The following is a 144,179-nucleotide window of genomic DNA, read 5'->3' as shown; positions in this document are numbered from 1 at the left end:
CCACGATGATGACTATAATCCTGACCACCTGTTGTTTACAATTACAATGTGGTATTTTTTTTAAAACATTGGTTGTCTCATACTCCCCACAAATGTGGAATAATTTTTGAGTCTCCAGCGCCCATGAATATCATCTCTGGCAATGTGTATTATACTGGTGGTCTCCTCTTGCTATTCCCGATGGCACTTGTAAAATGATCTCCAGCATTTGACTATATTATCTGGTGAGGTTCCAAGTGTCTACTAGTAGGAACATCACAGACACATTGATTTCATTTCCTCCACCATGTAGCTTTAACTACCATGCGAACACCTACTAACTTTGCACGTCCAGTAAACAAATCCACATTAGCCAGCCATACATGTCAATAGCCCCATCACCATTCGTGCGCTGACTAAGAAAGATATGTTTTTTTCCATACTTGTCAATATAGTACTAACATCATGTTGATGTCATCATAGGGCTTGGATTTGTTGACATCATCAATCTACTATCCTAAATTTGACAACCATCTAACATTCATCGAGGGGAAAAATAGAACTATTACAATGGTCATATGACCATCAAATTCAACTCCATCTTTTGCTAATGCAACCCCTCTTGAGATTGATTTTTGATTTTGCAGCTCAACTTTGGGAGGGCATCTCAGCCATCCAAAATCCAAATTAGGTGTGATTTTTTAAAAATTGGGTAGAATATCCTAAAAATTTTAGACGTGTGGTTCTATTCTAGTTTAGGTACATGAATTTGTCAGGCATTGCATCTTTTGGCCACTATACCTATCTAATCTTGCATTTTACAACTTCAAATGCTCTATACAGGCTCATGTGGACACGAAAATAGGTTTTGATTATTTTGAAAGTGCTTTATTTTTTTGTCTATTTCCATATCTGCAATTAGATTATAGGGTTGTGTAGACAAATCTATCACTTTTAAAATTAGGTCATTTTGTACATTGTAATACTTTGATATACCTTCGAAATTGTTGTATATCTAAGATACATTGTAATGTTCCAATTTTGAACTCCATAAGGAGATTGTAAAAAGAAAAATCAAAAGTGTAATAAGGCCAAAATTGGCAAGTAGCCATTGTAATCACACTACATATAAAGTGCCCAAAGCAACTTTTTTGTATAGTTTCTTGATTTAGTGAAAAGGGGGGGTGTTCTTGGTGTTATGTTCTCTTTTTTTGTAGTTTTCTTTCATGTTCTACATTATGGGACATGTGAAGTTTTCAAAATTAAGTCCACATAAGTAGGCTACATGGTCCATTAAAATGTGGTGTCACTTAATGCATAATGGGGTTTCTCAATATATAGATGGTACCCTTCCTAAACCAATAGGTGATCAAGTATCTACCAATGAAATCACTGATTAGCAAAAAATGGATAGGAAAGCCCTAGGTGATATTTTTTTGGTGGTTGATGACAAGATTGTATATCAAATTTAGAAGTCCTGTACATCCAAGGAAGCTTGGGATACCCTCCAATATCTATATGGGAAAGTATCTGAAGAGGATGTTTTCAAAATTGAAGAATAGTGTGTCTCCTTAGATCCAAATTTATTTGATTCTATACAAGATTTCATCATTAAGGTGAATGAACTAAGGACAAAGCTTAATGATTGTGTGAGTCCTATTAAAGATTATAGATTGATCTATCTCATTGATAACAAGCTGCGACATTAGTACTCCACATTTGTTTCTACTTATAACACCTCAAAAGCTACATTAGGGTCTACCTATCAAAAAGTCTCTTTTGATGATTATGTTGATATGTTGGATAAAGAAGAAAAGAAGTTGAAATCAATGGAGATTCTCAATTTGCCAAAGTCTAAGGCATTGGTGGCAAATAATGAGGGTTCTCAAAATTTAGCTGGCCAATCTTCAAATAAAGGAAAGGGCAAGAATAAGAAGTGGAAGAAGAAATTAAAGGATGCAGAAGAGGCAACCACTAGTACAAAAACAACAATATATTACTAAATAAACTACTAAAAATTTTAAATATGTGACTAATTTTGATTACATGACCAATGGTAGTTTATTTCCAGACATTTATCTCCCAACCATATTTATGACTAAATTATTTTAATCATTGATTACATCATTGATTAAGTCATTTATTGTTGTTACTTGGTAGTTTATATGGTAGTTTATTTGGTAATTTTGGCTATTTATTTGGTGGTATATTTGGTAGTATATATGGTAGTATATTTGGTAGTTGATTTGGTAGTTTTTTGGTAGTATATATGGTAGTTTATTTAGTAATATATTTGGTCATATATTTGGTAGTTTATTTGGTATTTTTTTAATCATATTAGGGCACGATGGAATTGAACCACCATCCTCCTACTTATAAAGTAGGTGTTCTTCCATTGAGCTAGTACCCTTTAAAGAATAATGAAAAAAATTGACAATTTTGTCTTCCCAACATTAGATATACCATGATCATGGTCAGTCTAACATGATATACTCTTCTCAAAGAACACAAATTTTAGTTATTATGAAAAACAATAATCTAAATCTTTATCAATAACAATAAAACAATTTTAAATTCTTTTATTAAAGCATTTTAAAATTATATTTCATGTCAATTATGCTTCTCAAAATTATTGTAGTGATTGACTCTTATATAATATAATTTGGAGCACTTTGGCCACACACAAGTATTGTTTCTTGTGCCAAATAATATGTTTATGATAAATTTCTTAAAAAAACCTATAACAAAAGGAAATAATGGACTAGTAAAATTTGATAGACAATGACTATGCTTCCCCTATTGATAACCCCAATTATAGATAAGCCATAGAACCATACATTTATGGGTCCTAAGATGGTTGATCATAAACATAAATTTCATATCCTTGACCATAATGTAATGTCCCCTTTTCAGAGCTAGATTTGAATGATAATAGAGCCTAATATAAAGCTAAACAATTTTTTTTTACATATAATCATAATCATAATAATAATCATGTTAATCAAATAATTAATAATACACTATGAAACATTATTATTCAAATTATTGTAATAAAGAAAGAAAATATGGTTAATAATATTACATAATATAAATTATTATTACAAATATGATTGGGAAGTAACATATAACATAATATTATGAATCATCTATTTTAAGATGATGAATATAATTACAATAAAATATTAAATTGTGATTATAATCTTATCCCAAATCAATATTTTAATATTACAGATATAATAAAAAATATAATTAATATAAAAAATATAACATATCATTATGACTAAAATAATAACAAATATCAAATATGATAAATCTACATGTACTTAGTCACAATGCTTTAGAGGGATATATATATAGAAATGTGATCACAAATTTATTCAAGTTGTAAGTGATACATCTAACAAATGGTGCACAAATATCTTTATGAATTTAAAGTGTTATTTGTAAGGATAGAATAGTAAATATGATCTTTTCTATGAGAAATTAGGAATTATTTGTATTCACATATTCTCTAGTGTGGCACAATTGGTTACATGCAATAAATCACTATCAAATATTATCTAGAAAAGTGTGTCAATGCATGAAATAATAGTAAATAAAACAAATCAACCTTTAAAATAGGCATTAAAAGTATTTCATGAAAGGAAATTTTTAGATGCCTTTGATGTCTTCAAATCTATGAAAAGAAATTATGTAGATCTGAGCAATAGTATCACCACTTAAGCCCCTAAATAGCTAATCTTTACCCATTCTTTCTTTCTTCTTTGTAGACAAGATGACATGAAGAGACACTCACAAACATATCTCCCAATATGAGGGTTTCTCCACCAACAATCTTTTATTGGCATCACTTTTCCTTCCTCCCAGGGTGAGGAATTAAATACTATTAGGAGATTTCTCCAATGTAATAGCCTATAACCTAAACATAGTCAGTTGACATCACTATTGCATTAAGTTGCCCCAAACTTTCTTTTTCTCTATATTTCAATATTTTGTTCAATTTGTATTTCAATACCTAAAAAAACCAAAACTAGAAATAGCATTGTATTGGTCTAGTATTTTTGTTCTATATAGACTACTAAAATAACAAAGATTTTCAATTTGGGAAGTTTATTTTAAAGTTTTGGATATCCTTAAACTAGACCTATGCCCATATAAGAAGAACTCAGTGACATGGTAGAAAAATATAGAGTAGGTTGACACTAAATGCCCTTCTGTATTTTAGATTATAGATGTTTGGTCATGTGGAGTTACTCTTTATGTTATGCTACTAGGAGCATATCCATTTGAGGATCCAAAGGAATTGAGGAATTTCAAAAAGACTACCCAAGCAAGATATGTTTTGCATTCATATATGTTTTTCTTTTTAACTTCATACAACATGTTTTTTTTAAAATATGAGATGTTACTGCATGGTTAAGGCTGTTGAATACTAATCATATTTTTAAATCTTGGCTGTAGTGTATTTTGAACGTGCAGTATTCTATTCCAGACTATATTCATGTTTCTCCAGAATGTGAACACCTTTTCTCTATGACTTTTATTGCAAATCCTGCAAGATTAAATGTTTTCTATTCTTTATTAAATACAAGCTTAATATTTTAGTATCCTACCTTTTTAGAATTGTTATATCTTGATTTTGATTACTAATGCTTCAACTTTTGGTTGATTGAAATAGAGAATATCAATTCTTGATATACAAAACCAAGAATGGTTTTTGAAGAATTTACCTGAAGATTTGGGAGATGCAGCTAAAACAAGTGACAATCAGTTTGATGAGCTCGATTAGCAACAACAAAGTGTTGATGAGACTATGCAAATAATTGTTGAAGCTAGGATAACAGAACCAAGGGTTAGTGGGACTAGTCATTAATTTTGAGGAAGACTAGACTTTGATGAGATGGATTTGGAGAATGATGATGTAGACTTGGATGTTGAAAGCAATAGGGAGTTTGTTTGTGCCATGTAGCTCATTAGCAATGGATTTTTTTGTGGTGTTGCAACTACACTAGTGATTGCATCACTCAATTTATATCATACTAGTCAGGTGCAAGCTTTCTTTTTGTTATGATAAATATCTCGAAGCTTTGGAGGTGTGAACCATTCTCTAGTAGCACAATTATTTTCTACAATAGCTTTAGAATTTCTATTTATTCATATATGTGAAAGTTTTTTATTGTTCATCTATAAGTGAAATGCTAGATGGCCTGTAAAAATAGAACCAAGGGTTATATTTTTGAAAATAAATTCCTGATCTGTTGTATGACATCATATTTTTCAAATATATTTTATGCATATACTATTTAATCATTGTATGTTATGAGACCATATTTATTTAATGCATCAAAAAAACTTAAAGTATGTATTCCTTGTGTTGACGTACGTAGAGTATTTGATAGGATACCTAAAAGAGATGTCATATTGTGGAATGCATTGATTACTTAATATTGCCAAAGTGGGTTTGTCACTTAGGCCTTAGAAATCCTTTTGCAAGTGCCTCAAAATGTTATGAAATCTTACCTAGTTTTAATTTTTGGCATCTCTTATTGTATGTAGTGATTTAGTGTCTATGAGAGAGGGTAAGAAGATCCCTCATTTTCTAAATTGAAATAGAATTGAGTCTAGCAAAATTGATAGGAAGTGACATTTCATCAATGGATATGGAATACAAGTGGCTCAAGGTTGTACCTTAGGCATTCGTTAAAATCATTGAAAGATTTGTATCTTTGTCGCCTGAATATCCTACATTTTCCTTGATCAATTGTGGAAATAAGGCTCTAAAATACATTTTCCAATTGCACAAGATTGTTGTGATGGCTTGAATGACCATTTCTTATGCTATTGTTTAATATTTTTTTTATGTAATCTTGTAAAAAACCAAGGAAATCCATGACAACCATACAAAATATGAAAATGAGAGAAAGTATTATGTATGTTCAATGCAATAGGTTGGATGAGTTGTAGTTATGCATGTACTGTGCAAGACAACATCTTTCTCATTGTGTATTTCATACATTCAGATGCAGTTGCTATAGTAACGAAGTTAATGGGTTTGAAGTCCTTGCAACATTCTTTAACTTTGGAAAAGCCAACAGGTTGTGGGCAAAATTGTCTGAAAGATTGGTATACCAAGAGGAGGAGGGATTGTTCAGACTCTTGGCCACATTATGGTATATTCTTTAGCTTTGATTAATTGGGGCCTATTGTTCATGACTGTATTTTTTAAAACAAATTGCATCCTAAATAGAATAATATTGAAATTCACAAGATTCTAAAAAAGTTTAGTCTAATTTTTTTTCATGTCAATGAAAATTGATAGATAGGTTTGTGTGTAAAACATATTGAAGGGTTGATTAATTTTCAGATTGAGTTTTAAAAGTAATAAAAAATTTCTTCCTTTTGTCCATGGTTAAATGACATATCTATTGTATTGCAACAATGCTTATCTACTTCCTATTGTGTTATGTCAATGTATACATGTACCTGGATTAAGTGTAGCTCACAAAAAAACTAATTTCATACTAAATGGTTCAGTTAATAATAGATATTGTTGAGTTATTTTATTTAAATTAAATTAAAAAAGGTTTACATTGTAAATAAGAGTTGTGAGAGCTAGAGGGATGTTTTTGGGAAATACTAGAAGATGGAGGGGAATTTAGAAAAGGTTATGCAGAGAAGTGCCAATGTAGATAGAGATTTTGTGAAGGGGTTTATTAAAGCTGATTGTACAGAACAATCTTGAGATATTTAGAACTAAAATAGAATGAACTCATATATCAGTTAAAGAAAATTAAACTCCATTCCTTAGAAAATTACCATATAGCTTGCAAATGGACTACTAGGTAGATACATCTAGGGAGAATAGTACGATAATATTGGCTTCCATTAATCTTTTAGTCCCTATTCTATTGTATTTAGTGATGGACCACAAGAATTGTCAATATGGTGAAGAGGCAGAGAGACCAAGGTGGGGCAAACTAGAAAATAAATAAGGTTTCTATTGGAGTCCAAACTCAAAGACAAAGGAATCAAGTCTTGCCTATTGGAAGACCAAAAAGTCATTAAGCTGGGATGATGAGTTTAAGAAATGGCTATTTTGTTTTGAAGATTTTTCATATGTTTTTAGTTTTTGCTATGGAGTTTAGCACTTGATTACTAATATTTTATATGATATTTTCCTAAACTTGTACACTATGGGCATGCACTTATCCTTGTACATTTTTGTTAAATTGTTATATGATCTATCTATATTAATTTTACATGTGATTAAATGAATGTTATTCTATAGTGATTGGATATATAATTATTTTGTGCACACTAGTATCATAATGCAAGTTCAAATTATGATGCAGATATAAATAAAGCTTCCAAAGTGGAAGAAGTTCATGCTAGCCACCAGTATAGACACCTAAAATTGGCTCGTTCTTGCAAGTTTGCACTATTTAGTAATTGTATTTACTACCTGTGCTGGCATGTCTACTCTGGAGGTGAGGATGAGTATACATACCCACATTATTGAACATGAGTTCTTTTTAAACATCATTTTAGGCACCACCCTTTTGCGTATTTATGTGAACTATAGGAGGATAGAGGATATATGCCAAGTGTTTGATTCAATGTTAGCAAACAATGTGCTATATTTAATGCAAAGGATGAAAGGTTGCCCATCAATTACTTAATATAATTTTTGAAAGAGATGTCTCTATATGGACTAAAATAATTGCTTTATTTCTTCAAAATGGTTGTGCCAGTGAGGCTCTCAATCTCTTCTGTCAAATATATAAAATTGATGTGAAACCCAATCCATTTATCATTTCTAGCATTCTTCCTACAATTAGTGATATGAAATCCTTAGAGAAAGGTAAGGAATCTATTGTTATGTTATTAAGGCCAATACTAACTCAAATGTGTTTGTACACACATGTATGATGTATACCTGATGCAAGAATTTCAAGTTTGCATGTCGAGTATTTGAGAGAATTTATGGAAGGGAATTGTCTATATGAAATACAATGACTACTTCTTATTGCAAAAAGAGGTTTACAAATGAGGTATTTGAACTCTCATCAAATGAATCAAAATTTTGTTAAACATTTTCCACAAACTATTTGTCCCCTTCTTAGCACATGTAGTGATTTAGCATCTTTAAAACATGGCAAAGAGATCCATTCTTATGTGATTTAGAACCATGTTGAATCTAACGAATTTTTGGGAAGTACACTTGTAGCTATGTATGGTCGCTACAAGATATTATGAATAGCAAACAAAGGATTTGATAGAGTCCTAGAAAGAGATGCAGTTTTGTGGAATGCAATGATTGCTCCACATTTCCAAAATGGGTTTCCAAATGAGGCCTTGGAACTCTTTCATCGAATGTATTAGAGCACTATGAAACCTTATCCATACAAAATTTCCTCACTCCTTCCTAGATATACTGATTTATAATCTTTGAAATAGGGCAAGGAGGTATATTGTTATGTAATCAGAAATAATTCTTGAGACCAACTTGTTTGTAGGGTGTAGTGTAGGTATGTACAACCATTTCAAGAGATTAGAGGACACGTGTAGAGTATTTGATAGGATTTCTAAAAGAAATGTGATATAGTCAAATGCAATGATTACTGCATATTCCCAGAGTGGGTGTGACATTGAGTCCTTAAAACTCCTTTTGCAAGTGCCTCAAAATGCTAGGATATCTTACCAGGCTTTCATTTATGGGATTCCCAGTTGCACATAGTGATTTAATATCTATGAAAGAGGATAAGAAGATCCATTATTTTCTATATTTTGGGTTAATCCACTATTTCTATATTTAATGCTATATTTACTAGAACTTGCACTAGATAAGGTGCAATAGTATAGTTGATAGTGACATAGACTTGTTCATGTTAGTGATGAAAAAAGGCATTGAACTTAACTTGAATGTAAAAAATCCAATATTTTTAAGAAAGATAGGTTAAAAGTTTGAATCTGAGAATTTGTATTTGCTGCTAGGATGTTTTGCTAAACTATCAGCCCCTATTATGACTGGCAAATCTTTAATTAATAGAGTTGTACTTCTAATGATCACATCTCTTACCCTACATTCATTAGTATGTCCTATAACTATATTTTAGTAAAAGTGATAGATATAATTGTCAACTCAATTATAACATGTGTCTTTGTTGAGTTATTTATGAAATGCTACAATAGGAAGAACAACATATAATCCCTTCAACTAGTGTTGCCCATAGAATTGTAGGGGTTGCTTGTGCCTACTGATCTATCAGTGATTGGATCTACTACTCGAGCCCCACTTCTCCCACAACTAAAGTGAGGAGAGTTTGGGTTTCAATCTAGAACAATTGCCCAGGGATTGGGTTGCCCTGAGAATAGTAGGGGGTGAGGTTACAGGTACTAGTAATGTAGAAACAAAACCTTTGAAGACATAAAGAAAGAATTAATGTGGTGCCCATAGAATTGTAGAGGGCTTGTAGTGCCAGTAGGTTTATCCTCGTAAATTCCTATGTTCAAAAGTTGAGGATCTAAGAGAATGTACTAATGAGTAGGAAGAGTTTAAATAGGCTCTTTGCCTAAATGGGGTTTGTGCATCTTCAACCTTTCAAACCTTAGCAAGTTGTCCAACTATAAGCAGTTTGGTGAATCAAAAATGACTATTTAGCAACTAAACGGATAGCCTGCAATAACTCCTACTACACTTTAAAACAACAGACCAATCAATGGTTACATCTGCCATTCAATTTGTCTCCTGCAACTTCCTTAGCCTACATCAACACCAATATATATGTGGTTACCTCCCAAATTTATATGATCTGGCTTCAGCATAGAAGCTTCCTACTACTTCAGCTTCAATACAGTCCAATGCTCCCATTGTTCCAGAGGTTGGCCTATAAGCTTAGATGGCTTGGGGTTGAATATTGCAATTACTCTAGTTGCATATCTAGCTGCATATCCAAAGAACTAGTAGTTTCCTTAGAATAGTGGGGTTGAAACTTTAAGCAAAGCTTAAAGTAGCTAGGGCACCTTTGAATTTATAGACAGACATCAAAAATAGGAACATAGCTAGTAGCTTCGGTAGAAAGGATAGATAAAACTATAGAAGCATCAATCAAGGCATAGACTGTAGGAGGAAGGGTAATAGGAGTTGATGTTTGTTCCTATAGGAATAACCTCTAGTTGCAAAACCAATAGCCTTAGCATCATATAAGGATGGACATAAAATTGATAGGTGGTGAATATGTTGGTACTTATATTCTCTACATAATATGGATGAGAGGCTATAGATTGGGGCAACATGGCATTGGGTTCATAACTTGCCATAACGGCACAAAAATTTGTCTCACCCTACCTAGAATATATATATATATATATATATATATATATATATATAATTCCAAAGCATCAGAGGAAATTTGAGCAAATGGATAAGGCCGGTCCATAATTGTATCATCCTCTTGTATGTAGAGTGGTAAGGATGGTTGTTTTATATCATAAAGGATCCCTAGACCCTACTAACTAAAGGTGAGGGGGCATGTTGTAAAGGATCGTCTGCATTAAGATTCTTTGAACATCTATTTGAATGTAGATGCATGCTCCCATTATATATGTTGGCTCATGTAGAGGGCTTATACAATATTTCTTATGAATGGATAGGGAGGGCTTCTACATATGGCCCCTACCCCTACCCCCTATATTGAAAGGGTCTGAGCTACTATTAGGCTATGTTTTGCTTTAGTTTGGATAGGCATGTTAGTGTTGGGTGGTTGTTGTTGCCTTTGCTGTTGTATTTGGTGCTTCTTGCAAAAGGTGGTCAATTTCTTATTAGACCAGCAACACTCCATAGCATTTCATTTCCACCAATCTCTTCCCTTCCCTTTCAATAGTAGGGGGTAGGGGTAGGGCATTTTTGCGATCATTTCCTTTCTATTCCTAAGCCACACTTTAAGCCATCATGTACATCCTCAGATCAAACCTTGAGCAAGCCTTTTCATGCACCTTCTTTATCATATCATACTGGGTCAACACCCGTAGATAGAGTAGCATAAATTTGATAATGACTATTGTGGAAGAAGGCTTTTGTCAAAATGGAATAGTACAAGAATGGAGCAGAGCCTAGAGAGGGAGTGGTGGGTTATTCTTTAGTAGCCTCTACTATTCTAAGACAGTAATGGTGGTTTTCTTTTCAAATATAGGAGAAGGGCTAGCTACTTAGTGTAAGGTCCTGCCAATCCTTAGAATAGTAGGGTATTTCTTGAATGGCTAACTATAATGGCGGGCTTCAACATGGCAAGGTGGAAATTTGAGTTAACTTCCAATCCCAAGGAAAATAGAAGTCCAAGATCCACTAGCCCACTATCTCTATATGCATTTGTAAGGTAAATAGAACAATCAAATTGAAATGAATAGCTATTGAAAAAAATCAATTCAATAGTGCCTTGCATGTTTATATGTGTACAATGTGTCTCTTTGCATATATGGAGTGAAAGCTCTATAAAAGGAATCACTTCTTTGATTTAAAAAGCATGGGCTGGATATTATAGGTCAAATGCTAGTCGTATGTTGCTTTCATGAAAAGACAAGTAGATGTAACCATAAAAATGAATGTTTTTGCACAAAAGAAACATGTTGAAGAACATGTCTTTCTATTTAGAGATAAAGCAATGCATTAAACATGCACACAAGATGGAGTTATTATATTTAGAAACCTTATCCAAAAGAAATGATGAATGCAAAATTATGCCATGAAGACAAGGAAACCACAGTTCTAAATAAATGTACATGTCAAATGCTACTGATATGTTTCTAGCATTATTTCCCAAGTAGAATAGCCATAGAATGAAATGTTTTTCCATAAGTAAGTTTCTAAGAGTAACACATACAGTAATTTTTGATGAACAAAACCACCATGGTATGGATAAATGATAAGAAAAAATGTAAAATCAAACCTTTTTATTTAGAAAGAAAGCCATGCCAAAAAGGATTTTGATGAAGATCTGCCTTCCACCATGCTTTGATAGATGACAATACCCTCTTTCAAAGCTTCTATTTTGGCACAAGTAGGCATGATGTTGCAAAGGTTGTCAAAATTGACTTCAAAACTACCAATTAACTCTACTAAAAAGTTTCTAATTATTATTCGATAGACCCATTTTTTGTATACACTGGATTCATCATTCTAAAAGATGATATATATATTCAATACATTTTGTCAAACAGATGGCATGCCTTGTCCTTGCATCATCATTTTACACATGCATCTGCAAAATCCTTTCCAACTACAATAAACCCCTTGTTTCATGCTTTGATTGATGTCCATACCCTTTCCAAAGCTCCCATTTAGTATGGGCGGGAAGAATATTGGCAAATATTTTCAAATTCAGTTTTGCAGATTTTAAACCTTAATTTTGCATACTCGTTGTGGCTGCATTTCAGCAAGTGGATCTAGATTCCTTGAATTCCTATGATCTCCGATCATAGGGTAATTCATTATGATTGATCATATTTTGAAGGTGCAGATTGCTATAGAACATGAAATATTCAGAGAAATTTAGGGTTTTCAAAATACCCCAATTCATAATAAGCCTTTAGACCCCTAAAGTTAGATTCCTGGAGCAAAGTGGGTAACTGTAAAAAAGAGTCATTTGTTTCATTGCAGACTATATTATAATACTTGAGTCTTTATTTTTTCAAAATTTCTCAAATCATTGATTAAGATTGCCACTAATATTAGTTTATAAATTTTTAATAATCTTAAAATGATTGATCATGCTTTGCTACATATTTGGATTAAAGTAAGTGAACGCCAAAATATTCTATTATCTTTCATTCAATTAATTTTTTAAAATTAAAATATGATATAATCGTATATGTTTATATATATTTACTTAAAAAAAGTGTAATATAATTAAACTTTTTTCTATATAACAAAATTTGTGATTTTAGGTCATAATTTTTTTTTAAATTCTAATATATATATATATATATATATATATATATATATATATATATATATATATATATATATATATATATATATAATTTTATAAAATTCATTAAAAGTTTTTAAATTTTATTTTATATGTTTTAAATTAAGATATTAGAATACAAGAGAGTAGGAATATTGAAAATATATATTTCTATTAGAAATCTATATTTTCAATTCCTTTCTCTCATGCATCCTTCTGATGTATCATTTTTTTAAAGGAAAAAATATTTGAACATTGTTAGAATTCATGCTCCATTAACAATATTGTAAATCTTTTCATCTTTATTGTTATAATATTGATAGCAACTAAGTATCTACTACATATTACCCTTAGATTAAAGGTCCTTTTGCAAGACAAATGAAGATTGAATTTATTTACATTATTAAGTTCAATCTAGATTTGACATTGTGAGGTATTAAGTGTTCTAGAACAATTCAAGTTCAATATCATTTTGTTATTTTCTTAGGTCTTGAAAGAAAACAACAAACAAATGTATTATATGTGATTAGTGTAGTGAACCAATGATTAATGGGTCTATTAAAATTTAAGTTAATTATATTCTTGTGTTGGACTAAGATTAAAATAATATTTCTGGTGATTATATTAGATCAATCATTTTATTTCTAATTAGGTTATCTCATTGATATATTTAATATTTATTAAATAATATTTTTAATAGTTGTTAATTAAATAATATTTTAATATTTAATAATTAGATACTATTATTATTACATAGTAACTATATGAAATTAAATAATAATAATATAAAGTTTTTTTTTATCATAAACTTTTAGATATTATTTTATTTATTAATTTTTTTTCTCAAAAATATTAGAAGAAACAAAGAAATCTTTAATTAAAAATAAAAAATTCAATTATATTGATTTCAAGAAAATAAAAAAGTTTTATTGGATATGATTTTACAATATGACAAGTTTAAAATGCAATTTGAATATTGAATTATTGTTGAGAATTCAAAGGGCTTTCATTAACTCTTATTAGCATCTAATGGCTAAAACATAGTAGTGTTCTATCTACTAAAACTCCATATCAAAAATATGTAATACCTTATCAATAAATAGATTGATGAAGAATAACTTGAGCACCCCAATTTTAATGCCCAACTCCTAAATAATAAATTAAAATAATGTCTCCATAACTTCCCTCAAATGATTGTCACATTTCATTGCCATCACAAAATTTTTAACTAAAAATTGATCAACAACTTCCCACATGTAAGATCTCATAAAATTATCAAATATATCTTATAAAAAAAGGTTACCACATGATCTTGGAGGTTTAAAATTACCTCATACAAAACTATCATACCTTTTTTTAGATGCCAATATAGAATAAATGTTTTAATATGTAATTCACATTAGTTAATCAAATTTGAATTCCAAATCATGTAATGGAGAAAAGTTATATGATACAAAAATAAAAATCTAACTAATCAAAATTCAATGCATGATCAACATGGAAATATGTGCCTAAAAATAGTAGTGAAATATCATTTTAATAAGCACCTTCAATTATTTCATTTTCCTAAAGATAACATTAAAAAAGAGGGTAGGAGAGATTTGATTGTGTAGCAACATATACATTATTTATCCTAAAAATTAACAATCATTTATTTATTCATCTTTGTCTTGGTGACTAGCTATTTAGTCATTTATTTGCTCATTTATTTAGTAATTTTAATTTATCTAACATTGTAATTTTATGCCATGATCAAATTAATCATTTATTTAGTCATTTATACTTATGATTGACAAAATAATAGCAAAATTTGATCACTTTCAGTCATGTGACTAAAATTTCTAGTCATGTGATCATTTATTTGGCCAATTCTACTAGTGAACACCACAATCAAATTAACAAGGCAAGTCTTCAAATTCAAACAAGAAGGGAGACAATAATAAGGTCAAGAAAAAGTGTGCTTATTGCAAGAAATTGGGTCATGAAGAACATTAGTGTTATCATAAAAAGATTGATGAGTTGACCTCTATCATGAAGAAACATATTTTCCCACTACCTAATGCTTATAAGGAGAAAGGGTCTTCTTCAAATTCAAAGGGCAAAGGGAAAGCACTCATGGAAAATTCAAGTTCTTCAAAGGAATGGATTCTTGACTTAGGTGCCTCATATCATCTGGGTTCTTCAAAGGAGGTTTTCTCTTCAATGAAGCAATCAAAGATACCACACATCTTGGTGGAAGATGATACAAAAATGGAAGTTGAAGGGAAAGGAAACATGGAGATGGAAAATGCATAGTTCAAAGATATTCTCTATGTTGCAAACCTATGTTCTAATCTCCTTTCAATTTACCAAATCACTCACCTTCGAGATGGTCATAAAGTTGAGTTCCTTCCTAACTTAGTAAAGGTGCATAGCCTAAAAGATGATTTACTGGTTGCAGTGGGGAAAGTTAATCATGACAAAAGATTGTATTCTTTCTCCCACTTTGTACCCAAGTCTCCTTCACAAGCTTTGTTGACTCAATCTAGTTCAAACATGCAATTATGGCATGAGCGGTCTAGTCATCTTGCCTTCCACTATCTTTAGTAACTTTGCACAAACAAAATGGTAAAAGGTCCACCTTCAATCAACTTCTCCCAAGGTGACTATTCAACAGGTTTAGTGGATATGCATCCAGAGGAGAAGGTATATAAAGGGAATTCTTCAAGAGCACTAGTTATTCTTTAGTTGGTTCACATGGTTTTCATAGGTCCTTTTGTAGTGACATCAGTTAGCTAGGGTCATTACATACTTACTTTCATTAATGAATTTTCAAGGTATACTTGGGTGTACTTTCTTCATTACAAGAATGAAGTGTTGGACAAGTTCCTAGCCTTCAAGACTCATATTGAACAAAAATCAAGGAAAGCCATCAAGGTAGGATGGACAATGAAAGTAGTTATGTGAACAAAAGAATTAAAGACTTTTGCAAACTGGAGGGAATTGATCTTCAAAATCCACTAGCATTCAGTCCACACAAGATAGATGTTGCAGCATTAAGGATCCAAACTCTTAAGTCCATTGAAAGTTGTATGATACAATCCAAGTCTCTTGATCAATCACTTGAAGTCAAAGCAATTAGCCGTGCCAATCACCTACTTAATAGGTCTCCTCATCATGCCTTAGATGGCAAGCCTCCTTTTGAGGCATGGTGTGGTACAAAACCAATTGTGACACACTTTAGAGTCTTTGGTTGTCCTACAAGGGAAAACATATCTTCTAGGGGATGTAAGGCACCACCACCTAGGCCTTGTACTTTCATTGGATATGAATATAATGTGAAAGCATATAGAATTATGGATCCTAACACACATGATATGTTTGTACAAAAGGATGTACACTTTGAGGAAAGTTCACCCAACTTATCCTCTAATCTTCTCCACACATCATACGTTGTGGAAACTGATAGTGACACCAGCAATAGTACTTCAGCAAATTTAGATATGTGGGGCTCTATAAATAGTTGTAGTGAGAGGTCACATCATTAGAATCTTCCACATGCCTATATTGCCATAGCAATAGGTCCAGTAAAGTAGGGTACACCTAGTCTTCTAGCTCCAGCAACAAGGGATGACTTCTTCATAGACATTTTACGTTTATTCATGGAGTCATACATTGCAAATATGGGGGAAATCATTGATGATATACATCTTCTCTTTGATGGAGAAGATCCTTCTATAGTTGTTGTGAGGGCTCACTCTAACCCTCATGTCCATTCTCTACATGATCAATATGCATAAGTTGATGTGATTATGGATGCTTGTGTATAGTAATTACAGGAGGTCTCTTTATTAGTTGAGGAGAAAGTACATTCTTTGTGACATGTTTTACATTCTTCCTTCATATGGATAGTTGAACAAGTTTTAGAGGCATCAGTGATCATTGGGATTCTTTCCACATATAGTGGAAGCATCTCATTGGTACCTAGGGTATTATTTCTTTCAAAGGGGAGGAACACTATTCAACATTCATGGATCAAATTCTACATCAAAGTGTCTATCACTACTCAACACTCTTCATTTTGGGGGGGATACTACCTTATCTCTCATCTTCTTCTCTCTTGTGCTAGGGACCTTTTCCTCTTTTGGGATACTGTTCTTCTCACATTTCTCTATTATATATACTTGATGTATGTCATAATGCAGGGGGGAGGGGGGGTGGGGCCTTGATTACTCCATCCACCCATCCATGCATCTAGTTTTTACATCTCTCCTTTTGGGGGATGGTTTTTCCCATGAGGTTTTCCCTCTTTCTCCACTTTATGAGAGATTGCATTCCATTATGTACATGGGTGCCTAACATGGCCTTGTAGCTAGAACCAATCATGCATTGCATCCTAGATTTTGTGAACTTATATGCAATTCCCTAAGTTACACTTAAGGGGGGTTAATGCAGGAGCATTTAGAGGTATAAGGGCAATCTTGGGTCACCCAAAAAAATGTACTTAGACTTAGTTTCTGTTTCATGTCTTTACATTTTTGGATACCCATTTGGCTCAAATAAAGGTTCCAGCTCTCATAGTTCAACTATTAGTGCATTTGAAAATCCTGAAAAAAATAGGAGCATGTATTTGGGCCATCATTTTGGTAAACTAGAAGGTGTGAATTGGTCAGATCAATGTAATCATGATTTAAAGCATTCCAAAAAAAGAATCAGGTCAATAGGCCCCACGGTTTGAAAGTTATTGCAGTTTTTCGGATTTTGGAGACCTCCTAAGAATGCTTCAAAGTCAGGTTTGGGGCATTAAATGACCTCTAAAAGGGTCAAAAAATGGGGGAAAAGTGAAGCTCGTCCATAGGGCTATAGAGCGCTTTGAGAGCTTTCCAAAAATATAAATGGTTCATCAATCGGAGCTACAGTTCAAAAGTTATGCCTCCCGGAAGTTCGATTACCATTTCTGGATTCTTCTAGATTTGCACCGATTTCTGACACAGCTTAGGGAACCTTCTATTTCGTCGGTGGATGCCTACTAGCACTTTCTAGAATTTAATCCTAGTCCTTAACTCTCCGGGGTCTATTTAAGGAGATTTTTGGCATTGTAAAAGGCAGTTCGGAGTGGAGTTTGAGAGGAAGTGCTAAAAGGAGAAATATTCTCCAGATTTATGCTATTGTAAGCCCTTAGGGCATGTTCTAAAGTTTATTTTCTTTGTACTATTTGTACTAGCTTATTTTCTTAGTTAATCTAATTTCCCTTTTTTGTTGTGTCCATTCTATTCTTGGGTTGTGTCCCCATCAAGTGGTATCAGAGCTGGTTTTCTTGAGTGTGTAGACAGAGTGCCGACTGTGAGGCAGTTTGCACCAGGACTGTGTGGTTGTGGGTTGGAGTTAGAAGATGCCTCCACGAAGAGAGCATGGCGGAAGGGCCAGAGCTATTAATCCTGAGGAGGTTAGAGCCCTCCAAAGGCAGGTACAAGCATTGCAAGAGGAGCTTCGTAGAGGAGCAAATGTTGCCGCAGGTGACAACAGTGAGGATGACAATGAAGAGGAAGTAATGGGACCAGAAGAGGAAGTTGACAAAGAAGTTCTGAATCCTGTAGAGGAAAGGCTTTTTAGGGCCATTACTAAGTTTGGGAAAAGACGTACAATTGAAGTGGGTATATTTTCAGGAAATCTAAAACCAGATGAGTTGATCGATTGGATCAATGAACTGGAAGAATACTTTGAGTATGAGGATATATGGGACCCAGATAGGGTTAAGTTTGCAAAGGCCAAACTGAAAGGCCATGCAAAAATCTGGTGGCAAGAGGTTCAACTAGAAAGACTTAGAAGAAGAAAGGAGAAGATCACAAGATGGGATCACATGGTGGACAAATTGAAGAAGCAGTTCATTCCTGTGGACTACGAGCTTGATCTATTTAAGAAGATGCATGGGTTAAAGAAAACAAGAAGATCAGTCCAAGAATATACAGAGGAGTTTTACCAACTCTTGATTAGAGCAGGGCATGCAGAAGCAAATAAGGAGAAGGTTGCTCGTTATATCAGTGGGTTGCGACCTAGCATCCAGGAGGAATTAAGTCTGGTAAGAATGACCAGCGTTGAAGAAGCATACCAGTTTGCCCTACGAGTTGAAGAGAAGCTGAGTAAAAGGTTTGAAGGAAAACAAAGAGGGCACAGTCAAGGAGGAAGGGGAAGCAGTAGATCATCTAGAAGTTGCAATGAAACCCTAAAGAAAAATGAAGATGTGGGTACTAGCAGAAACCAAAGGAATGAGGGTTTCAACTGCTCCCATGATCAAGACTTTGGAAATCAAAGAGGAAGAGGTAGAGGATGTGGACAAGGAAGAGGAGGCTTTCATGGTACCTGTTTCCATTGCAATGAAGAAGGTCATCATGCCTTTGAATGCCCTCAACGACAAGGAAGGACATATAGGAGAACTGAGGGCCAAGCTAGGGTTGCTCATGTGGATGAGGATGCAAAATCATCACATTCAGAGGATGCAGAAAGAGGAGAGACCTTGGTAAATGAAAGAGTCCTACTAAGCGGTGAAAATGAACCAGGATAGCGGAGGAGTTTGTTCCGTACCAGATGCAAGTGTGAGGATAAATGTTGTGATGTGATCATTGATGGTGGTAGAAATGATAACTTGGTATTAGAAGAGATGGTCTTTAAGCTGAAGCTCAAGAGGGAGAAACATCCCCAACCCTATCAGATTTTTTGGGTAAAAGATGATCATAAGGTCTTGGTAAGTGAACAATGTTTAGTAAAATTCAAAATTGGGAGTTACCATGATGAAGTTCTCTGTGATGTTATTTCGATGGATGTTTGTCATCTATTGTTGGGTAGACCATGGTAGTTTGATAGACATGCAAACACATACTCTTTGACAAAGGATGAAATTTGCCACAAATTGAAGCCCATGAAAAAGGAAGGTGAAAAGGTATGTAGCAGTGCTAGGATTTGTCTTGTTGATGGAAGGAAGTTTTTAGATGGCATGAAATAGCAGCATATGTGCTATGCTTTGATTCCTAGGAAAGATAAAGAAGGTAGTAGTGAAATACCACTTGAAGTTTCAGATTTACTAGGGGAGTTTGGAGATATTATCTCTGATAATGTTCCAGATGGATTGTCACCAGTAAGGCAAACCAGTCATCAGATAGATCTGATTCTAGGAGCTAGTTTTCCTAACAAGGCTACTCACAGGATGACTCCTACTGAAACAGAGGAGCTAAATAGACAGGTTTGGGAGCTATTGAGGAAGGGCTTGATTCGAGAGAGCCTGATTCCATGTGCAGTACCTGCAGTACTTGCACCAAAGAAGGATGGAGAGTGGAGGATGTGTACAAATTCCTGAGCTATAAATAGGATAACCATCAAGTACCGATTTCCTTTGCCAAGGATGGATGATCTTATGGACTGCTTGAGTGGAGCTCAGTACTTCACAAAGATAGATTTGAAGAGTGGCTATCATCAGATATGGATTCAAGAATGAGATGAGTGGAAAACAGCCTTCAAGACCAAGAAGGGTCTTTATGAGTGGTTAGTCATGCCCTTTGGATTGACAAATGCCCCAAGCACCTTCATGCGGCTCATGAATGAGGTACTTAAGAAGTTCTTGGGAAAATTTGTTATTGTCTATTTGGATGATATTTTAATTTTTAGCAAGACTTTGGAAGAACATTTACTGCATATTCGTAGTGTCCTTGAAAGGCTAAGGGAAGAGAAACTATTAATTAATCTAAACAAGTATGTCTTTGCAAAAAGGGAATTAGTCTATTTGGGGTTTGTTATATCACCTGAAGGTCTCAAAATGGATCCAAAGAAGGTAAAAGCCATCTTGGAATGGCCTACTCCAAGGTCTGCTACTGAGGTAAGATCATTTCATGGTCTGGTTAGTTTTTATAGGAAGTTTATTAAGAATTTCAGTGGCATATGTGCACCCCTAACTGATACAATAAGAGGGGATAGAAAAGAGTTCAAATGGACTGCAGCAGCTACGAGAAGTTTTGAATTGCTGAAGAAGAAGGTGACAGAACAGCCTGTGTTGGCACTTCCAGATTTTAGAAAAGTGTTCCAAGTGGATTGTGATGCTAGTGGCAGCGCTATTGGGGCTCTATTAAGCCAAGAAGGTAAGCCTATTGCATATTTTAGTGAAAAATTAAATGATGCAAAGAAGAAGTATTCTGTTTATGATCAAGAATTCTATGCAATAGTTCAGGCCTTAAAGAAATGGAGGCATTATTTATTGCCAAAGGAATTTTTTTTGTATACTGATCATCAGGCATTATAGTACCTAAATAGCCAAGGTAAATTGAATCAGAGGCATATGAAGTGGGTAGAATTCTTGCAGAGTTATACATTTGTGTTGAAGCATAGAAGTGGAAAATCTAACAGGGTTGCAGATGCACTAAGTAGGAGACAGTCACTACTTACAGTAATGCAGGTTGAAGTAGTTGGGTTTGATGAACTCAAGAATTTGTACCCCGAGGATCCTGATTTTGCTAAAGCATGAAAAGCTTGTAAAGAACCTGTTGCTGTAGATAGAACCAAGTGGTTAGACTATTTGATTCAGGATGGCATGTTGTTCAAAGGTAGTCAATTGTGCATTCTAAGGAGTTCCATGAGGGAAAATTTGATTAAGGAGAAACACAGTGGAGGGATGGAAGGACATTTTGGTTGAGATAAGACCATTTCCATTCTTAGAGAACATTATTTTTGGCCTCAAATTTCAGAAGATGTGAAGAAGTTCATACAAAGTTGCCAGGTTTGTCAAGTTGCCAAGGGGTTTAGTCACAATACGGGTCTTTATCAGCCATTGCTTATTCCATCAAGGCCATGGGAGGACATAAGTATGGATTTTGTTCTTGGATTTCCAAGGACACAAAGGGGTAATGACTCAGTATTCGTGGTGGTTGATAGGTTCTCCAAAATGGCACATTTTATTCCATGCCACAAAACTCATGATGTTGTCCATATTGTAGACTTGTTTTTCAAAGAGGTGGTAAGACTACATGGTCTTCCAAGGAGTATAGTTTCTGACAGAGATACTAAATTTGTGGGGTATTTCTGAAGGAAATTGTGGAAGAAGTTGAGAACAGACCTAAAATTCAGTTACATGCATCACCCACAAACTGATGGTCAAACAGAAGTGGTAATTAGAAGTTTGGACAATTTGTTGAGATGTTTAGTTGGGGATAAGCCCAAGGGATGGGATTTGATTCTACCACAGGCAGAGTTTGCTTATAATAACTCTGTAAATAGGAGTACTAGAAAATCACCATTCCAAATTGTATATGGGAATAGCCCAAGGACTGCACCAGAGCTGAGGAAGATAGAACAAGGGGAGAGGACAAGTGTTGAAGCTGAGGAATTTGCTGAACATATCAAGCATCTACATGAGGAGGTTCAGGCACACATAACCAAGATGAATCAAGAGTATAAAGCTAGGGTTGATCAAAGGAGAAGACATAAGGAATTCCAAGTAGGAGATTTAGTCATGGTACACTTACGAAAAGAAATATTTCCAACCGGTACTTACAACAAGCTGAAAATGAAGAAATTTGGCCCCTCCAAAATTTTGAAGAAACATGACTCAGGAAATGCATATGAAGTGGAGCTGCCATATGGTATTCAGATTTCTCCCATTTTCAACATTGCAGATTTAATAGAGTATCATGATGAGGAGCTCGTGTTAGAGCCATGTCCAATTCCTGCTTCTAAGAAGGAGGAGATAGAAGACATTCTAGATCATCGTGTGGGTAAGAGTACCAGAAACAGGCAGTATGAAGAGTATTTGGTCAAATGGAAAGGATGACCGATCAAGGACTCAACTTGGATTTTAGCAGCTGAAGTTTCCCATTTGAGATTTCCTCTACCATCCATAAAGTGATAGGGTCACTTTTCAATCTACCCTAGGTGTCTGATGTAGGAGCATCTAGAGGTATAAGGGCAATCCTGTGTCACCCAAAAAAATGTACCTAGACTTAGTTTCTGTTTCATTTCTTTACATTTTTGGATACCCATTTGGCTCAAATAAAGGTTCCAACTCTCATAGTTCAACTATCAGTGCGTTTGAAAATCTCGAAAAAATAGGAGCATGTATTTGGGCCACCATTTCGATAAACTAGAAGGTGTGAATTGGCCAGATGAATGTAATCATGATTTAGAGCATTCCAAAAAAAGAATCAGGTCAATAGGCCCCACAGTTTGAAAGTTATTGCAGTTTTTCGAGTTTTGGAGACCTCCTAAGAATGCTTCAAAGTCAGGTTTGAGGCATTAAATGACCTCAAAAAGGGTCAAAAAATGGGGGATGAGCAAAGCTCATCCATAGGCCTATAGAGCACTTCGAGAGTTTTCCAAAAATATAAACGGTTCGTCAATCGGAGCTAGGGTTCAAAAGTTATGCCTCCCGAAAGTTCGGTTACCATTTTTGGATTCTTCTAGATTTGCACCGACTTCTAATTTAGCTTCTGGAACCTTCTATTTCGTCGGTGGATGTCTACTAGCACTTTCTAGAATGTACTCCTAGTCCTTAACCCTTCGAGGTCTATTTAAGGAGATTTCTGGCATTGTAAAAGGCAGTTCGGAGTGGAGTTTGAGAGGAGGTGCTAAAAGGAGAAATATTCTCCAGATTTGTGCTATTGTAAGCCCTTAGGGCATGTTCTGAAGTTTAATTTGTATGTACTATTTGTACTAGCTTATTTTCTCAGTTAATATAATTTCCCTTTTCTGTTGTGTCCATTCTATTCTTGGGTTGTGTCCCCATCAGGGGTATTGGTGTAAATACATATTTACTATTTACACTTTACTTAAGTTTACTTAGGTTATTGCATTATTTTATTATTTATTTAGGTGAGACACTTAGGAGTTTGTGCACTCTTATGAGTTGTCATGTTGACAACATAGAAGTACACAATCTAATTCAGCACATGGTATCTACAACATTGGTGTTTGCATCATTCACTGAGTTGTCACATAGACAAAACAATTATTTGCACTCCCATTTTAGCACATGTTGTCTACAACATTTGCATGCTACAACATTGTTGGCTCATCCTCACATGATCACACTTACTCCTGTGCTTAATTGAGGATAACCCATTTCTAGTGGACATGTTCTTGGTTGTATGACTTATCATGATGCTAACTTCTATGGATTCTAGAATCTCTCTAGAGGCCTTTGTATACAGGCAGTCCTATTGTACTTTTAGATGGAATATTGAATGCATATATCATTATTCTGATCATACTCTCTCTAGTCTACTATTGTGCTTGTGTTTGAGTTCCTTGGTCTTAGGTGAATTCTTCCCTAAGGAAAATTCTTACACATCTCCATGGAGGTTTTGAGAATTAGAAAGTGTATTCTTGATAACCATATTGAGTGAGGGGTTAGGCAAGAGGGTGAAAGATTCATCCCCAGAAGAAGAAGCCATGTGATAAGCAAAATTCAAATGAAGAAAGAGCATGAAAGTTTGCAGTGTGACCATATTATACATGTTATGATGACAAATGTTGGATTAAGTATTTTTGTAATTAATACTTACTTTGTAAAATGAAGTATGGTACATCTATTAGATAGACTTTAACTTTTAATTAAATAAATTTTAATAATCTAATACTCCTACTTTTTACTATATAATTTAATAATGATCTTAAAAGTTAAGTTTATAAATCGATAGTAAAAGAAAAACAAAATTAATAAAAAAATAAAATAATGACAATGGGTATGTGTAGGATCATGGTGTGCCAAAAAGTGGCAATCTAAAAAATATGTAGTTCTGAAATATCTCAAACCATTTCAAAATCTATTCCAACTTTTTTCCCACCCACCCTGATACTAAATGAAAACAATCAATATATTTATAAGGTCTACTATATCTTTTGATACCAAACCTATATGGTCAACTTTAAAAACATCCTAAAAATGTGCTTTTCGCCTATTTTTATGTGATTTTTACTTCAAACATATAGCTAACAACTTTTTTTTCACCAAAATTTGATGAAATCAAAAGGGTTTCTTAAGATTTTTCTTATCTTTTCATAAATGTAAGGTTTGTCAAATTATGAATTTAGTAATTAATTCTTACTTATTTTCTAATAAAGTTACATATAAAGTGCTAATAGACACACTACTTGAAAAACAACTATAACTTTCAAATGGTACAACATTTTTTAAATTGAAAAGATGCATCACATTCTATGTTTCTTCTACTATAAGGAAAAAAATGAAAAAATAAATTTTGTAGAGTTTTGAATTAGTTAAGGTGGTCAGAAATGAGAGTTTTTTAATTTCAAAAATACTAAAGTCAAAAATTTATTAATTATTATTTATTTAGAATAAAAAAACCCAAAAATATGTCTCATATATAGGCATGAGTCTACTAGTTATATCTAGAATATTATTTAAAAATATTATCATTTTATTTTGATTAAGGTGGTCAGACATACATCTAATTCTTATTTTTGTTATTACATTTTTGTAATATTGCATTAAAATTCAAAATTTTGACCAATCAATTTTTATTTTTTTGAGATAAGTCCTAGTAATTTAGAAACTAGATTCAATATTTCACTAGAGATTCTTTTCTCTCAACTTTTTTGATATAAGGTTAATAACAAGTAGAAATTGCACATCAAGTTTGCATAACCCTAATTTTTTGATTTTTTATTGCCATTTAAGAGCGTAGTTTGGTTGACCATGATCCTACACATACCCCAATAACATATTAAAAATTATTTAATTCCAAAAATATCTTAAAATAATATATTACACAAATTTCATCAAAAGTATATATATATTGCAAGTATATATCTGTATATATTCTTATTTAATATGCAAATTTTATTTTTAATTTTCCTATCCCAATCAAATTATATATGAAATGTGTTATTTTCTATTTATTAGATTCAAATTATTTATTCAATAATAATTGTCTTATAAATTGACATAATAAGAATTCCACATTATTATTAAAAATCTAAAATAATTCTCCAAATTAGAACTTAAAAAAAATACAATAGATTTAATTTATTTAAATTAAAAATTATATGAGTTACTTAGGTTTATTTTTTAAATTTGTAATAATATAGAAAAACATTTATTTAGATGAAGATTACAAAGCCATTATGTTGGCTCATTTCTAATCATCTTATTAACTTCCATACTTTAACCTAATCTTTCTAATCAGCATATTAATCTCCATGCCTTTCACTGTAACAAGCACCAAGGAAACATAGCAAAATAGACCCAAATTATCCATGAGATTACATGATCATTAACAAACACCATAATAGCCTATATTACAAAATTGGACAATCCCACTAGATGAAATATCACCAATCCCCACCCACAACAACATGTAGATTTTATTTGAACCACCCCTAAATTTCCCCCTCTGACAGATTAGGGATGAATATCCCATCTTGTGTAATTATTTTTTTATTCCTCATTCCTAACATTTTCTCATGAGAAGAAGATCTTGTAGTCACCAAAGAAGATGTTCCTTTGACCAAAATAAACTTCATCCTGCAATAATTCATTCTCATTTATTCTTTCTTCTCACGATGGCTACAAATTCCACCCTTCTTTTTTCCCCTAAAGGGATTTCCTTCCTTTAGGTTTTTCTAGCTATTTTGTTCCACCTATGATGATTTACAAATTTCTACCTTCATATCCTCCTAGTTGAGAAACTATTTGTGTATATGAGCAATGTTAGTATGCTAATAGAAACCAAATTTAAATAAAGCTTCTAAAAACTAAACAAAATTCATAAACTTCAAGATAGACTAAGATGAACTCTCAATTGAGAATATGAGCCATTAATGGACTCTCTCAATAAGAAGCTCTCTTGTTAAGCAGCTTTATCTAAATGGATAGGATGTATGCTGAATATGCTTCCAAAGGCTTCAATGGATGATTGTGGATTTTTAGCGTGGATAGATGGCTTTAGTATGGATTTGGCTCTCAAAATAGCATTATAACTTTACTTCATGGATTGTGTTATTTTGCAAAGGGGAAGGATCCAATTTATAGGCAAGAGGCTTGAGCGATTGAGGGCTAAGATGCAAGGATGGGAAAAAGCTCATGGAGGGCTTAGATTGCATGAGAGGAGAGCACATGGATTGTGCTTCCTTACAACCAATCAAGGAGTGACACATGTCACATGGTGAGAGGATGGAGGAAAGGGGAAGGATGAGTCAACAAAGGAGGCTCAAGGGATAAAATCTTCATAAAGACCCTCATAATGACTTGTAAGAGCAATAAAAGGGCTTGGAAGAGTCATTTATGGCCTAGTGGGCTTCATAAAGTTTTATGGTTGAGATATTTTGAGGGTGATTGGAGCAATTTCGACTTGGACTTGATTAGGAGGGTGTTAAGCTTGCTTAGGCTTGTGCAAATGATTAGAGGATGGATTAGAGATGGCTTAGGACTAGGTAAGTGGATTGCAATTAATGAGGGTGGGTGAAGGAGGAAATATTTGTTAACTTTTCCTTGAGTTAGCAATTCTTAACCCATGTTTAGGGAATGTGACAAGGTTAGGAGGGGATTAGGATTAGGGTTAAAGACATCTTCTAGAAGAGTCTAGGCTTTGGATAAGGATGAAGACTTTCTAGAAGAGTCTAGAACTTCCTAGGATAAGATTTTATGAAATAAATAAAGTTTTATTTATTTCAAGGGTTTGGGTTGAGGAGATATTTATTAAAATATTTTTAATAAACATGAGGATTAATATTTAATCTTGATTAAATATTTTGAGTTGGGATTAGGGGTAGGAAACGATGAGATTAGCCTTTAATCGAAATTAAAGAAGGATTAGAAGATTTTGGAAGAGGTTATTGGTCTTAAGGAAATTGGCCAACTTTTGGAAAAAAAATAAATTATTTATTTATTTTGGGATTTTTGGTCAATTTATTAATTAAATAATTAATAAATAAGGAAATAATGTTTAAATAAGATTTAAACATTTTTGGGAGGGATTCCTTAATTAAATATTTTTAATTAAGATAAAGGGATTTAATGGCATAAAAATAAATAAATTAATTAAATAATTAATGATGATGTCATCAGGACTTTTTTCAAAAAATAAAAATACTTTATTTTCTAAAGGATTTTTGGTCAATTTATTAATTAAATAATTAATAAATAAGGAAATAATGTTTAAATAAGATTTAAACATTTTTTGGGAGGGATTCCTTAATTAAATATTTTTAATTAAGCTAAAGGGATTTAATGGCATAAAAATCAATTAATTAATTAATTAATAATTAATTAATAAATGATGATGTCATCAGGACTTTTTTAGAAAATAAAAATACTTTATTTTCTAAAGGATTTTTAGGTGTCTACAATGTGAACTTGAAATCACATTTGTCTACTTTCCTAGTCCATGATATAAATGGATTGAGTCCATATGCAATAGCCTCCACTTCATTTTTAAAGTTCTCTGAAGTGTTTATTCCATAGCCCAAAATAGCTCCTTCCATGATAGAATCAAGTCTAGCTAACAACTCCTCATAAAAGAGGGATTTCAAAACCATTTCCCTATTACGAAGAAGGTCTCTCAACCTTGTATAATTCCTATTCTTACTATTTGTTTTGTAAAATATATTTCTTGCAAATAATGTTGATGTGTCGACATGTTGAATTGTGTGTAAGGAGATCATGACTAAAATGATTATGATAGATTCCTATGACACGTAAGAGCTATGTTAGGAAGATTCAATGACAGGTGAAGACATGTGGCAACTAAGATATTTGAGTATTGTACACTCTACCCCAATAGTGGGGTTCGGGGTATTGCCCCAAAAAAATTTTTGGGGTTCCTATTTTCTCAAAGAATGGTAAAACCCTAATACAGTTTACCTTTGGGAGTAGCCCTAAAGTGAAGCGCATGTTATAAGCATTTTTAGGGTTGCAAAGAGATGCAATGCGAAAAGGTGTATTGTTGGTACTGCGAGTAGCTACTGGAGTCTTATATTGTTGATGTTGAACTTGCATTGCAAGTGTATTGTAACCTTGTGTTGAAGATAATACATTGTGCAGGTTCTAAACGGGTGGGGTTGTCTTATCAAAAGGTTTTTCCCCACTGGCAAATCCTTGTGTTATGTGTTCCTTTCTCTGTCTAATTTTTTGTATGCATGGTTGGCTGCAATATTGTTGTTTACATGATATTGAATCTGTAAGTGTAGAAGATTTTAATAGGATTTGCATCATACTTTCCTTATGAGATTAGTGTAGGAAGCTGTTTCCACACCTAAGTTTCCTTACATTCCCCATTTTATTTCTTCTCCCAATTCTAGTCCCCATGTTATCAGCATTGAGATAATATTCAAATTAACCCTCTAACATTTAGTTCTAACTTATAATATCAACCCCAAAATCCCACTAACTAGCTCCACTTTCCTATCACACTCAATCTTCAACAAGCCCCAAATCTCTTTCACACTTGTTGGTCCTTTGAAACCATATCACTATCTAGTATTTCTTATTATTGTGAAGTTACCCTCCATTGATTTCTCTTGATTCATCTCCCTCTCTAGAGACACTTCTCATAGTTTTTCCTCTCTTGCTCAAAATTTACCCACTTTAGGTTGCCTTTAAGCCATCTATAAATCATAAATATAATGTAACCCTCTACAATGCCTACTAGCTAAAAATTGAGTCATCACTTTCATCTTGCTTCACCCTATCTCACTATTCATTCTACCAAATCATAATAAAGATTTAGACATATACTTAATTGTCACACTTATGAAGCCTCTAAAAAGCTCTATTATGCACCCAATAAATCAAGTTCATTAACGCCCAACATTTATCAGAAGATTCACTCGTGCCACCCTACTTTTTAGATAATAAGGAAGTCCCAATTATATTTTCTACAATATAGGATATTAATGTCATCATTATTTATTTTAATTGCCATAAACTATCAAATCTAATCATTCAAGTTTAAAAGCACCCTAATAAATCACACCTTTATTTGATTGTTGTATAAAAATTGTAGAAGAATATAAAGGATAAAGATCAATTTGCATCAAGTCTAACCCCCTTTGGTCTCCCATGGAACTTTATTAATTCTTTAAAACCTATTTTAGATAACATGTCTACCTTTGTATTCCTTCCTCTCATTATATAAATTACATTGAAGTCTTGGAACTTCTCTAAAAGAGTTCTTAATTCTTGAATAATATTCTACAAATGTAATGCCTGATAATCCTCATTCCCAATTGAAATCACAATCACTTTTAAATCCTTTTCTAAGTGCACCAAATTTTATTTCAAAAAAGAAAAAATCTAAATAGAAAGGAGAGAAGCCTAGGCTTTGGCCTCACTATTCCTTTTTTATCTTTTTTTCTACAAAAGCCAAAAAAATTCCATCTTAATGCATAGTAATAGCACCAATTCTAGATGGTCGTAGCTTTCCTTTAGAGGAACTCTCAAATCCATATCTTTACCCATCCCTTGATTGGGAAATTCTATTTGATAAATTTTTTGGACCTTCCCCACACCTTATCATGAGTTCCATCCATCACCTTTTTTATCATTACACTAGGCCATTCATTTTGGATATTGAAACCCCTTTGGTATATATTCTCCTTTAATTTTTGGTTAAAGAAAATTTTCAAAACCTCCATAATTTCTCTATTTACCATCCATTTAATTTTTTCAATAGACTCCATTTTCCCTTGAAATGTCCTTCTATTCCTTTCTTTCCACATTTCCTAAACCACTAATCGTTGACTTATTTTTGATATTTTTGATAAAGCCAATTTCTCTATCTTTCATGGTAGGATAAAGAAATTTTTTTTTGAAGGTGATGAGAAAAGAGGTCATACAAGTTAAGTTTGACTCTAACCGTGTCTCAACATTCTTGAACAAATGAACATTATAAAATTAATTGATCAACATCCTTAAAGGCTTGCTCACACATAACACATCTTGTAAGGCCAATAAAGATAAATTTATTGGTTCTCTCCTCTCTTGGTATTCCTCCTCTTGCAACTAACCATGCAAATGATACTTCCTCTAGAAGATAACCCTAACTCCAACATAGCTTTAGTGATCTTTCATCTATTTCATTCCCACCATCCAAAAGATTATATTGTAGCCAAACTGAATAGTTTCCATTCTTCACTATACACCACATTATCTTATCTTACCATTGTAGTTGGTTCTCCCAAACTCATTTTCTTTTAACAATGAATTCAATTTCTTGAAATGCTTAGTACCTAATCTGAAAGGAAGTATCTTTCCATTTCCATATGAGGCCTAACACAATCTTTAACAAAATAAAATAAAATTTTGTGATGTCCCCATATTAGTATATAATTTAAATAATAAATAAATTTTTTTTATAAATTAATATTAATAATGATATTAAAATAATAATTATAAGGTAATATTACATTCTATTATATAACAATATCATATCATGTTATAATAATAATCTAATATAATATAGCAACATACTATAATAATAAAGTATTATAATCTAATAAAGTCGATATATTATTAAATTAATAAATATTATATGTCATGCCTGACCACTACTTCAGATTTTTCTACAAATTAGGACATTGTGCTATAAGTTCCTTTCAGTTGTTATGTTTGTATTTCTGAAGAATTTGGTTATATTACTGTGTTTGAATCACGAGACTTATGTTGAACGTATTTTCTGTTTTGAACCATGTTATTAGTAGTGAAGGTGATTTAGGATTTTGTGATTTGAAGCTGGCATATAAATAATTGCATGTTGATTGGGTATCGATTATGTTTATTATGTTTCTAACTCATTGTAAACTGCATTCTGTGTTTGTATGCTTTGGAAAGAAAGTAAATATATTGTATGTTTAACTTGAGATTTCAAATGCTTTTGAATGTTAATATGTTGTATATATTTAGAATTTGTCCTTGCATTTATGAATGTGTGACTGAGAAGGGATTGAATTATTTCATTGGATTTGTTTTCAGTATAACATATAGGCATATGCTGTAAAGGGATTAGATTTTACTAAATACTTATAACCTTAAGATGGTTTTTTTTACATGAATTATATTAACTTGTTATTAAAAGAACCGCAGTTTTCATTGTATATATATACACACTTCTTATTAAAGGGGATAAATACCCTAAGTTGAGAATGGCATAAACATTTTCTATTTTAAAAGGGGTTTAGTATTTCTTAAATTGCAACCCTAAAAGGGTTTTGATTGCCATGTAACGGAATGTCAACATTGTTCATAGCCAAATTCAGGGCAGTGGTTTTGGTACTATCGAATACATGGCTCTATGATTCATGTTGTGTATTGAATGCTTGTTTATGAGGATTTATGGCATCAAAGGTTTAGTCAGCCATTTCGTGTTGTGAGTTGGGTTTTTTGCAAAATTTGGGCAAGAATCTTGGCCACATTTCTCTATTTGGCTTAACATCTGTGATCTTGTTACTGAGGTATTGACATAATGAAGGGTTTTGTTGGAAAGGGAAACTTGCATATGTGGTTAAGCACAATGGAGTTACTCATCAGAAGTTGTTTGTTGTTATTGTTGGGTTCTTCTACTTCACTCCATTGTGAAGTCATTTGTGAGTTATATGTGTAAGCTGTGTGGAGATTGTCACCAATTTTGACTCCGATTTTGGGGCTTTGGCATCGAGTTAAATTGTAGAGCATTTTCTATCTTCAGTATTTATGTAGGGGCAATTTCTTACCCTACTCTCTCTCTCTCTCTATTTACAATTTCATTGTGATATCGATTAGCATGTTGCAAATGGTTATCAATTTTTTTTCATGATGTGAATTTTACACTCAAGCATGGGTATATGCAGAGCATGGCACTATGTGCAATGCTTATCCCTATATATATCCACCTTTGAATGTGGAGTTATGGAGATATTAATTTGGGTGTTACTATATGTATATTTATTTGGGCTTGCCTTAAACATACATTTTTTTCATCGAGTTGAACCCAATCAAAGACTCATGCTTGAGGAAGTGAGTATGCATGTGATTGTGTTATACTTGGGTATTCGGCTTTGACAGGGCCGAGCTCTAAGAGAACCAGTATCTTGAGTTCATTGATATGTGTGGTTCGGCCATAGTCACAAGCTCACATTAGGTTATAAACTCATGACTGATTAAGGGCACAGTCACTCTGTTTTTAAGAATTAGTTAACTTGAACTGAGGATTAAGTCATCATAATAACAGTGTGCTCGAATTCTAAAGCTTGGTCTTTATGTATTAAAATCAGAAAGATAGTGAACAGTATGGGATAACTGAAGGTAATGAAATTGTGTCAAATAGTTAATAGGAAGCTCGAACTAAGTAGAAAATTCTCTGCGACAGCATAATTTACCCATTAATTTATAATGGAAATTGAGTCTTAATTAACTATTGTTTTGTGGTTTTGTTCGCAGCTGAATAAGACATTATTTTATAAACAAAGACATAGATTGATGTTGTTATATCAATAAGGTCATTATGTGAATAGCTAGTGTACATCTTATAATTTAGGGATTTTACATCTTAATCACTTTTGGTCATTGGCATGATGTAAGTTACATTGCATAATTGTGAATTGCATTTTAAATTGATTTTAGATATTGTATTTTTATATGCTATTGTAGTTATAACTAGGTGGTGGCTTATTGTCAAATAGTTGTAAAACTTCAATAGACACTTGAACATTCAATGACATTGTAAAGGATCATTTGTTAAAGCGTTGGCTGCACTTGGATTCAACTATGTTTAATTTTTCTATGAAGTATCTTAATAGCATTTAAGGATTGTTTTGAGATAATATGTTTGAAATAGAATCCTTTTTATTTATACAGATGTATTTCAGTTCATAATTGAAATGGAAAATTGTTTCGTGTATGAGGCAGATTTATGATATTTGTTTGATGATATGTCATTTAAAACAAGAATATCATATGTGCATTGTTTTGGTATCTTAGGCCATTTCGAAGGATAAGTTTAGTTATTATAACAGTAGGAATAAGTCATATAGTACTACAACTGGTAAATATCATTAAACTGATGTAACAGTTTAGTTATATTTATGAGATCGTAATATTGTAGTATTTATTTTTGTTGTTAAAATAACCTAAGTTTACTTTCAAATTTGGCAGTAGAAGATGAGATTTTCAAAAGATGGAGAATGTAAGATCATGTAAAAATTGACAGTATTTCATTACATGTGCATTCTTAGAATATCTGTTTGATGTGTATTTTGAGGATAGCTATAATGAACGTATATCGAGGTGGCTAAATATTGAATTATCCTATTCAATTAATTAATTCAGTGATAATTTTAAGATGAATTGGGTGGGTTAATTACATACAAAAGATAATTAGCCTTACCTATGTCTTAAACTAGTAAGGTTTAGCACAGAGAACAAGGCAAGTCTCTATTACATCATTTCATGAGTACCATAGAGAATTCCACTATGTGTTGTCTATGAGCTTACCATATACGGATGCAGTATCTTAGCACCATAGTGATGACACCTCAGTATATATATGATTCATTTATTGGTTATTTTTAGTGTGAGTTTAATTTTGGCATTCTTAAGAAGATGGTTACTTCTTGCATATTAATTTTAGAATTGCACTATGTTATGTGGTTTAGATATATGCATTAGTTTTGTATATGTTTATTCTAACATGTATGCAGGTGGACTACGCTTTTTAACTCAGTATGTAATGATCCCTCTTTGTGTTGTGTTGCATTTTGTGTGTATTTTAGGTATTTCAAGTTGATTAACTGGTAACTAAGGATGATTTTTGAAGTTACTTCTTGAAACAGAATTTGATACTTGTAGAGTCCATATGTTGGACATAGGCGTCTAAGAATGATATTGTACTTCATTATTGTACTGAACTCTTTATGTGTTAACATCATTATGGAAATTTATTTGGATGATATCTTCTTCTATTTTTAGGTTTACGAATTGAGAGTGACTCAATCATTGTTCTTATTCTTTTAAAAGATGAGTAAATTAAAAAAAAATATCTTTTTTTCATTATGCTTGTTCTTGGTTTCCTGTTTATTATTTTTGTTTTAGTATAGCATTACATTATAATATAAATATTTTGTGATATTATTATAAATAAATAAATTAGTTTTTTTTGATATTAATATAAAGTTAATATAAATAAATAATTATATAATATTATAAATATTAATATTAATATTAATAATAAATAAATATTAACAAGTAATATTAAATAATAAATAAATATTATATATATTTATATTATCAACAAGATATCAAATTGATATAATATTATATCAATTAACATAGTAGCAAAGTGTGAATTATATAAATAACGAATATATTATTAATGTGATATATTATATTATTATAATAATATAATACAATTATTAAATTATAAGAATATATATAGTTCTATTATATTATATTTGGCTCAATAAAACATAATAATAATATACATTGTAAGTGTATTACTCAAATTATTATTATATCATAAACATATATTATCAATAATTTTCCATATAATATTATAAACGGGTTACATGAATTGGTTTGTGAAGGAATGTGTCCCTTTAGTTTTAGAGATATTATAATAAGGTCACACCCACTTGATTGAAAATGGAAGAAAATCATCGAATGTGATTCATCTCTGATGAGAAGAATAATTAATCTCTAACTCCAAGAAGAAACAATAGACTCCAGTGAACATGCAGGAGTTGATAGATAGGAAAATACTATCATAAATGATATAGATAGATGTCTCCTTGCAAAATGACCAAACTGAAGTCCAACGTGGATTATAAAATGAGCTACTCACATTTAAACAAGGATTCTAGACAAAAGGGGAGATAGAAGATTTGGCAGATTGTCAAGGCAATCAACGGTGCAAGTATTTATTTGCATGAATAGGAAAATTACATATAGCAAAACGGATACAATAAAAGAAAATAAAAATGAATGACCTAAAAAGGGTCATTACAAATTCTCATCTATAATATATGTCCCATTCTTCAAAATCCACTCTCTATCTTCCTTGGTATCTATTACCACTCAAAGCAACCCATCCATTAGAATTCTAACAAAGTTAAAATCACTCCACTTATCCTTAAACTATTTATTATTTTAGTTAGAGAGGGCCAAGGGAAAAGCCATTTAACCACTAAGGATTTATCATTTATGAAGGCCAAATATTCTATCCATTATTGATTTATTACTTGCATTGATGCTACCTCTCTATGAGTCACACCCTAATCGATATCTCTTCTGCTAGTGGCTTCTACTCACAAACTGGTGATTGTGTAGGTTTCAGCCTCCAAAATTTGTGCTATGTTTTTTTGAAACTGTTGTTCTAATTTTTCACTATGAAGAGATTAAGGAAATTTTTTTGAAAAATCATTTAAGTCTTTAAAATGTTGTAGATTTGGGTTTTGTTCCTTGTATTTTCAAATCCTTAGATTTTCCCTAGTTTTGGAAAAACCCTTAAAGTATTTTTAGGGAAATGTTTTAATGATATATTTTTCCACCTAAAGAAGGGCTTGCGCAAGCATGGGTTCATATTTTAAACCTTACGTGGCCATGCTTGGTTTGAAAATTGCTTAATCATTTTATTTGAAAATGCCTCTGATAGTGCAAAGTTGTTACAATCGTTGATCTTGTTCAGATCAATGGGTATCACATAACTGCAATTCTAAGGAGAAAGGTTTTTAAATAATGCGGACATGCAACTTGGTGACACGTAGCCTTTACATTCCTAATTTCAGTGAATCATAAATTATCAAGAACTTTTACAGGTTTGTTAGTACTTTTGTGCACATTCTGATTTTCCTGTGATATCATTGATGGATTCACTGGAAGAGATATGCAATTTATCACCAAGAACCATTAGCCATTGATTTCATTTGAATCAAGGGCTAGCACTTTCCCACAAGAAGGAGATGCTCATCCGATAAATAAAGTGGGGAAGCAAATTTTTGATGTGTGGCAAGGACTGACAAGATAAGCCCAGTGTTCTCAAGGATTGATGTCTTTCATGGCAAGTGTCAGACAAGTTGGATGATTAGAGTTTTTTTTTTTTGATTCGTCACTTTGATCAATGTCGTGATAAGGATGCTTGATGTTATAACCATTGATTTGTCAAAGATTAACGGCCAGTGCATGCCCACATTTTGAAGTTGCATGAAAGATAAATAATGCGGGCAAGTGAAAATTGGACAAGTTGCAAGTTGAGGTCAGATAAGTTTTAAATTATATGCTACAATGTGCCACACTGAAAAAATGATTGCTAATGTGTAATTTCAAATGCACCACTAAAGAGGTTTCACTACCAAATGGAAGTAAAGTTTTATCAATCGTAGATCTTTCAAAGATCTATAGTTAGTGCAATCCCGCATTATGAAGCTGCAAGTCAGATAAGAAAAGCAGGAATGCACCTTTGCGACACGTGTCACAGTGGGGCCAAATTATGGAAAAATGCAGAAGTCATGCCATATGATCTGCCATTTGTGCTTGGCTAGAGCTGCTTATGATGTGGGCTTGAAAGGTGTCAAAAATAAATACAATAATCAGAACATGCGGGTTAAAAGCAGTCATGTCATTGGCCCAAGTGGATGATGCAAGCGAAGAATGAAGAGTTGTTTATGATCATTGATCTTATCTAGATCAATGAAAGGCACTAGCCCGCAATTTGAATTTGAGCGAAGTTTAAGAAAAGTGGGAATGCATCATGAAGACACGTGTCCAAGGTGACATCTAAAGTTTTAACTTAGAAGCTCTACAGTGCATAGTCAGTGTCGCCGTAGATCTTTTGAAGATCGACAACTGGCGCAAATTCACAACTTTAAAATGCTCGTTAGATAAGAAAAGTAGGAATGTGTAAACATGACATGTGGACTAAATGATATCAAGTACTTTCTCACTAAGAAGAAGATATTGGATCTATTGGCATGGAATGTTTTCAGACGGCATGAACTCATATGGCAATTTCTTATTGGTCAGTATAGTTGACTAGTTTTTATTGGAAAGTGCATTAGTTTGATCGTCGATCTTGTCTTGATCAATGAACGAAGCTTCCCTGTAATCCTAAGATGCAAGGAATTTAAATAATGCGAGGAAGTGGAATTGTGACATGTAGCATTGTTTTAAAAAGTTGTAAAGCTTGTTGTTTTTTAAATTAGAACCGTCTGATCAGGTAAAAATCTATGGATGGGATTCAAACTTGGGTGCAAATTGGAGGTAATGGTTACTAAGAGTAAATATGATTCAGACCTTATGTGTGTGATTTTAATGTATGAAAAGAGCCCATGATTTCACCATTAATGAACTACCAAAGCACAGAGAGAACATCAGGGCATACAAAAATTTTAGAGCCAGGGCACAAAAATCCTTAGTTAACACTCTAGTAAAATTGTAGAAGATATCACATAGTGTCGAAGTGCGAATTCTAGTGGGTAAGTACTCTATGACATTCTAAGAAAATTTAAAGTATCTCCTATTGTGAAATTCCTAAGGTTTATTCAAAATGCCTCCCCGAAAAGAGTTTATTGGGCAAACAAATTATTTGAAACGTTCTATGCACGATGACTTTACTGAACAATTCCCCTTATCAATGCATGAAATAACTAAAGGGAGGGAACTCATTTTGAAACATCCCAGAGTAGTTGTAGCAGAAGGTTTTCGTGATAAAGCTAATTGGGTAAGAGATGCGTAGGTTTCCATGGGGGGTCTAGAGTTGTTTAAGAAATGGTTTTCAGAGAAAAAACTGGACACTCCTATGAGCAATGTTTGGGAGTTTGCTATTGGTAAATTAACAATCCCCACAGTCTTCTTTGATAGTGATTTATTGATGGATCTACCAAAGAAATATGATCCAATTACTGGGTGGGTAAAAAACCATGCTGGAGTAAATCTATTTAGGGTTTCTCCTAAATTATTTAGTGAGGTCTTTAACCTAAATCCCAACCATGCTATGCATGAAAATATTGACATAGATGACCTTCACTGGACAAGGTATGATGCAAAACGAATTTACCTAAGAATAGGGCCACTGCAAGAGCATGCTGCTAAAATTGGCACTTTGCCTGTGATTACAGCCAGTACCCCATAGCCATTGTTGAGAAGACATTTCAACTTGAGAGCTCAAGCATTGTATTTTTTTCTTTGCAAGATTTTTGGGATAGATGAAGGTGATCAAATTCTAGATTCTATTGTCCTTATAATGGCTCAAACCCTTCAATTTGGAATGAGTACTATTATGGATTTTGCTACTTTTCTTGCAAAAGAAATTCACAATGGCCTGGTGGGGATAGCAAGGGGAAAAGTAGACAAACCATTCTGTTGGTATTCATTGCTTATGCATGTATACTTATACAAGGGATTCACCTTTTTCTCCAAGGGTATGGAGCTAGAAACAACCAAAAATGGGAAGAGGAATCTAGTGTAGCTGTGGAGTGTAGATATGACTTCAGAAGCTACAAATGCCAGCTATGTGAGATTTGATAGATGCTTTGCTTCGAAGCTTAGGTTGCTTTCAAAAGGTGACAGCCCCAGAATTCCTAAAGCTTTGTTGGAATTGATTAGACCCAGAGACCATGCACAAGGATTATTGGTTAGTCATAATTGAGGGGATATAATCCCTTGTAATGTTTCAATTGTGATAAGAGTATATGGTTTTTTTAGAAAACCATGTGTTGCACTTTCATGTGCCCTTGAACATAGGGATTGTTGAGCTCTTATGGAAAATAGGCACTATAGATGAGAGGGAATTGTCTAAGAAAGGCACCTTCTTTCCAATTGTTACTATAGTGCATGATTTTTTTTTGTCACAAAAGGTTGGAAGCACCTTAATTTATTTTTGGACAAATATAACATGGCAAAGTCTCATGCTAGATTCATTGATCTTGAAGGGTTATATGACCTCTTAAAGGAGAGGGTGAAATCTTCTCGTATGGTACATCAAGTATACTATTTAGAAGACATAATAAGAAATGTTTTCACATTGTAGGAAAAAGAAGTGAGGAAATATAAATGGATAGTTTTTAGTAAGACCTTAGAATTCATTAATGATTTTGACCCCCAGTATGACCCATTGAAAGATAAGAAATACTACGAGGCTAAAATGCAAGCATTAACGAATAATTTTTCTGTAATGATTCAAACCATAAGTGAAAAGAAAGCTATGTATGTTGAGACACATCTAGACAAGGCTGTAGAAATACAAAGGAGAAGCGATAGAAATGTGGTGGCTCTTGGCCAATATACATTGCAGAGAAGGGTAGGTCATCTAATGATTTACAATGTGCAATAGGCATCCCCCCATTAGAAGCCAACGTCAAGTAGTCCATCTACAACTAGCTCTCCAAAAAGGCAAAAATTAGAGCAGGGGTCTTCTTCTACCCAAAAGGAACAATACTCCCCAAGTCAGTCCCCAATCTAGACAAATGATGACGCATCTCTAAGGGAACATCTTAGACAAATGGGTGGAGAAGGGGATGTGATTGTTACTTCTATAGATCTGGATGTTGGAGAGCCATAAGAACCTCCTACACCTTCCTTAATAATTACATGGGAAATTTTGAGAAAGCCTGTGAGAAAATGAAGGCTGAGCAACTAGATAAACCTGATCCAATTATTAAGGAATAGGTGAAATCAAAAATTTTGAGTGATTTTGCCCAATTTACTCCTAAAGCTAGGACGAAAATACTTAAATAGTCAGGAGTCCTCCTTCTGCCAGAATGGGATATAACAAATGCTATTTATTTTGATTCAATAAGAAAGTAGAAGGATGTTCAACTAAGGACTGCTGAAGAAATATTATAGGCTCATATAGAAGTCAAATTTAGTCATGACCACCAAGCCCTTGTATTATGGTTCATGGAAAAGAGGGAAAACACTAGGATGCATGAGATCCCCACTGTAGAGCATACGGGTATACTGACAATATTCAAGGCTGGTGAGGTAAGTAGTAAGCAAGTAATTGGGATGGCATTAGAAATGCTAAAATTTGGTGGCATGGTGTCTAGCCAAGAAGAAGAAATATTTTCCCAACTCAGTGCTAGATTTGAGGAGGTATTGAAAGCATATGAGGAGAGTGGTATGCAAAGATAGTCATTGGAAAATAAAGTAGTCCAAATGGAGAAGATTCTTGGGAAAAGAAAATTAGGAGAGACTAGTAAACCCAGAATTGCATACCCCCCAAGGCCACCTATTGAACCTTTAAAGTCCACTCCTATCGTTGAGATACTTGATACTCTAGAGAGGCCTCAATTTTATACTGCAGATGATTTTGAAGAGGAGAGGAATAAGTTGTATGCAATGCATGTAGAGCTTAACAATCAGCATGAAGAAAAATTGAGGCATGGTATTATGTATTTAATAGACAGGATAGAGTGGCCCACATTCTTTGATCAATTATCAAGGATTTCATCAATCAAGGATGAATTAAAGCAAAAGGAAGCTATATTCAAACCCATTCAACAAAAGTTGACAGAGAGAAGTTCAGATATCACTGCTATGTGTATATCTATTATTCATCTAACATATCATCAGATAAAAGAAATTTTTGACTTACTAAATAAGTTGCAAGATTTTGATGATAAACAAGATTCTTTTTGGAGAAGATTAATTAATTGTCTTTCGAAGTATTTTGTTGAAAATTTTCATTTATTCCATTGTGACCTAAAGGAAGTTGATAAAATAAAGGAAAATAAGGAATGGAAGAGGGAGCTAGATGAAGCCTTTTTGTGAGAGAATAAATAAGGTTATACATGAAGCGGGCCATCTATTGTGGGCAGTAACAAATGAGGAGTTAGCTAAAGTGCAGATATTTTATAACTCCATCCCAACAGAATTGGTTAATCCGGAGGCAATTGCAAATTCCTTGATAAATGTACAAAGAGAAACTCTAAGTTTTGATTGGCCAGATGATATTGTTTATAATAAGTGGAAGGACAAATTCATGTCTACAGAGTAGATGTCAGAAGATGACGAGGCAAAAGATCATGCAAATGTAACTGTTACTTTAATAGTCAATGATAAAGACGGAGAAAATCCCTAAGTTAAAGTAAACTTGCAAATAACTAAAGGAGACACGTCACTTTCAAGCCTCATGGTCACTTATTCTAAGGAATCAGATGTATAAACGAATCAAATTATTGTGTTATACCAATTCCAAAGGATGTAACAGAAAGGGCCCACAAAAGGAATGTTTGATGTAAAACTTTTTCTGTTACTCACATTGTTGTCATCTTGTGATAAGTGTACGTAAATGTTTCTTAGACCTATCACTTTCTCTTAGCCTGAAGCTTGTTGCATCTCACACTATTTAAGTGAGATTTCAGGGCTAGAGAAGGGTCCAATTTTTTTTTTAAGTGATATACTTAGTCTGTTTTTGGTCCATTGTTTTGAACAAATTGGTGGTGTATTTTCTCTATCAGATCTTGACAATATGTGAATATAGAATGAGTTATGTTTCTTCTAAAGGTCATTCTGAGTATATTGTAAATTGTATGCAATTTTCAAGGAAAATGAATACAAATTTTGAACTATCCCCATATCAATTCTTTCTGAACTTTGTCTCCTTTTGATTACTTGGTTATCTTGATGTTGTATAAGTAAAGGCCTGTGCAATTGAATGCAATCCAGTTAGGTTGTATATCTTTTTATCACTACTGTTAATTCAATGGATTAAGTAAAAGCTTTGGTGAATGTGAAAAGGTTTTTGTAGTAGTAGAAAGGGTTTTGAATGATAAATTCTAATTAGAATTGGTAATAAAAATTTTTAACCAACAAATTAGATCTAAGAATTTACTATAGACTCTGATCCCCAATGGATTAGGCACTAATAAATTTTGATCCAGCTGAAAGAGAAAAGTATCACAAATGGTTGTCAAAATGCAACATCAAATCAATTTTTACTTTTATTTCTTGTAGATCTTAAAAGTTGGCCTATACTTGTCTTCATGGAATGTTTTAGCTTCAGTTAGCCACTATTGTTGAGAACATCTATAGATCTATAGAAGAAATTTTGGCCATATTTGTTGTATGGTATGTGTTAATCAAGTTATCAAGACTTTTGTATAGATTTGAGGATTTGAGATGAGAATCAGAATGAAACTAAAAATAATCCTCATACAGTTTATTTACTATAGACTCTGAACCCCAATGGATTAGGCACTAATCAATTTTGATCCAGCTGAAAGAGAAAAGTATCACAAATGGTTGTCAAAATGCAACATCAAATCAATTTTTACTTTTATTTCTTGTAGATCTTAAAAGTTGGCCTATACTTGTCTTCATGGAATGTTTTAGCTTCAGTTAGCCACTATTGTTGAGAACATCTATAGATCTATAGAAGAAATTTTGGCCATATCTGTTGTATGGTATGTGTTAATCAAGTTATCAAGACTTTTGTATAGATTTGAGGATTTGAGATGAGAATCAGAATGAAACTAAAAATAATCCTCATACAGTTTTCCCAGTTTTGAATCATCCCTAAGTGTACCCACCCTAGTTTTGCAAAGCCAGAAGAGTAGAAAACCACCCTTGGTTTTGTTGAAGTTGGGCCCAAATGCTTTGCACATGCAATTGTTAATAAGAATTGGCTATTCTTTAGATTGTGTGAGCAATATCATCTTGGTATTAAGCATTTTGTTGCTTAATAGTTTTTGTTCATTTTAAAACTCCAACAAAATGGCAACTCTACTGAGGAGTTGTCCAACACATCTGTGAAAAGTACTGCAATTTCTTTGGTCCTACTGTGTACATGTGTGTCAGGTTATCTAAGTGTTGCCCATGGGTATAAGGGAATATTTTAATGAAAAACCTTGAGAACTTAAAGAGGGTATAGCCCAAGTAACATAGCTACACACTGACGTATCCAACCTATCCAAGTGTCTTATCTAACAAGCAAGAGTTGTAGTCTTATGACATTAGTGATTGGTTTGACTGTGTCAAATATTTCTATTTATACTTGTGTGTTATTTTCTTTGAGTCAGAAATAAGTTTCGTTGTATATTTTCTCGAGAATAGGGTACCAATGTATATTGATTTACCCCAAGATGGTAGGAAGAACCAAAATAAGAAAAGGACAGATCCAAATCCCACCTGGAAACCTGGAGGCAATGCATCCGTCAATTCCTAGTATCAACCAGTATTAGGAAGAGAGTCTTCTTCACTTAGTTCTGAATCTAAAACTACAAGACTCTTAGGAGGCATTTTCAGCACCCCATTACCAGATGAGAGAGTCTTTTAGGACAAAGATGTGTCCACAGTAGGAATTGCTTCATCAAGGCCAGATCTTGTAGCAAATATGAACAATAGGCTAGGATTTAGGAGTTCATTTGATAATCCTTTTAATCCCAGATCAGCCCCATACGTGGAGCCAAATCTTATAGATCCAGATGATCCTGCTGATTCAGAAGCTACTTTTACAGATCCTAAAGAAGTGCATTGTAAGATAGGAGTTTTGAAGAAATGGATTGCTAAGGAAGAAGCTAAATGTGTTCATTTTGAAAAAGAAAAGGACCAAGCCACCTTGGATGCCATAATAGAAAGGGATTCTCTACTAAGAAGGATGGCTTCCTTGAAGGAGCAGAATAAAAAGTTAGAAGAAAATACCACAACTCTCCATACTGATGTATTTGGAGATGTAGACAATCTAAGAGCTAAAGTTTAGGAACAAGAAAAATGCCTAAATCAAAGGCAAGAGCCAGTTATTGCCCAAGTCCAAGCCTATAAACATGTTCAAGTGGACCCTGTAGAGCCCACTACAAAAGCTCCAGATAAAGGGAAAGGCAAAGCTATAGGAATCCAAATAAATAAGCCTCAAGCTATACCAAGAAAACCCATACAACCCTCCATGTCAAAACTAGATCTAGATCTAGAGAAGGCTAGAAAACAGAGGGAAGATCTTGCAAAAGAACTTGAGAAGGTTGAGAATGAAGGTCAAGCTGCAGAAACTAGGAGAAAAATCCAATTCATAAAATCTAATTCTGCATTGGCTTCATGGCCCAATTTTTCTATCCCACTTGCAACTCCTGCACCAGCTAGTGGTCCAATAATCTCAACTCAGGGAATATCCCAATCTTCTCCTGCCTCGTCATCCACTATTAGCACCCAAATCACATTTGTCCCACCTCAACACTCCCAAGCTGCTCCTCTGAGTCAAGCTAATATAGCTAGTACCTCAAATGATCCTGGTTTCTAGAAGAAACATGTATACCTAGAAAAGTATAGACAAATATCATTTGATGATATTCTTCGTGGCCCACATCCCATATCGTTTGATTTAACAGACAAAGTGGTTAAGTTATCTGGGAATAATGTTGTTACTGGTGAAGAACATTTGAGAATTTTCATTGATATGTTGAATGATTATGAAGTTGAACATGAAGATATGGTAATGAAATTGTTTGTGCATTCACCAACTGAGGATGCAAGGGATTAGTTTAGTAGGTTGCTTGATGATAGTATCACCTTGTGGAGTGACTTGGAGAAATTATTCAAGGAGTAATATGGAGACAACACTAATGCAAGATTCATGTTAAATGAATTCAACAACATCAAGAAGAATCTAAATGAGTTCATACTTGATTCCAATGTAAGATTGCAGAAAGGTATGTACAAACTATTTTAAGTTATGAGGTTGAATGAAGATGTTTGTCTCACAACATATTTCAATGCTTTTGATAGCTAAATGGCTTATCAATTAAGGGATAAGGATCCTAGAACTTTAAGGGATGCCTATAAAATTGCAGTAAATATAGAGAATAATAGGAAGGCATCTTGTAAACTGGGTAGGAGGGATGATCTAAAGCTTTTTAATCCTAAGAACAATAATAAAAGGGAGGGTGAAAAAACTCCTATAGGAAAGAAGCCAGAAGGACCTACTATAGGCCAAGTTTTGGAATTGGTCAAGAAGATGAATCCCACTAATTTCAACAAGCCAAATGTTGCTGAGAGAACCCTTTTGAATAACAACAGTTTCAATAAAAAACCTAGAATGAAAAATTACCCTTACACCACCCAGTGGAAGGATGGTAAGCCAATCCCCAACTAGACACAAAATGTGAAAGACAAGGGTACCTCGGACCCTCTGCAAAGGAACATTGTGAATATGAATGATGATGTACCATGGTGCATTGTATGTCAATCAACTCATTTTTCTTATTATTGTGTTGTTGCTCAGTCATTTGCCCAAGATCAAGGTGTGCAGCTTGAAGAAGGAAGTGAGGGAAAAAGCCATGATGATATAAGTTGCAATATGGTGAGCATGTGTGATGACCTTGTAGATTTTGATTTTGAGGAACTTGAAAATGATATTGTCAGCCAAAGAATTTCTTATCATCTACATCATCAACAAGTGCTTTTAGATATTGAAGTTTATGATATAAATAAGGTATGTGTTACATCCTCTGATGTAGGTCGCACAAGCTTAAGAATGCACTCCAAAGAAGAGATCAACAAAAATCACAACTAAAATGATTTCTTAGGTTCATAGTAATTACAATTTGAGAAGTAGAATAGTAAATAATGATGTAGGAAAGCCATCTAGTGTATTCATCAAAGATATCACCCATAAGATGAATGATCAAAATAAGAGAGTCAATGTAGATATGCCTAAGATCAAAGACAATAAGGGTAAGAAGTGGGAACCAAAAAAGAGAGTTCAATTTTAGATAAATGAAACAACAAAAATAGTTGTGCACCCAAAGAGAATGGAATTTGGTACTATTAAGAAAATAATGGTGCCTTCTTTCCAAAAGACTTCAACTCCAAGTACTCTTGTAAAACCCACTATTGTTGAACTTGTTGATATGATATCTATGTTGTCCCAAATTAGTGTAAAAGTTTCCTTGTCTAAACTTCTTAGAATTGAAGAGCATAAGAGCAAGGCTTTATCATGGTTGGGTGGGATAGGAAACAATAATACTATTTTAGATCAAACTATTGCCCAAAAAACCCCATTAGTAGTAGAGGATAATGGTATCATATCCCAGATTCCCCAAATGTTTTTAGATGATTCCTCAGTGGCATTTATAGAAGATATTGACACTTTTTTCCTTAGTCTAATCAGAAAAGGGAAGACCCTAAAAAGCTATATGATAGACTCAAGAGCTTCCAACACCATAATGTCTTTCAAAGTAATGGAAGCCTTAGGATTTAAAGTTGATACAAAGCAGGACAGATGCAGAGGAAGGGATGCTAGGGAAGTCCCAGTCATAGGTACCATAAATGCTTTACCATTCAAATTAGTTGCATATCCTGAAGTAGAGTTAACCATGTCTGTCCTTGTAGTGGATATACCTCCACACTATGGAATATTGCTCTCTTGCAAATGGAGTGCTGCCATGGGGGGAAGCTTGCAGTGTGCCTTAACCTATACTACTTTCCACATTAGGGAGAAGGCTATCAGGGTAAATAGAGAACCAAGGGTTAATTACATTTTAGGGGAAGAAATTGACAAAGATGCCACTTGTTTCTTAGATACTGGGGTCAATGCTTTCAAAGCTGAATTGATTATTCAAGAAGTTGAAAATTTACTTCCTATCATTGAACATGAAGTCGAGTGTTGCACTAACTCACCAATGTTATGGACAATGTCTTTTGATGGGGCAAGTTCAAAAGAGGGTGCAGGGGCAGGTGTAGTTTTTGTTTCCCCTGAGAAAAATACTTTTAGATATTCTTTCACTTTGAACTTTTCTTTCACAAGTAATATTGCATAATATGAGGCATTGTTGCTAGGATTGAAAATTGCCACACATCATGGGATTAAGAAGTTACATGTCATAAGGGATTCTAAGTTAGTTATCTCCCAGATAAAAGAAACTTATGCATCCAAAAATAGGAGATTAAAATAGTATAGAAATGCAATTTGCAATCAGATAGAATCTTTTGATGCATTTGGTATCTCATGGAGAGATAGGACTCAAAATAAGATGGCTGATTTGTTAGCAAATGTAGCAATCAAGCCTAAAGAGATATCATTTGTAGGAATATCTCAAATTGAGGTTTCAAAATAGGCCTTCCATACCTAATAACATTGAAAATTGGCAAGTCTTTGAAGATGACAAAGACATTAAATTTTTTTTGTTAAATGAAGATAAGTACCATGGTTAGGAAATGGATTGCAGTGAACTGATTGAAACCATAGATGGTAAGAAACCTTTTTTGGCTAGGAGATTATGCAATTGAAAACTGATAAGGTGCCTAAGTGGTTAGTGGTCTTGGAAAATATTTTTGATAACTAGGATAGAGTAAAACTAGGAGTCAAGGACCCTAAGCCTTAGGAATTAGAAGAGATAAGCCTAGGTGCTGATGAAGCTCCCAAAAAGGTTTATATTGGCCAAAATCTGCATGCCAAAATCAAAAAAACATTGATTGACTTGCTTAGAAAGTATAGAAATGTTTTTGCATGGTCATATGATTACCTTAAGGCTTATGGGGAAGATTTGTTCCAGCATGTCATACCCTTAAAAGATAATGTAAAACCTTTTAGATAGAAACAAAGACCAGTAAACCCTACCCTAGCTCCCAAAATGCAAGAAGAGTTGATGAAACTAAGGGATGGGGGGATAATCAAACCAATTAGGCATTCCACTTGGGTTTCAAATTTGGTACCTATCAGAAAGAAGAATGGAGATATAAGATTATGCATAGATTTCAGGAATCTGAACATTGCATCTTTGAAGGACAATTATGGATTACCCAATATGGAAGCCATGTTGTAGCAAGTGACTAGTTCTGAGCTAATGTCACTGATGGATGGTTTCTCTGGATATAATCAAGTTTTGGTAAAGGAAAGTGAACAATTCAAGACAACCTTCACAACCCCATGGGGAACATATGTATATGTAAGGATGCCATTTGGCCTGATTAATGCAGGAGCTACTTTCCAAAGAGCCTTGGATGTGGCATTTCATGATTATATTGACAAATTTATGGTTGTATACGAGGATGATCTTACAACATATTCCAAGAAGGCTAAGGATCACTGCAGACATTTGGAAAAAATCTTTATCAAAGCTCTGGAATATGGAGTATCCTTGAACCCAAAAAAATGCACATTTGGGGTCACAGAAGGAAAATTACTAGGACATATAGTGTCTAAGGATGGGGTGAAAATAGACCCTAAAAGAGTAGCAGCTATTGATAAAGTCCCCAAGCCAAAAAATGTAAAAGGAATTCAATCATTCTTTGGCCAAGTCAATTTTCTTAGAAGGTTTGTTACCAATTTTGTTGAAATTAGTAGACCTATCTCAAAGATGCTCAAGAAGGGAGCCACTATAGATTGGAATGGTGAGCCTTCAGAAGCATTCAAAGATATTAAAATTGCAATACAAAATGCTCCAGTACTTAAAACTCCAAATTATTCAAAACCCATGCATATTTTTTCTTTTGCATCCTTCCACACTATAGCTGTAGTCTTGTTGCAGAAAAATGGAGAAGGATATGAATAGCCCATTGCCTTTTTCAGTAAGTCATTATAGCTTGCTAAATTGAAATATGAGATAAATGAAAAATAGGCATATGCTTTAGTAAAGGCTGTAAAGGCTTTTAGATGCTATCTAGTAGGTGCTACTATCATTTCCTTTGTACCTAGTGTTGCAGTGAAAGATATATTTTCTCAACAAGAAGTATTAGGTAGAAGGTGTAGATGGATCAAAAAGATCCAAGAGTTTAATAAAGAAATGTAGATAACTAAGTTGGTAAGAGATCAAGGTTTGGCTAAACTCATGGCTGAATCTGATTTAGATGCAAATCAGATAAATGTGCTAGTTGATGACTTCAGACCTAGCTTATGTGACATGGATCATTGTAATTGGTACACCAATGTTATATATTACCTGCAACACATGGAAGCTCCTCCCCATTTTCTTGAAAATGAAAGGATGAGTATCAAATTACAAGCCATCAGATACATAATTGTCCAAGACAATTTATGGTGGAGAAACATTGAAGGGGTATTGTTGAAGTGTGTTGATCAAGAAAAAGCAAAAGAAGCCTTGGAGGAAATGCACATTGGAGTGTGTGGAGGGCACTATATGGCCAAGACCACTGCACATAAAGTGATGAGGGCTAGATTTTGGTGGCCCTCTCTTTTCAAGCATGCCCAAATTATGATTAGGAAATGTGACCCTTATCAGAGGTTTTCTAGAAAACTAAAGTTCTCAGGCAATAATCCATTAAAGCTAGTGGAGGTTCAAGCACCCTTTCAACAATGGGGTATGGATTTCATAGGAGAGATTTCCCCCAAGTCTAGCACTGGCTATTCTTGGATCCTAGTGGTTACTAACTACTTCACAAAGTGGATAGAGGCTATTCCCATAAGAAATGCAACAAGTAAAGTTGTCAATAATTTTCTACTGAATAATATTATTTCCAAATTTGGTTGTCCTTAGAAAATTGTAACAGACAATGCAATGTGCTTCAGGTTTGAGGAATTCATTAAATTTTGTGATAAATATGGAATAACAAGGTCATCATCTTCTCCTTATCATCCATAAGGGAATGGACAAGTTGAATCCACAAATAAGAGCCTGTTGAAGGTTATTAAGAGAACCTTGGATGATAACAAAAAGGCATGAGATTCCAAGTTACAATTAACAGTACGGGCTGAAAGGGTAACTTTGAACAAAGCCATTGGTGTAGCTCCATTTGATATGGTGTATGGAATTCAAGCACGAATGCCTCAAAACAACTTGATGAGACTCTACAATTACATTTAGTTGTATGATGAAGATACTACAGATGAAATGCAAGAAAGGATGGATAAATTTGTAGGACTGATACAAACTAGAAGAGAAGCATCTCTTAAGAACCAAAAGTTGCAACTGCAAGTTAAGACATTCTATGATAGAAGAACGGTAAGCAGAAAGTTTGAAGATGGAGATCTAGTCTTAATGTGGAATGCTAGAATTGAGGATAAAGGAAAACATGGCAAATTTGATCCTATCTGGTTAGGCCCATATCTAATTGAAAATACTTGGGGTGAGGATTCTTATATACTCAAAGATTTATTAGACAATATTCTTGAACTGCCAGTTCATTGACAGTTCTTGAAGAGGTTTTTTTCTTCAAAGATACTTATTTTCTTCATGAATAGTAGTTTTAGGGTTTCCTAGTGTTTTGTACATTCTGTATATTCTATAAATCTTTGTAAATATCCTTGTGCAATCTAGTTTCTTGTTAATGTGTGTTGCTCAGTGTTCTCTGAATAAGTTGTCATTCTTTACCAAATATGTGGTATGCTCTCCTGGAGATTCTGAATTCTTGCATAGACTCAGGTAGTCTATCAACCCTAGACAAAGCCACTATTGGTCTAATTTTTCACTATGTATAGATTAAGGGAAAATTTTGTGAAAAGTCATTTAAATCTTTAAAATGTTGTAGATTTGGGTTTTGTTCCTTGTATTTTCAATACTTAGGATTTGTTCTAGTTTTGGAAAAACCCTTAAAGTATTTTCAGGGAAATATTTTAATGATATATTTTTCCACCTAAACAAGGGCTTGCGCAAGCATGGGTTCATATTTTAAACCCTACGTGGCCGTGTTTGGTTTGAAAATTACTTAATCATTTTATTTGAAAATGCCTCTGATACTGCAATTTTTTTACAATCGTTGATCTTGTTTAGATCAATGAGTATCACATGCCCACAATTCTAAGGTGCAAGGTTTTTAAATAATGCGGGCATGCGACTTGGTGACACATAGCCTTTACATTCCTAAATTATAGTGAATCATAAATTTTCAAGAACTTTTGCAGGTTTGTTAGTACTTTTATGCACATTCTAATTTTCCCATGATATCATTGATGGATTCATCGACAAAGATATGCAGTTTATCACCAAGAAGCGTTAGCCATTGATTTCATTTGAATCAAGGGCTAGCGCTTTCCCGCAAGAAGGATTTTTCTCGTTAGATAAATAAAGTAGGGAAGAAGATTTTTGACATGTGGAAAGGTCTTAGAATATGGGCCCACCATTCTCAAGGATGGATGTCTTCCATGGTAAGTGTTAGACAAGTTGGATGATTAGAGTTTTTTTTTTATTCGTCACTTTAATCAACATGGTGATAAGGATGCTTGATGTTATAACCATTGATCTGTCAGAGATTAATGGCTAGCACATGCTTGCATTTTGAAGTTGCATGAAAGATAAATAATGTGGGCAAGCAAAAATTAGATAAGTGGCAAGGTGGGGTAAGATAAGTTTTAAATTATATGCTGTAATGTGCCACATAGAAAAAATGATTGCTGATGTGTACTATCAAATGTGCCATTGAAGAGGTTTGACTGCCAAATGGAAGTAAAGTTTTATCAATCATGGATCTTTCAAAGATCTACGGTTAGTGCAATCCCACATTATGAAGCTGTAAGTCAGATAAGAAAAGTGGGAATGCGCCTTTGCGACACGTGTCATAGTGGGGCCAAATTATGGAAAAATGCAAAAGTCACACCATATGATCTACCATTTGTGCTTAGCTAGAGCTACTTATGATGTGGGCTCAAAAGGTGTTAGAAATAAATATAATTTCCAGAACACACGAGTTAAAATAATTCATGTCATTGGGCCAAGTGAATGATGCGAGCAAAAAATATAGAGTTGTTTCTAATCATTGATCTTATCCTGATCAATGAAAGGTGCTTGCCCACAATTTGAATTTGAGTAAAGTTTAAGAAAATCAAGAATGCATCATGAAGACATGTGTCCATGGTGACATCTAAAGTTTTAGCTTAGAAGTTCTACAGGGCATAGTCAGTGTCATCGTAGATCTTTTGAAGATCGACGACTAGTGCAAACCCGCAATTTTAAAATGCTCATCAGATAACAAAAGTGGGAATGCACAAACATGACACATGGATTGAATGATATAAAGTACTTTCTCACTAAGAAGAAGACATGGGATCTACTGGCATGTAATGTTGTCAAATGGCATGAACTCATATGGCAATTTCTTATTGGTTAGTATAGCTGACTAGTTTTTATTAGAAAGTAGATTAGTCTGATCGTCAATCTTGTTTTGATCAACGAATGACACTTCCCCACAATCCTAAGATGCAAGGAATTTAAATAATGTGAGGAAGTAGAATTGTGACATGTAGCATTGTTTTAAAAGCTATAAAGCTTGTTTTTTTTTAAATCAGAACCATCCGATCTAGTAAAAATCAATGGATGGGATTCAAACTTGGGTGCAAATTGGAGGTAATGGTTAGTGAGAGTAAATATGATTTAGACCTTATGCATGCGATTTTAATGTATGAAAAGAGCCCATGAGTTCACCATTAATGAACCACCAAAGTGCAGAGAGAACATCAGGGCATACAAAATTTTCAAACCTAGGACACGAAAATCCTTAGTTAACACTCCAGTAAAATTGCAGAAGATATGACATAGTGCAGAAGTGTGAATTCTGGCAAGCAAGTAATCTGTGACTTTCTAAGAAAATTTAAAGTATCTGTTGTTTGAAATTCCTAGGGTTTATTCAAAATGCCTCCCCGAAAAGAGTTTACTGTGCAAACAGATTATTTGAAACGTTTCGTGCATGATGACTTTCTTGAACAATTCCCCTTATCAATGCATGAAATAACTAAGGGGAGGGAACTCATTCCGAAACATCCCAGAGTAGTTGTAGTAGAAGGTTTTTATGACAAAGCTAATTGGGTAAGAGATGCCCAAGTTTCCATGGGGGTCTAGAGTTGTTTAATAAATGGTTTTTAGAGCAAAAACTGGACACTCCTATGAGCAATGTTTGGGAGTTTGATATTGGTAAATTAAGAGTCCCCATAGTTTTCTTTGATAGTGATTTATGGATAGATCTAGCAGAGGAATATGATCCAATTACTAGGTGGGTAAGAAACCATGTCGGAGTAAATCTATTTAGGGTTTCTCATGAATTATTTCTTGAGGTTTTTAACCTAAATCCCAACCATGTTGTGCATGAGAATATTGACATAGATGACCTTCAGGCAAGATATGATGCACAACAAATTTACCTAAGAACAGGGCCACTACAAGAGCATGCTACTAAAATTGGCACTTTACCTATGATTACAGCTAGTACCCCAGAGCCATTGTTGAGAAGACATTTCAACTTGAGAGCTCAAGTACTATAATTTTCTCTTTGCAAGATTTTTGGGATAGATGAAGGTGATCAAATTCCAAGTTCTATTGTCTTTATAATGGCTCAAACCCTTCAATTTGGAATGAGTACTATTATAGATTCCACTACTTTTCTTGCAAAATAAATTTACAATGGCCTAGTGGGGATAGCAAGGGGAAAAGTAGACAAACCATTCTGTTGGTATTCATTGCTTATGCATGTATACTTATACAAGGGATTCACCTTTTTATCCAAGGGCATTTAGCTAGAAACAACCAAAAATGGGGAGAGGAATCCAGTGCAGCTGTGGAGTGTAGATATGACTTTAGAAGCTACAAATGCCAACAATGTGAGATTTGATAGATGCTTTGCTTCGAAGCTTAGGTCTCTATTGAAAAGTGATAGCCCCAGAATTCCACAAGCATTTTTGGAATTGATTAGGCCTAAAGACCATGCACAAGGATTATTTATTAGTCATAATTGGGGGGATATAATCCTTTATAATGGTTCAACTTTGATAAGAGTATATGGTTTTGTGGGAAAACCCCATGTGTTTCCCTTTCATGTGCCCTTGGAGATAGGGATTTCTAAGCTCTTATGGCAACTAGGCACTATAGATGTGAGAGAATTGTCTAAGAAAGGCACCTTCTTTCCAATTATTAATGTAGTGCATGATTTTGTTTTTGTCAAAAAAGGGTGGAAGCACCTTAATTTATTTTTGGACAAATATAACATGGCAGAGTCTCATGCTAGATTCATTGATCCTGAAGGGTTCTATGACCTCTTAAAGGAGAGGGTGAAAGCTTCTCATATGGTACATCAAGTATACTATCCAGAAGACATAATAAGAAATGTTTTCACGTTGCAGAAATAAGAAGTGAGGAAAGAGAAATGGATAGTTTTCAGTATGACCTTAGAATTCATTAATACTTTTGACCCCCAGTATGACCCTTTGAAAGATAAGAAATACTGGTGGGCTAAAATGTAAGCATTAATGAATAATTTTTCTTTAATAATTCAAACCATGAATGAAAAGAAAGTTATGTATGTTGAGACACATCCAGACAAGGCTACAGAAATACAAAGAAGGATAAGCAGTAGAAATGTGATGGCTCCTAGCCAATATACATTGCATAGAAGGGAAGGTTATGTCATGATTCAAAATGTGCAATAGGCATCCCCTCATCAGAAGCCAGGGTCAAGAAGTCCATATACAACTAGCTCTCCAAAAAGGAAAAAATTAGAGCAGGGGTCTTCTTCTACCCAAAAGGAAAAATACTCCCCAAGCTAGTCCCCAATCCAGATAGATGATGAAGCATCTCTAAGGGAACAACTTAGAAAAATGGGTAGAGAAGGGGATTTGATTGTTACTTCTATAGATCTGGATGTTGGAGAGCCACAAGAACCTCCTACACCTTTCTTGGACCTAACCATTGCTGATTACCAAGGTAAGGAAATTGATCCAATAGTTGCCCAAGCTTTTGAAAGATTTATTAATGATGAATTTTTTTTAAGATCTAGGGTTTTTTCTCAATTTTTGTGGAGATTAAATATGTGAAATTTTGAGAAAGCCTATGAGATAATGAAGGCTAAGTAACCAGATAAACCGGATCTAGTTATTAAGGAAGAGGTGAAATCAAAAATTTTGAGTGATTTTTGCCCAGTTTAATCCTGAAGCTAGGAGGCACATACTTAAACAGTTAGGAGTCCTCCTTCTGCCAAAATGGGATATAGAAAATGCTATTATTTTTTATTCAGTAAGAAAGAAGAAGGATGTTCAACTAAGGACTACTGAAGAAATATTACAGGCTCATAGAGGAGTCAAATTTAGTGATGACCACCAAGCCCTTGTTATATGGTCCATGGAAAAGAGGGAAAACACAACGATGCATGAGATCCCCACTACAGAGCATACTAGTACACTAACAGTATTGAGGGCTGGTGAGGTAAGTAGTAAGCAAGTGATTGGGATGGCATCAGAGGTGCTAAAATTTGGTGGCATGGTGTCTGGCCAAGAAGAAGAAAAATTTTTGCAACTCAATGCTAGATTTGAGGAGGCATTGAAAGCACATGAGGAGAGGGGTATGCAAATACAATCATTGGAAAATAAAGTAGCCCAAATGGAGAAGAATCTTGGGAAAAGAAAATTAGGAGAGGCTAGTAAACCCAAAATTGCATACCCCCCAAGGCCACCTATTGAACCTTTCAAGTCCACTCCAATCATTGAGATACCTAATACTCCAAAGAGGCCTCAATTTTATATTGCAAATGATTTTTAAGAGGAGAGGAATAAGTTGTATGCAGTGCATGTAGAGCTTAACAATCGGCATGAAGAAAACCTTACTTATGGTATTATGTATTTAATAGATAGGATGGAGTGGCCCACATTCTTTGATCAATTATCAAGGATTTCATCAATCAAGGATGAATTAAAGCAAAAGGAAGCTATATTCAGACCCATTGTACAGAAGTGGACAGAGAGAAGTTCATATATTACTGCTATGTGTATATCTATTATTCATCATATCATCAGATAGAAGGAATTTTTGACTTACTAAATAAGTTGCAAGATTTTGATGATAAAGAAGATTCTTTCTGTAGAAGATTAACTAATTGTATTTCCAAGTATTTTGTTGAAAATTTTGATTTATTCCCTTGTGCCCTAAAGGCAATTGATAAAATAAAGGAAAAGGAGGAATGCAAGAGGGAGCTAGATGAAACCTTCTGTGAGAGAATAAATAAGGTTATAAATGAAGTGGGCCATTTATTGTGGGTAGTAACAAATGAGGAGTTAGTTAAAGTGCAGATATTTTATAACTCCATCCGAAAAGAATTGGTTAATATGGAGGCAATTGCAAATTCCCTGATAACTGTACAAAGAAAAGTTTTGAGTTTTGATTGGCCAAATGATATTGTTTATAATAAGTGGAAGGAAAAATTCATGTCTACAGAGAAAATGTCAGAAAATGACAAGGTAGAAGATCATGCAAATGTAACTATTACTTTAATACTCGATGATAAAGACAGAGAAAATCCCCAAGTTAAAGTAAACTTGCAGATAACTAAAGGAGACACGTCACTTTCAAGCCTCATGGTCACTTATTTTGAGGAATCAGATGGATAAAAGAATCAAATTATTACATTATGCCAATTCTAGAGGATGTAACAGAAAGGGCCCACAAAAGGAATGTTTCATGTAAAACATTTTCTTTTACTCACATTCTTGTCATCTTGTGATAAGTGTATGTAAATGTTTCTTACACCTTTCACTTTCTCTTAGCCTAAAGCTTGTTGCATCTTACATTATTTAAATGAGATTCCAGGGCTAGAGAAGGGTCCAAATTTTTTTTTTATACTTAGTCTGTTTTTGGTCCATTGTTTTAAATGAATTGGTGGTGTATTTTCTTTGTCAGATCTTGAGAATACATGAATATAGAATGAGATGTGTTTCTTCTAAAAGTCATTCTGAGTATATTGTAAATTGTATACAATTTTCAAGGAAAATGAATACAAATTTTGAACTATCCCCATATCAGTTATTTCTAAACTTTGTCTCCTTTTGATTACTTGGTTATCTTGATGTTGTATAGGTAAAGGCCTGTGCAATTGAATGCAATCTAGTTAGGTTGTATATCTTTTTATGACTATTGTTAATTCAATAGATTAAATAAAAGCTTTGGTGAATGTGATAAGGTTTCTATAGTAGTGGAAAGGGTTTTAAATGATAAATTCTGATAAGAATTGTTGATAAAATTTGTTGTAAGGCAACAAATTAGATCTAAGAATTTACTATAGACTCTGAACCCCAATGGATTAGGCATTGATCAATTTTGATCTAGCTGAAAGAGAAACGTATCACAAATGGTTGTCAAAATACAACATCAAATCAATTTTTACTTTTATTTCCTATAGATCTTAAAAGTTGGCCTATACTTGTCTGCATCGAATGTTTTAGCTTCAGTTAGCCACTATTGTTGAGAACATCTACAGTTCTATAGAAGAAATTTTGGCCATATATGTTGTATGGGATGTGTTTATCAAGTTATCAAGAATTGTGTATACATTTGAGGATTTCAGATGAGAATCAGAATGAAACTAAAAATAATCCTCATACGGTTTTCCCAATTTTGAATCATCCCTGGGTATACCCACCCTGGTTTTGCAGAGCCAGAAGAGTAGAAAACCACCCTTGGTTTTGTTGAATTTGGGCCAAAATTCTTTGCACATGTAATTGTTAGTAAGAATTAGCTAGTCTTTAGATTGTGTGAGCACTGTCATCTTGGTATTAAGCATTTTGTTGCTTAATAGTTTTAGTTCGTTTTAAAACTCCAATAGAAACAAAAGAATGTTGTTTTCCTAAAGAAATATTTTTTTTCCATTGCATAGTGTCCTTTGAATTCCTCCCATCCCTATTAAATTAATTTGTCCAAACCCTATTCTTTGAATAGTTTGAAACCATCTATTTTTTTCTACAATGGGAGTTTGGTTAGAGATTGCCATCTCTTATCATCCCTTTGCCATGTAAGAGGTCAAGCTTTGTATGCCCGGCCTACATTTTTTTTGAAATTGACTTCTTACTCACTAGCATCACTTGACTATTTTACCATTGTTCCAATGAAGTCACTTAGAAATATTGATTAGTTGAAAACATACTTCATTAATGTTCTTTGATATATATTGATATTCTATCATGGGTTACCTTAACAAAGGTAACAAGAGATATAAGTTTTATATATATAATGCTAAATAAATAAATTTTATTTATAAACAAGTTATAAAGGAAATTTTATCATCTGTTAATTCATAACTCATAAAAAATATTTAGCCTTTTCTTTTATAAATATTATTTAAAAGATATAATTTATTTTGTATTTGAACTATAACAATATTAAATAAAATGAGGAGTATTTTAATTCATTACGTGTTTTTTTATTAATGGAAAAATGGGTTTTTAAATGGCCCTAAATTATATTCCTTGAATTGAAACCTGACCATAGAGTGTTATTATAAAATAAAATAGAGATGTCAAACAACAATCACACAATAATAATTGAAAACTAATGTGGAATATTTTTTTACTAGAAATCTTTTACAAAATAATTGAAGGACAAAGCAAAGAGATGGAAATTCGACAAATCTTGGAGCCAGATGACTAATACGAGCTTTATTCATAACATGTTGTAGTACAATATTAATTTTAATTCATACCATAATGAGATGAAAATTTACAACATATACAATTTTATATCATATTTAGGAAAAGATGCTTCTACTTTTTTTACAATAATTATATTTTTGGAGAAGATGATGCATTCAAGCTTAACCTCCAAGTTGGAATACCAAGTAGAGGCTCTTTTCTAAGAATGATGGTTCCAAAAGATTCATTCATATCTATAGCACCATCACTTCTCTAATCAATGTAGTAAAAGAGATGTCCTAATGCAACCTCAATAGTGGTAATGCCCATAGAAGAACCTAGACAATGTCTCCTTCCAACACCAAAAGGGATCACATTTTACTCTAGATCTTGGATTATATCCAATTTTTTGCCCATGAACCTCTCAGGCCTAAATTCCAAATGATCTTTCTATACTTGTAGATTGCTTCCTATAGCCCAAGCATTAACTATATGCCTTGTTTTTGTAGGTATAAAGTATTCATGATCATGATCTTTCACAATACAAGCTCCTATAGATTCATGTGGTATGAGCAAGGGAATAGGGGGATAGAATCTCAATGTCTCTTGTAGAACAAAATGTAAGTATTACATTCTAAAAATATCAGAATATGTTATTTTCTCATCTTTTTTTATTATAGAATCAATTTCAACTTGTAATTTCTTCCCCACTCTTGGACATCTCAATAATTCACTCATAGCCCATTGCAATGTAGTTGTTGATGTATCTATTGCATCAACAAACATTACTTGTACAAAATTATGTGATATCTTATATAAAATAATGATAATCAAAAGTACCTTGTGCATGGTAAGAATGTATAATCATTTTTTCAAATGAATCAATTTTGATCCTGTTAACCTATTTACCAACCATCCGTAAACATCACATACTACAAACAAAATTAAGTTTGAAAAACTAAATCAACTTTGACCATTTAACACTTTTAACTAAGAATTAAACCTTAATGTGTGATGTTTAAGCGGTCCACTTGAACAAGATTAAAGATAACTTACAAAAATGATTGCTTTCTCGTCTTCTGCTGTGATTTCCATGTCCACCAACACATCAACCAAGTCTCTATGTACTTCATTCTCCTCTGCGCTGCTCCTCCTCTTACGCTCCACATGTTCATTCATTATTTTGTCAAAAACTGCATCCAACCACTAGTGAACATTCTTCATACGTCGCCTCAGCCCCTGCAAGTCCAGCCATTCCATTATCAATAATGACGGCTCCCATCATATAAGCAAACTCCATTATGAGTTCCTCAAACGCTCTGCCGCCGGATTGGAGATTGCCACCGCTTCTTCCTCCATCACCTTCCTGAATGACTCGATTCTCTTCCCACATAGTTTCCTCATGTCTCGCCAGTATTCTCCGTACGGAGCAACCGCCAATAAACGGCCTGTTGGCAAAATTCAAGTCGTGGGTTTTCAGAAATTGCTTCGCCGCCTCAGAAGAAGAACTTCACATAGTCATGTTTCTCAGCCAGCCGCTGCAGCGGTACAGATTGGTGTAGACAGCAGCAATGATACCCTGCCGTTGTTCTTTCTCACCCTTATCAGTACAAGGAAGAGCAACGCAGCAAATAATAAGATCCCAGTGGCTATTGCAAAAACACTCGTATTGAAATCCATTATGAAGGAAACCCGGAGAGGCATAGAATACTACTTTAATATGGTGGGGAGAGAAGTGATTGTAAATATAGAACAACTGCTGCCTGCTTCTTCCGCCCTTCAATTATTAGAGAGTGCATATTTGCCCTCCAATTATTGAAGCACGGCCTAGAGTCCTCTTTTACAGGCAGCGTAGAGTGATTGATGTAAAACTACACGCGCTGTCACTTTTCTGGGCAATGATTTGAAAATGACGACTTTGTTTTGAAGCTTTCAATAGAAAAGATGCATTTCGATGATAGGGAGCAGTTGCTGCTTCTATATTTCACTATGTGGACAACTGTACTTGATTGTGTGAGATTTTTTTTACCACATCAACATCTCAGATCACATTATGTTTACTTCCATGCTAAAATATTCATGCCAAAAATTCCTAGTTTTCATTTCTTATATTAAGAACAAAACAAAAACATGGTTTTCCCATAAACATGGACGAATGAAGACATAAGATAAAGATCAGTTTTCCTGATTCATTTTAATCTTATTGTATCTCATTTTTCAAGCCGTCTTTTAAATACCTTTTATTGTTCTCGCTTTATGATATTTTAGACATTTTGATCTCTTAAAAATTTTATTTAAGAAAAAGGTCATTTCTTTTGTTTTTGTTATTGCAGTTCAGAATATGTTTTAAAGACAAAACTGAAACTATTTATTTTTTGACTAGTTTAAAGATTCAACAAGGTATATAATTATGTAGAATGGTGCATAGTTGTGATAGAGATGTTTAGATGGTATTTCCATCAAATTTTTAATAATTAGAAAATGAAAAATAAAATATCATGCTAAGTTCAATTCTTGAACATAAAAAAGAAAAGAACACAAGTTATAGGATTGCATTCATATGATTAGCTTTTTTAAATTTAATTCGGAAGAAGTTTTAGAGAACTTCTAAAATATCACCTACATAAAATAAGCTTGAAGCTTAAAGTAAATTTAAAACTTCACGTTAGAAGATGACATTTGTATAGCTAGTTAGAAAATGAAGAACAAGATAAATTTGAATTCAACAAATACATATGATTTGGAATTTTTTGGTGAGATGAAGAAAAATTATACTTACACATATAATTCAGAGTTTGGTGATCAAAGAAGAAAAACTTCTTTTACAGAGAAAAAAATGGTTTAACAAGCTAAATCTCATGTTAATGGACAAGAAGGTAAAGGTAAACCAAAAAGTCTCATATACATGCATTTTAGAATTTGGTAGATATTAGAAATTATGTTGAAGGGTGCATAGTGTAAAGATAGCCCAGTGTCGTACAAGCTTCTAGATGGCATCTTCATCAAATTTTTTACAATAATTTACAAAGGAAAAAATAATATTAATCTTTCAAATTATCAACATAAAAGACAAATTTGTTATTTGTGTGCCCCCTAGAGTCATGTTTGCCCTTCCTCATCTTCTACTCCTAATGTACTGTAATGTGTTCTAATCTTCAGTTGAAGATGTGTAGAATTCTTAACACTCTACCCCTTGTGCTGAGAATCTTTCAATTAGAGTTTCACCACTAATGCCTTATTGTAGAGATCCTAGTGATATTATTACTTTAACAATTTTCCAATCACATAGGAAAAATTGTTCTTTAGCCTCTCACTCTCCTTCCCATATTGTGGATGAAATGTCTACCCATTCTTGAGGTGGGCTACTAGCTTTTCAGTAGTGGGTTGTTTATAATATTTCCCTATATTATCTAATACCTTTACTATTAGTTTACTATTGATCTATATTAATGCCTATGAAATAATATTTTGTAAGCTTCAACAAGCATTTTTTGCTATCAATTTTATTTAGAAACATAAAATAAAATCTAAAAATTTATATTATAAGATTCATTTTGATTATTCTTTCAAAAAAAAAAAATTATACTTAAATTTTAGACAACACTTATTTCAATCTCATAAAGATTATTAGAGTGTTAAGTAGCCTCTAATAATTCTTTAGATGAAATATGACCTATAAAAAATTAGCTAAACATAAATAAAAGAAATATGAAAAGACATCTTAGAATACAAATAAATAAAATCATTTTTTGGAAACTCTTTAAACACTCTAGTCAAACCTTAGCTAACACTATGTAGTTTATCCCATTATTTTCTGGTAACTTATTATTATTATATATATATATATATATATATATATATATATATATATCCCAAAAATGTGAAACATCTATGTGCTCCACCAAAAAATCATTTCTCGAACTAATAAAATATAAAAACCTTTTTTTTGAGTTTTTTGAATTGTCTCTAGATTCTAAAAAGCTAACTTGTTGCAAAATCTAATGAACGAGGCAAAATCTAACCCCCAAATACTACACGTTGGTTTTTTAGAAAAAAAATGGAGTTGAAAGGCTTACAATATTCAAAATTAAAATTAAATTGTATGATTATATAGCTAACATAATGATCTATACATCATGTCACCAGATTTTATTGATATTTAATTGCAAATAAACCTGATAGAGAGCACACAATAAAAGTTATCCTTTTTTCGATATGCTTATTGGAAAACACATCTCAAACCTATTTGAAGCCACCAAACCTTTGGGTTGGATCTCCAAGGAAAATACAAGCCTTGGGCTTGGTGAGTCATTAGTGTGCTCATGCAATAGCACTAGCATGAGTGTGCTATGAAAATATAGTGGTTTTTCAATAGTTTGAGAAAGCTTTTAAATATATAGTAGTTTAAATATCACAACACACTATAGTGGGCACACACTATAGTGTGTTCTCCCACATCAACAAATAAAGACCAAAAAACACTTCCAAATAGGGTGCACTCATGTCAATTTTAATACCAGGATCAGTACATAAAATATATTCTAAAATTTAAAATTTAGGGCACATTCATGCTAATTTGAGCTCTCTCTCCCTCTCTGGCCCCCCATGTCCTTAGATATATTATATAATAAAATGAGTCAAAAAAGATCATAAGATATCTTGTGATCCATTTTGACCCATTCACAACCTTATATATGTTCTAAAGGGGCCCTTGGACTCCTTAAAATAAACATTATTCAATCGAATGGGTTAAAAGGGGTCATAGAGTAACCTATTACAACTTTTGATCGATTAGACACTTTGTATGTTTCTTAAGGGGTCCCTCAGCCCCTCAAGACACACATTATCTATTAGAATTTGATAAGATTAATAACCCAGAAAACTAGTACAAAGAGTAAATATCTAAACTATGAATGAAAATGATACAAAATCAAAATAGCATCCTAGAGTTAGTCTCCAAGAGAGTAATGCAAATGCTAGAAGAAAAATAGCATTAAGAGGATGCAAAAACAAGAGATAAAAATACAAGCCAGGTAGCATGCCTATATAGGCTAGGAAGAGGGAGGAGGTGACAACACCAACCAATGAGGAGCAACCATCTATCAGACTAAAGATAGCAAAGTATCTTCCCAAGATAGCTAATGGATGCTCACATGTAGGAAGGTGACACCTCACAACCATTCACCTAATAAGACATGCTTTATTAACCTAAGCAAGATTATTAAAAGTGTAGGAAAAACCTAGCAAAATAGGAAAAATAAAAAACTACACTAACACCCCCCATAAGCAAAGCTTAGGTGGATGTAGAAATGGGTCCCAGCAAGTCAAGCTTGATGAGGTACCCATGTACATAAAATTCCCCCAAAAGAGAGAGAAAAGAGACTCCCAAATGAAAATTAGGACTTCAAGTGAGAGGAAGAGGCCCCCCCAAAAGATGAAGCATCCTGCACCTCCAACAAAGCTTGCAAATTTTGTCCGGTAGATCCACTTACGTCGAACAAGTTTTCTTCCCTTAGGAAAAGGGACAAGATCCCAAGTGTGGTTCCTCATCAAGGAACTATACTCTTCCTGCATAGTTGTATCCCACTTAGAAATACTAGAAGCCTCATGAAAGGACTGTGGATTTGAGGCAGTAGCAATGAAGATATGTAGAGCATCCTTGAATTGTGAGTGAGTCTGCTTGGTGTTTGATGGATCTCCAACCCAATCACCTGCAAACTGCAAGGTCTGTCTAACCCAAAGTGGACCAGAAGATGGAGAATCTAGAGGAGAATCATCAACCTATGAATGATGACTAGGAGAGGAAGGAGGTGAGTCCTCTGAATCACTCTCTGCATCAGAAGTGGAGGTAGAAGACTGCTCAAGTGAATCTGACCCATTAGAAGATCTATCATGTATTGCAAGTGACTCCAATGTCAAGGTAGAAGGCAACCCTATGACCATGCTCTACTGGTTAAGCTGATGCAAGTAGTGGAAGTTAAGATGGCCAAACCGCTCATGCCATAATCTACTCACATCATTAAAGTGAGTGAGAAAAATAGTCAAAGGAGGATCAGGAACAAAGTGAGAAAACATATAGAGTCGTGACTGATGATCTACTCTCCCAACTGCAACTGTAGAATCATTGTGCAACTCATGTATCTCCACTAAATTAGGAGTGAACTCAATCCGCTTGCCTAAACCTATGTGAGTGATCTGGTGTACCAATAGGAGATTAGTTGATAGTGAGGGTACATAAGGAATATCATGAAATGTGTCATCCCCCACATCAACAGACCCTCTCCCACACACCTCAACAAGAGTTTTATCACCCATCAAAATAGAAGCCATAGTACATGGCTCCAAGGATGTAATTTCTTCCTTAGATGAAGCCATGTGGTGTGAAGCACCCGAATCAAGAACCCAAGTGGATGGTGAGGAAGCAACTGCAAAAAGGGCCTTGCCCTTTCCTTTCCCCTTGCTATTTTCTTTTTCTTTGTTAGACCCTTCATTAGAACTTTGTTTGATAGACTCAGGAACACTAATATTATTCTTCTCAAGAATGTATGTTAAGTGATCAAGTTGTTTCTGCAAACATTTATGTTCATCATGATCAGGTCTTTTACAATAGGCACATCTGACCTTTTCTTTCTTATGCTTATCACCCTTGGAAGATGGTGTATCAATAGTTGCTTTTGAAGAAACCAGCATCTGATCCTTCTTCTCCTCGCTATTCTTTTGTTTCTTGTCCTTACTATTGTTGTTACTACTTTGTCCTTGTTGTTCTTTTGTGCCTTGATTGGCATCCAAGGCATGTGACTTAGAGGACTTAAGAATGCCCATCTGGATTAGCTTGTCCTATTCTTGAGTGAGATTGACAGCAAAATCATCTAAAGATGGCATGGTGAATTGAGTACCAAGTGCACCCTTAGTAGCATAGAAGGTAGAGACAAACACAGAATATTCTGAACTTAGCTTAAAGAGAATACTAAGAATCAGTTGTTCATCTTTCTTTTCAATTCCACATTGTTTTAATTGCAGCCTTACTGATTTCAATTTGGTGAAGAAATCTTGGATTGTGTTGAAATTGCCTGGACTCAAACTAATTAATTCATTTTCCAACATATGACCCCTCATTGAATCTTGTGTGCCAAATAGTATTTCTAGCTTTGTCCATACTTCATTTGGTGTATCCAAAGACTCAATGTGAAATAAAAAGTCAGAAGAAATAGACAAACACAATGTTCCAAATGCCTTATCACATTTATTAAACCACCTAGGCTTATCTTCATCTTTAGTAGGTTTAGTTTCAAGTCGCATAGTTATCCTATTTAATCCAGCTTTCCTTAAGTGAATTGTCATGCGTGATTTCCACTCAAAGTAATTGTATGGAGTTAGGATGGGCATATTTGTTTGATCCATGATGAAGAAATGCAGAGAAGAAATGCTAGAAAGAAGAGAACCCAGCCACAACAATGCCCCCCTTCTTTACTCAATCAAAGAACCCCCCCCCCCCCCCCCAAAGAATTATGATTTGGCACTTTATTTTAGTGTGTTTACAACTACCACTAGAAAGAAATACTTAGTGGTCTTGATTTCAATGCATTACAAACCCTCATGAAGAGCATATGCTAAAAGTGAAACTTGGGCACAATAATCAAGGAAACAAATAGTACCACTGCAATCTACTCAAAAAATCATGCACTTTCAAAAAATGAATCGCCTTGATACAAGGTTGTATGAGAAATTTATGATCTTCCAAAGTTTCCAAAATGAGAACTGTGCACAGTCACGGATAAGAATGTACAATTTCTAAAGAATTCATGGATGAAAATCAAAAAACAACTCCACTAGTGGATAGAGCACAAAAAAATAGCCAAGTTCATAACAAGAATTATCAAAATCAGAGTCCGTCTGAGCAAGAACGAGACATTTGAAAACTGCATTCAAATCTGCGACTGCCAACGGAGAGGGGTATTGCTGTAGCTTTCTGCGCTAGATCTTGCAAAATATATAGATTGCATGCAAAATCTAAAAGATATCCAAATGGTTTTTTGGCACTGTGAACAAAACTCAGAAAGCGTTTTCCTTGCTGATGTATAGAAGATGTTGCTGTAGTATAAATCAAATGCCTTTAACAATAAAAAATGGCTCCAAAAATCAAGAAACAACCCCAGCAACCAAAATATGACATGCAAATACTAGATCAGCTTCCTAAGTTCATCAATGGCATGCTGGAACCTACAATACTGATTGAAACCTCCAAATATTCAAGTTGGTTGTCAGATTTGAGATTGAAACCCCAAAGAAAAATCCTTTTCATCAAAAAAATTTTGATTCTCAAGATCATCCAAAGATGCAAGAGAAGAGCATAGTTCATTTTTCAAAAAACTACAATAAACTTGATTAGCGCCCCCCCCCCCCCCCCCCCCCGCCCCACAAATCTCTCAAATAAGGAAACTAAAATCTACTCTTGCACATAGAAAAGCTCTGATACCATGTTAGAATCTAATAAGATTAATAAACTAGAAAACTAGTGCAAAGAGTAAATATCTAAACTATGAATGCAAATGATACAAAATCAAAATAGTATCATAGAGTTAGTCTCCAAGAGAGTAATGCAAATGCTAGAAGCAAAATAGCATTAAGAGGATGCAAAAACAAGAGATGCAAATACAAGCCAAGTAGCATGCTTATATAGGCTAGGAAGAGGGAGGAGGTGACAACACCAACCAATAAGGAGCAACCATCTATCAAACTAAAGATAGCAAAGTATCTTCCCAAGATAGCTAATGGATGCTCACATGTAGGAAGGTGACACCTCACAACCATTCACCTAATAAGACATACTTTATTAACCTAAGCGAGATTATTAAAAGTGTAGAAAAAACCTAGCAAAATAGGAAAAATAAAAAGCTACACTAACATTATCTAATTGAATGGGTCAAAAAGGGTTATAAAGTCTTCTTTGACCATTTTTTACCCATTGTAACATTAAGATTGGTGTTAAGGGGTCCTTAGACCCTTTCAAACACACATTATGTGATCAAATGTGTCAAAAGGGGTCATAGAGTACCCTATGATACCTTTTGATCCATTTCAACCATTTTATGTGTACTAAGGGGTCCTTAAATCCCTTAAGAAAAATATTATTTGATTAAATGGATCAAAGGGGTGATAGAGTACCCTAAGACCCCTCTTGATCATTTCAAACTATTGTATGTGCACTAAGGATTCTCATATCCCTTTTAACCCATTCGATCATATTATATGTGATAATGGTTCCTCAAACCCTTTTTGACACACATTGTGTGATCCAATGGGTTAAAAGGGACGTAGGGTACCCCAGGACTCCTTTTGACCAATTTGAAATACTAAATGACTATTAGGAGCTTTGATGACCCCTTAAGACACACATTATGCAATTGAATCGGTCATAGGGTACCCTATAACCCCTTTCAACCTATTCAAACCATTATATGTGTGATAGGGGGGTCCTTAGACCACTTAAAATTACAATATGCAATCAAATGGGTTAAGAGTGATCATAGGGTACCCTATAACTCCTTTTGACCCATTTGAATCATTATGTATGTATGTGGGGGTCCTTAGGCCCTTAAGATGCACATTATGTAGTTAGATGGGTCAAAAGGTGTGATAGAGTACCCTATGTCACCTTTTGAACCATTTGAACCATTGTTTTTATGCTAAGGGGTCCTTAAATCCCTTAAGACACACATTATGTTTTCAAATCAGCCAAAATGGGTCAAAGGGTATCCTATGAGACCCTTTGACCCATTTGAACTATTATATGTGTGCTAAGGGGTCATTAAACCCCTTAAGATAGATATTATATGATTAAATGGATCAAAATGGGAAAAAGTGTACCCAAAGACACTATTTGACTGATTTAAACTATTATATGTATGTTAAGGGAACCTTGGACCCATTAAGAGACAAATTATGTGAACAAATGGGTCTCAAGGTACCCTATGACCCCTTTTAAATATTTTGAGTGTATTGTGTGTGCTAAGGGGTCCTTAGACCCCTTAGGACACACAATAGGTGATTGAATGGGTCAAAAGAGGCTATAGAAACACTATGACCCCTTTTGACCCACTTAATCATATTATATGTGCTAAGGGGTCCTCGAATCATTCAAGAGACACATTATATGATCTAATGGGTCAAAATGGATCATAGGGTACCTTCTGACCTCTTTTAGTCATTTAGACAATTATATATGTGTTACGGGGTCCTTGGATGCCTTAAGACATATATTATGCTTTCAAATGGGTTAAAATGATCATGGGGTACCCTATTATTCCTTTTGACCAACTCAAACCATTAAATGTATGCTAATGTGTTCTTGGACACTTAAGACATATATTATACTATCAAGTGGGTAAAAATGGGTCATAGGGTACCCTATGACCTCTTTTAATCCATTAGATCCTTATATAACTTAAGGGATTTGAGAACCCCTTAAGACACACATTACGTGATAAAATTGGGTCAAAAGTTGTGATAAGGCACCCTAAGACAACTTTTGACCCATACAATTAAATTATGTGTGCTAACAGATCCTTAGACCCCTTAGAACACACATTATGTGATTCAATGGGTCAAAAGGGGTCTTAGGGTGCCCTATTTGGCATTTTGACCCATTCAAATGATTACATGTCTATGCTTAATGGTCTTTAGACCACTTAAGACATATTATATGATTGAATGTGTTAAAAGGAATTGTATGGTACCATATGACCCAATCAAATCATTGCATATGTGCTAAGGGGTCCACAGAACCCTTCAAAAAACATTATGTAATAAAGTGGGTCAAAAGGAGTCATGGGGTTTCCTATGAGCACTTTGGACCTAGTGGATCCATTATATATGCATAAAGGGGCTTGAGGACCCCTTGAGACATACATTGTGTGATCAGATGTGTAGAAAAAGCAATCATAGTGTACCCTATGGCCTCTTTTAACCCATTCAAACCATTATATGTGTGCTAGTGGGTTCGTAGAGCCCTTAAGACACATATTATGTGATCAAATGTGTTAAAAGTGGTCATAGGGTGCCCTATGACTCCTTTTATGTATTTTTATCATATTATGTGTACTAAAGGGTCATCTAAGGCACACATTTGCAATCACATGTGTCAAAAGGGGTCATAGGATACCATATAACCCATTTTGACTTATTAAAGCCATTATACATATGTGCAAATGGCTCCTTACATCCCTTAAAACACACATTATGAGATCAAATGGGTTGAAAGGAGTTATAGGGTACTATATTTTTCTTTCTACCCATTGGATCCATTATAAGTGTGCTAAAGAGACCTAGGACTCCTTAAGACACACATTATATGATCAAATGGGTCAAAAGGGATCATAAGATAATGTATAACCCTTTTTGACTTGTTCAAACCATTAAATGTGTGTTGAGTAGTCCTTAGACCCCTTATAACACATTACATGAAAATTTAGGGAAAAAAATTATATAGAAATATATTATGTTGAAAAATGACAAAGCACTTTGACATTATTTTGAAAATTTTTTGAGCCTATGGTTTGTACTATCCAAACCTTAGTGGGATCATGGAATATTGTGATCATGCTATTGTGTGATCATGCTTGCTTAAAATTGAAAAAAAAAGTGGCATCTTTTCGGTTCATGAACTATAACTATAATCATTCATGCTTGATCATGCTTGATAACTATAACCATTCATGAACCATTGGGATGGTAACTTGCATAGTAATATCATGTCCAAATATTCTCCTAAATATCTTATTGAATCATAGAAGCATATTTGCATGTAATGAATTATCATCTATCCAACAAGAAAATCAGTAATCTATTTGAATACATATTCAAATAAAAAACTTCAAAAATGTTATTGTGTTATATTAATCAATAATTAAATTAACATATTCATTTGGGTACCTAGACAAACCACATTGCAGAAGCCATTGGAACTCTTCAAGATATTAAATTAGCTAAGGATATGAAGGTGGCTAATGTTTGGATTGAAGGTGGCTCTCTTAATATAATTTTAATTGTCTGAGAGGGGAAGGTTTGGCATCTTGGACTATAGAAAATATTTTAAATGAAGAAAAAACTATCATAGAAATATTTTAAAATGTCCTTATTTCCCTTATTTATAGGAAATATGGTAAGGTAGGGGACTATATAGAAAATTTGATAGTAGTAAATGATAATGAGGAAGAGTGAAGTATCAAGGGAATACTTAATTATGATTTGATCGGCCTCATTAATCATGGTATAATTAGCAAAAAACAAGCTAAACTATGATGACTTAGTGGAGTTTTGATTTTAGTGATCACACATTTTTATCGAAGGATGGTGGGTGTTTTATTATATGAACCCTTTGCATTTTTTATAGGGAGCATTTTTGGGTTTTTGTTGTAAAGATTTCTCATGACCATCTCTATATTTCAGAAGTGTTTGAAAACAAAAGTTGCAATATGGGTGGCGATCTTAACAGGATGAAACCTTCTACTTCTAAGCATGTACATAGAGACTAGGATATATAGAACAAGATAGTTATGGTAGGGGTGATATCGTCCATGAAAAAACTCAGAGAGTATAATTGAAATGTCATGAATATTTTTTTGAGTGAATGGGATAATGGTGCTATAAGCATTGAAGGAATGCACTTCATCATTAATGAGGAGTTGATTGTAGAAGCCATAAGGTTTTTGACTAGTGGGATGAGATATTACAATGACAAGAAACTTTCTTATAAGGCTTTCATTAACTATCCCAAGACTTGGGAGGATAGATTCCTTTTGAACAAAGATAACTATTCCTTCTATGCCTAAGAGCACCGCAAACCTTTGTTGAAGCAAATATTCAGAGTCATTGTGGAATTCTTCACTTTGGAAGGCACGTTCACCTGCCTTTCCCTTTTAATTTCATTTTTCTAAATCATTTTAGGCATAATGTCATATTTTTTTTCTATTTTTTATGTTTAATGTTTGAATGCAAGTATTTATGACCATAAAAAGAACCCTAAGAAGATGGTCTTTCACCAACGACTTATTTTGAATTTTTGTAACCATTTGAGAAGCCAGAAGGTTAAATACCCCAATTTGAGAATTAATAAATGTGGAGAAGGAAATGGTGCCTCCCATGTGGATTTTGAAGAGGGTAGTATGTTTGAGTATTCAAAGGGTGAAGGGGATTCTAAGGCTAAGAAAAATAAGCTTAAAAAGAATAAGACTCCCCAAAAAATATTTATTCATAAACTGATGAGGAAGGTACTAAAGATAGTGAAACTAATTTATCCACAGAAAAGAATAATAATGCCCCTCCTAAATCTTGCTATAAGAGTCCAACTTTTGAAGGGGTATAAGGAAATCAAATGAAAGATAGTGAAGATGTTCCCGCTGCTAAAGGGTATCCAATGGTTGGCCTGCCCCAAATAGATTTTGTGAAATCTAAGACATAAAATTAGACAATAAACTTCTTAGATGGTCCAAACTCAATTGTTGAAGATAAGTGGCTTAGAGACACAATTCTCTACTAGTCCTATATGAGAGATTTTTTCCCTTTTAACTCCTCAAATTCCCAAAAGACCACCCAATTAAATTAGGGATTTGGACACCCATTTGTAGCTTACATAAAATACTACAACTATAGGTTTTGACTCTACCAATGGATAGGCTAATTAATACAAGGATAAATAGACCTAATATGCCTAATTAGGTCTAGTTTACAAAGAAAATTCTCACATTTGGTTGACTCCTACTATACCAATGATTTAGTGTGTGTTTTATACACCTTCTCAAGATACCAATGCACCACTATATTGATTTTGTGGATTCATTTGTTGAACATAATAATTGGTTGATCACATGTACATGCCCAACTAGGGCTTGCAATTTATCACCTTCACTTACTCCCCTATATACATCTTTTAGAATTTTACTATACATGACCTCCACTTTATTTTCACCCAAGGTTGAGGAATCCCTGTACAATGAAAATTAAAGACAGAGGCATATCTTAGTAAAACCTTGGAAATACAAGGATTTCATACCTAACCAGATTGCCTATAAAATACTTTAGACTTCATCAACATTTATCAAATCAATTGTAGTGGAAGGATAACTCAATGTCCTATGCATCCATAAAAAGTGCATCCTCCTAATAATTCATACAATCCAATTGAAAACATGAAAACATTGAATTGTATGCAAGAAATTGGAGAATTTGTATGTGGATTCTATCAAAAGATCCTTATATAGGCATAAAATAGCTCCTCCAACTGAAATTCAAACTTACATGAACAGCATGCTCATTCACCATACTCCTTGGGTGGTTGAAACTTAAGTTCCACTTGAGAGGAGTTTATTCAGGCTTATGTTATGGTTCAAGATGTTTTTTTCATCCATCCAAGTTAATTAAAAATTAGGAAAAGTCTTTCACTTAAGAAGGTATTGTTTGAATCTATTCTTTCATATCATCTTGATAAATTTAGTTTCCAAAATACATTTTAACTCCAAGGAATGACTAGGGGACATGTCTTTAATTCATTCAAGATCCTCCTCATCATGTGTATCCTATGTTGAACATGTGTCACCTTTATAAGGAGTTAGATCAAAAGCATTAAATATGGGAGATATGTCAATGGAAGGTGGCAATGATATTTCATAGACATTCACACCAAACTTGCAAAATATGGTACAAGGCCAAAATTTCCTCATTTGGAGTTTTGTATATTTCCCTTCAGGTAGTCTTTCTTAAGATATGCCCAAACCAAATCACTAACCTAGTAATGAGACTCCTACCTTCTTTATCTAATGATTTTTTACATTTATTTGTACTATGTTGAAGTGATATGTTCACCTCTTCATGAAAAAATTTAATTAGCTTTGTAACCACTTCATAGTATTCATGAATCTTGCCATCTTTGTTAAATTTTGATGTTCCAAAATTCCTCTTGGATGTTGGTTCTCAAAACTGTTGGTTGAATTCCTAGGAGCCTATCCTACTTGATGTTGGGAATCTCAACACGATATTTGCCAACTTCAAAAACTAAAACTTATTAATTCAATCCTCACACTTTAGGCTCTATGGACCTACGTAGGTGTACCTTTATCTAAACCATTTTGAAATGAGTTGAAAGCTCACTATTGTAGACTTTATAACTAATACTCTTGATTTGGCAAGTGTGTTTTCAAGGAGAAATCAATTGTGAGAATGCTTCGAATGTGCATGAAGATTATCAAGTAATGGAGTGTAATAAAATATTTGTATGATGGATATTATAAAGAATATCCCCTTCCAAAAAATTGTACTTATCTTTAGGAAACACAAAAGACAAGTCCTTTTCTATTGGGAGAATAGAGTCAATTTCAATATTAGCTTCAAATATCAAACTGCTTGAAGATGGGAATGTTACCATCAATAACTAGACAAATAAATTGATGTCATAAAACCCTAGTTAATTGTATTTAACTTCAAAAGATGAAGAACAATTAAAAAAAACACAAAAAAACATATGAGTTTATATTATTCAAGGATTTTCCCCAGTTTTAATCTATCAACTTTAATGTTAATCTAAGAGGACAATTTACACAAACCAATATTGATGATCAATTCACAAACTTTGGAATAGAAATAGTGTATTTTTATTAATTTTGAAAGGAAAAGTACAATTGGGCTATGAATAATCAAATATCTATCCTATATTACATACATATATTTTTATCATTATCTCTTTTCCTACATCTTATTATTTTTCACTATATCTAACCTAAGGTTTAGGTATGCTTTTTTATACGAAACAAAAGAGAGCAAAAATATTAAGACCTTTACAAAAAAAAAAAAAAACTAATTGCAACAATTCATGAAAATTATAATAACAAAACTTAAAAACCAACAAGATTATAATTCTCATATCATATTAAAAATTTCATCAAAGGGTGACTGCACCAAGATGGTGTACAAAAAGGGGCATATAAGTGGACACGTTTTATCTAAAATTAGGTAAACTTGAACTTGGACGAGACATTTGAGGGTCATCCATTAAAAATGACAAGATGTGTAAAATATATAAATAGTAGCACTTTAAATCTACTTTCTAAACTACTAGGTTTTTTAAAAAGTGGATAAGATTAGGTGGGTCAAACTCTACACACACAAAAAATAGTTCCTAATTTTTTTAGAAAATATAACATAGTTATTTTCATGTGCATTACAAAAGAGCAAGTTATATTTAGTATCTTTTATATCCCTTTGGTAGGATGATATTTAAGAGTCATATCTAGAAGTTTTGTATTTTTTTGTAATTTTATGATGAATATTTTTTAAATTATGAATTATTGAACTAATGACATCTTGAAAATTTTGGTACTTGTTCATGCACTAAGCATAATTGATATCGAAATAATCAAAAAGGAAATTTTTTGAAAAAAATGTGTATAGAATCAAGTGTAGAATAGTAATATATAATTTATTCTAAATTTTGTTAAGTACATAAAATATTATTAAAAAAGTGGTAAACATATGTCTGTGAGGAATGTCAAGGCATTGGTAAAAGTAATTAATATTTTTTTTGTTAATGTTGTCCAAAAAAAGAAAAATGTATATGGTTAGAAACCTACTTCAAGATATGTAAGATTATGGTGGTGATTATAGAGATACCCACTTCAGCATTAGAAAACCCAATGAAGACAAAGATGACAATTTATCTTAAAAGAAGAAAAAATGTCTAAAGGAAAAAAATGGATGCAAAATAGTCTCCCAAGCCTTTGGGTCATTTTCCTAGGCTATCAACAAGCCATAACCTGAACGAGTTTCTGGGATTCAAATGAACAAATTAGGTTATGAAATCAAAAGGTGTATTCAAAACTTGATTGGGTTATGCAAAATCTTATCAAGTTATGCAAAACTTGATCGCTTTTTGAAGAACTAAATGTAGGCTTTACTCTAGTAGCCTTAAATTTTGCATCCAGAGTTTGATTGACTCCATTTAAAATATGTTGGAAAACTATTGAAGAGTTATACGACATGATTTATATAAATCAATTCTATGTCTTCAAAATTTTATTTTCCATCACTTTTAATTAGGCATAATCCAAAATAGGTAGTCATTATTTTGCAAATGCATAATCAATAGGTAAACATGAATGCTAAACTATTTCTCTCTTAAAACCACATACATGCACTCAATCACTAACTAATTAAATCCTAATCTCTCTCTCTCCTTCCCTCCCTCTTTGTGCCTCTCTCTCTCTCTCTCTCTCTCTCTCTCTCTCTCTCTCTCTCTCTCTCTCTCTCTCTCTCGCTCTCGCTCTCTCTCTCTCTCTCTCTCTCTCTCTCTCTCTCTCTCTCTCTCTCTCTCTCTCTCTCCCCCCCCCCCCCCATCATATCCCCCCTCTCTCTCAAGAACATATAAACTCACTCAATCACTAACTAAATAACCTCTAAGGTATCACTCTTACTAAATCTTAATATCTCACATTACTTAACTAACTCCTAGCCCCCACCTCTCTCTCTCTCTCTCTCTCCCTATGTATGTATATATATATATATACAGAGAGAGAGAGAGAGAGAGAGAGAGAGAGAGAGAGAGAGAGAGAGAGAGAGAGAGAGAGAGAGAGAGGTGGGGGCTTTTGTATATATATATATATATATATATATATATATATATATATATATATGTATGTATATATATATATATGTATGTATATGTATATATATATATGTATATGTATATATACACATATATATATGTATATGTATATGTATATGCATATGTATATATATGTATATATATGTATATATGTATATATATATATGTATATGTATATATATATGTATATATGTATATATATGTATATATATATATACATATATATATCTATATGTATATATATATATATACATATACAGATATATATATACATATACATATATATATATACATATATATACATATATGTATATACATATATATACATATATATACATATATATACATATATACATATATATACATATATATACATATATGTATATATGTATATATACATATATACATATATATATATATGTATATATATATATACATATATGTATATGTATATATATATATATATATATATCATTCTATCCATATTTTTGACTCTCTCCATCCTATCCCCTAATCTCTATCTCCTATGTCCCTCTCTCTCCATCACTTCGTCACTCTCTCATGTCCTATCCCATCTCCCTCTTTCTATACCCTATACTCCTTCTTTCAAACCTCTTTATAATACCCTACCCATCTCTCTATGACCCCTAATGCCTAACCCCATCTCTCTCTCAATGTAAAGTTCCCCCTTCAAGGATCAAAGGTCATGGAGAGAAAGTGGGGTGGTTTGGAATTAGGGTTCAAAGAGAGATGGGTTAAGGGTTTAGAGAGGTTTTTGAGAGAGAGAGAGTGTGTGTGTGGGGAGAGAATAATAAAGAATGTGTGTGTGTGTGTGTGTGTGTGTGTGTGTGTGTGTGTGTGTGTGTGTGTGTGTGTGTGAGAGAGAGAGAGAGAGAGAGAGAGAGAGAGAGAGAGAGAGATTACTTAGAGAGAGATAATACTTAGAGAGAGAGACATAGGGGGATAGGATGAAATGAGTGAGAAAGGATTAGATATGGAGAGAGATGGAGAGAGAGACTTAGGGATTACTTAGAGAGAGACAATACTTAAGGATAACAGGTTAGACAGAGAAAGAGAGGTTAAGAGTTAGTAACAGAGAGATATTAGGAGTTATTTAGTTAGTCATTGAGTGACTTTATGTGCTTTTGAGAGATAGAGAATGAAAAATACATTATCATTCATGTTCACCTACTGATTATGCATTCAGAAAACAATGACTACCTATTTTAGATTATGCTTACATAAAATTGTTGAAAAATTAAATTTTAAAAATATAGAATTGATTTAAATACATCATGTTGTAGAACTCTTCAATAGATTTCCAATGCATTTTGAATGGAGTTAGTTAGAATCCAAATGCAAAAGTTATGGCTTTTAGAGTAAAGCCTACATTTAGTTCTTTAGAACCCAATCAGGTTTTGAAAGACCTGATTGGGTTTTGAATAAATCAATTAGATTTTGAATAATTTGATTAGGTTTTGAGTGTAATTTTTGATTTAATAACACACTCAGGTTTCATTTTTGTGTATTTTGGATAGGCTTGGTAACCAAGCATGGCCACTTTTTGAAATTTTAAACAACCTGATTGAGTTATTATCATTTTTGGTTTTTTTTTGTGTGGTGTCCACTAAATGGTACACCAACTTGGTGCACAAACCCTAAATTTTTGGCTCCCTTGAAGATTTTGAAACTATTCAAGAATTGCATAAACATCATCTTTTCCCTCCTCAATCTTCAATTTATAGAAGCCACTAGCATAATTGGTTCATCAATCCCATGTAGTAGTGTACATACTATTGAGGACATTCAACTGATTATGCCAAAGTCAAATTTGGTTGCATAAAAAGCTTTGGGTTCATCCTTTTGCATTGTAATCTTGTATCAGTATTGCCATGGTTACATCTTCTTGAAACTTGTAAATAAAAACACAAACTATGTACTAAGAGAATGTTGTTGATAGGAAACCTCATGGTGTCCTTTTAACAGTAGGAAGAAAAGCATTAACTTTGACCATATTTCACACATGCCATCACAATTTTATCGACACATCTATTTCAATGGGAATTTAAGACCACCAAATATATTTATCTATTTTACATGCTTCTCCTTCTACAGGATTAAATAAACAAAATGCATATTTTTCTTTGACATTGATTTTTAGAATTATGGCCTTGAAGAAATCTCCACTTTCCAAAATCATGAGATTGAGATACTATTTCATGGCTTGTGAAATTGATAAATTGGGTTGTCAAGAATTCATCAACTACAAAATTGTGAAATTAGATGATAATTGTTCATTACTTGACAAAATCACAAAATTAAATGAAGAAGATCATGACAACTTCAAAATTGAAAAATTGGAGCCCACTTCATATTAGTTTTGCAATAATATGATATTTTATATATCTGATGCCTTGCAAATATTGTACTTTTGAAATAGCAAAAAATCATTATTTTGGAATCCTACTTAATCCAAGACTCTGAAAAAAAAAGAAATGGTCCATCTTGAAGGAAATTTTTTTAAATTACTTCAAATCCCATAGACAATTTGGAGAGGTTCTCTTTTGGTGCTCCTATTAGTCGATACATTATATGAATTTTCTACTTGTGGAAGGATTATATACCATAGTTGCCCATGTTTACTTATTAGACATCTAAGAAGGTTTCCAATGGGCCTATTAACGACCAAAGTCTGACAATGTATATGGGCATGGTAGGTTGAAAAAAAAGGAAATGTTTGTGCCAAGATTTTTCCACATGGTTCTCTCAAGGTAACTCACAAATTTGACATGTGAATTTGGTAAAATATATATTGTTAGACCATGAATTCTAACCACTTCACTGAATAATTTTTTTTCTATGTGTGAGACATCTTTGGTGCTCTTACATTGGAAAAACATGGCTATATTTTTGAATCTATCAACCAAAAAAAACATTAACATGGCCCTATCTAGTTCTTGGTAGACCTATAACAAAGTCCATGTTGATGCTTTCCCTAGATTTCGTTGGGATAGGAATATGTTGGTGTAGTCCTATATTAGTAGATATTATTTTTACTCTTTGGAATAATACACATGTTTCAACAAAATTTCTCACATCATTTTGTAAATTAGGCCAAAACTAAGACCTCCTTACTAGTTCAAAGTTCTTGTTATGACCAAAGTGACCAGTCATACTACCATAATTCTTATCATTGATAATAGTATCCCTCATTGAACATTAAAAGTTCAAAGTTGTCTTAGTTTAAAGATTAACCCATTCTACAACGAGAAATAAAAAAACAAAATTATGGTAAGATTAAAGAAATCTCTCACAAATATAGTATAATTCACAAAAATCTATATCTCCAATGTAGAGGTCCTTTAGGGAATCTACTCCTATTCTTTGAGTTTGTACTTCTTGTATCAATGTCACTCTTCTTCCTAGAACATTTGCAACATTGTTTCTTTATCCATTTTTGTGCTTTATAGTGAAAGTATTAGCTTGAAGTTTCTCTACATGGGTAAAAGCACAAACTTGTGTCACCATTTTGTAAAGGAAAATGCCAACAAAAGTATAATTGTTCAAATTCAACAATATAAAACTAGTAATATTATTTCAAATTTGAAAATGAAGTAAACTAAGATGTGTAGGAATAGATGAATTTTAGGATTATAATTTTTAATAATTATTTGGAATGAGAACTGATATATTTTCCTAATTTTTATAAATAATTTTTTAGCTATTGAGAAATGCAAAAAATTAGGGGTCTAGTTCCCACCACAAAACTATATGGAAATAAACTTATTTCAAATTTTATCTTAGACCATGTTATAGATAACATATATAGCTAGAATGATCAAAAATAAAAATTAGTTTTAGACCTATACTATCTCTTTTATAGTGATTCAAATTTCAACTCACCTAAAATCGATAGTTTTCATCTCCACCACATCTTTCAAAAAAAATCTATTTATAATCTCAAAGAGGACTCTCTCCTCTAGAATGTTGTATAATTTTTAAATTTCTTTTGATATGATTTAATATTTTTTTCTTTCTCAAAATTGACATGTTTTCGAGTGTTAAAATACGTGACTGTAGATTTTTTTAAGTTACAATATACTATATCTAATGAAAACACTATAAAATCTATATGAGAATATTCTTGACTTTGAGCTCTATAAAATGGTGTTTACATTTTAGTAGACAAAGCATCACTAAAAAAAGTAAGAGTTGTCAAAATGCCACTTTTCTAAAATAAATTTATTTCTTTAGTAAATGGATACAAACTAGTATTAAACATGCATTTAATGGATATTTGCAATTGGAAAAGTGTGAGACCATAAATAACCAAGCTAGAATGAATTTATCTAGATCATATGTTTGAACAAAATTGATTTTTAGATAAAAATATTCAAATTTAGTCATTCTAATAAGTAAGCCTAAAAGGAGAAACATCTTTGTACTTTTACCCACACACTTCATATGCTTGCAACTTAGTTTTTCCTACCCATTCAAAATTCTTTGGCCATGATTTTCACTATAGATGATGTATTCCTCTAGAAGGAGGTAGTGTGATTAGTATCATGATATGTAAATTATCTTTCCTTAGCGATGTATCCCTCTTGTAATTGAGTTGTGATCTCTAGATAGTGTGCAATAATGCGTGTTCATTCTCCTTTGTAATAAGTTATAGTTCTAACAAGGTATGGTCTTATTGCAAGTCTAATCCCTTTATATGGATATTGCAATACCATTAGTAAATGCTCACTATTTTCTACTTTTCCATAGAGACACAATGATTGAAACATACTTTGTCAATTGGTTTGAGCTCCCCCTTTTAACAAAAAAAACCTTATTCTTTATTATGATAGTAATTTCATAACCAATATGAGGTACATGTCATGATTGTGTTTGACATGATATTATCCTAAATATTATTATATTTACAACCCATTCAAAATTTATGCATACAAGCTGGTGAACATTCAATAGAAAATATTTTAGTAGCTTCAATAGAAAGTACTTCTAAAGGTTAGTTCCTAAGTTGGGGTTTTACCAAGGCAACCCGTCCACCCCCCACAAAAAAAAAACTAAAATTTTTTTATCTTTTATGCTTTGAATTTGGCAAGGGGAAAGAGGTTGCAGATTTGAATACCCTTTTCATCATTCTACATAACTACAAAATTAAAATTAGGTTCAGACATAGTTTATTAGGGACATGCTTGTCCCCTACTTTAGGAGAAAATCACCCTCACATTAAAGTCACCCTTGCTTGATCACTATTGATTTCTCACTTTTCTATTCATAGTTCAAATTTGAAAGATGTGCCACTTTTGAGGTCATTTTGTAGCCAATTTTTAAATTTGTATCTTGCAAGGTGTAGAATTTTTATTTTATCATCTTCTCTTTTCTTATATTTCAATCTTATATTGCATATCTAATTTATTAACTCCTCTTATGGTAGAGGTGAGAGAGAAGTACATCCAAGTAATTTATCCTTTTGCATTAGATCATGCATTAGTACTTCCTTTTGTGTTGATCCAACCTATCTTAAGAGGTGGATCTTGGATTTCCCCTTAATAAGGTGTTAGGAAGGATTGATTCCATTTTCCCTTTAATCATCTCTGGTGAACCCAATGTGCTCTCATTTATTTTTGTTGGAGTTAGATTATTTCATTTCATTATGTGCTCATCTTCATTAGAAATCTTTTGTGAAGCTTTCCAATTTTGATCTTGCAGTAAGATTGTCACATATCTATAGTTACTTGACATGTAATTTTTTTTAGCATATTATGTTGTTTAGAATAGATAATCCTATGATGTATCATGCTTCCTTTTCTCCATTGTGCAACATTACTTTATAATACTTCTTGTTGGCTATGAGATGCTTCCATTTTGTGCATGATTGTTAGTTTTTTCTTACAACTCATCCTTATATCTTCCAAGATTTTGTTATATAATCCACGACTACTGTTTTTAAGACTACTAAGGAGGTGAAGTTTATTTTTTTCTTTGTTAACAGGGATAAGGATTTGGCCTTATTCACTAGTAACATTTGATAGAAAGTAAAGTCCACCAAGATAATTGATGGGGGGGGTTAATCTATTATGCCTCTTAAAACAACTCTCATTATCCTTGTTAACTCTAAAATATGTAAATAGGATATGCAACAACTATAGAAAGATAACCATGCACAATAAAACCAGATATGTTAACTAGGGAAATCCTTGATCTGAGGGAAAACCCTAGTGCATATGGTACCCAAAAAATGATCTACTAATATAAAATTTCCTTGTTAGAGGATAAACCTTGTTAGGACTCAATGAAAAATAATTAGTACATATGAACTTCCCTATTAAGAGATTCCAACCTTGTTAAGAGTTGTCTCAACCATGTTAGGAGTTGATAGGAGGAAAAATGAACCCACTATCCAAATAGCCTTACTATTATTCCTTTTGAATAATACAAGCATTAAAAAATAATTATTCAACCAACAACTTGTCTTTCCAAATACAATTGCTTTTTAAGTTTATTATGCTTCAATTGCACCAATCTCTTTTCTCAGATCTTCACAAGTTTGTATATCAAGTTTATAGAATACATATTAAAAAGGTATGGCTTTTAGCATGAATGTTGATGTTATTCTTCTGGGAGAGTATTCTAGAATTGATGGAGCATTGGATAGATTGATAACATAAATATTTCTTGCATTCATGATTATGTTTTTCATTAATGTAAACATACTAAGAATTTTAGCAAAGTAGCAGAGAGTGTTTAAGGTCATATGAAATGAGGATTGAAGATGAGGTCAAGCATAGTTGAGGACATGTTCTAAAGAGTGTCTTGATTTAGTGGTTAAGTGTGCATTTAGAAAGAAGAAGATAGGTACTAGTTATTAAAGATTTATAGAATATAGTTTACAAATAGAGTTCCAAAGAAGTAGCTTATGATGTTCAGATTATATTTCCTAATAGGCATATAATCTAGATGAGTGAAGTTAGATAAATATAGAAGGCATCATTATGATGATGTCAGCAAGTGCATGAATCCTAAGGTCATATTAGGAATAAGTTGTAGATATTTTGAGCTAACAATATTATGTAATTATGAAAAAATGTGATGCAATATGTTATCTTAATGATATCCTACTGTAATTATAATTGAGAAAGCCTCAAGGTCAACTCAATGAATTGTTTTGAGGACTTGGTATAAAGGAAGGATTGTTTATTTAAGTATATTGCACTCATTTTGTGAAGTTTATTGGTAAATGTGAGTAAATGATCAGAGGGCTTATTGTGATGCAAGTTTTAGATCTAGTATTGAGATCTTAGAAGTGTTCGATGTAGAAGAGGCAGGATAAGAGGACATAAAAAAGGTTTGAGTTAGCGATATTAATTGCATTTATATTATTCTAAAATGAATAAAAGAGAGGCCATTCCGATAGTGAATTTTATTTTCTTGACCCTAGAATTGTTTGGATGGTCAATCCATATGCCTTCTAGAACTCTTAACAGGATTGGCACAACTTCTCACAGGGCTAGCACAACTCCTAACAAGGTTGGAATATCCTTACAGGGATTCAAAGTCTTCTAATAGGGACTGATATGTACTAAATGTATTTTATTAGCTATGAATAGAGTTCATCCTCTTACAAGGAACTTAAATATTAGTACATCATTTTGTGGACCTGCCATCCCCACTGGGGTTTTCCCTCTAATAAAGGGTTTCCCTAGTTAACATATCTAGTGTTATTGTGTATGTGTAACTTCTTATGATTTTTGTTGATATTGATCACATGTTAAAGATTTAATAAAGTTAATAAAAGATGTATTGATTCGATAACTGATTCACCTTCAAGCCCCAATAGTTATCTTGCTGGACTTTACTATCTAACAATTAGTATCAAAGTCAGGTTCTTCAAGGAAAAAATTAACAGTTTAAGGAGATCAATGGTAGGTCATTTTAGAAAAGAAAGTCCTAATTTTAATGAATTTAACCATGACAATTAGAAAGAGAAGATGGAGAGACATGTGTTATGCATTTATCTAGGATATCATCTAATTGGAAAGAATGAGGATACTATTGTGGAAGAAAGAAACCTTGAAGAATGCACCGAAGATGAGAGAGAGATTTTCATGTGTAACATGTTTGCTAGAGAAGCATTATTGTCATCTCTTCCTTAAAATGATTACAGTCAGGTAAAATCTTTGGGATTATCTAGTGAAACCTCAAAAGTTTTGAAATCTACTTTTGAAGGTAAAAACAATGCTAAGAGGGTTAGATTACAAAATTGGATGTTTTTGTTTCAAGAAGCTAAAGTGATGGACGATAAATCTACTAGAATTTATCGGTAGAATATTATAACTTGTTGCAGGAATCAAGGCCTGTGAAGGAAAATAGAAGAAGATGAGACTATACAGAAAACCTTAAAATTTTTAACATCACCATTCAAGTAGACAATGCAGATGATTGATCAAGTGATACCTCGTACTGATAAATTTTCTAAAGAGACTCTTCTTGGATGATTAGAAGCAAATGAAATAAGTTTTAAATAAGTTGTATTTTTTCCTAGAGTAGAGACTACCTTTAGTGAACTGAGTTTTCATCCCATCCTTTCTATGGGTGCAAGCACCAGTGGAGATTATGATAGTGTTGGAAATATGTCTAGGTAGGATGAGTTAGGGTTGTCATTTACGAAAACATATATCTCAAAATATATAGTTGGAGATTCTATAGTCAAAGGCATACAATTCTTTAAGTGTTAGATAGTTTCAATAATAGTATAGTGATAGATTTTGGTATTGCAAAGGCTAAAGAGATATTTCCACATGCACAATTAAGGATGGGTAGAATATATTTTCATGATTAGTATAGAGAATATGTAAAAATTTTCAAGTAAAACACTAGTAAAGGTTGTATACACAATAGAACATAGCATGACAAAATAAGAGGAATAAAGTGTTAAAGAAATATTTTAGTCATGAAATAATTACTTAATTGTGTAGGGATGACATCTGAGATGTTTACCCTAAGTTAACATAATTTCTAAATGCATTAAGATGAATGTCCAAGATTTTTGAGAAAGAAAATGTCATTCCCAAAAACACCAACAAGTTATGTTTTAATAATTAAAAGTGATAATAGGATTAAATGAATAAAAAATATTCAAATAAATTCACTTAACTTCCTCATGCACACATATAATTATAAAATTTAAACACAACTCAAATGTAAATTTTCTTAATTATTTTAAACTTAAAATTGCATAGCTAAGTATATATAATAACATGTTATCTAATTAATCTAATTTAAATGAATGTGACTACCATACATAAGAAAAAATTTAGTAAGCTAACACCATCAATGCAAGCATATTTACTCAATCTCATTTTTCTATTAAACTACCTGGTTCAAAGGCTCCACCGGGAAAGAACCAGTAAGAAAACTCGGCTTCATTGCCACTTCAACAGAAGTTTAAAATACATTTCTACACAAGATTCTAATCATGAACATAATTGAATTTCAACAATCAATATACATTTCCATCATGGCCCTTAAGAAGGGTTCCATATCAATTTCTGCAACACATTTCTAAGAACCGTGAAGGGAACAAAATCTGATCAGGTGACAACAAGCATGACCAAGAAATAAATCAAACATGCATATTCATACAAGGCTTTCACAATAGGATCCACAATGAATCAACACTAGGGAAAGGTGGATTCGTCCAATAGGAGAAGTCAAGCACAACACCAAAATAGATGCCCAATCGGGGCTATAAACCAGGAACTTCCGTTCTTCCATTTTAACATGCCATACTCATATGAGGTTTGTGCTGACAGGTAGGGGCCAATAACACCCTACCCTCTCTCCCTCTTCTAATCCTGAGAAGAGACTCTATATTAGTTGGAGTTCAACTAAAAAGACCCTTCCCAAAATTAGTCACTTTTGTCCTATCCAAGGGTGAGCAATACCAAAACATCCATACAAAAAAAATCCAAAATTCAAACATAAACATGAAAGAAAAACATTGGAAAAACATGTTTTTCAAATCTTCCCAACATACCCAACATACATGCAAGCATTCAAACAACAACAAGGTAGCATAGCATGAAACAAGCATGAAAATTTGAACAAGGGAGATGAAGAACTCCCACCTTCACAAAGAGGTAATGGCAAATGAACAAGTTTGAGTAGAGCTTTTCCCTTCCTTGCTTCAATCTTCCAAGACTCCTCTCTAAATGTAGAGATTGGGTAACCACCTCTACTACTCCAAGAAGGGCCTCTAAAAACCCTCAAACTCAACCACCAAAAAGAGCAATAACTACTCCCACCGACCTACCAATCTAGAAGTTCCTAACTCAACTCATACTATGGTTAACCACAAAGTGGAGGTGAGATGATGCAACTCATAGTAGCCATAGTCAATTTTCGCACAAAGGCAAAAACAGACTTTTTGAGTGATCTCAAAAATCAATAAAAGGGGCTTAGGGGTTGGAAAAAACCCCCAACCCATACCCATTTCCCTTGTGTATAATTATTTCATGTTTTAAAGCCTTAGGAATAGGTTTGGAGCCAAACAAGAGCTAGGAATTAATTAGGACCAACTAACAACTCTAAAATGCAGATTAAGCACTAATCTAGATTAGGGATGACTAAACTCGATTAAGAACCAAATTAGCAAAAAGACACTAACTTAAATTGACTTAGGTCCAAAGCTTACATAGCTAACCTTAATAAGCAAGCTAAAGATTACAACAATTCACGAGTGTCAAGTGACACTAAAAAAAACATAGTTATAAACATTAACATTTATTGATCACAGAAAGACACATTCACACATCTCACAATAAAATACTTGAATTACAAACAACAAGGTTTCCACAATGAGCACATAGGGATCAATTATGTTCCTCCATCGAGTTTCTCGGCTAAAATATCTGTACACTCATTGCACACATCAGTAGTCCCGTAAAATCACATGTACATATGTATATACATATCAAAAATTCACATAAATTGAAACATACATCAATCAGGGTTTCTTTCATCGTACTTATATCCTTAATCATAAAGATTCCAAAATCAATGTGTTAATCCTACATTTTACTTAATTCATCAACATACATATACATAAAACCTTAAAGGACAAATATCAAATATCTGAAAGCAACATCACAATCATGAAACAATAAAATATGTTCAAGCATCAGATAATGTTTCGACATCTTGAGTCGTGAGTATCAAAATAATAGTAATGTATCACTATGCTATGATGGATCAGGGCGAACTTAGAACATAATGCATCAATTACTTAACTATTTAATTGATTTCTGCTCACATTTAATCATCAGTAATTACATAATGAATATGACATATAACTTATTCATTAATTCAGATTAAATACAAGACTAATCATTGTTAGGCATGCATATCCCTAAACATCATAACATCACCAATAGTGAATATTGAACTATCTAAATGCATAGAATCCTAATCATTGAGGTAACAAAATCAATAACATCATCATTAAGTGAAAGACTTTGTATTATTGTTAGTGCAAATTAATGTTGAAACAGTCGAGACAACATAGTTGTTCTCTAATCTTTAAGTATTAAAGCATGGATGTATCTGTTGTTCTCAATTTTCATTAGGACATCTAAAAACCTACAACATTACTCCATATCCATTGAAATCTCCTACAACAGATTTGATAGAGAAATTCATATTTAATAAGTACATGCGAGGAGGGACCTTACATCCTCCCCTACTAGCCTTTGACTTCCTCCTTGAAGTCACACAGTTAGAATGTTCACTCTATGCTAGCCCTTGTCTAGACTTATTCCAAGATTTACTCTTATTAAAAGAATGATTAATCATTCACATACATACATAGGGAGATAACATATTTGTTTGATTACCATTATTTAAAAGAGAAGTCCAAACCAAAATTCTGACATGGTTACATTTTATAGGGTCAAATACATCTTAAGAAAAATTGGTCACATAAAAACAACAATCTAATCTAGTATAAAATACTTATACAGTCTCTAATAATAGCAATATAATAAAATATTCCAAATTCCACATATCCACTCAACAGGTAATAGCTATACGAGACTCCCTCAAATGAGGTTTCTTAGAATGCAACTTGACTCTTCATGTAGGGTTAATCACTTTTCCTTTAGAGTCTCTATGACATACAGATTCTTTAAACAATTTCATTGCTCATAATAGTCCACGGTTATTGCTAGTCCTATTCTTGAAGTCTTGGGAGAGGGTGGGGCACGAATACTCTCACTAGTAACCTCATACCCTAATGCTAAACATCCACTTAGTCATCAAGAATCCCCTTTGGTAGGCTCATCATATGTCACTTTGCCAATAAAATTCTCTAGAAAGTGCCTCAAAATTTAAATTCAACATCAAGGATGAAACATTCAACACAAAAGTTTGAAACAAAAGAAATAAAGAGTGGCCACATTAGTAAAATTTTAATCAAGAAATAAGGACATGACTAAGAGGCAAAACAAAATCATCAATAATAAAGTTGGCTAAAGAACCCTCACATCACATTGCTTGAAAAAATAAAAAATAAAAGAAAAAAAGAAAAATTTAAAATGACAATATCTAAAATCTGACAATTAAGGAAATAAATCCAATTACTTACAAAATTTACATCACTGACATAATGCGGCCATACCAGGGTCACTGAGGAAAATGAGGGATTTTAGGTCTTCAAAATACATTGCAGGGATCTAGAATTGATTTTAGATGGTGGTCTAACAACTATGTTGCTCAAACTCTGATTGATCCCACATACTAACTACATACTTATCTTTATCGACATCACCCTACAATTAGGGTTTACTACTCAAAGGGGTTTGGCTTGATCAAAACTCTTTTAAAAGTGCAAATGTGAGGATATAATATAAGTTAATTCCAATATTTATTAAAAAAAACTATGGGAACTTAACCATACTCTAATCTCTTTCTATATAATTCATCCTAACATTTAAAACATTCTTTTAACATGAAACCAAAGGTAACCTACAAGTCATAAATACAAGCCTTATCCTATAGAGCATATTAGCATGAGACATTACCATAGACTAATCCAACACCCTCTATAAAATTTAGCTTTTATTATATTAATACCATGGTCAAAGATTGCTACTACAATTAGTACATGATTCAATAATTATCTAGTCATTAATTAAATTTAAATCATTGGTTGCCTTTGTGACTCTCCAGTATAAATGACTTATCAACTAATACATAACCACCTATTAATACTTATATAGGGAGATAATCTTAAATCCAAATCATAATCTAACACATAGTAATGAACACTAAATCACTAAAAATAACTTTATATAGCAGTAACATTTATCACCTCTATAAAATTTAGCTTTTATTATATTAATACCATGGTCAAAGATTACTACTACAATTAGTACATGATTCAATAATTATCCAGTCATTAATTAAATTTAAATCATTGGTTGCCTTTGTGACTCTCCAGTATAAATGACTTATCAACTAATACATAACCACCTATTAATACTTATATATGGAGATAATCTTAAATCCAAATCATAATCTAACACATAGTAGTGAACACTAAATCACTAAAAAGAACTTTATATAGCAGTAACATTTATCAATAGTGACCTTAAATAAATTCTAACATCTAAGATTAGAAATTAATAACTAATTTTCACTCACTAATTGGAACTAATTATAATTTAACACTAACTACTAACATTGTCTAATAATTAAACTCAACATCTAACTAAGACTAATCTTAACTACTAACTTAACTATCCTAACTTCTAACATCGAAATTAAAATGTAACTATTACCTCACTAACAATTTATATTACTCACTAACTAAAATAATAACAAAAAATAATAATAATAAACTAATTCTAATTCTCTCATTTAAGAAATTAAAACTAACTTACTCTTCAATCCCCTACACAACTCTTAATAATACTAACCATACCTTACTAACATTATACTAAACTTAAACTAAACTAACACCTTTTTCTAATTAATATAATTACTAACTACTAATATATTAATACAATTCATAAAATCACTAATTGTAATTCTAATATCTCTAAATGAACTACCTCTAAGACAACTTCTTAAATCCATTTCCACCTAACCAAATTCCCTATAGTCTGCACTATGATGGGCTATACGCAAGGGAAAAGGCAGATATGAGCTTTTTAAATGGAAAAGAGGGAGGGAATTATATCTTAAAGGTGGATTCCTCCAATTAACATTTAAAACAACCCCCACGTAAATGCTCGTGGCTAAACAGCCTCAAAAATGCACTTCCTTTACATTGCTTTTTCTAAAAGAATTAACTAAGTCCTCTCCTTTGTATGGAAGTGCATTTTTGTGGCTGTATAGACGTTGACCACCTAAATGAAGGCATTCATTATCTAAATGGAGCACTGCTCGAGACATTCAAGGTGCCTAATAGACCATCACCCTTCTTTAGGCATCTACAAATAAACCCATAAGGTGTGCAGATGATGTCATTTTCACATGAGGTGGTTAAAGGTTTAGCATCTAAAACATTTACTTTATTAGAAATTTCTTTACACTTGGCAACTTGCCACACTTCTTTTGCACATGGTTATACTAAGGAGAGAAAGCTGGCACTCATGAGACCTCAACTTTAAAATAAGTTAAAACTTCTAGAAAACCTAAAATGTTTATCTTCGAATCCCATATGATTCATAATAATTCAACATGATTATAAAATTTGTGGAGTTAGGTCTACTGCGCCATTTTATAATGGTCAAACATGATTAAAATATGTATATATTTGAAGCTTATGCACTTATTTCTCCTGTGCTGATTAAACTAGCATTTGGAATGTGAATAGCATTTTAGATGTTTATGTTTGAGGCAGTGACAGGTTATTTGACTGAGTTCATAGGAATGATAATTAATATTCCTTTTAAATCTCCATCCAACGTCGCCCAAGGACAAGGCATCATGCGCTTGGAATGGAATGAGGGTTAGCCAAGGGAAGGCTGACCAACCAAGAGCTGCCACCCCCTTCTATTTAAGATGCCGCCCACCTATCATGACATCAACCCATCTTCTAAAAGGAAAATACGCCAGCATTTGCTAGACCAGCTTTAAAAAAAATTGCACCACAAAGTCCTCACCTACAAAGGCCTACGATAGGTAATCAAAATCAAGTTTAAAACAGATGATTTTATTTTTATCTAGCTTCCAAAGGTATAGTGAATTGACACTTTTATAATCTACCCTAAATGGGTGGATGTACATGACATCCCACTTCCATTTTTTTATTTTGTTGTATCTGCAGTCTACCAAGCTGTCGATAGCTTGTGCCCATCTAATGGCCAACCTCTCAATGTCCACTACTTTAGCACTTTCTCAAACGCATTCTAAGTTTTGTTTACACACTGTGCAAGTAGCAAGTGGGGTGTGGAATGATACAGATTATAGAGGTAATAAGTGTTTTAAATTGTATGGAAAGGAGAAAGTTAGATGAGTTGACAGGTAATTTAAGTTGCCTTTAATACTAATGTTGACTCTGCCCATTGCATACATGGGTTTGTGAATGACTACGGAAAGAGGGAAGGCAAGGCCAGCTGCCCAAATTTGATTAGACAAGGATGATGGTGCTAGACCCAAGGTGAGTGGCCGCCTCAAGACATGAAGCACTCAACCAAGGGGTGGGAGTTAAGATACTGAATGCAAAATGAAGGTTGGGCAGTCCACCCAACCAATGGGTGTTCCCAAAATAATCCAATTTGATTTTCCATTTGATTTTCCTTTAGGAGATATGACAGGCAGCAAGGCGAATGGGTAAAGAAGAGGGGAGGATGGAGGTGGGCCCCACGGTGTCCCATCCCTGTTCAACCTAAAAAAAGATTTATTTTTTAAAAAATTATTATTAGAAGTCCTCAAACTTTATGTCTCTCACCTACTTATCTTTTGGGGTAGCATTAATAAAATCAATGTTTTTTTTTTATATACTAATGAGGGGAATACTAGAAGAATATTCTCTGTTACAAATGAGAATTAAAACTTTTCTCATACATTTTCCAAAGAGCATTTTGGCTCTCTCACAATTTGATGAAATTTGAAAAGTTTTATTTTCTTCTTCCAAGTTAGGTGCTCCTATAGGGATTTTAATAGTGACATATGAAATAATGGTTTATATAATATTACTAACTAATAGCATGTCAGTTAACCTATGAAATCAATTAGATCGAAAACCAAGCAATTTATCATACCCAATCTAGGTAAATCCAAAGACTTGTTTGCAATCTAATTTTCACTTAATCTCATTTTGACATTTCTGAACCCATAGGTAGAGTAATATACTTTCATTTTTTCCGTATATATTTATTTCTATTATTATTATTATTACCCCCTTTTTTTTCTTTTTTTTTTATGTGTTTAGGATTTTTCAAATTTATTTATTCAGCCAATATATATATATATATATATATATATATATATATATATATATATGAATGATAAAATAGAGTTTAAATGTGTTGTTAATACAATAACATAGGATTATTTCCCCTTCCAATCCAATACGAAAGTGTTAGAGGAGGTTTAATTCATGTAGTTTTAAATGTCCACACTTACATGCACCCATTGTTGCCCAAGTGTCACGAAACTGGGCTCTAATACCAAAATGTCATGCCCAATAACACCAAGAAGTTATGTTTTAATAATTAAAAGTGATAATAAGATTAAATGAATAAACAAGTATTCAAATAAATTCACTTAACTTCCTCATGCACATGTATAATTATAAAATTTAAACACAACTCGAATGCAAATTTTCTTAATTATTTTAAACTTAAAATTGCATAGCTAAGTACATATATCAACATGTTATTTGATTAATCTAATTTAAATGAATGTGATTACCAATCATAAAAAAAATGCAGTAAGGTAACACCATCACATCTAATTTTTTAAAATTACATATGCAAAACTAAAAACAAAGCTATAAGACTCAATGCAAGCATATTTACTCAATCTCGTTTTTCTATTAAACTACTTGGTTCAAAGGCTCCACCAGAAAAGAACCAGTAAGAAAACTCGGCTTCGTTGCCACTTCAATAGAAGTTTAAAATACATTTCTACACAGGATTCTAATCTTGAATGTAATTGAATTTCAACAATCAATATACATTTCCATCATGGCCATTAGCAACGGTTCCATATCAATTTCTGCAACACATTTCTAAGAACCATGAAGGGAACAGAATCTGATGAAGTGACAACAAGCATGACCAATAAATAAATCAAACATGCATATTCATACAAGGTTTTCACAATAGCATCCATAATGAGTCAACACTAGGGAAAGATGGATTCTTCCAATAGGAGAAGTCAAGCACAACACCAAAATAAATGACCAATCTGGGCTATAAACCAAGAACTTCTGTTCTTCCATTTTAACATGCCATACTCATACGAGATTTGTGCTAAAAGGTAGGGGCCCATAACACCCTACCCTCTCTCCCTCTTCTCATCCTGAGAAGAGACTCTATACTGGTTGGAGTCCAACTAAAAAGGCCTTTTCCAAAATTGGTCACTTCTGCCCTATCCAAGGGTGAGTAATACCAAAACACCCATACAAAAAAACTCCAAAATTCAAACATAAACATGAAAGGAAAACATTCAAAAAACATGGTTTTCAAATCTTCCCAACATACCCAACATACATACAAGCATTCAAACAACAACAAGGTAGCATAGAATGAAACAAGCATGAAAATCTGAACAAGGGAGATGAAGAACTCCTACGTTCACAAAGAGGTAATGGTAAATGAACAAGTTTGAGTAGAGCTTTCTCCTTCCTTGCTTCAATCTTCCAAGACTCCTCTCTAAATGTAGAAATTGGGTAACCACCTCTACTACTCCAAGAAGGGCCTCTAAAAAGTGTCAAACTCAACCACCAAAAAGAGCAATAACTACTCCCACCCACCTATGAATCTAGAAGTTCCTAACTCAACTCATACTATGGTTAACCATTTAGTGGAGGTGAGGTGATGCAACTAATAGTAGCCATTGTCAATTTTAGCACAAAGGCAAAAAGAGACTTTTTGAGTGATCTCAAAAGTCAATAAAAGGGACTTAGGGGTTGGAAAAGAACCCCAACACATACCCATACCCCTTGGGTATAATTATTTCATGTTTTAAAGTCTTAGGAATAGGGTTGGAACCAAACAAAAGCTTGGAATTAATTAGGACCAACTAACAACTCTAAAATGCAGATTAAGCACTAATTTGGATTAGGGATAACTAAACTCGATTAAGAACCAAATTAGCAAAAAGAAACTAACTTAAACCAACTTAGGTCCACAGGTTACACAACTAACCGTAATAAGCATGCTAAAGATCACAACAATTCATGAGTGTCAAGTGACACTAAAGAAAACATAGTTACCAACATTAACATTTATTGATCACAAAAAGACACATTAACACATCTCACAATAAAATACTTGAATTACGAACAACAAGGTTTCCATAATGAGCACATAGGGATCAGTTCTATTCCTCCATTGGGTTTCTTGGCTAAAATATCTGCACACTCATTGCACACATCAGTGGTCCCATAAAATCACATGTACATATGTATATACGTATCAGAAATTCACATTAATTGAAACATACATCAATCAAGGTTTCTTTAATCCTACTTATATCCTTAATCATAAAGATTCCAAAATCAATGTGTTAATCCTACATTTTACTTAATTCATCAACATACATATACATAAAACCTTAAATGAGGAATATCAAATATCTGAAAACAACATTAGAATCATGAAATGATAAAATATGTTCAAGCATCAGATAATGTCTCGACATCTTGAGTCGTGAGTATCAAAATAATAGTAATGTATCACTATGCTATGATGGATCGAGGTGAACTCAGAACATAATGCGTCAATCACTTAACTATTTAATTCATTTCTACTCACATTTAATCATCAGTAATTACATAATCAATATGACATATAACTTATTCATTAAAATACAAGACTAATCATTGTTAGGCATGCATATACCTAAACATCATAACATCACCAATAGTGAATATTGAACTATCTAAATGCATAGAATCCTAATCATTGAGGTAACAAAATCAATAACATAGTCATTAAGTGAAACACCTTGTATTATTGTTAGTGTAAATTAATGTTTAAACAGTCGAGACAACATAGTCATTCCCTAATCTTTAAGTATTAAAGCATGGATGTATCTGTTGTTCTCAATTTTCATTAGGACATCTAAAAATGTACAACATTACTCCATATCGATTCAAATCTCCTACAACAAATTTGACAGATAAATTCATATTTAATAAGTACATGCGAGGAGGGACCTGAGAGAAAAGAGTATAAGTAAAAAGTTAGTACTTGCGAAGTGTGTGGACATTTTGTAATCTGAATGTGAAGTATATTATGCATATGCAAAATGTGGATGTGAAATCCAAACTTGTATGAGAGATCTCTGATGCAAATTATGATGTAGGATTGGAGTTATGTGAAGTACAATAGTTAGTAATAAAGAGGTTTTTGTATCTATCTCATTTTTTATAAAAGCACTATATTGTATAATTGCATGTTAGGGAAGTGGACTCTTCTTGCATACAATTATATTTTTACTACCAACTCTTAATAGGGTTGAGACTTTTAACAAGGCCTAATCATCTAATAATGATCGAGACACTATATGTAATTCATAGAACCCTAATAGGGTCAACATCCTCAACATGATTGTTTTGTTTAGTGGATCATTTTGTGTGTGTCATCCTATAAGGCCCCTTCCCCAATACCATATTATAAACCCTAAATTACACGAAAATGGTTAGAACTAGGGAGCATAAGGGAGAGAGATGTCATGTCTTCATCTCTCATACATGGTATGTGAATTATAGACTGTTACAATACGCTTTATGGTAGAATGATAATAATTAGGTTCTACAATCTAGGTATGTCATGATTGGCATCCTTCTTATTAATATTGGACTTAAGATCTTAATTTAGATTGATTTATAGTGTGGTGATTTTGTTACAAGTATCATATTCAAATGTTATTAGGTTAGTAGCTAAGACCCTATGGAATAAGGACTCGAGATGTTATAATATAGAAAACTATGCCAATGGGTTTATAGTATGTTATGATCTATTAACATAGTTGTTTTAGATGGCCATTGTGTAAAGATAAATTAACATCTACCCTTGGGAGTAGTAATAATAATTATAGATAGAAATTGCTATCAATTTAGATAAAGGCCTACTCAGTAGAGCTCAACATGATGTAAATATAATAAGTTGATTTTTGTACAAGTATGTATTAGATGCATAGGCTATGACACCTCACCCTAACCCATCATAGCATAGATATGTTTACATACATTTTGATGTTTGACATTTTGGTATCTTGATAGTAATTCAAGACTTAGATGGATAGTGGATTCATTTTATCTATTGATCTAATACTCCAGTAGTGTTTTACATTTATGATATGCACTAAAATTTGATATAGAGTATGAAATGATTGAAGATATATGGATGTAGTTTTATGACATGATAGTATTAGATTATAATGTCATGAAAAAATTTAATTGGATTATGATGATTTATGATATGTAGATAAATGTTAAATTGATTATGATGATTTATGATATGAAAATGGATGTTAAATTTATTATGATGGTTAATGATATGTAAATTTGAGATTCTAACATCTTGCATGATTTAACTAAAAGTATTAGGAAAGGGAATTTTAATTTGAATTAAGGATTTAATAAAATTTGAAATTTTGCATTTATGATATGCATTTTATATGACCTCCTTGGACTATTGATGCTCAAGTTTAATGTGTACAAAGTGGAACCATGGAAATTCTTGGGGGAAACAAGTTCCAAAACTATGTGAACATAATTTAACCAAGGTGAATCTTTGGAAGATTCAAAAGCCTTGTTGTGAAAGTATTTTTCGTCATAAATGTAAGTGTGCTTATATGTGGAAATGTTAATCATAAAGATTCATAAGGAACATGTTGTGGTTGTGTGGAATGTGTTTTCATGTGTCACTTGACACTTGTCAATTTTGTGTGCAATGACATGTCATCTAGGGTTTTGGTTATGGTGGTATCTTAGCTAAAAAATAATTATGTTATTAATTATGAGTTAGTAAACCCACTTGACAAGAGGCAGGATGGGTCAGCATCAAAGGAAATTCGAATTTGGAGTTGCGTGGGGTTTTGAGGGGTCATTAGGTGGTCCCAAAGTGTCTTTTAGGTTAAAATGAGATACCCATGTGATACTATAACATGTTAGGGACCTAATTGTTACCATGATAGTGACTAGACAACCTAGGGACACCCTTTACCCATGCATTCTTCCATCAATTCGAAATTAGAGTTGTCACATGTTTTTTCTCCCATGTTCCCGCTAAGTCAAATATAGAAAATTTAAAGGAGGTAAGTTTGTAAGAGGAAGTTTGCTAGGTTTCTTTGCTAAAATAGTTAGTAAGAAAGCCTTCATCAAATTAGTGGGTTGTTCACCCACTCTCTAAGTTTAAAGATAGTTAGGGTTTTGAAGGGAGGCCAAGGTAGCTCTTCATTAACTGTCATTACAATTAGCTTGGGCCAAGGTAGGTGCTCAAACCTTGACCATTTTGTTTTAGCATTGCATAATGAATTTGTAAGTATAAAATGTTGTTAGGGAATCATGGATTGTTGTTGTAATCTTTGTGTTGTGTTGTGATTGTGCAATAAGTTTCATCCATTTTCTTGGTTTTCTTACTTGATTTCTTTGTTTTGTTTTGAATGTTGGATTTGTTCAAGGGCGTGAAGGCTTCAATCACCCTTGGGAGGGAAGAGAAGCCTTGGGTGAAGGGGTTAGTTGGGCTCATCTTTAAAGTTGAGAGATTTACCTCTTGGAGAGGCTTTTGTTGTTCATGGAGTATAGGCTCCATTGAAGCCATATACCTTGTTTGATAGTGTTGAAGAGGCATTTGTACTATGGGAGGTATAAGTGTATTGATGTTATGAGGAGGATGTATTTGATAGCCTTGAAGAGGCATTATGTAATTGCAAATATATATGTGTATATGGATATGAAATTTTCCTCTTTGGAGAGCCCACCTTCACCCATTCTTTCATGATTCCAATGGTGAATCATTGTGTTAAACTTTGGAGGGTTTTGTAAATGTATTATGAGATTTAGTTTTACATGCATTGTGACATGTTTGAGTATAAGATGTTTTAGTCTTGTTTCCCCTTCTTGGTGGGTGGCTTCATTGAAGCCTAGGATGGGAGGTGAGCATCCATGGTATGTAGTTGATGTGTTGTTTTGCAAGTTGATGAGAATGGATCCTCGAAGATATTAGGGTTTCACCATTGGCAATGTTGAAGAGTCAAGTGTTGTGAAGAGACTAGATTTTTCCATGTCATCTTGTAATTATGTTATCAAATGTCCATTGTGCTTCCTCGTAATGTGAGAGAGATTATTTCCTATTGTATATTATTGTAGAGGTGAAAGGTGAAGTTTTGAGATCATTAATATAGTTGTATCTACAAAGGAAGATTATGTCATAGTTGTATAGAAAGGGAAGAATCAATTCATTTAGAAGAATCCATCTCCACAGTTAATTATTTTCCTTAGAATCAACTATGAAAAATGTATTCAAGTATGTTGGTATGTGAAAAGCAATTATCTAATTTCAATAAGTCATTTCTTTGAAACTTCATCAAAGGATTGAGATATTAAATGTTATATTTGATCTTTTTTAAGTAAACACATGAATTCCATGAAGAAGATAAGAGGCTTGTAGGCTTCTTCAAGAGATATACCAATCTAGAAAAACTCAACATAATGTTGATAATAATATCCACAAGAATTTCATACCATGATTGATTGAATCAAGGGAAGTGAAGCTAGAAGGAGTCCTAACACAAGGAAAAAATATCCCAACTAACAAACCTATACATAAATAATAAGCTCTTTTGATTTTGAATGGGAGGGGAAAATAATAGGACATAGTTAGAATTTCATATAGACCAATATAATATAATAGAACACTACAACCAACTCAAAACCCAAATATGAATAATAAATCAAAACTTGACTAATTTGAATGTGACTCATAGAAAAAAGAAAAAGAAAATAAAACACTTAAAAAGGGTACATCTGCACCCAGTTATCTAGGGATTAAAAAAGAGTAGAGTCAAACAAACTAAAATAAGAAGAACAAACATTAGTTTAAAAAGAAAGGCCAAGGGACCTATACAAAGCACCTCCACATGTTAAGGGAAGGTTGTCCCCCACCGCTTCCATCCCTTTCCACATGCTATCCCACCTTGCTCATCTATATTTAGGTACTGGTATGATTGTTCCTTGGTTAGTCCACCCCACCTATTTGGGTGCTTTTGTCTAGGTAAGAAAAGGGGGGAGTTGTAGTTAGGTAGAGTACATGTTTTGGGGAAGGTCAAAAGTGGGGTAGGTTAGCAGCAAGGAAGATGTCAATTAGGGGTAAGTGGACATGAGATTTTAGAATAGGAATAAAGTAGAAATAAAGGGTGGGGAGTGTAGGATAAATTTTAAAGACATTTAAAAGGTTAAATATTAGTAATAATAAGTTTAGAAAGTGTTTATAGAAAAGGGTAAGAGGGTTAGGGAGTCATGTCCTTGGGTTAGAAGGTAGAGTATGGTGTATGTGTTTTATTTTTAGGGATTTAGAAAATGGGTAGTTAGGTAATGTAGATGTTAGGTGTTTATGTGTTGTGTAAATAGTATGTGGCTATGAATAGATAGTACAAAATTAATTAATTAATTGGTTTTAAGAAATATTTAATATTAAATATTAGTGAGCTAATGAAAAGGTAAGAGAAATTTTGGTAGTTTTAGTGAAGTGATTTTTAATAAGAGAAGTGTTATTCAAGTTAATACATTGGGGGGTATTGTTAGTTGTTAATGGATGAAGTTAGGAATGATTCACTAGCTAGTGGTTAGTTATTAGTAATTAAGTTAGAAGAAGATTTTGCAAACTTCTTATTCAATACAAGAAAAAAATAAGGTGCTACATTATAACATCATTGTGAATTAATCAATCCATGCACCTACATCGAATACTAGAACCATATACAACACTCTTCAGGCCAATAACATTGGGATTATGTATCCATGGAATGCAAGAGTTTATTGAAAACATTTATTTGAGATATGAAAATTGGAATGAAAAATTAATGTATTGAGGTTGCCTTAAAAATGTTGGAAACATATATCTACACCAGAAAAAATATAATCATCTATCATTGATACTTTTCCATGATTAAATCATGAACCTATATAAAGACTCGATATCGCACATCTATGAATTCAACATTACTTCCAAGTTATGTTATGAAATTAAAAGTGATATCATTTACCAACACATATACAACAAGGCCTCCTACAAAGCCTATTATTTTGGAAGTAATTATAATCTAATCCATGTGTCATAACCTGAATTCAAATAACTATTATGTGGTCTTCCTTTAAGTTATAAAGTAGTGGTACAAAAGTATTGAAAGAGAAAATCATTTGACAATGTCACCAAACTATTTGATGACCTAGTTGCAATATGCACATGTCAACATGTGATAACTTAAGTTTAGTTCCACAAAAAAATTTTTTTTTGTGTTTTTCCCTATGAAATTTGGGCATGACACATCCCCATCAGGGTTTTCTCTTGGATAGGGTTTCCTTATTTAATGAAATATGGTGTTATGAGTTCTTTTTGTGTATGGTTTATTTACTATTCAACATTATTGGTTTACTTTCTTATGCATGTTGCATTGTAATTAATAATATCCAGTTGTGGAAAAAAAGCTTGTAGAATATTGATTCAACTATCGCCTCACCCCCGCTCAGTATTATCTATTTCTAATTTTTTTTACCAAAGCTTAGTTACTTAGAAGAGGCTTAATAGCTTGATTAAGTTCCCTATGGATATGAAATACTTAAAGAGGAATCTTGAAGAAGCCTTTGAGAAAATTGATCTTGTTACAAAAGAAAGAGACAATCTAAAATAATGTTATGAAGATGCAAAAGATTACATTGGTAACTTGAAAAACAAAATACACCATCTCAAATTTAGAAAATAGTCAAAAGAGAAGACTCCTGACAATGATTAAATAACAACCCTTAAGAAAGAAAATAAGATCTTCAAACATGAGTTTAAAATTGTTGAACTTAACTTGAGTCTGAAGAAGGATGATAACATGATAGAACTAGATCTGAAATCTAAGAATGTAGACCTAAGATCCCATCTGACTCAAGTAACATCTAAATTAGATTCTATGAAAACAGAGTATATAGAATTAGAGAAGTGCAATACCATTATGAAAGCAGAGTTCACTTAGGTTAAGCAATAGTTAGAGAAGTTTTATTCTAGTAGTGATAAAATTGATAAATAGTTATTCTATCAGAGATCTTATGATAAGACAATTCTTGGATATCTTATTGGAGAAAATCAACCAATAAAGCTAAATTTAGGAAGGAACTAGATCTAAATGTTGAAATCCCTAAACCTAAAGAAATTGATTAGGATAGGATTGAACAAAAAAATCTACTGAAGTATGTAAAGAAGTTGAGCAAGTTAATCCATTTGAGAAACATGATGGACCAAAACAAATAGAGCATGTTGAAGCACCTAATGAGGCTAGACATGAATTTAAAGGTTGATGTTTTATATGCAATGAAGTTGGTCATATGAAGAGAGATAGCATAGGTAATTCTTTTAAACCTATAATAATTTTATATTGTTATAATTGTCATGATTTTGGACATAAAATAGTAGATTGTAAGAAACTTAAGTTTGATTGTAATAATGGAAATAGTGGAATGTTTAGAAATACTAACCTTGTAGGTAATGAAAGAACAAGGTCTAAAAGTCAATCCAATGATGGAGAAAGACTTAATGGAGCAAGGAACCAAATTGTATGTTAAAATGCAACAACTATGAACAATTTGCAAGAAATTACTAAATACTAGATAATTAGGATGGAACCAATTAGAGAAACAATGCACATGTATGTTAGTTATGCAATAACTTTGGACACATAGTAAGATTTTATAGAATGGATGGAAGAAATTTCAATAGGAATCCTAAATATAGAAAGAACAATAACTTAAATCACAAAATAAATGATAATGGTAGAAATAATAGCCAGAACAAAGCACTTAAAGAGCATTTTGAGGAATTTAAGAAAGTATTTGTGAGAGAAAATGATCCAAAAATTTCACATGTAGTTTCATAAGAACAATTTTTTGATACACCTAAAGAAAGAAACAAATTAGCCATAGTGTGTGATTTATCTTATTTGAATTAAGCACTTTTTTTTATCAATGACAAAGCATCAAAAAGATGGAACATAAATTGGAAGTTGAGTTGAGAGTTGAAAATTTGATAGGAGGTAGTAAATATTATAAGGAAGCTATGGTTAAGAGTGCAAGTCATTTGGTAATCACATGAAGGAGAATGAAGACAACAAATTTTAGTGTTTAAAACGGTAACAATTTTATAAATTTTGGTAGATGTACAATTAATGTGAAGTTCAATTTAAAAGAATTAAAGGTTGCAAACAAGAATTTTAGTAAAATTTTATCATTTAAAGAGTTAAGGAGAAGCTATGAGTGAATTGATAGTGAGGTAAAGGAAAATTTGAAGTGTTCATAGTGTGAAGTGAAAAAATTCTAGTTTGATGAAATTCAAACATTTTAAGAAAGCTTTTGAAGTATTTGAATCTACTGAAATGGAGAATACTATTGTGAGTGATGTTAGTGAGAGGCTGAGATATGTGTTTAAGAAACACCCTTTCATATCTGAAGTATATGATCCCTTAGGAAAATTTTTAAAGTTTTGAAAAATGTTCTTCACATTGAAGATATCAAGTCATACATTCATTGTAAATTTGAGAGTCTTGGGGACAATGACATTCATAAGGATTTAGACCTATTGTACCAAGGAGACTGGTCATTGAAACAAGACTTCATACACCTATAAGAGCTTAACATAGTAAATTATATGTTCTTTTGGTACTCAAAATTGCCTTTCTGATTTGAATACCCTTCCAAGCTTTTCAGCCATTTAAAGTGCTTTTAATGCATCTGTACCTAACTATTTTTTTGAGACCTAAGACGTATTTTATGTTTCTAATACTTTGCATTCAATATATTCATGCATCTGATGAAGATAAATTTCCATTCTAAGTCATTTTATGAAGTTTTATTTTGAGTAATGTTTAAATGTGCATTTTTTTCCAAGTGTTAAATAGCGATAGGACGTATAGTTCACATTTGAATATCTCACATCTAGTAATGTTTACTATGCATATTGGAGAACCTATGTTTTAGATTTCATGTTGTTTTCACATGGTTTGCATAGGTTTTCAATCCCTCAAAGTCGGTTGTTCACTATTGTCATGCTGATATAAATTGTTTAGAATTTTGGGAGGCCCTATTTGACTAGTTATAACTTTGACCCAATTGACTAGAATGAGAAAATTCATTTTGCACTGCATTATAGAAGTTAGAGACTTGTGTTGGTGTTTGAAAACATTACCCATTTCCAATTACCCTAATGAGAAAAAGATGCATCGAGGGGCCGCTAACTCCAATTATCAACACATCCATTCTGACACCAGGCCAACTATAAGGCTATACTCCTTCTGCACTTCAGGCTCTGCAAAACCTAGGCAGGTGAACCTATAGATTCCTTATATGGTACTAGTTATCAAAGCATACACTGAATCTAATACAAAGCAGATAGAAACCCCTAATATCTCCTAATAACTCATGAAATAACATCAATCTACAGTAGCTAAATGCAGATCTAGGAACCTCAGAAGCTAAGTGAGGGCATTCTATTATAGTTGTTCAACATTAAAGGGAAAAGCATTTGATTAATGATGTTGATTCAACAAAAACCTAAAAAATGCAATAGTGTAACCAGTGATCCTATAACCGATCAGTGCCTAATCCATTGGGCAACTCCATGAATTCAAAACATACATCTGTGACATCAGGATGTATCTCCTATACCCAGACATCAGATCTATCCAACCACCTTGTGATTCAGACATCAGTGTTCATTCAGGTCTCATTCTCATGAAATATCCTTCTCAAACAACCAGTAACCTTGTTTAAACATATCAAGAATTTACTTGGCCCTTTGGTCCAATAGAAAAATACATCAAACATACTACCTTAAAGGGATGCAAATGGGTCTCAAATCTTTGTTCCAAAACCACTTAAGACTTACAGATTGCTGAGACAGGAGACAAGAACCAGAACAAAACTAGTCAAATTGTTTCTTATATGTATTCATTTCCTTGAAACTATACATTCAGATGCATAAAATCAAAACATGAAACAACCTAATATTTCAGAACTATCTATATTATCTCTACAATGCTGTTCACATGAGAGTTATGCTGAAGAAATATGTGGTATCACAGTCTGGGAACATATCAAAACTAGACCCAAAATCTGATATCTCAGTAGTGACTGGTTTTTCTCCAAAAACTGGAACTCGAACCAAAAATTGGAACCCTTACAAAGTATCAGAGAAAGAAAGATATAGACAAGAAAGAAATCCCAGATCTGATCTTTACTTGACAAGTGTCCACTTGAAAATCAATCTTCTGGCAACTAAAAACTTCTTCTTTCCCTCTCCCATCTTGACCTGATTTTGTTTCATCATTATATGCAACTGATTTACAAATATCTCCTCCTGAATGATGAAATCCCTTATTTGCTAAATATCTGATTCCTTATGAAAAAGCCAGTGAAAATGAGTTTTTAGTAAGTAAATCTGAACCAATTTGACCCTAACTTCATTTTTACTGTGTTTTATCCATATTTAGCTCATTACCATGCCAGAAATCAAAATTGAACATTGACACCTGAATTCGGCTGCAATCTGTAATTCGAAAAGAAAACCTCCTGTAGCTTGAACCAGCTACTACCTGTGCAAAATTTGACCCCGTATTCGGAAAACTCAGGTTCTCCCGGTTCCAATGGTATATGACATCGCCTATTTTACATCTCAGAAACCTACGAAAAGTCATTTTGAAAATGACTCCTCTGCTAGAAAACCATGGTCTGCACATTTGATTTTTTTAAAATTTTTGAATTTTCTTTAAAAAAATCTAAAGTTCAAACTTTATATTCAATGACCTCTTTTGATTTAAAGAGAATTTGAACGTGCTGACTTGAAAACAATTTTAAAATTATTATTATTTCTTTTAACCCTTCAATTTCGAGGTCAAACTTCTGTTGACCAAGTGCCACGTGGCGCTTTGTGATTGGCCCGCCATCTGCACATCTACCACATCACCCCAGTGACACGTGGCGAAATCTCACATTCCTGCATTATTTAACGTCCTCACAACTTGTTATTGCGGGCAAGCGAGCAACATTGGATGAATACACGTGTCATGATCTCCTAAGTTCGGATCCACAACAACGCATTTAGTTGTTTGTATAAAATTTATTCATATTGACCGCCAGCTGTATTCATGTTCCTAACTGTCCACTGACAGACCTTGCACACAATGACATGGCTTTGCTTGACTTACAACGCTTAGCGCTTGGAATCATATTTAAAGAATTTAAAACCGCTGCCACATGCAATGTGGGATTATTAGCTTAACCTATTGTGTGAATCTACTTTATATGTTGTGGAGTTGATTTGTTGCTGGGCATGCTTGAACTCAGTATGGAGCTGTCTTATTTGCTGAAGCATCTCTCTCTTAAACATGCTTGTGGCTGCTACTTACAATCAACTTCTTCTTTTATTAAAACTTTCCAAGCTCCCCTGTTTAGAATCATGGGCTCCCTTTTTGGTTGCGTGAGAGTTTTTCTACTTGCCTTTCTAATTCTTGGAGTTTTTACAAGAATGTCAACAGGCCCAAGATGACTCAGCTTGATTTCCTTGGCATTAAAACGTTTTCAGCTTCTTTGTCTTTTGACAAAATAATATCTTCATTTGCTGCATTTATTCAAGATCAAGTCCAAGATGCTCAGGAAGGGAATGTGATGGTACATGTTGTTGAGAAGTGGACACCTCCATCTACAGGCTGCAAGCTGCAACTTCTTCTTTGATAAACCTATAAATACCATCATATTGCTCTTCAGTTGTAATTATATATTAACATCACCACTTATGTTGCCTATATGCAATTTGTTTTTTTTTTTGTAGAAAACACTCTTGCATATGTAAAACATCTCCTCACGTGCCTTTGCTCTGTGTTTATGCAGCGACTTCTTACATATCATGATTTCTCATTTGATGCAGCTTTGCCTCTGCCGAGAACAAACTCCAAAGCAGCTCTTCTTCTACTGGCAATGTTTTCCTCTGTCATTTTGGAAAGGTATGGTATCATACAACTGGCAACTCCTTTTATTCGTCCCTTGATTGCAATGTAATGACTGGAATTAGAACAATCATGGGAACTCCACTTTAAAATTCCATTTGAATCATTCTTGCACCAGTGTTAAATTTGTGTCTAGAGGCTCGCCAGGTGGCCGTAAAAACTAACTCAATCAAGTAACCAGGCCATGAAAATCGGCATGAGTGTTCAATCCTACACGCTTTACCATACTGAAAATTTTCAGCCAATGAGGAATTCTCAATCAAAAGATTTTAATTGCCAAACATCCATACTTCAATTACCCTGCAGGCAAACAATGTTAAAAAACATAAACTGGGCTCGGGTTCGGCATTATAAACTGAGTTATTGATCACTTGGGGTTCTGAAAACTAACGTATAAGTTTTTTGCCATGAAGAGAATATAATTCTATAGTTTGGGATCATGACGAATCATAGGACGCATTTGACGAATTTCCGAAAATAGGCACTTTGAAATTTTAACTAGGAAATGTGTCAAAATGTAATTTTTGTCAAATGTACGGAATTGTGAAAGTATGCAGATGGATTCCTAATGACTTAAGAACTGGCATACTTCAAGGATTCTTAGGAGACAACACAATGATATAATCCATTTAGGCTCACCAATCATAGGATAAAAGTTATAACGTGCCAAACAGGGGTACAGATCAATCAGGATACCTTAGCCGTAACAAAATAATATAAACTAGGTTTTTAATCATGTTACCAAATTGATCAAATGGATTCGTCATGATCTCAAAATTGGAACATATGAAGTGTCTGACCTTTGGAACATAATGCAAAAATAATTTTTTCATTTGGGTCAACTGGGTCAAAGATATGATTGGTCGAACAGGGCTTCCCAGAATTGTGAATAACTAGTCAAATGCACAAAACAATAAATGACCAAGTTTGGGGCATGCAAACCTAGTCAAATGGATTCAAAATGACTTGAAAATTGAAAAAAAGGTTCTTTGATAGGCATACTAAACATCCCCAAAGTTGTGAGCCATGAAAAATTCTTGGGTAAAAGATATTCAAATTCAAACTGGGCCTCTGATCGCTATTTGACACACAGGCAGAATTGCAAATTTTGACACTAGCTCAAAATGGGACTTTGCAGAATGGTTTGAAATGTCATTTTAACTTCATAGAACACATAGACACACTAAATCAAAGGTGTTAAAAACATTAAACACCTCTTAGGCCTCAAAATGACAACCAAGTACAATCTCATTTAAAAGCATTTAAGGGCTTGATTTTTTTAATGGTTCTCAAAATTGACCATGCAATTTTGAGTCCCAACAGTGGCTCTATCTAGGGATGCATGTCCCTTGTGGGCATGTCAAGATTTTAGATCTCTGGGAGAAGCAAACCACACACTTGATAGAAAAAACTTCTCGAACAACTTTATTGAAAATAGGGAAACTACTCTACTATGTACACACGATGACCCGGGCCACCGGAAAGTTTCAAAACTCCTTGCCTCTATCATAAACCTGATTCTCATTTACATCTCCCTGAGGTAAACTGAAATTCTCTTTATCATTTTTTTCACCAATCAGATCATCATACTGAAACAAATAACTTGGCAAAACAAAACAACTTCCTTCATTCTCATAGCGCATATAAAATTCAAAGACCATTTCATCTTCATGCTCACCATGAGAAAAAGCATCAGCATGCTCATGACTACACAAACTGAACTAAGAATCAAAATCCAATGATGATTCATGCATGCTGATCAGAAACACAAAAACTTCAACATCTACATCATTCACCAAGTCACAAAGACCAAAAACTTGCAACTCACCTTGTGTCTCCGGCTGCAAAGAGTGTTTGGAATTTGATTGTTGTCTACTTGTAGTCGTATCATTCACTAAATCAGATTCATCCTTCACTGAAACCTCTTCACACTCAAAATATTGATTAGTCACCATACATGAAAATTCATTCTGAAAGTGTTGATCTAAACTATGCTAATCACTATCATTTTCTTCATCAAATTGAATGTTGGAATATACCTTGAACTCATCTTTACAAGACTTATCAGCACATGAAGAAAATCTATAATCTGATTGACAACCTTTACTATTTTCCACTTCATCATATGAAACATCAAAACAATGTTCAGCAAGATCAACATGAAAAGAATCTGAAACAGCATTAAACTTCCCTTCATCAACATTCTCTACATCCAACAAATCATCATGTGCAAAAAAATTTGAGGTTCTATTATATACACCTCCAAAGTCTAACAAAGATTGTTCGGATTCTACCTCTTTTTCCACATCAAACTTTGGGGAATTGATTTGACTGAATGAGAAAGTATTATGAGAGAACATATGAAGATCCTTAGAGATACTTACGTGCTTTTCAAACTCACGAGCCAACAAAACGGAGATTTCATCAGAAATCAAGAAGACTGCCTCACAAATCTTCTCATGGCTGTGATTGTCATCTAGATAACATGAAGAACTTACAATAGACAGATGATTAGTGTAACAATCTCGAAAATCAAAATTATTACAACATTCTTTCTTATCATGGCAATCATTCCCCTTACTATTGTTACAACTTTCTTCAACTTCATATGTACTGTAACTTAATTTATCTTCTCTTTTATATCCATCCTTTTCATGCTGATTGCTATTACCTGATTCATTAACATTTGAATCCACCTCTTCACAATCGGAAGATAGATTATCTTGCTCTACGGACTCATTATATTCATTACTACCTTGGCTTTCAGCACACTCACTATCATTAGGAGATATTTCATGACATCTATAATCATCACCTTCCATGTTCTCAATGAATTTTTCAATTTGCAAAATTCTTTGTAATCTAATAGGTGCTGGCCAATTAACTGAATCGGGTACTAAGACATCAACGAAAACACTAGGTAGTGAAGATTCCCCAGGTCTACAATGAAAAGGCATCTTACTAATTACTGACTCAAGCCTTAAATAACATTGTTCGATGCTTAGACCTTGAGTACCACCTACCTCAATTCTTATAATATTTACAATCCTTTTGTAAAAAATTGTATTAAACATAGTAATGTTATTATTCACGATTTTCAAACTCTCAGAATTTGGTGAACTAATCTCAGATCTAAGATTTGACTCCGTCATAAAACAAACTTTCTACCTCTTCTTTCTAGTGCTAAAAATCACTAAATAGAGGCAACTTCTTTAAACACTTGATTTCCATGAAAAGAAAGATGAGAATCAAAATACCTCATGTGCTGACACTGAACTTCAATATGCTGATTTGGCATAGGTGTTAGATTGAAATTCGTCACACCACTGATCAAACTTTGTAGAGTAGCCACCTCCTTTCAAGAGGATAAAGAGGTCATTGCTATGATCTACTTTTTACATTTCAATTTCTTTATAACAACAGATTTCAAACAACACTTCAAAACTTATCAACAATTTAGAATTCCTTTCCAAGAAACTACCAATAGTTTTAGATCTACCCATGCAACTGAAAATCCTTCAAGATTTTGCAATGAAATCAACTAGGAACAACTGGTACAGAGATTTGAGAGTCGCCACTCACACTTTGTGAGAAATAAGACACAATTAGTCACTTGACAAATCTGAACCGGACTTTCAATGTAGGAAAAACTTGCAGATCATTATTATCTTGGAAAGAAAATACACTTTATAAATCGATTCTTGACTCTGAAACTTTCTCAACAGTATCTGCAAACTAAACTGATTGAAGATAGATCTATGACAGTCATAGAACACAATTTTCATCCAGTTTCAACAAACTACTGATAATGAATAAAGCTTAACTGGGGAATATGAAACTTCAGCAAGGAAAAGGAACACATCCTGCTATTGATATGATATATCCAATCTGTTTCACATCAGAGGCTCCTGTTCTTTCAACAAAATGGATTGCCATCTTATCTCCCCAGCAGAGTCACCATTTTGTTGGTGTTTGAAAACGTTACCCATTTCCAATTACCCTGATGAGAACAAGATGCATCTAGGGGCTGCTAACTCCCATTATCAGCACATCCATTCAGACACTAGGCCAACTATAAGGCTATACTCCTTCTGCACTTTAGGCTCTGCAAAACCTAGGCGGGTGAACCTATAGATTCCTTATATGGTACCAGTTATCAAAGCATATACTGAATCTAATACAAGGTAGATAGAAACCCCTAATATCTCTTGATAACTCATGAAATAAAATCAATCTACAGTAGCTAAATACAGATCTAGGAACCTCAGAAGCTGAGTGAGGGCATTCTATTATAGCTCTTCAACATTAAAGGGAAAAGCATTTGATTAATGATGTTGATTCAACAAAACCTCAAAAATGCAACAGTATAACCAGTGATCCTATAACTGATCAGTGCCTAATCCATTGGGAAATCCCATGAATTCAAAACATACATCTATGACATCAAGATGCATCTCCTATACCCAAACATCAGATCTATCCAACCACCTTGTGATTCAGACATCAGTGTTCATTCAGGTCTCATTCTCATGAAATATCCTTCTCAAACAACTAGTAACCTTGTTTAAACATATCAAACATTTACTTGGCCCTTTGGTCCAACAAAAAAATACATCAAACATACTACCTGAAAGGGATGCAAATGGGTCTCAAATTTTTGTTCCAAAACCACTTAAGACTTACAGATTGTTGAGACAGGAGACAAGAACCAGAACAAAACTAGTGAAAGTGTTCCTCATATGTATTCATTTCCTTGAAACTATACATTCAGATGCATAAAATCAAAACATGAAACAACCTAATATCTCAGAACTATCTATATTATCTCTACAATGTTGTTCACATGAGAGTTCTGCTGAAGAAATATGTGGTATCACAGTATGGGAACATATCAAAACTGGACCCAAAATCTGGTATCTCAGTAGTGACTGGTTTTTCTCCAAAGACTAGAACTAGAACCAAAAATTGGAACCCTTACAAAGTATCAGAGAAAGAAAGATATAGACAAGAAAGAAATCTCAGATCTAATCTTTACTTGACAAGTGTCCACTTGAAAATCAATCTTCTGGCAACTAAAAACTTCTTCTTTCCCTCTCACATCTTGATATGATTTTGTTTCATCATTATATGCAACTGATTTACAAATATCTCCTCCTAAATGATGAAATCCCTTATTTGCTAAATATTTGATTCCTTATGAAAAAGCTAGTGAAAATGAGTTTTTACTAAGTAAATCTGAACCAATTTGACCCTACCTACATTTTTACTATGTTTTATCCATATTTAACTCATTACCATGCCAGAAATCAAAATTGAACATTGACACCTCAATTTGGCTGCAATCTACCATTTGGAAAGAAAATCTCTTGTAGCGTGAACTAGCTACTACCTATGCAAAATCTGACCCCGTATTTTGAAAATTCAGGTTCTCCCGGTTCTAACGGTATATGACATCGCCTATTTTGCAGCTCAAAAACCCACGGAAAGTCATTTTGAAAATGACTCCTCTGCTAGAAAACCATGGTCTGCACATTTGATTTTTTTAAATTTTTTGAAAATTTAAAAAAAAAATCTAAAGTTCAAACTTTATATTAAATGAACTCTTTTGATTTAAAGAGAATTTGAACATGTAGACTTGAAAACAATTTTAAAATTATTATTATTTTTTTTAACCCTTCATTTTTGAGGTCAAACCTCTATTGACCAAGTGCCATGTGGCGCTTTGTGATTGGCCCACCATCTGCACATCTGCCACATCACCCCAGTGACATGTGGCGAAATCCTGCATTCCCGCATTATTTAACGTCCTCGCAACTTGTTATTGCGGGCAAGCGGGCACCATTGGATGAATACACGTGTCATGATCTCCTAAGTTCGGATCCACATCAGCGCATTTAGTTGTTTGTATAAAATTTATTCATATTGACCACCAGCTGTCTTCATGTTCCTAACTGTCCACCGACAAACCCCGCACACAATGACATTGCTTTGCTTGACTTACAATGCTTAGCGCTTGGAATCATATTTAAAGCATTTAAAACTATTGCCACATGCAATGTGGGATTACTAGCTTCACCTGTTGTGTGAATCTACTTTATATGCTGTGGAGTTGATTTGTTGCTGGGCATGCTTGAACTCTATATGGAGCTATCTTATTTGCTAAAGCATCTCTCTCTTAAACATGCTTGTGGCTGCTACTTACAATCAGCTTCTTCTTTTATTAAAACTTTCCAAGCTCCCCTGTTTAGAATCGTGGGCTCCCTTTTAGGTTGCGTGAGATTTTTTCTATTTGCCTTTCTAATTCTTGGATTTTTAAGAAGAATGTCAACAGGCCCAAGATGACTTAGCTTGATTTCCTTGGCATTAAAATTTTTTCAGCTTCTTTGTCTTTTGACAAAACAATATCTTCATTTGCTGCATTTATTCAAGATCAAGTCCAAGATGCTCAGGAAGGGAATGTGATGGTACATGTTGTTGAGAAGTGGACACCTCCATCTACAGGGTGCAAGCTGCAACTTCTTCTTTGATAAACCTATAAATACCATCATATTTAAATGGAAATGGAAGCTACATCAGATTGCTCTTAAGTTGTAATTATATATTAACATCACCACTTATGTTGCCTGTATGCAATTTGTTTTTTTTTTTTGTATAAAACACTCTTGCATATGTAAAACATCTCCTCACGTGCCTTTGCTCTGTGTTTATGTAGTGGCTTCTTACATATCATGATTTCTCATTTGATGCAGATTTGCTTCTGCCCAGAACAAACTCCAAAGCGGCTCTTCTTCTACTGGCAATGTTTTCCTCTGTCATTTTGGAAAGGTATGGTATCATACAACTGGCAACTCCTTTTATTCGTCCCTTGATTGCAATGTAATGAATGGAATTAGAACAATCACGGATTCTCCAGTTTAAAATTCCATTTGAATCATTCTCGCACTAGTGTTAAATTTGTGTCTGGAGGCTCGCCAGGTGGCCGTAAAAACTAACTCAATCAAGTAACCAGGCCACGAAAATCGGCATGAGTGTTCAATCCTACACGGTTTACCATACTACAAATTTTCAGCCCATGAGGAATTCTCAATCAAAAGATTTTAATTGCCGAACATCCATACTTCAATTACCCTGCAAGCAAACAATGTTAAAAAACATAAACTGGGCTCGGGTTCGGCATTATAAACTGAGTCATTGGTCACTTGGGGTTTTGAAAACCGGGGTATAAGTTGTTTGCCATGAAGAGAATATTATTCTATAGTTTTGGCTCATGACGAATCACAGGACGCATTTGGCGAATTTTCGAAAATAGGCACTTGGAAATTTTAACTGGGAAATGTGTCAAAATGTATCTTTTGTCAAATGTACGGACATGTGAAAGTATGTAGATAGATTCGTCATGACTTAAAACCTGGCGTAATTCAAGGATTTTTAGGAGAAAACACAATGATATAATCCATTTAGGCTCACCAATAACAGGATAAAAGTTATAACGTGCCGAACAGGGTACAGATCAATCAGGATACCTTAGCCGTAACAAAATAATATAAACTGGGTTTTTAATCATGTTACCAAATTGATCAAATGAATTCGTTATGATCTCAAAATTGGAACATATGAAGTGTTTGACCCTGGAACATAATGAAAAAATATTTTTTTCATTTGGGTCAACTGGGTCAAAGATATTACTGGTTGAACAGGGCTTCCCAGAATTGTGAACAACTAGTCAAATGCACAAAACAATAAATGACCAACTTTGTGGGGTCCAAAACCTAATCAAACGGATTCAAAATGACTTGAAAATTGAATCACAGGTTCTTTGATATGCATACTAAGCTTCCCCAAATTGGTGAGCCATGAAACATTCCTGGGTAAAAGATATTCAAATTCAAACTGGGCCTCTGATTGCTATTTGACACTTGGGCAAAATTGCAAATTTTGACACTAGCTCAAAATGGGACTTCGCGGAATGGTTTGAAATGTTAGTTTAACTTAATAGAACACATAGACGCACTAAATGAAAGGTGTTAAAAACATTAAACACCTCTTAGGTCTCAGACTGACAGCCAAGTACAATCTCATTTAAAAGCATTTAAAGGCTTGATTTTTTCAATGGTTCTCAAATTTGACCATGCAATTTTTAGTCCCAACAACTTGTTATGTTTTAGATTTAATGTTATGAAAAATCTATTTGATTAGTTTTCAAACACAATTCCATATGCAATTTGTGAAATTTTGCTAGTGTCACAAAGTGTAGATTGATCAATACACCTATTCAAGATGTCATAACTCTGAATACATTATTTCTTGAACCAAACAGATTGTACCTCTATGTTCTAATCAAATAATTCTTTAAGCACACTAATTTGTAGATCTTTATGAATCTGTTTACACACTTTCCAAGGTCAATTCTATTTGCAAGAATCACTTTTTTGCCAATGTTCCCAGTTCTACAAATCCAAAGAGCCAACTTTGACCACTTGCCAAATGTGGCCTATTATTTTTCATGATCTCAAATCACATATTTATACTCTACTTGTGACAATGAACCAATGCCCCAAAATTTGTTCCCCCAGGTGTTAGTTTGACCTATTTTTGAAGCCAAAACTAAATGTGATTTATTGTCTTTTGACATGTTTGCTTTTAGGTAGTTCTAAGAAGGTAAATTTGATAGTCAATATTTTTTGACTAAATGATCACCATGATAGGAGATTTGGTAGGGCGCAAGAATGTAGAACAAAGAATTAGTAGGTTTAATTTCAAAGCTTGGTCAGTTGTTTTGGTGTATTTTAAGGCCAGTCAGATGACCCCTTCTCACAAATTGTTAGTTTGTAGATAAATGGAAAAATGAGTTTTAATTGATTGTTCACCAGTCAAACTTTATTCTAGTCAGTATGATGGGTCCAATGGCCCAGTTTGAGTTATTAGGTGTTTCAATTCAATTTTTCTTTAATAGGACCAATCGTGGGGCCCAACTACTTCTGCCAAAATCAAATAGATAAATTTTTTTTACACATTTTGAAGTACAAGGAGTGGGAAATTTAGTATTTCCTATGATGGAATTGTTGGTGTTTGAACTAATGCATTTGAATGCCTTAAGAGGGACAATTAGAGCACCAATTGTGTGCAATTGTATAATCTTGATTTTGTTAAAGAACATAAATTACTAAAATTTTCAAGAAGGCTCACCAAGTTTTCACAACCATTCAAAGTCAATGACACAAGTGTACTAATTTTAGGTTACTTCTTGATGCAAGCATATTAATTATTGGGTTCACTGCATAGAATGGAGTTGACTAAGTGAGAATTGTTGACTGGTGGAGACTGAGAAAAGGTAAGATGGATTTTAAAATTTTATAAGATACCTCTATGAGGGTATGAACAGAGAAATACTTTATTTTTTTGTAAAAGGGTAGGTGATTTCTTTTTAGGTGATGTGTGATGAATGGGTATGAGAATGGGAAGTTGTTACTGAACCCACTATTGGAACAATTAGTATGTTGAAGTCATACATATCCAAACACACTATCATTTTAAATTTTGTAGAAGGTACCAATTGGAAGTATAATGTCAACATGATGATTGATAATTTGAAATGACTAAGTCGACATAGGTTTTTGTCTTCTGCCAAGATTAGTTTCAATGCAAAGTCAATTTTTTTTTTGGCACATGAGCTACTTTCCTTATTTTCTCACAAGCATTGAAGATAATAGTCTCTTGTTTCAATATTTATCCATGTTGAAAGGAAATGACAAGTTTTAAGGGTAATGTATTTCTCATCCTTCATTTTCCCAATAGAGAACTATAGATTGGGGAGGCATCCTATGCCAGGTGTGAATTGACGTCAATTTTGAAGTTTAAAATGAGTTAGAGGAGGGAACACAATTGTTGCTATGAGAATTTCCCCTTGATATAATAAGAAATGCTAAGCAAAATCATTTTTTGTATGGGACACCCTATCATAGCTTATAGGATTTCTAGGGTGGATATAACAAGGCATGTAAGTGAAACATGGTGTTGATTGTAGTAAAACTTCCCTAATCTATCATTCTTTTCAATTTCCCCTCCATGGTTGATTACTTTTGATAGGTTACGTGTATGGATGATGGAATGGGGCTTGTGTCTACACTTTCTCTTCATCAAATGATTCTTTTGAATAGAAGTAAAGTAGGACTCCACATGAATAGAGAAATTTCACAAATTGAAAGGAACTGTAGCAATTTACATTGGAAAATGACCAAGAACTATATTGCATTGAAACATAATGGAGATGTCATGAATGAGAAGGTATATTTTCATTGATAATCAATTTTGAAACACCAGAGGCAACCCATCATTCGAAACCCACAATAAAATGGAGGTTAAAGAAAGGTTTTTAACTGCAAATGTATTGTGTGGAGATCTATTTATGTGTTTATATGCACAATCTCGCCATATATGAGATATCTTAAAAGGCATAGAATTTTAAAGTCACTAACTCCTATGGTGGGGACCTTTGATGGAGTTCAAATTCGAAAAAGTGGTCAAATTTTGAATGATGTTAGTGATGGTATGACATGCTAATGTGGACCAATAGATGAATCTGACAGCGACATGTGGTAGACACTTTGAGTGTGGCACATAAAACAAGATGATGATGTGGTGAATAGTGACACATGGTGCAAGGTCATTATGTCACTAGTGATGTGGCATTTCTGAGATGGCATTGTGACATAGCAATGAGTCACTATGTGGTCGAGGCCAATGAAGTGGATATGATGATGTGGTGTGATTCCCAAGGTAGTACCATGGACAAAGGTAACACATGTCATGATATCACCATGTCACAATGATGTGGCAAGGTGTTGGGATGTCATGTGACATTGCGACCCAATCACCACATGACACATGGCAGGGGGCCCATTTAGATGTTGTAGTTCACAAACTAATGGGGTGCTATCATGTGGCACCCAAGTGGTGGAAGCACTAATAGAACAACTTAAAGGATAGGAGATAGATGAATCATGGTGTGACACAAGTCATAAGAATGTCAAACTCAGTTTGACCCAGAGGAAATTCTGGAGGGAAAAAATTGAAATCCAAAAAATAATTATTTTTTATTTTTTATTTTTTTTCAAAATGTACAGCTAGTTTTAAATTAAAATAGTATATAATGTATAGTTTTGGCTTTAGATTAAAATTAAATATTTTCTAAAATGTAGTCTCAGAGCCATGCCAAGGACGTAAAATTCATTTTGAGATTTGGGGCATCTCTGATGCTCCAATATAGCACTATTATATATTGCCAGAACTAGGAGAGAACAAAATTCCCATTTTTGGAGTTTGTTTTCACACAAGAACCGACTGGTTCAAGTTATGCAATGTTTTGTCTTAGATATCCATTTTTCAATCTCATTCAAGTATTGAAGTTCAGATTTGATTTGTAGCAAAATGATGGACTACATGAACATCAAAGGTAGTAAGAATGGAGTTAGGGGTATTTTTTCTCACCTCCAAGCTAGTTTGATGAAGGTATTATCATAATTTTAGATATTTTGGCAGAATAAGTTTTCATCATTAAGGAAGAGATATTTATAAGTTTTTCACAAACAATGATGAGAATCATATCATATTTTGGTTATAGAAAGATAAGAGATGCTTTGCAATAGTAGGGAATAAAGATTCAAGTGGACATATGCCATCTCCAAATAAGATCCGGCATTACATTCCTTTCCTATATCTCTCTCTTTCTTATCCATTGTAAGGGTTCTAGTTTTTTATATGTTTTCATTATTGAGATACCATTTTGATTCCAGTTGGTCTGGGAGACCAAATTGTTTGATCCAAAGTTGTGATTCCATCACATTCTCTTTAGTATATTTATCTTATATGAATAGTAGTAGTTAGACTAATGTAGATAGTTTTGATCTATTTAGTGGTTTTATGAGTTTTTTACATGCATCTTGAATTTATCATTTCAAAGAAATGAATACAAATGTGCAAGAATCTTCTTGGTTTCATTCTAATTCTAATCTCCTAACTCCATAATCTATAATGTTTTGAGGTTTAGGAACAAATAAGATAGACCCTTTTGCATCACCTTGAGGTTATATAGCAAATATGTTTTACTGTTGGAATAAAGAGCCAAGTAAATGGTTAATGTATTTGATAGGGTTGTTGGTTATTTGAGAAGAATACTTCATGAGAATGAGGTATTTATGAACACTGATGTCTAATTCACAAAGTGATAAGATACACCTGATATCTTAATTTATGAAATATGTCACTAGTAGCATAGATGTATGTGTGTGATTCATGATTTTCCCAATTGATAAGGCACTGATCAGCTATAGGATCAACTTGTTCTTATTGTTGCATATTTGGGGATTTTTTGAAATCAACATTATAATCATCCATTTCCATTTTTGTTTAAGAGTTGAAAGGATGCCCTCACTTATCTTATCTATTTCTTAGGTCATGTCATTAGCTATTTCATGTCTATGATCTTTTAATAAGTATAGTTGATATAAGGGTTTAATCTACTTTATTCATATTCAGTCTATGCTTTGAATACTAGTACAATATGAAGAATCTAATACATCCACCCAACAAGGTTTAGTAGAGCCTGAAGTACAAGAAGGGTTTAGCCTTATAGTTGGCCCAGTGTCTAAAAGGATATGTTGTAGATGGGAAGTAGCTTCCCCTAGATGTATTTTGTTCTCATCGAGGTAATTTGAAACTATAATGTTTCAAAACACCAACATGTTCTATATGGATTTTAACAACCATTAATGGAGCAAAATCATTCTAAGTCGTATTCATGAAGGAATGTTTTGGGTTGGAGATGTTGGGACTCAAAATTGAAACCCTTATTTTGAGTACCATTTTAAAAATCAAGTCCTATAAGCACTTTTTTGTGCATGTGTACCTGGCTATCCTTTTGAGGCCTAACAGGTGTTTAATGCTTCTAACACCTTGTATTCAACATATCCAGTCATCCCATGAAGAAATTTTTTCATTTTGAGTCATTCTGTGAAGTTTTGTTTTGAGCAATGTCTAAATCTACATTTTTGCCTATGCAAAATATCATAAAGAGGCCTAGTTTGCATCTGAATATCTTGCACCTAGTAATGTACTATGACTTGACCCTTTGAGAGTATTTAACATCCATATTAGAGAATCTATGTTTCATATTTAAATTCATTTTGATATGTTTTGACTAGGTTTTGAATCCCTCAAATTTGGTTGTTTAATGTTGTCATGTTGATGTAAATTGTTCAAAGTTCTAGATAGCCTTGTTTGACTTGTTATAATTTTGACCCAGTTGACCCAAATGAGAAAATTCATTTTCCCTTGCATTATAGAGGTTAGGGAATTGTTATGTTTCAATTTTAAGGTTATGGAAAATTCATTTGATATGTTTTTGAATGTGATACCAGATGCAATTTGTAAAGTTTTACTAGTTTCACAAAGTGTGGATTTGTTGGTACCCCTGTTTGGGATGCCATAAATTTCATTCCATGATAGGTGAGATCAAATGGACTATACCATTGCATTCTATTCATAAAATTCTTTAAGTCTACTAGTTTTCAAGTCTTGGCAAATCTGTCTACACACTTTCCTAGGTCCATTCTATTTGCAAAAAATGCTTTTCTACTATTCTTCCTAAGTTTGCAAATTCATGTTGCCCACTTTAACTGCTTGCCAAATGCATCCTATTATTCATCATGGGTCATAATTGTTGATTTATATTGTCCTCATAAAATTAAAAAAATTCCCCAATCATCATGCCCCCGTGTGTTAGTTTGACCTATTTTAAAAGCCAAATCTGAATGCATTTTATAGTTTTCTGACATGTTTTCTTGTAGGTAGTTCTAAGAAGAAAACTTTGATCAGCAATATCTTTGAACTGATAATTCTTCATGAGATGAGGTTCAAAAAGGTGAAAGAATGTGGAACAAAGAAGTAGTATGTCAGATCTTAAGGCTTAGTCAAGTGTTTTGATAAATTTTTAAGTCCACTCAAAGGACCCCTTGGTACGATGTTAACAATTTGCAAATAAATGGTAAAATGAGTTCAATTGATTTTTTTAGTGATTTAGTAAGGGTTAAATTCAAGTATAATCAATGTTTGGTGCTTGTTAAATCAATTTTAAAATTTAGTCATTTGAAAATGTTTTTTTTTAGCTAGACCCACTTTGGGGGCTAGACTAATCTCATCACTATGTTGAAATATGGAACAGATTGAATGTGTATTTAAGAAGCCAACGTGGTTACAATTTTTTATATATTCCAATGTGTGCAATCTCTTCGTTTAGGGTTGGAATATTGTAAATTTCTCATCTAGCTAATTCAAAAGACCAATTCACTGATTAGAGGGACTCGATGTTAAGAAGTAAAGTTTAAAAATGGAGAAATCTAAGCAAAGTGGTCAAACAATTTCTTAATGGAGGAGATACAAAGTTTCTTTTGTAAGGTGAATAAATTTTTTTTAAAAATATTGGTATTGTGCTACACCCTGCAATGGATACCAATGGATCCCAACATGGAATGAGATGAGGCTACTACTGACCCACCTTCTCTAGGCTTGCAAATGTTACTAGAATCTCTAATATCTGACTTAGCAGGACGCCGCTGGTGAAGAAATTTAATCACTATATTATAACATATACCATTGTCATCCCATTATAATATTATGTTTATGCAAGGGCACTAATCCCTCGAAATAGATCAAAGTTGAGAGAAGCATAGTTTGTTGGAGACCCAATTTATTCAAGGCCTATTTAATTTACCAGAGGTTGCATTTGAATAAAAAATAATAGGGTGGCCTTTAGAATAGTTTTTTTTTTCCTCATCATTTTCCTATTATTTATTTGGGCAACAAAAAGTTTCCTTGAATCAATCTAGAAAGGGGGGGCAACCTATTGACATTGTAAGGGCCTATCTACCTCCTAGCTAGATCCAAATAGGTGGTATGTAGGTGGTAGCTTTCTTAATCCATAGAATAGCCCCTTACCTTTGTAAGTTATGAATCATGGAGGTCATTAGAGCAAGGGCACCAAGGTGGGTCTCCATGGTGCAAAAGAAGTAGTCAAAAATAAAAATTTGTTCACATAAAAGGAAGAATAACATCAAAGTGGAACATTGAAGGATGTTGAGTAAAGCTAAGACACTTTCATGCAGAAATTTGCTAAGGAATTTTGCAGCTAGTCATATGGAACACTGGCACATGGAGAAGGATCTAGAAAAATTAGTTCATGGGATATCCTATGCCCCCACTGACCACATGGACTAGGAGAGAACCATAATGGAATAATTACTTGCTTGCATTAAGATATACCATGTCAATGAGAGTGTCGAAGGTGGGATAGTCTATCAAATCCTACTATGGATGGTGTTTTGTAAGAGGACAAAATCAATCATTCATAGATTAGTAGAGGTAGCTATCATGTTTGCCATCAAAAATTTTCTATTTTTCTAGTCTATAAAGAAACTTGAAGGGGAATGCAATGAGGAAGAAAGAATAGTTAAAAGGCTTAATCTCATGTTGACACTATGGTGAAATATTTTGATTTTTGTATACTTTTCCACACACATCCATAGTTTCTTAAAAGGCACATGATTTTGGAAGCCTGACCCCATGTGAGGGAACCCATTGTGGATGTCAACCAACTACCTATGATAAAATAATGATGTTACATGATTTTGAACAACATGCACAAATAAAGATCAATGATGTGGCATCCTGACCAATCATAGAATGACAAGTGGCAATGTGTGGAACTAGATGGACAAACTAGGAGATGACACATGTCATGGATTCTTTAGGTTGGCTTATATTGTGACGTACCAACACGGTGCAGTGTGCCATGTGTGAGAAGGGTGCATTCCCACATACACAGTCAACATTTTTTGACTATTGCATGTAGGGAAGTGCCTAGCTACCATGTAGTAGTGAGCCCTAGTCAATTATAAAATGGCAGGTATAGTTAGAGGGTGACATGGCAATGATAGGGTAGTCAAGAGGCCCAATGAGATGTTTGCACATGGTGGTGACTAGTGCACCAGTTAGAGGGTGCTACATGGCACCCAGGTGGAGGGTGACATTGTAGACACTGATTAATGGCATGCTACCATGTGGTATAGGTGGTCAAACCTAGGTTTGACTCAGATGCATGGGTAAGGAAAAGATCAAAAATAATTAATTTTTTTTTATAAATGTTTTCCTTAAAATTCACATGACAAATTTTAAAACTTAGAGGGGATATAAGCTAAAATTTCAACTTTAGAACATTTTAATTTTTTGCATAAGGTTTAAAAAGAACGTGCAAACCAAAGAGCCTTGAACGGAGTCTATTTTTCATTTTGATCCCTTGGGTGTTTTTGGTAAGAATGTATGGCACTATTATATATTGTCAAAATTGGGAGAGAATGAAGTTTATTCTAGAGTTTTTTTTCACACTGGAAGCCATCTACTCATGTTATACAAGGTTTTGTCCTAGATATTAAGTTTGCAACCACATTTAGGTATTGAAGTTCAAATTTGATTTCTAGCAATGCGATGAACTAAATATATGTCAGAGGTAGTAAAAATAAAGTTATGGGAAAATTTTGTCACATCCAAGTCAATTAAACGAAGGTTTTTATAAGCACTTCAGATATTTTGGCAATGCAATAGTTTTCATCATTCATAAGAGATATTTCCAAGTTTTTTATAGAATAATGATGAATATCATATCAGCTTTCATAGGTAGAAAGATGAGAGATTTTTTACAACAGAAAGGAATGAAGATTCAAGTCGACACATGTCACTTCCAGCTTAGATCTAGGACTTCATTCATCTCCTATATCACTCTCTTTTTGATTCATTGTAGAGGTTCGAATCTTGAGTTTTCTCAAATTTTTGGGACCAAGGTTCCAATTTTAATATGTTTTCATCACTATGATATCACATTCTTTAGCATATTTCTCTTGTATGAATAGTGGATTTATGAATCATTTTACATGCATTTGAATGTATAGTTTCGAAGAAATGAATACAAATGAGCAGGAGCCTCTTAGTTTCATTCTAATTATCATCTCCTATATCTATAATCAGCAATATTTTGTCGTTTAGGGAAAAATAAATTAGATCCATTTGCATCCCTATAACGTTGTATATTTGATATGTTTTTATGTTGGAACAAAAGGCCAAGTAAATTCTTGATTTATTTGATAGGGTTACTGGTTATTTGAGAAGGATACTTCATGAGAATGAGTTAGTTATGAACAATGATGTTTTATTGACAAAGTGATAAGATAGATCTGATATCTTGATTTATGGAATATGTCATTGTTATTATAGATGTATGTGTGTTATTTTTAGAACTACCCAATAGAGAAGGCACTGATCAACTATAGGATCAACTTGTTCTTACTATTGCATATTTGGAAATTTGTTGAAATAAACATCATTAATTAAATATCTTTCCCTTTAATGTTGAAGGAACTGAAAACGATGCCCTCACTTAGCTTATCAATTTCTTAGAACATGTTATTAGATATTTCATGTCTGAGATCTTTTCATAAGTCTTAGAAGATTAAGGGTTTTATCTTCTTTTTTAGATTCAAGTGAATGTTTTAGTAGTGGTACCATATAAGTGAATTTGAGGTCAACCCCCTTAGGTTTTGTAGACCCTAAAGTAGAAGAAGGGTCTAGCCTTATAGTTGGCCTAGTATCTAAAAGGATATGTTAAGGATGGGAATTAGCTTCCCCTAGATGTATTTTGTTCTCATTAAGGTAATTTGAAACTAGGATGTTCCAAAACATGAATAGGAGATATGCCTGTCATGATTGACAATGACATAATTCATAGGTTAACTAGTTTATGTAATGAAGGAATACATAAAGTCAATGAGAAGAATGTGAGGAAGATGGTGGAAACCAATATAAATTCCAAATCATATGGTAGGAATATGAGGATTGATCTCATTAAGAAAATAGATGTGAGAGTGATCAGCAATATCATTGGTTATAACTGAATCATTGTTAAAATTTGAATCAAGTTTCTTACATGCCACATACCTAATGAAAGTTGGCAAAGAAAAGATTAATATGTGTGACATTTTGAGGCATCAACTTTTTGATAACATAAAGAACCTAAATAAGACAAGAATTGTGGTGTTCAAGTTTGAGTCACTGATACACCTATTCTTTCAAGTTATTAGGAAATTCCCTAGTATGCCTAATAGGGAATGTGATAATAATAATCAATGCACCATGAACTTGGTGACATATCACAACATGAGACTATCACAGGAGAGGATTTTTGAAGACATAAGCAAGATGATGAAAACTTTTAAAGTGCAATAAAGAAGAGATTTCAGATACCACCTTCACATGTGGAAAATAATAAAGAAGACATGTGTTTCATGGTTGAAATAGACATAACCTATATGGAGGCAATTATGTCGAGGATTAAGATTATAGACCCTATGGGATATAATTTAAGTGAAGAGATGATTGAAGGGTATGCAAAAATTACACTCGAATTAGAGAAGGTCATTAACCATCCTAGATGGGGCATCTTTGAAGAAAATATATGAAAGAAGTTCATAGTGAACTTTATAGAAAAAGTATGAATAAAAGGGTTGTTAAGAAGATAGAAGCTCTCTTGAATGAATCTGGTATGAGTAGAGAAGAATTCAATGAGGTAAAGGGTATATCCTTTGAGATGAAGGTGAGTGGGCAAACATAAGTATTTGCAGAAACACCTATTGCCATAGTATGACTCTTAGAAGGAGTGACAATAGCAAGATCTATTTCGTAGATAGCAACTATCCCTTATGTCTTAGTAGCACAAGTGCAACCCACTACTACACATTGATTGAAGAAGACTAATGAAGAGGAGGTAAATATGGTAGAAGTTCAATCATCTATTCATCCAAACAAAAGGAAATCAGAGTGACTCACTAAGGTGAAACAAGAGGTGGAGTTACCCAGTATGAAAAGGACCAAGAAATTTTCAAGAGGCCATGGAAAGAGAAGAAATACATTACAAATTGTTGAATCAGATGAGTCTGGTGAATTTTAAGATGAAGAAGAAAGAGAGAATAGATCTATAGAACAAGTAGTTGGAGAAGCAAGGACCACCACTGGGAAGAAGCCTTCAAAGCCAAAAGTAGAGAATTTAAATATACAAATCATTAATGGTGATAGTTTTTTTCAATTGAATAAGTTTTATAGTATGTATAACAATATCGATAGAATATAGTTAGAGAATGTAGTAGTACAAAATGTGATTTTGAAGAGTAAAATATTTGAAGATGTAAAAAGACATATACCATAAGATGTATATAATAGGTTGATAAATACGAGAAGAAGACTTATAAATGAGGATAAGATAAGAGAAAACATGATCATAACTTTGTGAATTCAACATAGATGATGACTTTTAGTCAGTGTAATGAAAGGTATTGAGCCTTTACTAAGAAATAAAAGAAGAGTTATTATTTTGATGGGAGGTAATTATGAAGATGTTAATAAGGATACAAAAGAAGTTATTATCAAATACATGACTTTTGTACCCAAAGTCAAAGAACTAAGTGGGAAGTTAGGGGGAGCAATAGCTATGTCTGTTGAGTAGAGTTCACTAGAAAAAATAGAAATGGAAGCCAAGGACAATCAAATGATAGATCTATCTTTGCAAATCTCTATTGGGACTAACACCATGCAAGTTGGTGCCACAAAGGTGATAGTAAACATCAAAGAAGATCCTTGAATGTTGGAAATATCATTGATTACTCTAGATCAGATGAGGAAGATGAGAAGAGAAATATTGAAGCAAAAGAGAAAATGACAAAAGAAGATGAGAAGAAAGAAGAGAGAAAGAAAAAGGAAAGAGCCAATACAACATTTGGGGTCAAATTATGATGACGATTTGTGATGTTGGTGTAATTTGTGATCATTTTCATGTTTTTTTTATAATTATCCTTGACATTGTTGCAATATTGATTCTGACATCATGATTATGATGCCCTCATGAGCATAAAACAAAAAAACAAACAGAACGATTATTTACAATTTGCTTTGATTTTGGAGAGAGTTGCAGGTGAAAGAGGTGGAGAGTTATGAACATTGTTTTGGCCCTTGTGATCAATGCATTTGGTTGTTGTGCCCTCATGATCTCTAAATTTTGTTGACATGCCCTTACTCTATGATTTCATTATCATGTCATACCCTAGCTCTATGATTTCATTATTATCACATGCCCTTGCTCTACAATTTCATTGTTGTGCTATGCCCTTGTGATCTATGTGTTAGGATTAACCTTGGATAGAAATAATAGTTACGTGTAAATATAACCAATATAAGAAAATAGTAGATCACATAAAAGAGAACACAAGACACCAAGATTTAATGTGGTTCACTTAATTCTTCAGCTACGTTTGCCAACAACAAGTCCAATATTATTATTATTGAGTGATTACAACCTAATTACAATTTGTAATGCCATACAACTCAATACTGCTACAAGAATCTACAATATCACCATTCATCATGAAATCCCTAACCATAAGCCTTTTATACAAGCTTTTTCTACTTACAAAATTAGGGCTAGAATAATAGAGATGTAGTAGCTGATGACTTTTACAATACAAGGCCATTTTTGGCTTTAGGGGTGCTACCCCCGAAGGCCCCCATAGGAGCATTTCCCCTCAACCCCACCATGTATTGTGACAAGGAGCATACCTAGGTGTTGCCCTAGGACTATATAGTGGTGTTGCCCCCAAAATCCTATAGAAATAATATGGAGGGAAATTTCATCAAATAAACCTCTGAGTCTTATTGGGCTTCACATCGCAATGCTACATAGCCTAGCTCTATGGTTTTCTTCAAGGGTGAGAAGGGGTACATGTGTAAATTATTTTTTATTTTCCTTGTAAACATGTTTGTCTTTATATTTCCTTCTAAACATGTATCTCTTTATATATTTAGAGAGATATTTTTCAAGGTGCTTATTACGTATATGATCTAGTTGCATATATATCCTAGAATCCAAATAATAAAATAATAAAATTAACTCAACTCATCCTAAGTAACTTACCACAAGATCATGCAAAAAAATGATGTAGACCAGGAAAAATGGGTCAAGTTCACAAGAAATTTTACAAAAATAAAATCATAGTAGATATTTTTAGAAAGAAACAAGCCATAACCAGTAAAATAGGTCTAGTTTCTGATTAGCTATATTGATATATATGTATATTTAACTAGGTTATGGCTTCTACAAGGGAATGAGCCTTGTGAGTATGCATATGTGTTTGGTGCATTCCCTTCTTGTTATATATCTTTGTACCTTGTTATGATGCTCTTTCTTTGCAATTTGGTTTCCATGACCTTGTGGTCTCTACATTTTTTTGGCATGCCCTTGCTCTGCAATTTTGGTGGCATGCCCTTTCTTTGCAATTTTGTTGCCATGACATGCCCTTGCTCTATGATTTTGGTGCCATGTTGTACCCTTGCTCTATGATTTTTTTTCCATGCCCTAGCTCTACAATTTTCTTCAAAGGTATGTAAATGTTGGTTTCTATTCCTTATAAATGGCTATCTCTTTATATATCCTTTTGAACATGTATATTTAGAGATGTTTTTAAAAGTTCTTATTATAGCTTAGCTACATAATAGAAAAAATGATACAACTGCATACATATTCCACAATCCAAATAATAATAATAATAAAACTCACTCAACCTAAAGTAACTTACCTCAAGATCCTTCAAAAAAAAATCCAAACATGGAAAAATGGGTAGAGTTCTTAAGAAATTTTACAAAAATATAGATCATAGTAGATATTTTAATAAACAAACTAGGCATAACAAGTTAAATGGATCTAGTTGCTAATTAGTTGGGTTGATTAAAAATTCATTTAGAACTATCATTAGATTAGGTACGATAAGATGAAAAATTAGTTGTTCTCAGCTAGTAGGATAAAATACAATTTTCCAAGGTGATAAAATTGCATATGCAAGGAATTGATGAATAATATCAGTTAAGAGTTGAGTGCAAGGAGTAGAAGAAGGAAGCTCTCTACTTCCATGTAAATTCCATAATCATGAGGCTCGTTCCCTTTTAGAAGCCTCTACCATAATGATATTACCTCTAAACCATGCAAAGGATGTTGAAGTGGTTCCCAACCTTGAAACACTCTTATAAGCATTTGATACTTGGGATCATTGTAGGGAGACTATGCCAATACTTAAAACACTCTTATAAGAATTTGATATTTGGATTATAAATTTTCAAATACACTTGCATGTGATTCCAATGTAATAGTACCTACCACAACACTTTCCTAGATTCTATCCAGTGGCTCCCATAATATCTTCTATTTTTTCTAGCTGTTACTTTTTCCATCCAGTCTCTTTCTAAAGTCACTCCTTCTCATTCTCTTTCCAAAGACAATCCTTCTCCTTTGATGTCATGCCTTAAATTTTGATTATCAAAATTTCGAATATCTTCCTCTACCTTATCTAAAATCAACTTCACAGTGTGTTGTAACTCTAGCATAGGTGTTTGATCATTGATAGCTTTCATTTTAGCATTCAAGATTGGTTATCACCCTCACTTATAGACCTCTCATGTCAAGCACTTTTTTTACTATTTCAACACCATGTTCTTTCTTTTGAGCTAATAGTTCTTCAGATGCATTTTCTTAGAAAATATTAATTTTGTTAAACAACTGTAAACTCTTAGGAAGTGCATTTTTATTTTCATGTATGTATGTATATATGTATGTATGTATATTTATGTATGTATATTTATGTATGTATATATGTATGTATGTATGTATGTATGCATGCATGGATGCATGTATGTATGTATACAAACATATATTGTGGATTATGTATTATAAACAAAAAAGAAAAGAAAACACAACATTAATTATTCCCCCTTTTTTTTGATTTATTATGGAGATTTCGGTGCAAGAAAGGGTGGAGAGATCCAAATAAGGGCATAGAACTCTGAACATTGGTGGAGAAAAATGGAGATCTAGGAATTTTTTTTTGTACCCATGTGATGCTTGTGCCCTTGATCTACAATTTTTTTCAAGGGGAGAATAGGTACCTATGTCAATATTCTCCTCTTTTCTTTCTAATCATGTATCTCTTGTTCATATATAATAGCTTTGGTTAGATTGAAGGATAACTAAGTATGATGATTGTATGCATATGTGCATGTATGTATGTAAATTAGTTCACTATGTGAACTACTTTTCATACATACATACACACTTGCATTTTACTTGTGTTAAATTAAATTGACCATTCATGTCTTGAATTCACACAAGTAATTATCCTTGCATTCAATTGAATTTATTTATACCAAACTAAGTATGCAGAAATCTATACTTACAAATTATATTATCTCTTGGTGATTGAGTAAAGATCTTGCCCATAATATCATCTAGGTAATTATCAGATACATTTACATTAAGTCATAATTGAGTCAAGTAGATGATCCATTTATGTTACTTCATTCTTGTTTTATTGAACATTTTGTTTAACATAACTAGTAATACTAGAATTATATAGCTATAGGTAATACTCTTATTTATTTTATGTAATCATATAAATTTAAGACTATTTAAAAATAAATAAAAATTATCCTCTATATTTGTTATCACTAAAACATAAATATAGATCTTAGATAATAGTTATCATTTTTAATTTCAAGATCTTCATATTTAATGTGAAGAGTTTCCACTACTGGATAGTGGAATAGCCACAATGTGGAGCCACATAGCTCATGGTTTTTTCTACCAAATTATATTTTTGTCCTTTGATAATATTATAGGTCAAGGGTCTTCTGATTTTACATATATTTAATAATTTGTCACATGTCATTTGAGGTAATTTTCTATTATTAGATAGAGACATCTATCATAAGGATGGACATGCCAATTTTTATCATCCTACTTTCAAACATGATTCCCTTATCTAACTAACGAAACTACTTGCAACTAACACCCTAATTTTTTGCAACTTTCTTGATCGGTCATTCACAAAAATGAGTCATCTCATATCTATAAACAACATCTAATCTTTTGTAAGTATCTCTCCTCTAAAGACCCAATAAATGGAACCATTATCATCATGAGTAGATTTACTCTTTTTGGATGAATTCAATCAAAACTATTCATAGCAGACTAAGTATGCAAAAATATGTACTTACAAAGTATATTATCTCGTGGTGATTGAGTAAAGATCAAATACAATTTTCCAAGGTGATAAAATTATATATGGAGATGTATGTATGAAAGTATTTATGTATGCATACATGTATCTCTACATCTCATTGTCATGCTTTTGTGATCTCTATATATGTATGTCTCTATGCATGCATGTGTGTGTGTGTGTGTGTGTGTGTGTGTGTGTGTGTGTGTGTGTGTGTGTGTGTAGATACATATGCACGTACATATACATAAAGAAGAAAACTTCTCTAAATACTCGCTTCAGTAAATATAAAGAGATACATGTTTAGAAGGAAAAGAAAAGAACATTTACATCTAGGTACCTCTTCTCCCCTTGAAGAAAATCATAGAGAAAGCACTACTACGTTTGGGCCTGAACACCACAAATTACACCACCGTCAAAAATTATCATTGCAATTTGACTCCAAATGTTGTAGTGTTGCAAAGAGCACAAAGATTACAAGGGCACAACATGACAAAAAAATCATAGAGCAAGGGCACAAATATCAAAAGGGCATGATAATGAAATGCAAAGATCACAGGGGCACAAAAACAGAATCCTAGATCTCCATTGATCTCCACCTAGGGTACAACAACAAAATGCAAAAATAATAAGGGCATAGAAAAAAATGTAGCAATCACAAGGGCATGAAAATGAAATATCTACCAATGTTTGGAGCTCTTCACCCTCATTTTGAGCTCTCCACCTTATTTTGCATGCAGCTCTCCAAAATCAAAACAAATGGGGAATGATTTATGTCATGCTTTCTTGTTTATGTTTATATCTAAAATCAACTTCACATTATGTTTTAACTCTACCATAGGTGTTTGATCCTTGATAGCTTTCATTTTAGCATTTCAACATTCAAGTTTTCAAGTTTTCTCTTCATTATATAGTTCTTTCCACCCTAAAAACCACTTTTTTACTTCATTAAAATTAGGACTTGAACAAAGAAAATGATAAAACAAAGCCCATGATCCAGAATCCAAATGATAAAACAATACAACTCAATCAACTTGTGCTATCTGACTTAGCTCAAGATCCTAGACAAAATAATGTAGACTAGGAAAAATGGGCAAGAAATTATAGAAAAACATATCATAGGATATATTTTTAGAAAGAAACAAGCTATAACCTAGTTAAATTGGTGTAGTTATTGATTAGTTGGGTTAATTAAAAATTCTTGTAGAACTATCATCAAATTAGGTACAATAAAATGAACAATTAGTTGTTCCCAGCTAGTAGGATCAAATACAATTTTCTAAGGTGCTAAAACTGCATTTGTAAATGTATATATGTACCTATGTATCTATGTATATATGTATGTATGTGTATATATATGTATGTATGAATATGTATGTATGTATGTATATATAGAGAGAAAGATCTTGTGTATAATGGAGATTAGTAGATATCTAGGATTTCATTGTCATGCCCTTGTTATTGTTGCATTTCTTTGTTGTACCCTTGTAATCTCTACATCTCATTTTCATGCCCTTGTGATCTATGTTTGAGTGTGTGTGTGTGTGTGTGTGTGTGTGTGTGTACATTATTTATATGTATATATGGGTATATATGTATGTATGTTTGTATGTACATAAATAGAGAAATCTTGGCACAATAGAAAAACTAAAAAACTCACTCAATAGGAAGCATGAAGCATGGCAATGGGTATTGTCACAAGATTTTAAAAAAATATATATAAGGAGTGAGTTAGGAAATATATATGTTAACCTTCCATTAACTATAAACTACAACACAATAGTTGCACCATGGTATTACAATATTTTAATTATAGAAAACTACCTGATTCACTTGATTGGATGTATGATGGTCAAAAGTTGTATTAGGTGAGTAAATCTCACCAATGGTTATAGGAATATAGCTACATCAAACCAATTAGAAACTAGAACTACATATTTTTTAGAGTGAATAGATCATGATCCTGTGGATAGAGGTATGTAGGCAACATGGTAGGTGGAGTATGCCTCTAGTTTCAAGATGCCTTGGACATATAGGTAGACTTGGACATAGTTAAGTAGCACTTAACCATGTATGTATGTAACTACTGTCTACTTAACAATGTAATCCACATGTGGGGTGGGGGGAGGGCAATTGAGCTTGCACCTTTAGTAATACATCATTTCCATTATTTATAGTTTCTGAATCAAAAGTATATAACTTTATCACTTGTAACTATAATTTTCAAATAGTACAAAGTACATTAGTTTCTTATAATTCTATGGTTCTCTTTGTAAGTTTATAAAATTGAAGTTTACATTTTTGGGCTTAGCCAATTTTCCCATATGTTCCCATCAATGACAAAGGGGGATATTTTTGCAAATATGGCTTGGTAGGATGAGTCGGGTTTGTAATTTATGGAAACATATATCTAAGAATAAGATGGCATAATATACAGTTGGAGATAATACACTCAGAGACAAAAAATTATCCAAGTGTTAGATAGTTTCATTGTTAGTACATAGATATTTTTTGGTATTACAAAGGCTATAGAGATATTTTTCATGTGTGAAATTAAGGATAGGTAGCGCATAGAGTGTCATGATGATGTACCTAAATGTAGGGATCAATATGGGCAATACAAACGAAGTTACAAGTAAAATACTAGTAAATGAAGTATACACAATATAACATAGCACAATGAAAACAAAGGAATAAAGTGTTAAATAATTATCTTGGTAACAAAATAATTACTTAATTATGCAGTGATGAAATCCTAGATGTTTACCCTAAGTTAGCATAACATGTGATATTTAAAGATTTTCCACCTGTGAAGTGTGTGGATGTGTTGTAATGTGAATGTGAAGTATAGTATGCATATGAAAAATTTGGATGTGATATGTGAACTTGTATAAGAGATCTATGATGACAATTCTAATGTAATATCATAGCTATGCAAAGTATAGTGGTCAATAATAAAGAGGGTTTCTAATCCATCTCTTTTTGTATAAAGGAGCTATACTATATAATTTCATGTTAGGGAGGTGGTGTCTTCTTGCATATAGTTGTATTTGTATTACCAACTCCTAATAGGGTTAAAGAAACTCCAAATGGGGTTGAAAATACTCCTAACAAGGTTGAGGACTTTAATAGGGCCTAGTCCACTAACAAGGACCCAGACACTATATATAATTTTTAGACTCCTAATAGGATCAATTTCCTTAACAAGATTTTTTTAGTGGATCATTTTGGGGATGCCATCCCCATCAGGGTCTTCCCTTGGCCAAAGTTTTCCTATTTAACAAAATATTGTGTTTTGAGTTCTCTTTTTGTATGGTTTTATTTACTATTCAATTTTATTGGTTTATGTGTATGTGCAGGATCATGGTGTGCCAAAAAGAGGCGATTTGAAAAATTCATAGTTTTAAAATATCTCAAACCATTTCAAAATCTATTCCATCATTTTAACCGCCCACCTTGATACTAAATGAAAAAAATTAATACAATATAATATCTAATATATCTTTTGATACCAAACCTATAGGTCAACTTTAAAAACATCCTTAAAATGTGCTTTTGGTCTATTTTTATGTGACTTTTACTTCAAACATGTAGTTGACATCTTTTTTTTCACCAAAATTTGATGAAATGAAAAGGGTTTCTTAAGAATGTTCTTATCTTTCCATAAATGTAAGGTTTTTCAAATTATGAGTTTAGTATATAATTATTACTTGTTTTCTAATGGACTTATGTACATAGTATTGACTGACACACTACTTGAAAAATAACTATAACTTTCAAATGGTACAAAAAAATTAAAATCCAAAAGATGGATCACATTCTATGTTTCTTCTATTATAAGGGAAAAAAATGGAAAGTTGAATTTTGCAGAGTTTTAAATTAGTTAGAGTGGTCACACATATGTCTACTTTTTTCTATTCTAATTTTTTTGTAATATTGCATTAAAATTCAAAATTTTGACCAATCAATTTTTTTATGTTTGAGATAAGTCCTAGTAGTTTAGAAACTAGATTCAATTTTTGAGAGATTCTTTTCTCTCAACTTTTTGATATATAGTTAATAACAAGTAGAAAATTGCATGTCAAGTTGACATAACCCTAATTTTTTGACTTTTTACTCCCACTTAAGAGCATAGTTTGGTTGACCATGATCCTTCGCATACCCTTACTTTCTTATGTATGTTACAAAGTAATTTAGTAATATTTAGAGGTGGCAAAAAATTTATAGAATACTAATTCAACCCCATGCCCCCAATACTATTTATTTCTAACAGATAATAGTAGTAGATCAAGATCTGAAGAAGACATAAAGATTGAAGAAGTAATTGCCTTGCTTGTAAGGAGAGAACTAGATGGTAAGAAATTGTTAAATGTTGGACCTATATTTAATCTAGTCATCATTCTTCTAAATGTCCTAAAAGAGTGAAGAAGTATAAGAAGAATTTCACTTCTAGAAGGCCTAAAGAATGTATTTATGCAAATGATGAAAATAAGCAAGATGAAATAATTTAGAGTGAAAGTGATGATGATGATAAATTAGATGAAATAATTTAGAGTGAAATTAATGAGGAGTTAGGGTTTTCTGCCATAAAATAAGACAATCCCTAGAACAAAGTTAGAGGGAGAAAAGCCCTAGTGTCATAAGTTAAGAAGAAAGTTGATTAGATCATTGGAAATGGTTGTTCACATCATATAACTAGTGATATGAATAAATTTTTTGAGTTGAATAGTTGTGATGGACGAATTTTTAGAGTTGGTAACAATGTGGCTTGTCATATTAAATGAATAGGCTCTATTTCTCTTAGATGATGTTTATTTTGTTGATAGACTAATACATAATCTCTAAGTGTTGGATAGTTATTTGAAAAGGGATATCAATTACAATTCACTGGGAAGATATGTATCATCAAGGATGAGAATGTTAAGATGATTGGTACTAGCACAAGATCTAGAAGTAATGTTTTCCAATTGAATCCTATAAAAATGAAATAATTGATCAATATAGTTGATAACAACTAGTTATGGCATCAAAGGTTTTGTCATATGCATGTTGATAACATTGTGAAAAAAAGTAATACATTTATTGTTAGGAATTTTCCTAAAATAGTGAAGCCTACTAATATTGTATGCAATGAATGTGTTATGCCTAAGAAAAAGAAGTACAAATCCATGATTGGAGGTTTGCAATATTTGACTCACACAAGACTAGATATAGAAAATGTAGTTGGAATTGTTAAAATAAGACCTATATAAAATAAATAAGACAATCTTAAAGTAAAGTTAAAATGTAATGTTAGAAGATGGCATTTGAATAGATAGTTAAAAAATGAAGAAAAAAATAGTTTGAACTCAACAAATACATATGATTTGGAGTTTTGTGGGAAAATGAAGGAAAAATTAATTACTTATGCATATAATTCAGAGTTTCGTGGTGAAAGAAAAAAAACTTCTTATATGGAGAAAAATTGGTTTAGCAAGCTAAACCTCATGTTAAAGGACAAGAATTTAAAGGTAAACTAAAAAATCACGTATGCATGCATTTTAGAATTTCATAAATATATTAGAAATTATGTTGAAGAGTGCATACTATAAAGATAGGGGTGTGGTACAAGCATCTAGATGTTGTCTCCATCATATTTTTATTAATAATTTGAAATTGAAAAAACTATATTAATCTTAAAAATTATCAAAATAAAAGAGAAATTTATTATTGGTGTGCCCCCTATAGTCATGTGTACCCTTCCTTTTCTACTACTCCTATTATACTATAATCTTGAATTGAAGATGTGCAAAATTTTGAACACTCCACCCCTTGTGCTAACAATATTTCAATAAGAGTTTCACCACTAATGTCTCCTTCTTGGATCCTAGTGATATTAATACTTAGAGAATTTTCCAACCACATAGGAAAAATAGTTCTCTAGCCTCTCATTCTCCTTAATCCTATATTGTGGTTGAGATGTCTACCCACTATTATGGATTGAGGATTAAAGATGAGGTCAAGTGCAATTGACTACATGTTCTACAGAGTGTTGTGATCCAGTGGTTAACTATGCATCTAGAAAGTCAAAGACTGGTAGTAGTTGTTAAATATTTTTAGAAGACAACTTATAGACAGAGTTCTTGAGAAGTAGTTTATGATGTTTGGATTATATCTCCTACCAAGGATAGAATATGCATAAGAAAAGTTAGAAAGAGATAGAATAAATCTTTATGATGAAATCATCAAGTGCATGAAGCATAAGGTCATACTTGTAAGAATTTGTATAAGTTATGAGTTGACATATTATATAATTGTGAAAAGATGTAATGTAGTGTGATATCATAATAAGATCCTATTGTAATTATAATTGGGAAAGCCTCAAGGCTGAATCAATGAATTTTTGGATGACTTGGTATAAAGGAAGGATTTTTTCCTTAGTTATAAGTGTATTGTATTGGATTTAGGAAGTTTATTTCTAAATTTGAGTAAGAGATCAAAGGGACTATTATGATGTGATTTTGCAAATCTAGTATTGAGATCTAAGAAGTGTTCAGTGTGGAAGAGGCATAGTAAGAGGATTGAGAAATATTTTGAGTTGCTGGGATCAATTCCATTTCTATTATTCTAAAAGGAATAATAAAAAGGCTAGTTGGATAGAAAGTTCAATAGTCTTGCCTTGAAACTATTTGGATAGTGGCTACATCTACCTTCTACAACTCCTAATAAGGTTGGAACCTCTTCACAAGGATTCAAATTCTTCTAACAAAGATTGATATGTACTAAATGTATTTTATTGGATCCTAATAGATTCCATCCTCTTACAAGGAGCTTAGATATTAGTACATCATTTTGTGGGTACCATCCCCACTAGGGTCTTCCTAGTTATTATGTATGTGTATCTTATTATGTTTGTTATTTATATTGATCACATGTTTAAGATTGAATGAGGTTAGTAAAATTTGTATTGATTTGATGACTTATTCACCCCCTCCCCTCTCTTAATTAGCTAGGTGGACTTTACTTTATAACATTAACTACATACCATACTTCTTATCCAAGGAAAATATATTTACTTTATACCAAGTCCTGAAACAAGTTATTGAGTTGACCTTGAGACTTTCCAAATTTAAAATAATAGTATAGGACCATATTAAGTTATTCTAATTCACTTTACATTACAATATTTCACTTTATGAAAGGTTACAAGAAAATTGTAACCACACAATCTTCGTAAATTTCTACTCAATGATCTTTAGATTATGCCCTCTAAATGAAGGTATCTTTAACATGTCTTCTAGCTCTTCCTCATTCTTCTTAAGAAAATTCTATCTCTATCAAGATATAGAATCAAAACAACATTACCTACTTTCCAAAAATGTTTCCTAAAAGTTGCATTCACTAAAATCCTCATAACTCTATCTATTCTTCATATTTTTGTATCCACTCTTATTTGTAGCATCTAGACATATTTTAGAGCATAACCTCAAGTGTGCATAAGCTGATCTTCAATCCAAAAACTACATCCAATGCTTCTACATTTGTAACTCTTCTATTTTTTATAGAATAATCAATATCTTGACATCAATGACAAACATACCCATAAATGAAACACATAAGCTATGAATAATGTCTCCATCAATGCTAATATGCTCCTACATTGGAATATCATCATCATTCATGCTAACAATTTTCTCCTTTGGCATTGATGGAAACATAAATGAAAAAATCTAAGTTCCAAGAATACCAAATATACTTCTTCCTCATCTTCATTTTCTCCCCCATTCATTTATGTAATAGAACATCTCTTTCTTAGATAGTACATTCTAAAATATCTCATTCTCTATAACTCATCATCAAGTAACTAACATGAATTTAATGAAAGTGTTAATATCCCCCATACATTAGTATCTCTCTTAAATACTCTTCATCAATCAATAATATCTCTTCCAAATACACATCTCTTCCCTAAGGATGTTTCAAGTATAATTTTTTTCATGTACTCATCTCTCTCCATTGAGATCAATGAAAAATATATCATCATGTCAATTCTTGACGTCCAAAGACACTATTAAATACCAATACAAAGTTTCCTAATTGACTTGGCTCAAACACATAGCCTCCCTTGCAGGAGAAGCATCAAACATCTAGTCCAAATAAAGAAATAGTTCTCTTCTACCAGTTGGACTGATGCAATCTCTATATTATCTACTCAAAATTAAGTTGGTCCATGACCCTAAGCATACCTCTCAAATACTCAATTGTTTCCTTAGCCAAACTTTTTGTGAATATATCTACTATCTTCTCCTTTTTTCTTGCATATTCCAATCTAATTTCTTTTTTTGCAACTTTCTCTCTCAAAAAGTGATACTTAATCAATATATGTTTTGTTTTTTAATGTAATATTAGACTCTTTGACATACTTAAAGTACTTGTCTTATCACAATGTATGATAATGGACTTAGTGAGCTCTATCTTGATATATTTCAATATTTGCTTCATCTAAATAATTTGAAATTACAATTGTTTGTTGCTGCTACATACTCTTCTTCCATTGTACTCTATGAAATACAATATTATTTCTTGCTCAAACAAGAAATCGATATTTCTCTCACAACTTCACCTAGTTCAATAATGTTTTCTCTAAATACCCATTTTGTTCTAATAACATTCTTATCTTTAGGTCTCCTAACTAATTCAAAATTCTTATTCTTTTCAATATGATCTAATTCCTCTTTTATATCTTTTATCCAATAATCATCTTTACAAGATTTCTTAGAATTCTTAGGTTCATCTTGAGAAATTAAATAGGGTTCTTCATGTACCTTGTTCCTTGTCGTAACACCTTTTTCCTTACTTCCAATGATTACTTCAATTATGGCTTCTTCACTAGGTTTTGGTCTAGGTTATTCTGTCTTTTCTTCTCTTAAGTTAGTTTACAAATCAGTTTTAGTTGCATAGAATAATTCCTTTTCAACATTATGCTCGTTATTTCTTTGATTAGTTTCCTCATAAAAATTATAATCAAGTATCATTTCTTGAATTCTAAACTTTTCATCAAGTCTCATATTTGCACTCTCAAAATAGTCTTTGGTCTCTAATTAAAAAATCTATATTCTTTCTTTTTCTATGAATGTCCAAGCAACATTCCTTCATCACTTCTAGAATCAAACTTTCCAAAATCATTATCTCTCTTAATATAGCATTTACTTTCAAATATTTTGAAGTACTTCATAGTAGGTTCATGTCAAAAAAAAAGTTCATAGGAGTTTTGACAATATCTTGTCTGATTTGCACTCTATTGATACTATATACTATTGTACTAACTACTTCTCTCCAAAAGATATGTGATACATTGTTTCCTAACATCATATTAGTAGGTTTCATAATATTAGACAAGTCTATATTTGCAAATATAGTACAAACCTTAAATTTTTTACCAAATTTGATATAACAAAATCTCTTATGTCATAGCGAAATGTCATCCACCTTAGTAACTAAACATGTCAATTCAATAGGATTCAAATAAATTGTAGTACCTCTCACTCTTGTGCCAGTACCGATCAATGTGTCATTCTTATCTTTGATAATGCAAGTCTTCTCTATGAACTTCAAATGATATCCCTTATCAACAAGTTGTCCAAAACTCAAAAATTTATGTTTCAAACCTTCCATAAGGTAAACATCTTCAATGTTAGTCTTTCCATCAATTGTAATAGATCATTTTCCTTTTATGTGACATGTTTCATTATTTCCAACTCTGACTATTCTACTATCATAACTATTGAATTCAACAAAAAAATTCTTGTCTCATGTCATATGATGGGAACAACCACTTTATATAATCCAATCATAATTTTTCTTTTCAACTTGTGACACTAATGTTTTTTTCTTCTTTTATTTATTCTTTTCCAAGGATCTCTTCTTTAATAGAGACAAAATCCAATTTCATCATCCTCATTATCGCCATCACTCAAGAATTCTACAATTTTGAAATAAAATTCACCATTCTCGTTAACATAAAATAAATCCTTAGGTACTCTTGATTTATAGGGCTTTCCAAGCTTAAACTTATTCTCTTTTATGATAAGTAGAGGAATAATGACCAAATTATTCACATGTCTAGAAAATAAGAATTTTCTTTTCTTTAGGTAATCCAATTTCATCATCCTCATTATTGCCATCATTCAAGAATTCTACCATTTTGAAATAAAATTCACCATTCTCATTAACATAAAATAAATCCTTAGGTACTCTTGATTTATTGGGCTTTCCAAGCTTAAAATTATTCTCTTTTAGGATATGTAGAGGAATAATGAACAAATTATTCACATGTCTAGAAAATAAGAATTTTCTTTTCTTTAGGTTCTCTCTTCATATGTAGGGTAAGTCCATTTTCAATCTTTTTATCTTCTTCATCTCTTGTATAGGTTCTATGAGCATAGTCTCCACTTGTACTTGTACTTGCACTTATTGTCAACATAAGTCTCTCTCTTTTATGTTGAAAGCAATTTTCACTCTAAGAAATTCTCCACTTTGTTTGATCCACATTTCAGATGTTTTTAATCTCACAAAAAGAGTCTCTCTAGTAATGCAAGGTGTGCAAGGAATAGCATGTTCAATCATCTTTGATGTTTGTTTATAAGCAGGTCTCAATTTTAGAAAGGAAAGTCCACCAACATGAGTGAGAGAGGTGGTGAATCAATTATCTAATTAATAGAACTTGTATCAACCTTATTCAACCTTAAATGTGTGACCCATATAAATAGTAACCATAAGAAGATACACATACACAATAACACTATATATGTTAACTAGGGAAACCCTTAATTAGATGAAAAACCCCAGTGGGGATGATACCCACAAAATGATGTACTAATATAAATATTCCTTGTAAGAGGATGGACTATGTTAGGAGACAATGAAAGTCATTGAGTACATATTAGTCGCTACTAGGAGACATTGAATCCCTATGACGAGATACCAACCTTGTTAGGATTTATAGAAGGTAGGTGGACCAACTATCCAAATAGATTGACGAGAAAGACCACTCAACTCAATGTCTATTTGGCTTCTATATTATTCCTTTTAGAATAATAGAAATGCAACTAATGATCTCAAAAACTCAAACTTCTATTATGTCCTCTTATTATTCTAGTACCACACCAAATACTTCATAGATCTCAATACCAGAACTCCATGTTCACATCTGAATGATCCCTTTGATCGATTACTTCCATTTCTTAATCTTCATGAATCCAATAAAATTTTCTTACAACTCATACACACATTCATCACAAGAAAAATATCATTCCTTTATACAATATCCTCAAAATAATTCATTGAGTTGGCCTTGAGGATTTTCCAATTAAAATTATCTCAATTTCTCACATGTACAACCTCATACTTTGTTCACTTGCTAACATCATCATTAGGTTTTTCATTTTCTCTTTATAGCTTCACTCATTAAGATTCTATCTTGTTAGGAGATACAATCCAATTATCAAAAATGGCTTTTCAAACCTACACACTATCTTCTTTAAATTACAAATAACTTTCACCAGTCTTCAACTTTCTACATGTGCACTTATCCACGTCATCAAGACACACTGCATAACATGTCCTCAACTTCTCTTGACCTCATCATCAATACTCAATCCATACACCTCAATATTTTTTTTGTTACTCTCTTAATCTTCACAGTATATTGGCATCAATGACAAACATATTCATGAATGAAACACACAGTCATGCTATCTCTCTACTACTCTAGCAATCATAGAATACTCCACCATAGGAATACCATTAGATTTAATGCTAATAATATCCCCCTTTGGTATTGATGGAAATATAGATTGAAAAATATCTAAGTTCCAAGAATACTACATCCAACTTTGTTGTTTTTGCTCTCATCTTTTGAAATCCTCTTCATCAATCAAACCTAAAACTCTTAAGAAAAAATGTTGTTCTCCCATTAATATACTCTTCTCACTAATAAATATTTTACCCATTGAAATTAAATATATAACTCTCACATTCATAAGATATTCTCTCATACCCATATTTTTCATGAGCTACTTCTCCACCATTTTGTATTCTTATCTATCCATGCATTATCTCCTGAATATTTAGGAGATTTTTTTTATGCACTCACTCCCCCATTGAAATTAGTGACAAAGGAATCATTATGTCAATCTACTTCTCAAAGTACTCACCTAGATCAAGTGTCCAATTACATTATTCAATACCAGCTGTCAAGAGTTCTTCATTACTCTTCTCAATCATAGATACTCTCCCATAGAGGAATCATTAGCATTCAGTCCAAATAAATAATAGTTTTATGTACCACTAGACTAATGCAATCTTTGCATAATCTACTCTGAAGTAGGTAGGGGCATAACCCCAAGCATACCTTGCAAATACTCAAATGTATTGTTAGGCAAAGGCTTTGTAAAAATACTTTCAATCTGCTCCTTTGTATTAACATACTCTAATCCTATCTCTTTCTCTGCAACTTTCTCTCTCAGAACATGATCTACTTAAATAATATGTATTTTTTCTTAGAATAGCATAGGATTCTTAGACATACTCAATGTACTTGTGTTATCTCAATGTATGATAACATGTTCTATAAACTCAATCCCAATATCCTTTAGCATTTGTTCTTGGCACTATGCCAACTACATTTTCTATATCTAGTCATGTGCATGAGTTAGATAATACAAATCTCCAATCATGGATTTGTACTTCTTCTACTCAACTATGG

The sequence above is a fragment of the Cupressus sempervirens genome, chromosome 10 (assembly GCF_028749045.1).
Source record: "Cupressus sempervirens isolate cs-2001-9-10 chromosome 10, ASM2874904v1, whole genome shotgun sequence".
In the NCBI taxonomy this organism is placed as follows: Eukaryota; Viridiplantae; Streptophyta; class Pinopsida; order Cupressales; family Cupressaceae; genus Cupressus; species Cupressus sempervirens.
Note: the sequence above shows the minus strand (reverse complement) of the source record.